Consider the following 144,179-nt stretch of genomic DNA (forward strand, 5'->3'; position numbering starts at 1 on the left):
TCACTCTGGAGACCCAGCAGAGCACCGACCCACTCAGCCAGGAGTAACAGTAGAGACTTTCAACCAGTTGTCCCAAGAGATCCACTGTCCATATGAGAGTCTGGAGGAAGAGCTGCCAGTTCTCCTTCCCTCCCTCCTCCTCCTCCTCCTCCTCTCCTCTCCCTCCCTCCCTGCCTCTCCTCTTTCACTCCCCTCTCTAGTTTTTTTTACAGCCTCCGCTGAGACACTCTTATTGTGGCAATTGCATTAGCCTTTAGCGAGCGAGCAATGGCTCTTAGTGCCTAATGCAATGTTGTGTCTCTCTTTCTCCTTATCTCTCTTTCCTCCCTCTCTGTCTTTCTCCCAAGTGTCTGTCAGTTTGACATGTACACGTACACATACACACCTCCTCTCCTCCCTTCTTTGCAGCTTATTTTTCTCCTTCCTCTGTGAGTTATCCCTTAAAGGGACACTGTCTCTCTCTTTTTTGGCTCTTTCGTGGAGGTGCTGAGGTGCTTTTTTGAAGGACTCCTCCAGGTGCAGGATCATATTTCTGGAGGCTGAGAGGCATCGATTGTGTTTCTCTGTTTGCCTTGTGATTGTCTCCAGTGTTTACCCGCTATTACAGAACTAATGGTCTGCTGTGCCACTGCAGGAGATATGTATGTGGGATCAATAAAACAACGATGGACAGAAAACACATTTAACCACTTAGTTTATGACCATAATAACATAGTAAGAGGGATATTATCACAATATATCATGATGGGAGTTTGAGTTTTCGACATGAAGCATCTCAAACAAGTTTCAGTGTCCTTTGATTAGAGGGCATTGAACTTTAGACTTTTATTTCCAAATAAGGAAGATTTGACTCATCTCCCTTTAGTATTGCTACACAAACACAATAATAATGGTTATTTTTAAACAATATGGGTCAAAACAGAGGCAGACAAAATGAGGCATCTCATTTCTGAGCAGCTAATGTCAGTTTTCTTTTGTCAGAAATGAGGACTGGTAGATTTCACCAGCTGTAGGTTGAAAACTACGTCTCTTGCTGACTTTTTACTGTTTCATGTTGACCATTTTAAAACATGAACTCTGTAAACGCAGTCATAAATGTGCATTATATATGCACATGATATCGTGTTAAAAGACTGAGGTTAAAGCTAACAGGTCCCAGATAAAAATTCACCCTCCTCACCCGTTGATGATCCAATAAAGACACAGCATTTTTCTAGTTTTGCAGTGTAGAGCCAACTAGTCCTAGCATCATGACAAGGAAAAATGTAAGATCACACTATTATTAAGTTCTAACATAACTCTGTTTAGATGCTTAGCATACATACTGGTTCACACTTTCAAACAGTACGCTTCAATCTTTAACATTAAGAACATTATGACGTCACCTATTGGTTTGTGGACTGCCGTTTTTTAAGCATCAAGTTCGGCATTTTTCGGCAACCAGAATTGACACGAGAGGTTGGAGCCAAGTACAACCGAATGCTGAATAAGACATTTTGAAACTGAAAACAGACTGTGAAAGGGTTAAAGTTGTAAGACGAAAACACGGACAACTCCCAGACCGGACAGGTAGCCACGCCCTAAAGCATACCCTGCTTTATGGTCTATTTGACTCTAAATGGGACCATAATTTACTAAATGAACATCATGCTGTATTGAAGAAGACTTGAAACTAGTGATTGAGACCATAAACTCATGTTTACAATGTTTACTGAGGTAATAAATCAAGTGAGAAGTAGAGTCATTTTCTCATAGAGAGACTTCTTTTTGCAACCAGAGGAGTCGCCCCCTGCTGGCTGTTAGAAAGAATGCAAGTTTAAGGGACTTCAGCATTGGCTTCACTTTTCAGACCCGGAGGTTAACCACTGCATCCAGGATCAGCTTCCACACAGTGGGGAAATACTACAAAGTTTGTCATGAACAGGGCTTTTTTTAACATAACCTGCATCCCCACACATTTATGATGTTGGGCAATGATGTGGTCCTTGGCCTTGGAGGTACATTACGATTGATTAGGCTACTACTGTAGTTAGCCGGACATGCTAACGATTGTAGCCTAAACATACGAATAAATCCATTCTTTGGCCTTTTGCTTTTTGGTTTTCAGAAAGTCTAAAAAACACTACTACAGCCCCGAACACTGCTTCAATGGGTGGAGAAATCCAAATCATGCCTCGTTGCGGTTCCAAAAGTAATTAGTCACATGTAATTTATCTTACAACAAGGTTAAAGCATTTCGCAGCACCGATATGTTTGAAAAAGTAAATGTTAAGAGGTGAAAAAGTCATATTCACTCGTGTCTCTAAAGCCCAGCAGGCATCAATATGTTCAACCCAGTAAATAACTCTGTCAACAAAGCCAGTAGAGGGGTGACAGTGTTTCATCAGCAGGCACGATGCAGCAGTTTTGGACTTGGTCTGAAAGTCTGACACTGAAGACTGACAGGAGGCCCAGCGGAGAGAGCGTTGAGGAAGTAAAAAAGTCACGAATTTTATCCCCATAACAGTGTTGCCAAAAACAGCTTTTCTGTCTCTAAAAACAATGCTGAAATACTCGTCGACACCATACAAAAGGTCAGTCTGGGTGAAATAAGTCCACTTTGTTAAAAATTAGAATCTACTGTCATTAATGCACAGCAAAATATGTGAACAACCAGGAGAATAAAACACTCAGCAGGGACATCCTAATGATGTCCCTCCGAGCTAGAGGCATGGCCATCGGCGGCTCCAACTGCTCCCTGCCGTAAATCTAAAATGATTGGAGGGCAGCAGCTATAAGATTAGACTGTATTTCAAAGAGTATTACATGTCCAGACATAACATTCATTAATTAAACTCTTGTGTTCTCTTTGAAGTTAGATAATATCTTACAAAAGCAGTTTTGGGGACGAGAACTGCAGCCCCTGCAATGTTCTTGGAGCCGTCTGTCCGTCTCATAACTCACAGCTACTTTATCAGTGCGATCTATCATTTCCACTGCACAAAATTAGACTTCAGTGTCTTTTTCCCGGCTGGCTTTTCTAAGTTTTTGAGCTAACAGCAGAGGAGGCTACTGGTGCACTGAGTCTCTCCTGAACAAATGTCCTGGGTGTGATACTGTAGTCACCCCAAAATACAAGAAGTCTGCAGTATTTTATCACTTACTTCTAATGCTTCCTAGCCATGCAGGTAGTGTTGGTTTCATTTGCACAATATTTCCAGATTTCTGCCTCCACCCCCAATGCAATGGAGGTGGATGGAATTTGGTTTGTGGTGCTTAATGCTGCATTAACTCATATTTTTTTTATATTACAGGAATGATCAATTATCAGACTGAATTGTCATTTAATTTCACTTCTGACAAGATGTTCATTTTTGCCATTTTCTTTCTAGTGAGGGTTTTTTATTTGTATTTATTTATGGTTTATTTGGAAGGGACAGATACAAACATAGACAAACTGAACACAGCCATCCGATGCAATATATCATAGTGTTTATAGCGAATTCTACTTTGATAACGCCCGTCAATAGAAGAGCTTTTTTCCCCCTGACCTGACCCGCCAGATCAACACGTTCTTATCCCTCGTCACATACTGACTCTTTGTCAGACCCCTCTGCGGTATTTGACGCCCTGGGAATGATGATGAGTTTGTTACACAGAACCATCTGAGAAGCCGTCATTGGAAACTGTTATAAAAAATACTTGGCAGGTGATTGGATGAACTATCTATCAAACAAACACCTGAAGCCAGTCGGGAGAAGAGTGAAAACATCTTTTCCATCGAGAAAAGCCTTCAGTACTGCTCTTTGCTTTTCTTTAAATTAGGAAATACTCTCCAATTCTGATATAGCTGATACTATTGCATCTACCTAAGCCAAGCCCATAGCTGCCAGTATAGTTCTTAATAGGACTCTGATTGGTCCGTGCTCTGGTTTGCCGGACACAAACGCATTACTTGAAGAATAATGTTTTTTTGGTGTGATATGTGATCTCGCAATTCTCGCATGATCTCATGACATCGCAAGAATCCGGCTGCCGTGCAAAGTAAACTTTTCCCTAACCAATTAAATGATGTATTCATCCCACTGACGTCATCGTTCAGTAGACACGGAAGCTTCAGTGCTGGTTGCTGAGAGCAGCTAACTAAACATTTCTATGTGAATTGAAGAACTAAGCCAGTTTAAGAGTCATTATTTCTGTAAGTGGACATACGACAACATCTACAGCTGTGTCAATCTCTTGCATACATGTTGCTTTTTTTGGTGTAATTTTTCTGTCGTCATTTTTGTGCCGCTGGGACAGGGAGATGACGACCACATTCTTCATCCCGCCCCGTCGTTTTTTCAACAGCCTTCAATGTGCACAGCACCAGACCTTTTTAAAATTGCTGAACAACTCTGAGATGTGTGCAGAGATTCAGAGATCGGGAGCCATACTAAAAGAATTAGACTTTTGACATCCAGATTGAAGGAACACTGTTTCTGAAAAGAGATGTTAGCACCACAAATCAAATTCCATTCAACTCCGTTGAGTTGGTGTGTCGAGAGAGAAATCTCAGAGATGGATATCTCAAACCTCGAGCAAATAAAACCTGACTGAAAGAAATTACTGCCCACTCTGGAAACTACAGAAAATTAATCAGCACTTATGAGAGGAAAGCTTCACAGGATGAAAACAGACGCGGCACGACAACATTAATCATAGATCACGTCGCTGATGCCGTCTCAGCACAAAACAAGCCATCTTTCAAGGCAGCGTTGGGTGCTCATTGCTCAAGCCCGAGGTGCTGATGTTTGCCTGTGTTTCTCATATTTTCCCTCTGGGCTTATTTGTTTGTTTAAACTAGTCTGAAGCGTTCAGATTTTCCAGCAGACCGAGCCAGGAGAAAGCAGGCTGACCGACTGGGATCATACCATCGCTTTCAGCGACGCAAAACCAAACATTCACTCAAACGCCGAGCAGAGTGGTTTCACTGCATGCAATGACTTCTGTGTTGTTACACATTACTGTGTTACAGTATATAAACACGGTCACACAATGTAAGATGGGGGCTTGTTTGCAGAAAGAAAACACTCCTACATTAATATTTTCCGTTTACACTATAAACCAACATTACTGTAAATCAGGACACTAGAGACATTGTGCTGTTTCCAATGTGACTTGAATTAAGTGGCATCATCTTCATACTGGAGGAGGGATCTGCAGAGCTCTTTTTATGTCTTTTGGGGAAGTCTTAAGTCAAATCAAGTCTCACATCAAATCTCTCATCCATTAAGGGGAGATTTGACTTCAAGTCCAAGTCTTTTCTGAAGTATTTTTTATGCCTTTGGTAGAGTTTTGACCAACCCGGTCTCACAGGAAGTCGTATAAATAGCATGACATTACAACGACATTCCGTTTGTCATGAGAACGCATAATATTGGGTTTACGTGGGCCATTTGTACGCCACTTTTCACATGTCATTTGTACACCATGCAACAAAACTACGGTAACGCCTGCAGTTAGGTTTAGACAACAAAACCACTTGGTTAGGTTTAGGAAAAACATCATAGTTGGGCTTAAAATAAGTATGTAAACTAAGTAAAATATGTACGGAAACAACATTACATACGGAAAACACGTCACAAACATCACTAACGTAACTTGCAAAACAAAAAAACACCTGTCTGGAATACCGGTCTCCTGGTTGAAAGTCATGTGTTTGTTGGATGACATCGGATATGAACATTTTCCTTTCAAATATGGTTAGTTTTTCAGTGTAAGACTTGAAAAACCTTTTGGACGTGAGACTTCAAATCTCAAATAAATCACATCAGTCAAGTCCAAGTAGAGTCCTAATCATTGTGACTTAAAGGTGCAGTGTGTGTGTGTGTGATCTGGCGGCATCTAGTGATGAGGTTGCAGATTGCAACTTCTCCTGTGTGCCAAGCACGTAAGAGAACAACGTTGGCGAAAACGTGAAACTGTGAATGGCCCTATCTAGAGCCAGTGTTTTGGTTTGTCCGTTCTGGGCTACTGCAGAAACATGGCGGACTCCGTGAAGAGGACCTACTCCCTATGTAGATGTAAACGGCTCATTCTAAGGTAACGAAAAAACACAACAATTCTTATTTTCAGGTGATTATACACTAAAGAAAACATACTTATTAATATCATATTCCATTTCTGCCAATAGATCCCTCTAAATGTTACACACTGATCCTGTAAGGCTGATTTGAGTCCCAGTTTCAACTCTACAGTTCTGTGGTTAAGCATTTTTGTTTACCAGTCATTGCTAAACAGGTGTTTTTGTTTTGTAGAAATATGACGCCTGCAAGAGTCAGAACAAGATTTATGTACTTGTTAGGGGTAAATATTTTCGTAGCGTGTTGCTCCAGTCCTGACCGTCTTCATGTTTTGATATTCAACCACACACACTGTCGGAGCGGAAAGATAGAGAGGTGAGGCTGATGACAGACTGAGGGAGACAGACAGCCTGGCTGCATGTCTTTGACTTTTCCAGGGTGGGCTGAAGACAGTGCCAGCGGGGATGCCATGCATGGTGCTGTGCCGAGAAAAGAAGCCTACGCAAGACATGGGGGAGGGAACAAGCACATTGCACAGACACACACACTTGTGCACACACACACTTCTTGTATACAAGCGTTTCATGAAACAGGGGGCATGAACCCAACATTTGCAAGTATCCACACGCACAAACTGACAATAGACAAGTGCGCAGACACACACGCACACAAGGATTTCATTGGACTCTCAGCCACAAACCAAACACTTGTACAAACACACACACACACGTACATAACCTATGCAAATGAGCTCCAGAGGCTCCATGGCATGTGGCAGATGCCCAGATCTCCTGCCCACATCCTGTTTCCAGACCAAACCAGAGCTCGCCCCTTCACACGGGGCAGCAACATGAAAAATGACACTGATGAAAGACGGTTTTTGAATGTTTATCATTTCTCTTCCTCTCTCTCATTAAAGAATTTCGATCACTCCTTGTAATTCATACATGTGCGTGTCAGCGTCCGTTTAAATGTGTTTGTACAGGCTTAAAAGGACCAGTGTGTAACATTTACGGGGATCTGTGTGGCAGAAATGGAATTTAATATTAAAGAAAATATTTTATTTAGTGTGTATTCACCTGAAACTAAGAATCGTGTTTTTTGTTATCTTAGAATAAGGTTGGGCGATTGGACGAATATATCGGCGTTTGGCTGAGTACGTTACCAGTTCTTTTTCAGCAGAGGCAAGACTTTCTTCAGTTTGTTGCTCGAGGGTACTTAAAGCACAGCCGAGGTTTGATGAGACAGAACTCAGATCATCATACAGCTGGAGGCGGTCTATCCCGCTGTATCGTACAGTAGGTCCAGTTTTTACAGCACTGCACTTTTTTGTAGCATCAATAACTTCAATGACCGTTTGAACAACCTCTCTCACTATAAAGCCAGACATAGTGAGAGAGAGTAACTATAACACACACACACATGCTAGAAGACTCTTTTGAGTGAAAATAGACACATATGTTCCCTAAAGCTCGGTGACTTTTAGCTGTAAGCCGTTAAAGAGAGGAATTGTGTGTGATGCATGCTGCCTGGAGGCCTCTCAGAGTTCTCACTCTGCTCTTTCCCATCAAGGCCATCTGCAGCTCGCCTCATAACAAACTGTACCGCCACATGTGCATTCATTTTGAATACGCTCACTTCTCCACTCTGTCTAATGCAACGGATTACACACCTTATTTATATTTTATGAGACCATTTTTCTGATTCATTCAACCGCTTTTTTCCCCCCACAACAGACATTTTGATTTTTCATAGCGGGAGAAACACAGGTGTAATAACATTATCGGTGGCTCGGTTAGATTTTAAAGCGGGCCAGTACGCCAAACACCAGGGCCCTGGGCATTATCTATGTTATTAATTACAGCTGTACTTTTCCTGCAAGAACACACACAGTAGAGAATCCCAAAGGTTTTACTACCCTTTATCAAGTACAGTAGATCTTTATGTGATAACTATGATGTTGAAATTCAGCTGCAGTTGGGAGGACAAATGTCAAAGGGATGAGAAGAAGAAGGGGGAAGGAAGCAGCAGGTAAGATGTAGGAGTAGCAAGAAGTGGAAGTAGAGTTACAGAGGAGAGACTCGTACGACAATGGAGGGAAGGATGAGGAGGCGAGTAAAGACACACATATGTTGGGTGTAATGGCTCTTCCCAGCGGGCCTGTCTGTGTGAGCAACTCAGGGGGGAAAATCCCCAACGGACTAACTGAACTCTTCAAACCTCAGCTGCCACATCTGGATGACACACCGCCGCCCTGCATCAAAGGAAGGGATGGCCAGACAGGTGTTAGGGCGGTAGGACTGGGACACACACGTACAGTGTATAAACACAAACAAGATGTAAAATACATGTATGCACATATATTTACACACAATTACCTGACGTTCTTAGCCATGGCAGTGACTCTAGGGTGGTCAGTTGGCCACTTTTGTCCAAACTGAAATAACTCAACAACTATTTGATGGATTGCCATGAAATTTTGTACAAAAAATTTTGATCCCCAGAGGATGAAGCCCACCAACATTGATGACTCTCCTAACAGCGCAACCAAAGAGGTCGACATTTGTGTATTTAAGTGAAACAGCAGACTTTCGAGTCCCCCTGTGGATGAATTGTAATAACTTTGGTGATACCTTAAAGGTACAGTGTGTAGGATTTGCCGATATCTAGTGGTGTGGTTGCATATTGCAACCAACTGAGTACCCCTCCGCTCACTCCTCCCTTTCCAAGACTGCGGTAACGTGAGCTGCTGAGTGCAAAAACGTGGTAACGCCGTTCACCTCACTCAGAGGCCATCTTACTATAATAACACTACTTTAGGAACAACAGAAGTCAGACGGCGGCTGGTGGTACCACAGTCTTGCACTCTGCGGATCACGTTACCACAGTTTCATGAGCGTGTCAGAGATCTACGGTGGCCTTCAGGTGACTTAAAGATGTGAAAGGCTCTCTCAATAACCAGCATTTGTTTTTTCTGTTCTGGGCTACTACAGAAACATGGCGGAGCAACATGGCGGACTCCGTGAAGAGGACCCGCTCCTTATGTAGATATGAATGGCTCATTCTAAGCTAAGAAAACACAACGTTTCTTTGTTTCAGGAGATTATACACTAATGAAGTCATAGTTATGAATATTATATTCCATTTCTGCTAATAGATTACCTGAAATGTTACACACTGTTCCTTTAAAAGGAGGCCGGTGACATGAAGCTACAAACTGAAGGCCGACACTTGTCAGGCCGAGACGTGCTACAAATTAAAGTTGAGTTGACCTCAACTTTTTTCAGCACTCCAATGATGCAGTGAAGCGTAAACCAATAATGATTTTGTTTCACCATTTTCGGTCCCCTTCTCTCCCGAAATTCCTGTTCCCTTCTGTCTAAAAAAAGAAAGAAAAAAACCCGGAAGAAAAACATATTCTTGCTGTGAGTCAGTTCCACCAGTGTAAACAATATTTAGACAATCTTTCTGGACAAGAGGTTTTCTAAGAGTGCGACCAACTGAATAGGTAAGGATTTTGAGTAAAACCCCCTTGATTGGGAAGCATGATTGAATATTTATAGTTCCACAGTACAAAAAATATGACCGTTGGGCACTGATTTCTTTTAAAACCATAAACCAGATCTCTTACTCCTCACCTGAGGCCTCTTCCAACACTTCAAACATCTTCTCATCTTGTTGGATCAAAAGTTGGATAATCAAAGCACAGACTGAGACTATAACTGTAGGATTCATCTCTCACACCCTGGTTCATATTGCAGCAGGTCTTTCTGCTGGTGTGATGTCATCAATAGATATCCAGTCTATCACCTCAACACGTGGACATTGCACAGGTTGAACTAATCACTGCACTACAGGAAGCTCACTGAAGCACCCAGTTGGGGCGCTCGGAGCAGAGTGCTCCCCGTATACGCTCCTGGGCCGTCACCCCGCCCAGCACTGCTGCTGCTGTTGATGGATGACCTGTGAGGGATGATGAATCGGCTCCTGTCAGGTCCTCAACACATCCTCATCTGGGATTCAGCCATAAGGAGGAAGGAGGAGGAGGCAAAGCATCACTATCGCCCTGCATTGTACTTTAAAATACATAGTTCATATTCCCAGAGGCAAGATGATTATTAACGTATGAGATTACATAGTAGCTCCTATCACATCATATAATAATAATGATAATAGAGTAAAAAAGTTAATGTGAGATTATTGTTCTTTGTGTTGTTGTTAGAATAGAAGACAGACAGACTTTACTGGGCATACGTGGGAAGCTCTTTACATCCTGTGGATTTACATGTGGATTTTGATAGGAGCATTATACTATAGAGTTTACTGATGTGTTTGGGACATAGACTGTATATAAGAAGTTGATGTATACTATGATGTCACCCATTGGTTTGTGGACTGTCATTGTGAGACAGTTCTAAGACGAAAACACGGACAACTCCCAGACAGGACAACGCCGTGGTAGCAACCTGTCAATCACAAGGTAGCCACGCCCTAAAGCATACTCTGCTTTATGGTCTATTTGACTCTAAATAGGACCATAATTTACTAAATGAACATCATGCTGTATTGAAGAAGACTTGAAACTAGTGATTGAGACCATAAATTTATGTTTACAATATTTACTGAGGTAATAAATCAAGTGAGAAGTAGGCTCATTTTCTCGTAGACTTCTATACAATCTGACTTATTTTTGCAAACAGAGGAGTCCCCCCCTGCTGGCTATTAGAAATAATGCAAGTTTAAGGCACTTCAGCATCGGCTTCCCACCGGTTTGGGGATTATGACAGCTTTTAGTTTGTGCATCATTTCCTTTTATTATTTCCTTATAATACTTCTGATATGTACTACTGTACCAGTTTTGAGATGAATATCTTGTAACCAAAAAGCTGTGTACGGAGCGTTCTTTTCAGTTAATAATCAGTTAATGTTATGGTGTGTCCCTGAATAGAAAGAACATTTCAGTTCTGTCACGGCACCGTTAACACTTTCATATATTGCATTATATATATATATATATATATATAAAATAAGTCATCCCTCAGTCCACAGCTGGCACGAGCCTCATTCACACACCGGATCATCTCTGGTTTTACTGTTTGAACTTCACACTCTTTGCTTTCCTCACACATTTCATCACGTTTTCTTCATTTCCTGTGTGCAGCAAGCAGATGGATCTGAGTTTGGGTTAAGGCCTGAGTGTTATCTGTGCTGAGTGAGAGAGGAGCCTCAAAGCCAGCAGACTTTGAGCTCCTCCAAACCCAAAAGAGCCTCTCTGCTATCATAAATACAGTTTCTCACTGAGGTGGTCAGTCGGCTTTATGAGAGTCAGCGGCACAGATGTTTTGTGTTTGTGAGGAGGGATCCGGTTAACGTCCCGTGATTATATTGTATCAATCGATAAAGCTGTGGGTCAGTACTGAGGTATCCACAGAGAGAGAGAGAGAGAGAAAGAGAGAGAGACATGTGGCGAGGAAGTCCTATTTCACACAGATCTCAGCGCGAGCGCAAACAGAAGCAGACGGAAACCATTCACTCTCTCCTCCGTTCCCCGGTCCAGATTACTTCCTGAAGGTTCACTAGAATTTCAATCATGAATACCCCCTCTTCCTCCTCCTTCCTCCTTCCTCTCTCACTGTCGTGCATCTGGCAAACGCAGGCCAATATTTATATTCATAACACACAACGAACCCACGAGAGAATGATATAGAATAACTCCGGCAGTGTGGCTCAGGAGGCAGATACCACGCCGTAACAAAGCTGTGATGAGTTGCTGGCAGATATTGGACCTCCCTCGTAAACCTCCATCAGCAGGCCGGATGGAAGAAAGCTTCCAACAGTCTGCTGAACCCTCTGCATCATCCTTACGGCAGCACGGCCAATTACAAACCAGATGTGGCAAAAGCCCGGGGATCAGGCCTCCCTGATTGAAGCAGATCAACATCTGACGTTTCATTCTGGCTCGATTTGAGTTGTGCTGAGAGGATCTGAGGCCCGCGGAGGAGAAGAGTCCCGTCCTCAAGTTGTCTCTGAACAGAGGGAAACAGCTACCCTTTCTCTGTATGATGATAATAAAGTAATTCATAATAATAATTAGCATGTTTATCTCATTTGATTAATCTCTACGAAAACCGAAGCGTAAAAACAATTTGTGTGACGTTAAAACACTTTTTCATCCCAACTTGTCACAAAGGCTATCTATCGCTGCTTTGTCACAAGCCTCGGCTTCACTTTAGGTTTAGGTAACAAAAACACTATAGTTACAGTTATAGTTACAAAGCCATGGTATTTGACACCCTGGGAATGACAAGGGGCTGGGGTTTACAGCATGTGCAAGGCTATTTCTTGATATTGCACAGTAACTTCCTTTAATCTCCTCTGGAAGTCTGGCAACCTCACAATGATGAAAAGACTCCAGGAAGTCATTGCACCTGGCCCAGAAATAGTCCACATAACCCCCCGTAAAATCACAAATTGTTGTTTCTTTACTCTGGTTTTAGTACGGATTAAAAAAATCAAGATATAACTTGTTATTAGTGAGCTTTAGAGGTGCTGGTTGGCAGATTTTTGTTACTTTAATTTGGACAGAACCAGGCTAGCTGTTTCCCCCTGATTCCAGTCTTTATGCTAAGCTAGGCTAACCGGCTGATGGCTCCACCATCGATCAATATGACGCAAGAGAGCAAATGAGCGTATTTTACAAAATGTGAAAATAATCCTTTAAGTGGTAATGTTAGCAGGAAAAATACTGTGCATTCTCTTACCCTTTTATATATTTTCAAACTGTAATAGCAGAAGTTAATGATAGATATGTGTTTATTTATTCATTTTTCTTTCTTATTTCAACAGAAGTAAGAAGACGGAGTTCGCATGACAGTTAGTCTGTTTACTCTGTGACGCAACACTGTAATACTAACATGGGATCAGACACTGAGCTCTAAATACGTGAACGCACGCGACGCTGATCCACGCCTGGATTCCTGTTTCTCTCTCGCCACCTGAACAACTTAAACCTGGCTGGCAATCAGTCAGCAATCAGGCCGGCAAACAAGCAAAACAAACAGCAGGAGGGTGAGCGATGGTCGCACAATGCTCCCGTAGGCCCGGCGTGACCTCCGGACGAGACGGCCTCATGACTGATTGGTGTTTAAGCTCAATCACAGTCAGCACACTTCCTACTCCTGTGGGCCGGCTAAATGGCTCTATTCTCTCTGTCAAACCCCCATTTCTCTCTCTCTCTCTCTCTCTCTCTCTCTCTCTCTCTCTCTCTCTCCCCCTCCAGGGTCTCTAACACCCCCCCCTTCAGTCTGTCTGTCTGGGCCAGAGGGAGGCACCGTGGGAGTTTAATTGCCTCGTATTTCCATGAAGCCAAGTTCATTACATTAACAGCTCCGGCCCACGCTGCATACTTCTAACCTGCTGCAATTTGTTTTTGTATTTATTAGGCTGGCAGAAAGGCAGCTTCCCGCTCAGCTGGGGGAGAGAGAGAGGGAGCGGCTGGGTGAGGGAGAAGGTCAGAGGGAGCTCGGCAGGCACAGGCATCCATTGTGATGCACCAGCCGGGCGGATGAAAACATGACAGAGAGGTGCAGACGAGGAACGCAAGGCCTACTCGGTCTAGGAGTCAAATCAGGGTCGATCAGGTGGCGATGCAAAGACAGTGAAGAAACGATGAGGGGAAGGTCAGAGGACTCACCGGTGGAGGAAACTTTTAGAATAAATTGTCACCAATATAAAGAGGTAAACGCAGGAGAAAAAACCTTCATCATAAACAAACAGCATCGGCCACCTTAATATGCTATCAGCCACAAAATAACTTCATTATTTGGTGCCTTTGCAGGTTTTATGGGGTTGCACAGTTACCACCCAACTCTGCAGCTCGCCTCAGCTTGTGTGAATATTTTAGCATCTTTCAGCCATAGACTGAATATTAGAAGTGGACGTAATCTCTGTGACGTCACCCATTGGCGCCCCCTGCTGGCTATTAGTAAGAATGCAAGTTCAAGGCACTTCACCTTTCAGACCTGGAGGTTTCAGCTGATTGTTTTGGGTTTACAGCCCATAACTTTACTGTTTTGGTTCATTCTCAGGCAGCTGTCTTAAGTGAAAGAGCTCTAAAAATCTGCTGTTCACTACCTCTCCAGCACCAAACATCACAGTTAGCGACTATCTGGTGAACAAAGTGGTGCATTTAGCATCTAAAGAGCCAGATTTTTCACACAGGTATTGGTATAGAGACCAAAAAACAGAGCTAAAAAGAGAGAATATTGGACTTCAAGTGGCCAAAAACACAACTCCAAATAAATGATAATGTTGCTGTGTCTGCTGTTTGCAAACACATTTGCCATAACAACTTTATAAGGTGATAATATGTCAGTTTTGTGTTTACAACTTTTTCTGATGCCCCTTAATGGCCAATAAAAACAAACACTGCTTTACTTTACTGGATATAAAGTTAAAAAAAAATATGTGTTGGGCCTCTGCTACAAGATTCAGATAGATAAATAGATAGACAGACAGATAGGTGGATAGATAGATAAATAAGTAGATAGATAGATAGATAGATAGCTGTAATGGGAAGGCAGACAGGAAAGCGTTAGACAACATCCTCTCCCATCCGCTGCTTGTATTCCCAGCATTATGTAGAAAGTGATTGCCACACACAGACACACACACACACACACACACACCCATGTCCCCATTCATGAATTTCTCTCTGTTCCGCCCACTAAATGTACAGTTCACACTGTACAGATGTCAGTCGGTGACTCGGTCATCGTGGCACATGTTCCTCTTTCACAAGCCTGGAGTTCCAGTAGGCTTTGTATTGCAAAAGTGTGAATTGACCGCAAATCCCCTGGTGTAGTAATTCAGAGACAATATGTACCGTTTTCCCTCTTATGCAACGTCTGAGATGACACATTCAGAAAACCACCAACTAATCCAAAGCAGCAGCGCAGAATGGATCCACTCAAGAATCATGGAGAATAAAGAGAGAAAGAGAAAGAGTAGAAAATGAGTAAGAAACAAAATGATAATACTGTAAGATGCAAGAGGAAGTCACCAGTAAGACAATGGAGAGAGCAAGGGAAGAGAGAGATACTGGCCAGCATGAGTGAGCATCTCTGAAAGTGGATATGAAGGCGGATGAGCCACGCCAACCTCCTCTGACCGCATTAACAAAACCTAATGGAACGGCTGGCTCCAAGAGGCCTCGTCATCCATTATCTGACTGTTGCCCCGCGCAACCAAATCGGCTCACGGTCTCAGCGGCTGCAGCTCAGCTGTCATACACTTCGGCCTCCCTTTTTCTTTGTCTTATTTCCACTGGCCTTAATGAAAATGATTTGTAAATCAATTCCCTGGTATACGTAAAGAAGCCGGGCAATATTGCCTCCACCAGGCCTGTGGCCACAAATCATCTGTAAATCAGCAGGACGGGAAAGGAAATATAAGGATGGTCATATTTTGTATTGAGAGTTAGCCATCACCTCAGATCCATCAGGTCATGTTGAGAGAACAACCGCAGCTAAAACCTTCACACTGAATCTGTCAGTTTAACAACTCACAACGGTTTTTTTTCTTACATTTTTCTTTTATCAAATTAATAACATATTACAATATACAATAATTTACAACATATTATATTCCATATTGTATATAGACCCCTCTCACTGTAAATATTGCCATTGTACCTACAATTCTTACTAAATTTTTAAAATATTTGTACAGTTGATGTTGTTTTGCACAATCTCGTGAGCACTGCCACTTTACATTTCACTGCACATCCTGTATGAGCACGTGACAAATAAAACTCTTGAAAAGCTACAAAATTAAAATACTGCTCACACATGAATACATGAGTTATAATATTCCAATGATAATCACACATTTTTTATCTGTTCAAAATGAACCTTAAAGGGAGATTTGCCAAGTATTTAATACTCTTATCAACATGGGAGTGGGCATAAATGCTGCTTTATGCAAATGTATGTATATATTTATTATTGGAAATCAATTAACAACACAAAGCAATGAAAAATATTGTCCAGAAACCCTCACAGGTACTACATTTAGCATAAAATATATGCTCAAATCATAACATGGCAAACTCAAGCCCAACAGGCAACAACAGCTGTCAGTGTGTCAGTGTGCTGACTTGACTTTAACTTGCCCCAAACTGCATGTGATTATCATAAAATGGGCATGTCTCTAAAGGGGAGACTCGTGGGTACCCATAGAACCCATTTTCATTCACATATCTTGAAGTCAGAGGTCAAGGGACCCTTTTGAAAATGGCCATGACAGTTTTTCCTCGCCTCAATTTAGCGCATGACATGGTTGGTACCAATGGATTCTTTAGGTTTTCCCGGTCACTCTAGCTTTAAAACTGAGCCCTCTACAACCTCCGAAAGATCGATTGCGTTAATGTGTTAAAGAAATGAGTGGCGTTAAAACGATTTTGCGTCAACACATTATTATGGTGTTAACTTTGACAGCCCTAATAAAAATATATCCAGAATTAGTTATTTTTCTTTGGATACTTGCTGATAATACTTGCACACTTTTATTTAAGTAAAATTTTGAATGCAGGAAGTTTTACCTGAAACTAATTATTTTTACATTTTGGAGTACTTTTACTGAAGTAAAGGATCTGAATACTTCTCTCAACACCGACGCCAATTCTGCTCATCAATAATCGATCAGGGCCTTTGTTTCAATCAATCAATCAGGATATTTGTTTCCAGGTTGTTAGCACCCTAAAGGACTTTAAAAGATTTAATATAAAGGCAATGAGTGTACCTCATTTCTAGCAAGTCATTGTCCCAATTTAAAGTGATTTTTTAAATTAGTAGTAGTATTTATTTACTGGGGGAGAACATGATGTTACTTTGTCATTTGGTGGCGTGGTGTACCAGGCAATGACATTGATTTTTGACAGATTTTTTGGGGGGACGCACACTGTCTAACTTGCAATAATACATTTATTTGCGACGTTTCCGTGCTAGAGCTTCTTCAGGCAAATGACTAGTGACATTAGGAATCCATCTTAAGTAGGGAGTGGCGGTAAAGTCTGGAGTCAATCACATTCCCCACATGCAATAGGAAGGCATAACTACCAAACATCCATTAACAGTCTCTAATATCATACACGGAGCTAGAAAAGTATATAACAGTCAGAAATGTACCTCCACATCCCTTACATGGGCCGATTACCTTAAAATTAAAGCTTAAAGACCCAACGGATAAACTGCATTCTCAGAAAGGTACATTTCCAAATATTTCAGGTTACATTTGTAGATGAACCTGTAGGGATGCATACACATGGCAAGTGAAAAATCAGCATCAATAAATATATAGATCACCTCATAATAAGTACAAAAAGGCTTGATTGGTTGCCTGAAGAAGTTGTAGCACCAGAACGTCACAAATAAATGTATTCTTGCAAGTTAAACAGTGTGCGGGAGCCTGTTTGCAACTTTTTATACTCGTCCCTCTCCTGGGCACCTGTCTCATGAAATAGATGTGCGAAGTGTTCTTCTGTTCTGGGTCTAGAGAAAAACATTACTAGATTTTCTTTGGAAATAGCAATGCACACTAGGCTCTATAATGGGTCCAGGAGCCAGTGATACTGTACTTATAACTTACTTGCTCAAAAAAGTGCGAAGTAGTATGAAGTTACTCTTTAAAAACATTCAGATTAGTGTCTCCTCTGACTGCTCTTCAGGTCATGGACGCCTTCACACATTCTCTGATCTTTCCATCAAGCAGGACCGTGTTGCGTTCAAGCTCCTGCTCATTAACAAGGGGATTATGGTGTTTTAAGGCGTGAATGACTCAGAAGACCTGCCTCATAGCTCTCGGTTAGAAAGACCACCATTGTGTGCCGATAGCGGTTGTCTGTGTGGAGACTTCACGCCAGAAATCACTCCCTCTCTTACGCTGTATCTTTGGTATTCTGTGATTGTGACCTTGTCGTCGAGCGGTTTAAACACTTGAGTGTGGCCAGTGTTTGAGCAGCCTGGCAGTGTGGTGAGAAAATGACAGCATCCTCTGAGAATGGGAAGGGGCAATAAACCGAGGAGGGAGCTACTTACATAGGCATGCTACACAGAAATTGCTTACTTACTGCTAGGTAGCTAATCTCTCGTTAATCCACGGTACTTACCCACACACACACACACACTGACTGCACCTTTTGTGTGGTCGCACAGAGAAAGTGTTTCTCTGTGGCCGGGGGTCGGGAGCAAAGGCTGGTCTGATTCAGGACATTCCCAGGAGCACTGGAAAGAAATGAGGACACTGAACAGCTCATGCATTGTGTGTGTGTTTGAGTCTTCACTGTAATGAACACACAGTCATGCTTGGAAATTTTGTTTTTGGATGAGGCGACATCAAGTGAGAAATGTGACCTTGTGCATTTTTGCTGAGCCACTATGTCTGATGATCCTGCTGTGATAATAAGGATGTTATGAATTTTGAGGAATTACATTCATGTGACTCACCAGCCACACAAGGACATTATTTTCCTCTTGAAACAATTGTTCTTTTCTCCCGTCGTCTTCATCAGTGTGTGTTTTCCCTTCGGCCAGACGGCGGGTCATGTGAGCGGATCTCCAAATGATAATGTGAAATCATTACAATGAGTTTCAACGTCCCACGCCAAATTGGTTTTGTGCTTTGTTTGCTGCTTGCCCCTCTCTCACCATGCAGCCTGGGCATGGATTACTCATACAAGAGGAAATAATGACGCCAAGGTCCATTAAGTGGGATGGCAGGACATCATATCAGCATTAATCTGCCACTTAGCAGAGCAGCCTCAGGAGGGAGAGACAGGGAGAAGAGAGAGAGAGAGAATATGATGTTCAGCTCCTTCCAACTGGAGTCAGGCTTTCATTTTTATTACAGGTTTTTTTTTTATGATATAAAACTTTGGTCAAAAGATCTGGTTGAAATAAATTGATTTTGGTGATCGTATGACAAAGCCTAATGTTCTGTTTCTTTTTATAACCCTGTTACGTTTCCCTGAAAGTCACAGCGAATTGAGTTGATTTGATTGGATGAGTTTATCTACAATATATGCCACATGCAAGTGAGTCATCAAAAAAAAAAGACTATTACAGGACAAGAAACAAAGGGATTTGTACATATAAATACTGAAATATGTTTCTCTTTCTTTTTCTTTCTTTCTTTTTGCAAACATACTTGACGCATGCCAAGACATAGCAGAACAATTAATGCAGAGACAGAGACAGAGAAAGGACCTAATCTGGTACAGTACAAAGCATCTTTTCTCTTGTTTGAAATTCATGTTTTTTGTACATGGTCCCTGCCACAAAAATTGTTATAAATAAATAAATGAAAAATATATTTTGTTTTCTTTCACACCATCACCAAGTCAAAGCTCTGACTAGTTAAAAAAAAACTATACACTAAAATCCAGTTAAAAAAATGACAAAAAAAATTGTTAAGAATAAATAAACAAATACTGGCTAGTTCAACAAACTATAATGCCAAATCCAGTTAAATAATGACAGGTGAATGTCTTTTATCTCATTGATTTTACCTGTGCTCATGGCTGCAACTGACATTGGGAGCAGTGGGGTCATGTTAGGTCTTAACAACATGTTATTATGTGAGTAATTTACAATTTTGATGGAAAGCAGGTGCGGAAATATAGTCCTCCAGGGTAATAATCAATTTATATTTTAAAATGTAGGCCTGGGCTCAATGTAAGGTCAACAGCAGGACACTGAACAGGACAGCAGAAACCATTTTCTTTAGCGCAGTTGCAAGACTTACAAAGGTTACAAATGCCATATATTGTTAATACAATAAAGATAACATTGAATAACAGAAGTTACCATCAGTGCTGTTTCAAGGGGCCTTCTTTCTTCAATGCACACGTTTAGCAACATGAACGTAATACGAATAGGACAACAGTATTTGTTAAATCTTAGTTACGGACAGGTCTGTGCTTAAAGAAGTGCTTTATTATTGTGTGAAAAAAATACTTATTTGATAGATGCACCTCTGATGCAATTACTTTTACATGATCAGAATCAATGAAGAGCTAGTCAAGATGAGGAGCACCTTCAGCCACAGACTCATCCGCCCCCCTCGGCACAACACAAAGCGCCTGGGTCAGTCCTTCATGCTGGTAGCCATCAGGCTCCACAACCAAGACTGACCCCCATATGAGAACAATGAGGACTTTAAGAACTTTAAACATGCACTATCTGCAACCAACTTGGACTCTAACCACTGGCGCACTTTACACTTACTTTACACTATACATCCTATATACCACTTTATAGACTGCACATATGTACATATTACATTTATTTATTGCACATACTACATTTATTTATCGACGGACTGTACACACCATGTTCACCCATTCACTCTGTATCTTTTATAACTCTATTATTGTTTTTATAATTTGTGTATACCTTTACCTCTCCTGTGTTTCACTCTGTTTGCTGACGTTGCTGCTGTGACACCTGAATTTCCCTCCGGAGATTAATAAAGGTTCATCTTATCTTATCTTATCTTACAATTATATATGCAGCTAAAACTTTAAACTAAGGTCTGCACCTTTATTGTAACTATAAGTATATATATATATATATTCAAGATTCAAGATTCAAGATGTTTATTGTCACGCCGGTTATACAGGTACAATCGTGTGAAATGCTTTTTGCTGGGAAGCTCCATTCTAATAATAAGTTATATTACAATTATAAAAGGAAATTCTTTAAGTTATATTACAATTACAATTACGTTATATTGCAGTTACAATTGCAAATACTTTAAGTTATATTATAATTATAAAAGGAAATACTTTGTACAAGGGCATATTAAGAACATATACAGGCACATTAAGAACATTTACATTAAGAACATATACATTAAGAACATATACATTAAGAACATATACATTAAGAACATATACATTAAGAACATATACATTAAGAACATATACAGGCACATTAAGAACATTTACATTAAGAACATATACATTAAGAACATATACATTAAGAACATATACATTAAGAACATATACAGGCACATTAAGAACATATACATTAAGAACATATACAGGCACATTAAGAACATATACATTAAGAACATATACAGGCACATTAAGAACATTTACATTAAGAACATATACAGGCACATTAAGAACATACACATTAAGAACATATACATTAAGAACATATACATTAAGAACATATACAGGCACATTAAGAACATATACATTAAGAACATATACATTAAGAACATATACATTAAGAACATATACAGGCACATTAAGAACATATACATTAAGAACATATACAGGCACATTAAGAACATATACATTAAGAACATATACATTAAGAACATATACAGTATAAGATATATTTTTGTGTGAGAAGTCCATATATATATATATATATATATACATATATATATATATATATATATAGGAAACTATATAACCCAGCCATTATTATTTCAAGGCCTCTATCATGTTTAGTCTCTGTGGTGTGCATTAATCATCCATGGGTGTTTAGCGCCATCTAGTGACCTTCAATAACATTCACCTCTTCAGTTATAGCTGCCCTAGAGGATCCCTGAAGGACCCCTTGCTTCAACTCAGTTTTAAATATTTAATTATCAGATAAATATTACACATAAACACGTACTTTCCAACACACATCACAATATATACAATATATTAGTATTGTAATAGTGTATTATTAGGGTTTATTTAGTCTCGGTCCCGTTATAGAGCGGCAGGTCGTCCCGCTGTTCGCCTGATCAGAATCATCTGTCAGTTAGTTAGCCGTTAGGTTAGCATTAGCGTGTTAGCTTGAGCAGGTCTGGTGCTGTCAGTCGAGCGGTGACAGACAGCTGAACGTCATATTCATTTATATCTCTGGTAGCTTTGCTTCTCACTACAACCCGCCACGATGTTTGAGGAGGCCAGCGAGGTGTTTGACAACATGTTCAAGTCGTCGTTTCCTCTCACCTTCATCGTGTTTATCCCCGCCGTGCTGATCCTGGTGTCTCCGCTGCCGGCCGAGGCGGCTCATGAGTTCACCGTGTACCGCATGCAGCAGTACGACCTGCAGGGACAGCCCTACGGTGAGTCCGCCTGCTCCTCTAGTTCATCACTCAGTACATCACACATTAACTTCATCAGTAACTACACTAGTCAGTGTAGTATTAACCAGCTGGAGTTAAGTTAGCTGAAGTAACATGGCAGTAGCCACCTAGCTGCTAATGTAGCTTAGCTATGCTAGCAGGGCTAGTTCATGTCCCTGAAGCAGATCAGCATCATTACTGATTTAAGGAGTAATCATCCTCCTCAAATGATCATTTTAAGTAATTTCATTACTCAGATGATCCTGATTTGAGTAATGATCCTCCTCAAATCACGATCATTACTCCTTAAAATGCATCTTATATGTGTATCCCTTTAATAAACTATATTAATGTCTATAAATCATTAGATTAACAACATTACAGAAAGACATCTCACTCAAATGGGACTGACACAAAATGCTAGCAGAATTAGTTCCACCTTCTTCATAACAGAGCTCATGTCCTCAAATCAGGATCATTACTCCTTCAATCTTACCCTTTAATAAACTATATTAATGTCATGATCACCAGTGTCAATACATTATTAGATTAGAAACATTACAAAAAGACATCTAACTCAGACACAAAATGCCAGCAGAATTGGTTCCACCCTCTTCATAACAGTTTGTACTATGATAATAATAATAATAAATTGGATTTATATAGCGCCTTTCAGAAACCCAAGGACACTATGGACACTATGATGGACACTATGATTGACACTATGGACACTATGATTTGTGGGCTGTTTTTAAATGATGTGTATCTTTTGTGAGTAAGTCTACAGATGACAGAGGTTTCTAGCTCAAGGTATAGTAAGTAAACACTTTGACAAGGAGTAAATGAAGGATACCAATAATGTCTTAGTAATCCACATATTGAAACAAGGGGAAGGAATACCACTAGAGATACAACAGATTGGATTTTCAAAAGTATGATGAGTTGTAGATGAAGATTAATGAAAGCTAGCAGAGTGGACAAAGAGATCAATCCTTTGGCTATAGTCATGATCACCAGTGTCAATAAATCATTAGATTATAATACAAAAATACATCTAACTCATGACACAAAATGCTAGCAGAGTTAGTTCCACCCTCTTCATAACAGTTTGTACTATGATTTGTGGGCTGTGTTTTTAAATGATGTGTATCTTTTGTGAGTATGTCTTCAGATGACAGAGGTTTCTAGTCCAAGGTATAGTAAGTAAACACTTTGACACGGAGAAAATGAAGGATAATCTCTCTCAAAGAGATCAACCCTTTGGTTATAGTCATGATCACCAGTGTCAATAAATCATTAGATTAGAAACATTACAAAAAGACATCTAACTCAAATGGGACCGACACAAAATGCTAACAGAATTAGTTCCACCTTCTTCATAACAGTTTGTACTGAGCTGTTTTTAAATGCTCTATATCTTTTGTGAGTAAGTCTACAGATGACAGAGGTTTCTAGCTCAAGGTATAGTAAGTAAACACTTTGACAAGGAGAAAATTAAGGATACCAATAATCTCTTAGTAATCCACATATTGAAACAAGGGGAAGAAATAACACTAGAGATACAACAGCTTGAATTTTAAGATAAGATAAGATAAGATGAACCTTTATTAATCCCGGGAGGGAAATTCAGGTGTCAAAGCAGCAACATCAGCAAACATCAGCAAACAGAGTGAAACACAGGAGAGGCAAAGGTATACAAAAATTATAAAAAACAACAAATGGAGATATAAAAGATACAGAGTGAACGGGTGAACATAGTGTGTACAGTCCGTCAATAAATACATGTAATATGTGCAGTCTATAAAGTGGTATATAGGATGTATAGTGTAAAGTGCGCCAGTGGTTAGAGTCCAAGATGGTTGCAGATAGTGCATGTTTCAAGGCAGATAGTGCAGTGTGTTTAAAGTTCTTAGTCTTCATAGTTGTGTTGTGCCGAGGGGGGATGAGTCTGTGGCTCTGGTGCTCCTTGGCTAGCTCATCATAGAGGGGGTGGGAGGGGTTATCCAGGATAGCGTCCAGCTTCCTCCTCATCCTCCCCTCTGCCACCACCTCCAGGTCGTCCAGTTCGGATCCAACCACTTTTCAAAATTATGATGAGTTGTAATGGCTATTTCTGTGTCAAGTCTTAGATGAAAAGTAATGAAAGCTAGCAGACTTGACAAAGAGATCAACCAAGCCCAGCCCTTTGGTTATAGTCTGTGTCAAGTAGGGTGTTATTCACTCAGTTTCCCCCTCAGCATCAGTTTGTCGATACAGTTTGATTCTTGTGCTCCAATAGCAGGATAAGTCATCCATGCCCTTTCCTGTTGACATAAACACATGAGTTATTGTTTCATAATTGATGATCAGTGTGTTTCCTCCTGCCCCTTCAGGTACCAGGAATGCCATCCTGAATACGGAGGCTCGTACTGTGGAAGCAGAAGTACTAAGTCGTCGCTGTGTTATCATGCGGCTAGCGGACTTCTCCTATGAAGAGTACCAGAAAGCTCTGCGCCAGTCGGCCGGAGCTGTGGTCATCATCCTGCCCAAGAACATGTCTACTATGCCCCAGGACATAGTGCAGGTAATAATAACACACAAATCAAAGTCTCGTGCTGTATGCGGTTTCTTCCCTTTCATCCTCAACTGTTTTCCACTTTGATTGTGTGTTCAAGTAAAATGCAATGATGTCACTGTTGCATTGTGAATTCAATATTTAGCACTTCTCTCTACCTCCTAAAGAGTTTTGTAAGTGATGCATTTGGTAGTGAGGGCTATCTGTGACACCTGTGAATAGCTACAAAAAAATGTCCAAAGGAGGCAACATTTAAGTGAATGTGATCTGCAGATATACAGCACAAGAAGAAGAAAGCCATGCCACAAGTCTGGAGTAGCATAGCATCCCTTATTTATGCAAAACTTTATTTGAGATATCCGAGCAGCCGCATACTTTCTAATCACAGTCAACCGCAAGCTTGTCTGTTTTGTGTTGAATTTGTTTAGCTTAGGGCTTCCCAGCAGTGTAGAGAACGGAAAGGAAAGCGGTGTCCCAATGCATAAATTGATGTAACATGTCCATCCTGCTGATTACTATGTTTGAAGCTTTTCCACTCAACTTTAACAAGCTCAGTGTGACTCTAAATCAAAGAAAATGGTATAGAAGGTTTCACAGAGATTGGATGTTATCTCACTAAAGCACACTGACTGATTTGATGAGTGGGATCGTTAGAGTAGTGTTTCTGGAAAGGAGAAGCAGTAGGCATTGATGAGATCCTCATTTGGTTATGTAACTAAATTCCATTTATGTTGAGTTATTGTAGAGACAAAGGGTTAATTTGTAATTCAGTTTCTCTCCTGTTCTCTCTCATCACTTACATTGAGCTATACTGAACCTGCAGGGTTGAAGGAATTAATCAGATTTCAGTTTAAATCCATCAGCATGGCACGCTAACAAACAGAGCTGTGCTTCTTAGCTTGTTAAACACGTTCTCTCCCTCTGTTTATCTTTCCCCTTGTGTAGCAGTTCATGGAGCTGGAGCCGGAGATGTTGGCCACCGAGACCATCGTCCCCGTCTACTTTGCCATGGAGGACGATGAGCTGCTGTCCATCTACACCCAAACCCTGACCTCGTCCTCCTCACAGGGCGATTTATCAGCAGCTGAAGGTAGAGAGTCACTCCCTCTAGACTGGACTCAATATGTCTACCTGTCACCAAATTCTATGTACATTTATGATGAAAAAGTAATCCTATTTTATCCAGATAGGAGAGATGGTAAATGTGGGATGGACATTCTGCAAGTTGGTTATTTCTAAAGCTCTTGTTTTCTGTTGATTTCTGTAGTGCTGCTGCATACAGCCACAGCCAACGGCTTCCAGATGGTCACCAGTGGAGCTCAGAGTAAAGCTATCAGTGACTGGGCCATCACTAGTTTAGAGGTGAGAGACTTCACTGGAATCTGAAGACAAATGTACCCGAATAAGCTGGTTGAAACACACAGTCGTTTTCCCTCTTGGTGCTTGATCCAGTTTCCTCCCACAGCCAACAGGCCTGAAGCTCAGAGGCACTAAAAACTGAATTGAATGTGAACATGTTTAAATGTTTCTTATATGGTGAAATCATTTGCAAAATATCTAAAACGCTACTCTTTGTTCTCGATTTGGTAAAGTGTCAGTATTAAATTAGTTTTCTGTATTTAATTAAATAAATAAGGCAGCTTTTTAGTATGTGATATCAATGAATCCTCATCTTAATCATGCAAGACTCTCTGGCTGAAAAAAATAATGATTTTAACCAGCTTCTCAAGTCAGATGTTTGAGAAACGGATTAAACAGCGAGGTCTCTACCTGTTGCCAAGGCAAATAATGTTAATTGTGGTATGGATAACTACACTTTTAGGCTTGTTTTGTGGCTTTCAGCCCCGATGATAAACTATTCATTTACAAAAAAAGTACTTCATGAAGCATTTTGAGCAGGCTTGCTTAAGACAAGTGTTTCACAAATTGGCACTGTCTCCAAATTATGGATGATCGACATGTGCGGTGGAAGCAGAAGAGAGTCCTCTGGTACCTGAAGCTGTGACACTCAATCTTATTATGTTATTAGAGCAGAGTGTTTTCTGCACATGTGGGTGGCCATAAATCCTGGAACAAAGACGGTTGTGTGGACTGAAAGCCTGGGATTTAGAGATCAAGAAATGAAGTGCAGAATATGCATTTTCAGTTTGACTTGACACTATATTTTGTAGCACTTTTTTAGATTTATACACTCTCCCTCGCCTGGCCGCCTGACAGGACTTAAACGTGCTTGTTTTATAGCTTTTTCTCTATTTTGCTGTCAAGGTCAAATGCTCAATGTGAACGTCATTCTTCAACTGTTTTTATTCAGATTTTACTAGAAGGGATTGCTACAGTATTTCTGTCCCTTTTGTTTTTCACAAGAGTTCATGAAGGGATTTAGACGGCTTTGTTCATTGTTCGAAGATAGTTTTAGATCAAACAGTTTGAGTCAGAACGGGGGCAATACAAAGCAGGAGTGAAGTGCAAGTTCAGGACTTTCTAATCTGAGCTTTGTGTCAAAAGCAGAAGGAAAAAGTGGTTTAGTCACACTGCAGGGGATTAGGAGAGTCAGAGGTCGACTGTAACCCACTGCAACTCTGCACCGTCACACTCCCAGCCTGACAGTTAAATAGTGAATCTCATGCTTCTGTTTTATTTCCCTCATCTGATGTCTCTGTTTTTTCATTTACCAGGGTCGCCTGGCTGGAGTCGGAGGAGAGGACCTGCCCACTATTGTCGTGGTTGCTCACTACGATTCCTTCGGTGTTGCTCCAGTACGTTCACTGCTTCTTTTTCTCTTACAAATAAGCCCTGACTTTTTCAAAATGTACAGGGGATTTAGCATCTGAAGAAATATTTTGTCAGCAAATAAGCTGTTAGGATTTGGTTCAATTTAGTCAGACCCGATGTCTCTTTATAACTTTATACAGTAGTAGTTCAGGAAATAACAAGGTCAGTAAAAAGAGAGCAGGCCAGGGAAGTAATCTGACTCTGTGTGTGTTGTTGTGCCCAGTGGCTGTCGTACGGAGCCGACTCGAACGGCAGCGGGGTGTCCATGTTACTAGAGCTGGCTCGTCTCTTCTCGAAACTTTATACCTACAAGAGGACACATGCTGGGTGAGTAATGATGCCAGCACTCATTTAAATTGTTTTTTGTCTCATGAGCCTCAATATACATTCATAGCTTCACAAAAAGCCTAATTTCTGCTTATTTTACACATTCATGTCAGTACAGACACCTCAGTGATGCTCTTTTACATCATGCATTGTATATACGATGAAATGGTAGGTGTGGTATTGATTGCTGACCTCAGTGGTTCATCTGAACATCAGATGAAGTCTATTTGTTATGGTTAGAGTCCTGCTCCAAATGCCTTTCTGAGAACTATATTGAACATCATTTGTGCACTCTGCTGGCAGTAAGAATCACAGTGTTAAACACTTAAAGCGGTCAATAATCTGGTTCAGGCTCATTCTTTTGTCTAAATGTACTTAACAGTAGCTGAGTGGAAGGACTCACTTCTTACAGAGAGTGGTTAGTAATGGACTTCAAAAGTTCAAACTCAGCACTACTCACTTGATCAGTCCAGAAAGGAATGATTTGTGATTTATTTCCCACAGACTCTGGTGTTCCCTAATATTAACTCTAGTCTCTATGTCCATACGTCGTATCGTCGTCACACATCCTCCTCCATCAGGTTCCCTCAGGTAGATTATTTGACTCATGTGTGAATCATGTTGTGTGTTCAGGTACAACCTGCTGTTCTTTGTATCTGGTGGGGGGAAGTTCAACTACCAGGGCACCAAACGTTGGCTGGAAGACAATCTGGATCATACAGGTACTTCATATAACACTTACAGTAGGAAATCTAAGTATTCATGCAGCTGGATTTGGGGATTAAATTTTAATACAATACTCGAAATCTAAATCAAGACAATTATTTGTATTTAATGACTTTTAAATGTAAAATTCAGTTCAATTCATGACCAATTAAGACCAAGATAAATAAATAGATTTAGATATACAACATCTGTTAACCATAGAACATTTCTCACTAGAAAGTTGACCAAACAGTTACATTTTAAAGCTTCTTGTTGAAGCAGATCAGAACTAAATAATAACAGACTATCTTAGTTGGATAGAACCAGTCCTAGTTTTTTCTCTATATACAATATATGTTGTGTTGTTCCGATACCAGTATCGGAAATGCGTCCAATACTGCCCAAATTCAGGTTCAGATATCGGCGAGTACGCCAGTCTATGCACCGATCTGATACCATAATTTATTGACCCAGAAAAAATAATCAACATGTGGAACTGAAAACTGGAAATCAATTCTTCGTCACCGCTCCGAAACAGTAGCCTTCACTGTGCTGTCGCCCTGGATGTATCATGGCTGCCACTGGCAACTACTGTTTTAGAGCAGCGAAGAAGAACAGATTGCAGATAGTTTGTCACTTAACGATAGTGGAGAGTATAACGGTAGTCAGAGAGAGGAAAATGTCAGCCATTTGGCAATATTGGAATACTAGAATATCCAACAAGTAAAACGGCGATATGTGCAGTATGTAAGGCTTCCGTTTAGAGGGGTAGCAGCACCCTAGTAAGGTGTGTGTGTGAACACTGCACCCTGCAGGACAAATCAGCACACAGGCTGTCCACTGAGGACACAGCTAAGAGAATTGTTATTTATTCTTAGCTTCATTTATTTATTTTCTTTGTAACTGACAAATTGAATAATAAAAGAAAGTTCTATTGCATTCATTCTCTGTATGTATTTGTTCATGCATACAACAAAGATAGTAATCATATCACATCAATACATAGTCAGTAGTAAACAGCTGTTAAATAATAATAATAATAATAATAACTATATATGTTTTTTTATTGCGCTGGTATCAGATCGGTACTCGGTATTGGGAAGGAAAAAATGGTACCGGAACATCTCTTAATTTTTGGTTATATTTCTGTGATTAAATATGTCATGTTCCCTTTTTTTCCACGCCCTCTGTCTTTCACTATTTTTTAAACGTAATTATAAACTTCTCCTTGTCATCAATACCTTTCCTTCCCTTTCTCCACAGACTCCAGTCTGCTGCAGGACAACGTAGCCTTCGTGTTGTGTCTGGACACTCTGGGGAACGGAGACAACCTGCACCTCCACGTGTCCAAACCTCCTAAAGAGGGATCACCTCAGTTTGCTCTGCTCAAGGAGCTGGAGATGGTAAGAACCTCGAGGCTTGATGAATGTCTCACTACAACCTTGGACAAAAACACGTTAAAACGCGCTCTTATTTAGTAGCAGATGTATACGGCTGATAATGTTAATTATCTCATAACCTATATAGAAATGTAAATGAGTACTAACCCAGATCGTATATTAGATTATGGTCTGTAATTTGGGATTATATTTCTCATTTCCTCCCAGGTGTCTGCGAGTCAGTACCCAGAGGTCAAGTTCTCCATGGTCCATAAGAAAATCAACCTCGCCGACGACATGCTGGCCTGGGAGCACGAGCGCTTCGGGATCCGCCGGCTGCCGGCCTTCACGTTGTCCCACCTGCCCTCCCACCGCCTGGCTCAGCGCTTCAGCATCATGGACTCGCGGTCAGTGTCCCCCTCCTCTCGCCACGGAGCGGGAGAGCCCCCTGCTGGGTGGGTTCATTACTGCAAGTCTCTGAATCACCCAAAGAAACCAGTGTCCATCCCTAGCTGCCAGTCATTTTTATTCATATCATAGGTGGTGTTGATAGACCCATTCATTTCCACCTCCTCTTTCAGGTCCCTCTGTACACCATCCATGGAAAGACTGAGTGTTGTGAGGGCAAGACCGGTGCATATTTTACATCATTCATGACTGTATTTATGCACTTTTGTCAGATGTGGAGCGAGTGATGTTGTCATTCTCCATTCCTTAGTCTTCTACTGCTCCTGTAGCCATCCATCTCCCCGTCTCTCGGTCCGTTAGTAAACCATTCATCGGCTCTGTGTTACAGTTTCACACTTGGTTTTCTCAGACTTTCTGCATTTCAGCCCACCTTTGTGGAAATGGATGCTCTGTAATTGGTTTCTCCTCTCTCTCTCTCTCTCCTTTTGCTATAGTGGGTTTCTGGTTTCACTCCTTTTACGTTTTGGAGTTTTTCCACCGTCTCTAACTGTCTGCACACTTGTGTTCATGTCTTACAGGCCTCACGTAGATGTGCAGAAGCTCAGCAGAAACACCAAGCTGGTAGCAGAGGCGCTGGCCAGGGTCATCTACAACCTCACTGAGAAGGTAAACACACAGATGGAGAAAATGTTTGGACTCTAGATGCTGCGTCTGCTTTCAGCCTGTGATGTGACGTTGTTTTTTGTGTACTCTGCTGCACAGGGGGCTCCTGGGGACCTGCAGATCTTCACAGAACAGATGGTGAGTCACTAAACTGTGAGGGCCCGGTGGTAACACATCTCTAAAAGAAACAGCAGTAGCAACAATTGTCCCTTTGTTTTGGTTGCACGGTATATACCGTCATTACACCCAACCCAAGCAGTTGTAATGCAGTTTGTGTCTCTTTCTGCGTCAGCAGGTGCAGGACGAGCAGCTGTCAGCAGTGGTTGACTGGCTCACAGCGCAGCCCCGAGCCGCTCAGCTGGTAGACAAAGACAGCAGCGTGGTGTCCACCCTGGAGTATCACCTCGGACACTACCTCAAAGACGTCAAGAGACACTACGTCAAAGCTGACAAAAGGTAAAGAAAAGGGTGGAGGCGGACAGAACATATCAATGCACAGCTGTTACTATAGGAAAAAGCATACAAATAAAAAAAAGTTACTACATTTGGTAAATACCTGACCCAGTTAAATTCTTTTTTATTAGCCCGTCTTTCTGTCTGATGTAACACAGTCTTTAAAAAACATCCTAGTTTTTGATAATGAATCAGACGGCACTCTATTAAACTTTAAGGTGTTTGTGAATATGAGTATTCAGTGCAACTCTCTTGAGTTTATGAAGGACATGGAACCACCAGTCAGGGCTGCAACTAATGATTATTTTCATTGTCAATTAATCTGTCGATTATTTTCTGGATTAATCGATAGATTGTTTGGTCTATAAAATGGTGAAACATTTTGATCAGTGTTTCCTAAAGCCCAACATGATGTCCTCCAATGTCTTGTTTTGTTTACAACTCAAAGATAGTCAGTTTACTGTCAAAGGGGTAAAGAAACCAGGAAATATTCACATTTAAGAAGCTGGAATCAGAGAATTTTGAGTTTTTTTTTCATAAAATAATACTCAAACCGATTAATCGATTATCAAAATAGTTGCCATTTAATTTAATAATTGACAAATAATCGATTAATTGTTGCAGCTCTACCACCAATAATGTAAAAAAAAAAGTTAAAATGTGAATATAACATTTGACCATAACAGCAGCCTGTTTCCTGTCAGTCATCATGAATCAAACCAGAGACGGAATATTTCCTGAAACGACAGATCTAATATACAGTATGTTGTACATTCTTCCTGTTTGTCAAAGTGACAGCCTGTAACTGTGTCGTCCGCAGGGATCCAGAGTTTGTATTCTACGACCAGCTGAAGCAGACCATGAATGCTTACAGGTAATGAGCTCCTCTTCCTCCTCGGAGATGCTTTTAGTGCAGTTCCTGCTGATTTTACTGTAGCTTTGTAAAAGCTCTGCAGCTCACAGCTGTCTGTAACGTCATGAGGCTCATCATCTCATCTGCTTTCAATCAGTCCTCAGTCACTTTTGTCCACACTAGTGAAAGATAAAAATCCAAACATTAAGAACTACCAAACCATTATGTCCAGGATTATTTTTGCCTGTTTCTCTTTTAATAACCACTCTGCCTCTCACTCTCACTCTCTCTCTCTCGCTCTCTCTCCCTCTCCACCTCTCAGAGTGAAGCCGGCTATTTTTGACTTGCTGCTGGCCGTCTGCATTGCAGCCTACTTAGGGATGATGTATCTGGCGATCCAGGTAAGTCACAGTAGTCTGCAGCCTCTTTCAGAAATGCACCACATTACATAAATGTGTTGTCAGTTTTACTTGTGTTGCTATAGCTGATATTTTACAATATATGTTTAGCTGGTCTGTAAATTTACTCTCACCGCTCTCATATATCGCTGCTTTTGTCCACAGCAGGCAGCTGTTTTTAGCAAATAAGCTCTAAAAAAAAAAACCAGCGTACACCACCTGCTCAGCACCAAACAGCAGACAGACACAGTTAGCGACTAGCTGGTGAACATAGTGGAGCAGCTAAGGAGACAGATATTTCCCTCAGGAGTTAGTAGAGATCAAAACAGAGCTATAAGGAGAGTAAATATTGGACTTACAGAAACACGACTCCAAATAAATGATAATGTTGCTCTGTAAATAAGCAACTGTTTGCTAACAGGTTGTTTGCCATATCAACTTAAAAGGTGATGGTATGATACATGATACGTTTCCAAAAAAAAACAAATCAATTGTTTAAATTTGTTGTTTTTACAGAAAAAGCATGACGGTAGTTTTACTAGTTCTAGTAACATTTCTGTAACACAAGTCTGAACTGAATGTCGTCACATTAATTTAAAGGCTGTAGCAGCAGAATGTTAAATAGCGAATAATCTTTGCCTTCTTTAGAGCACTTTAATCACTTAATAATCATCTCTAATGCAGAAAGGAAATCTATTAAATAAAACGCTGTGAAGGAGCCAATTTTAAGCCTTCGAGGAGATTCTTCTGTTATCAGTTCAGTCTTTAAATTGAAATTAGTTTTTTCAATTTGCAGTGTGAGGGGGAAAAACCACAATAATCATTGCACCAGCAGTATCCCTCCCTAAATGTTCAGCTCTCTGTCATGCAGTGGGCTGGATGAAATGAATATCTTGCAGCATGTAGACAAGTAGCAATTAAATGAGGTATTATTCTTGTGTGCTTCAGGTATTATTGTCACATTATAATAAATCTTACACTTTAATAAAGGACATTTATAAGGGGGGTTTCAGTAGATAGAAGAGGAGGCAAGCATCCATTATGCTCACAATGGTCGTTAATTAAAGCCTCCTCAGCGACAATGAGGTTCAAAATCAATCACTGATTCAGCCTGTGAGAACTAAAAACTCTTTTCTTCATATTGACGCTTTCCAACTCGATGCGTCTTTTCGCTCAGCAGATAACAAATGTCATGCGAGTATTGTGGCTGTTTCTGTAACTACTGGGACATTTCCCTAACTGAGACCGTTGTTTGAAAGCCCAGAAACCATGAATTTTACTGATAGATGAAGCCAACATTGTTGGTATTCCATGTCTGAAAACGGCCTGTGAGTGTGCAGATGTTTTCTTCTTGTCTGGAAACATGAAACTCTTGTCTTGTGCTTCTTCTTCTTTTTTCTTTTACAGAACTTCGGAGTCCTGTACAGTGTTGTCCGTAGAATCACCCAGCCCAAGGCGAAGGTCCATTAAGGTGCTCAACAACATTTTTTCCCCCCCAGATCCGACCTTTTCGTCAAATCAACGAACTTTAACCAGTAAGAACGCAGAAGCTGGGCCGAGCTGCTGTTCACATGATGGTTTTCAAACCAGCAGAATCTCTTCCATTTCTTTCATCCTGACCTACAAACTATGATGTCAGATCCTGTCCTGCTGCCAACTTAATCCATTTGGTCTCCCAGACCAGAATAATCAGGAATCATTTTTCTCTCTCCCTGTCTTCATGAATGCAGATGTCTCGTCATTCATTTACAATAATAATCCCTCCTGTCGGACATATTTCATTATTTCACTCTACACCTCTGAGATCTAGATGAGATTAAGTTCCACCGATCACTCCTCATTCCTCCTGTCCGTATACTGTACGAGTGATCGCTCTGCCAAACTGACGTCATGTGTTGTCTCAGGCAGCTACAGGGAGAAACTGACCACACAGAGTTTAGCCCAGAATTTCTTTTGTCGAGAGACGTGTTCACCCAACCTGGTTGTTAAAGGACGGGTTCACATTTTTCAGTCTGCTTGAATACAATACTCACATTCCCATAAAGACTTTTAAAGAGATATTAAGTCGCTGTAGTTGTTCTTTCTCTCAATACTGACTGTTTACAGAGTCCTTGTTCTGTGCAGAAATGCCTTCTAATTCTCGATTTTGTCCTCCATCTCTTCAGGGCTGCAACTAACCGTTAATTTCATTTTCGACTGATCTGTCAATTAGTTTTTTTTAAATAATCGATCGATCGCTTTAACTATAAATTGTCAGAAAATAGTGAAAAATGTCCGAGATGACGTCTTCAAATTGCATTTTCTGTCAGACTAACAAAAAACCCAGCAAATTGACAACAGTATAAAACATAGAAAGGCACAAAACACATTAAATATGTTGACGTTTGTGCTTGATAAATGACTTAAAGGATGAAGTGATTGATTCTCTGTCGATTGACTTATCTTTTCATATATGGGCATATGAGTATTGTGTTGAGACAGACTTGGAAAAAAATCTGAACTTATCCTTTTTAAATGTGCAGTGAAAATGACTCCACGAATAACGTTTACGGATAAGATGAGGCGTCTAAATAAAATGTGAAGTAGTGTTTAGATTATCCTGATTCAATTGCCTTGGTAGTGAATTTATTAAAAGAAACATTCGATTGAATGGAAAAAAAAACATTGCCAAATAATTATCGTATGTCTCTCTCTCCCCCCCCCCTTTCTCCCTGTTTAATATATAACGTTATAGAAATTTAAACCACCTTAAAATTTTCCTTCTCACTTTTTGTGTCACCTCTTTCTGTAGTCGAGGTTTGTCTCCTGTTGCTGTGTCTTATTTTTACTGCTCAAGTCTTTTTTTTTCAAATCCTGAATTGATTATGTCGGTGATGTTGATTAGTCATCTTAAGGCTCATGTCGAAGAAAGGTCACAAGCAACAATCATGCTTGTCTAATCAGAGCACACATGTGTTAAGCGTGTACAACGCCAACACCTAACGAGATAAAACTCCCCCTTTACTCCTTTTTTTATCAGCAGAAAACGTGTACTGAATTTGACCTTCATGCTGACTGGAGCAAAAATGTGATTTGACTTAATCAGACATTTTTAAAGCTGGTCAAGCCAGCACTGCAGTATTTATTCACTGGATGTCTTAAAATGGGCAAAAGGTGTTGGATTAAATGGGGACAAATATCTTAAAACACGCCTAGATTATTAATTTCATGACATATTGGTGTGTGTAAAATGAATATTGCAGTGTTTACTTGATCTTTTCTCTGCTCTGGTCTTGTCTTGTTGTGGGTGAAGGGTGTTTATTTGCCATTTTGTATTTTCCATGTGTTACTGCATGACCTGTGTGTGTCCCCCTCCCACCCAAATGACAGGATTTTTTTTATATATATACCAACATGAGGGAAATACTGTGTGGTACATATGAATTTTTAATTTATTGAAGCGGTTTCATTTGTGCACTGAACTGAACTCTCCTCTGGTCTGAACTCTGTTTCGCCTCATCCACAACACTTGATCTTTGCAATGAAAATGATATCAGTTGTGATTAAATAAATTAAAAGAAAAACACAAGGAACACGCCTCTTGTTTACTGACATGTTTTATTTTATGGGAAAAATGAAACTATAACATTGGCTGAATGGTATTAAAATTGCATTACAAAAGAGCAAGTTTGTGTCTTTATCAAGTGGTAAGATTTAGAAAGTGGTCAAATTGAGTTAAAAATAAAAGGGTCAATTTGTATTGATTACAGTGCATCATGGTCCAGAAAACATGTATCATTAAAATCCACTTCAACAAGACTTTTGGTTACTGATTCTTCCCAGAAAGTCATACAAATTCCCCAATTCTCCCTTTTCTAATTTGATCTACTAATGAACAATAAAAATAATACTCATAAATTACAGTGCAATTTAGAAGAAATACCTGCAGGGCATTTTCTGCCCGTCGTTCTCTACTAGCTCTCCTCTTCGCTCTTCACCAGCTCCCACAAACACTTGTCTCATAATTTGGGTGGACATTTTTGGCACAATCATGACGATACTTTGTGTCATAATGGAGGCGAAGCCTGCGAGCCAGTTCAAGCAGACAACTCGCACGCCATATTCAGTACAAAACATCCGACAATGCTCATTTTATCGTCACTTCCTGATCTTAAAGAGGACCTATTATGCTCATTTTCAGGTGTATAATTGTATTTTGTGTTTCTACTAGAACATGTTTACATGCTTTAATGTTCAAAAAAGGCTTTACTTTTCTCATACCGGCTGGGCTGCAGCACTTCTTTTCACCCTCTTATCTGAAACGCTCCGTTTGAGCTCCTCCCTCTTCGGAAAAGCCCAGTTTGCTCTGATTGGTCGGTCTGGTATGATTGGTCAACCAAACCAAACTCTTCGTGTTCCACTCCAGCTCCACTCTATCTAACTAGCTTTGTTTGAGGGCGTGCCAAATTAGCCGCTAGGCAGGTATTATGCAAATATGTTACTTGGTGACATCACCATGTTACAGAAGTAACGGCAGGACTTCAAGCAAAGTGTTTCAGGCAGTTCAGGATCAGTGTTTCTGTGGGGGGGAGTAACTCCTTTTGGAGTGGACTTTGGGCTTTGTAACTTTGGAGACCTTTTACGTGCACAAAAAAGTATATAACACACTAAAGGAAAGGGGAAAAGCATAATAGGTTCTCTTTAATGTATGAAAACGGGGAGTGACGAGGTCAGAGACTAGACACCAAATATTATATCATACTTCTAGTCGTTGCAACACAAATCCACTGCAGCCTTCTTAAACTGATGAGTAAAGCAGTGGCACAGACTGCTAACACTGCTTCATCTTTTTATCGTCTCTCCCTAATCTTATTTATTTTAATCTTAATGTAAGGAAACAGGGAGTGACAAGTTCAGAGACTAGACACCAAATATTATATCATACTCATACTTGTTGCAACACAAATCCACTGCAGTCTTTGCAATTTTCTTACTCAGTTTATAAACACTGCTTCTTCATCTTCTCTGTGCTGATCTTAGTTTATGCAAACAGGGAGTGACAAGGTCAAAGCCTAGACGTCAAATATCAAGTCTGTACATTAACAAACTGAGTTGTCTGACTGAACTCAGCTTCACGTGCAACATGTTTTCAACATTTTGGACGTTTAAATAATAATCAGCCAAATCCATACATAAAGAAAACTAAATTAACAATTCATTTTTTTCCTTCAATTTCAGATAGGTTGTTCACATCTGGGTCGTAGTTAGGGGTGGGCGACATGGATACAATTTCATATCATACATACATGATGATTGTATTGACTATTATCTAATGCAAACCTGGTAGTTGCTGCAGCTGTTTTGGGATAATCCATCAAAGTAAATACCTGAAAAGACAAAGTACTTTAGATGCAAAAATATAAAATCCAATATTTCCATAAAACTGCTCATTGATTGACAACATTTTGTCATATCGCCCACCCCTAGTAGTAGTTACTACATCACATCACGGGAACGTTTGTGTGCATGACACAGTTGGGGAGAGATTGAAGGTGCACCTTCTGCACACAGTACCAAACCAGACTTGAGGGATGAGTCACACCTAATCCAGATCACAGGTCTTTGTGGGTTTACTGCAAACTTCCTTCCTGTCACCATATCACAAAAAATATCAGCAAACTATGGATCATCTAGTCTCACAGTTGAGCAGTCGAGACCTCGGAGGTCACTTCCTGCCAGAATACCATGCTAGTACAACCAGTCAGCCACGGGACGTCTGATATATTACACACAGCAACATGTCTGATAAACCGTGTTGCTTTACAGTACGGTTGTATACTGACTACAGTAAAAATGAGTGTGAGCTAGCATTCAGATTAACAGGAAGAGACTAAATCCAGATGTTTGTAATGATGAACAAAACAGCTCTCCCTGGAAATATCTGATCTGAGCAGATCTGTGACTGACTCAGAAAAAACAAAAACAAAACTGGAATACCAACAGTGCTCTCAGAGGAAAAATAAACCAGCAGCAATTAAAAACCTGAACTACAGCAATAATAGTGATAGTTTAATATAAAATTAAAAGTTAGTTGTAACTCCCCCCCAGACATGGGGAATGTGGAAGACAAACAGATAAAACTAAAACAGCACAACATCTGCGGCCTGCTCCAGCAGCACAAGCACGCTGTTCATCCAAACAAGAGCTTGAATTTGATCGAGAAGGTAGGAAGAATAGAAATATCCCTTATTTTCCACAGCTGTTTCCACTTAACACGCACACAGTAAACCAGTGGGAACCAGGGAAACCACTCACTGTTGTTTAATTTACAGATAACATCAAAAATCTTCCCATATGTGGGATTTCTGGGACAAAAACTTTAATATCATCCCTTAATGTGTGTCTGAAATATATCTTAAAATACACATTTTAATGTTTATCACACACTGGTTTGTATGTGTTCAGTGGTCACTGCTGCGTCAAAGAAAGATCACTTTCAGGAGGATTTTTAGACATTAATAAAGACATTATGATTACATAGCTCGAGGATTTTTTTTCTTCATTGTTTGTAAGACAATTTCATAGCATATTTCCAAAATCATTCGATGTCATGCATTCCTGAATACCATAATGTGTGCATACATAATGTTTTTTGTTTTTTTTATCATACTGATCTTTATCTTTACACAAGTTCTGGGCTATTGTTTCAATTTCCTGTGAACCCGATAGCCGCCACCACCCACGAACTGGTTATAAATATGAATCCATATTGTTTTGAACAAATTAAAATGATGAGCATGATACTGAAACCCAGTCAATCAATTCTAGCTATTTGCTGTCATTAAACCAGCAACCAGCTTGTACGCCTTCATGTCAGTGCAGCAACAGATGCTTTGCAACACACGTAAGAAAGACAGAAAAAAAAGAAGCTTTTTCTATATAATTAAATATTTCCAATCCGTTGATCGTCATTACAAGAGATACAAATGTAAAAAGAAATCAAAACTAAGAGGTGAAATGTTGTGAAGGATTTTAAAAGATTCGGCTACATCCATCCTGAAACACCTAACACACGCACATACCTACACACACCAACAATGTGGCTTTTTTCAGTTCAAACTAATGGACGCCAGAGCTGCGCGGTTGCCACCACTGACTTGTGCAATGATATGAAAATCAATACATGTGGTGAAACGGCGGCAGACGATGCCAGGCGGGCTCTCCTGCATCGCTGCAGCCGTGAAAAATGATAATGAGGACAAATGTTTCCCATTTGAATCGTGATTTTTTTTTTTTCTCTTCATGTCTTGCGTCAGAGAAGATGGACGGAGGTTAAAGGACAAAGGAATTAATTATATCACTGACGGCAAACGCAGCTCACCCCTATAGAATTAGCGTATTGCTTGTTTACCAACTGTTGGTCTAAATGTCTACAGAACCACTACAGGCCTATAAACCGTTTCCTTGTCTGGGTGCTGCGGTGCCGATCAGGGTGATGGCGATGATTACGACACCCTGTACGTGACAATCACTGTCCAACTCTCACTCAAACTGGTTTTTGTTTCTACTGAATCTACCAAATGTAAAGTTAGCAACAATAAGACAAAACAGTCACCTGAAATAACATTCACAGTGCGCTAATAAAAACAAAAACAAAAAACAGCCATGAAATGAAATGTTCTAAAACAAATAAAAAGAGTAAAAACCCATTGCAGCCCAACTTGCTATTTTCCTTCCCTTTTTTCTTTTTGTGACACTATTCCCCTTCAGCCACGCTTTGAGCCGTCCAAGGAGGGCGTCTTGTCTCGCTTGTACTTGTAGCCCGGTGCCAGGTGGTGGCGATGGAGAGCCTGTTATAGATGCTTCTCTTTGGTGACCCCGTTCTGCACGTGCTTCCTGTAAAGAGAGACAACAGGCGAGAGTCAGGGAACTGAGAGCGTAGGACGGGACGGGGAACGAGAGTATTAGCTTGTCAGGTGAGGTGATCAGCAGGTGTGAGGCATTAGCAGGCAGAGAGGATATCAGCAGTGGTCAAGGCCAGGCAGATAAGGAGTGCCACATAATCACATCTCCATCTGGTCGCAGGCTCTTTGATCCTATCTACCTGTGAGGGCCACTAGTTACACAAGCTCTGTGGGCTCTTTCTGCATCTACACCTGAACATCAGGAGAGGAGAAAGTGCCTACCTAAGTTATAAAATCTTTTGATAGCACCACAACACAACAGTTTAGACAGTGTCAGGTTTTTTTTTCTGTGATATATATGAATAGATATCGGCAGTTTCAGGGTCTTCAGAGTTTCAGTGGTCAAAGGCTACCCTGATAATCAGCAGCATATGATAGAGGTACACATGACAGTCAGCCAGGAGGCTAAAGGTGGCTCCTCAGATAAAGACAGATGAATCCATGAGTTCAGATAAAAGGCACAAACAGATATACTTTGGTTTTAGTCAAGTTAGCATTTTCTTGTTTAAAGCTCACTATTGCAATGTGCTGAGTACTTTTTTTTCACATTAGTAGAGACCACCATTACATAACACAATGGTTTCTTTGGAAGTAGAAGCAAACAATTTGTAAATCTCAATATTATTCTACTCAATCACGTCTTATAGGGGAATAATTATTATTACAAAAACTGCTAGGATGGCTTAAGAAAATACACTGTGTCCACTGCCTACAATAACTGACAACAAAATTGATAAAAAGCACCATTTTACCAGCTAAAACTGACTTTTTAGAACAGAAGAAGGTGGTAATTAATTGATTAAGAGGTATCAAACTCATGGAAGTGGCTTTGATAATCATCCACCAAAATGAACTCCACAAAAGTAACCAAACAAACAAGAGCAAAAATCCTTGTATGATACTAAAAAATTTCAGTCACAATGCAAAATACCAAAAACACTTTACAGTGTACACAAAAGTGTAAACAGCTGTGCATCTGAAATCTGAAAATTTGCATGCCAAATAAATCCCCATTTGTCACAAACTGGCTCAGGGAATGTGACAAAAAGGAGTCCACTCAAGGTTATACTTAAAACTATTAAACTACAGTTAACACAAAACAAACAATGGAGTGTGTAGATCAGCAAAGTCAGTAATGAAAGCCATGCATGGATATGTTCTGTGAAGGTGTTAAAGGTGCAAAGCCAAAAGGCAACAATACAGTACAGGGTGGATATGGCTGTAGGAAATGAGAGACAGTGAGCTAACGGACCAGCTGTCAAAGCCTGGAAGGCCCAGGTGAGAGTAATCAAGCTAACGACCAGCTAACGAGGTCAGCCAGGGCAGCCTCCAGGACAGCAGGAGAGGCGTCACACTACATTAATGCCATGATTCGACATAAAAGCTCCAACTTTTTTGTAGAATCGCAGGTTTTATGTAACACAGAATTTGGTTGTCAACTGAAACAAAACTGTGTCAATGTGGTCATACTATGAAGAGAGCAGCCTCTCATTGTAAGCAAGAGTTCAATGTATTAAGCACATTTAAACAGTTGTAAGGACTGTGTTTATTATTTTTTAGATATACAGAGCCTACGCTGACAAGTGGAATTATCTTATCAGAACATATTTATACTGAGAAATATGAATTAGCCCTGCTAGCAATTAATATTCCCATCAGCCTCAGCTGTACTTTTTGTTCAGTGCTAGTTAGCAAATGTTAGCATGCTATGTGTGCATATAAAATACATTTTAAAACATGTTTATTTATGAAATATTCATAATCTATAGTGCTAAATTGGCAAATATTAGCATGCTAACACACTAAACTAAAATGGGGAACAAGGTAAATATTATTACTGCTAAACAATAGCATGTTAGCATTGTCATTGTGAGCATGTAAGCATACTGATGTTAGCATTTAGCTCAAAGCACCGCTGTGCCGGAGTATAGTCTCACAGAGCTGCTTGCATGGCTGTAGACCCTTAGTTTTGTCATCTGGCTATGTGTGCATATAAAATAAACTTTAAAATATGTTTATTTATGAAATATTTATTTTGGTAAAGCCCAGTTCTATCTCGTAGCAATAGAACTTAACACTGGTGTTAAAAACGCAGCAACAGGCCTCACAAAAGCAGTAATTTGACCTCGCAGAATGCGGGAGTATACCTACAACCCCACTTTAAAAATCTGAAATAACCCCTTCAGTTATTTCCAAATTAAGCCGAGTGAACCTTGACCCAGCTAGTGCTAGTGTTCACAATTTTTATAACCTTATTTATTAGCTTCGATTAACTGACTTTATGCTTTTTGCAACGGCTGAGTGGGCATTTCCATTTGAAAAAAACGGAAAAGAAAGCAGATGTACCCGCCCTTTAATGACCTGTCTTAAAACTAATGATTTATTGATGTGGAAATTCTACAAATAGCACCTTAGACTGCTGGTTTGGTTTCAAACTCAACATTTACAGTGACAACCTGCCAGCAGTTGGCTGGTAGTATTTTTCCACCCTGAGCTGAGGTCTCTCAGTCAGATTAAATAAATGCCAGGGTCTGTTGGCGTTAGCTCACCCCTTGGCAGAGTTGTGATGTCCAGCATCATCCTTGTTGTTTTCTGCCCGAGGTTCTCTGAGCAGGCCGGCTGCCGCCTTGCTGCCGTCCTCGTCCTCGTACTCCCTGACGTCGTTCACCTCCTTCACCTTTAGCACCTTCACTACGAAAACCACAATGAACTAAACAGAACAGGGGAGGAAGAAGGACACACAGAGAGGTCAGATTGTGTTATTGTTGTGACAAAACAAACATTGACCATAAATGCTTTCTGGGTTTGAATTAATAAACCTGTGTGTGTGTCCTCACCAAGAACCAGTAGATGTTCATGAGCAGCAGCGCCAGGAGGAGAGTGTTGAAGAAGAAGTAGAAGGGGATGTTGGGGACAGACTGGAGACTGGACACACATGTGGCGTACAGCACTTTGAGAGGGAACCAGTAGAGACGGAACCAGAACCTGAGAGAACACAATAAAAACCAGACATAGAAACTCACATCTATTCATCTTCATGAGTGAATATGATGAAAATCTGTCAAGACTGGAGACCAAGGGCCAGTTGCATAAAAATAGACCTAGTCTTTGTCTTAAATACAATTTTATGTCAGACTTGATATAGACACTTAAATTTACATAAAGCTTCCCTATGAGTGAGTAATGTAAAACTGACTTAGATGGATAGCCTGTCGCTGTTATGGGTGAGAAAACACACCTCACAGAAGAGGTGGATGACTTTCCAACCTCAAATTAAGTCAGTCTTAGTATTTATGCAACAGACAGGTTTAATTAGACTAGTCTAACCTGACAATCTAAGACCGTGTGTGTTTCTTTGTGTTTGTTGAGCCTCACCAGGTGATGCTGAAGCTGACGGAGCCCATGTTGGACAGCACGTCGTTGAGCAGGTGATAGCCTCCTCCTCTGGACTTCAGGTAGATGTTGAGCTTGGTGAACTCCAGCTGGATGTCGTTGATGTCGTGGAGGAACAACACAAGAATCCCTACGTTGTGGTATCTGAGGGACAGGGAACACACAGTACATTAGGTGAATATTAGGGTTGAGCGATTGGATGAATATATTGGCGATTGGCTGAGTACATTGCCAGTTCTTTTTTTTGGGTGATTTTTTGGGCGATATTTGTCATTCTATTTTGCGAATTTAATGGTCTGCCTCCGAAGAACGAGAGCTGCTCAGTGGGCAGAGAGAGAGAGACAGCGGGGGAGAGACAAACTGCAAAGCCAGCATATTTTCGCATTTAACTGTGAAATAAGGTTGCGCAACGTGCGCACACACACACACACACACAGACACATGCACGTGCACGAATATATCGGCAATAGGCCTTTTTCACGGAAGACATTTTGACATGTCACAGTAGGAAAAGCACAGGGGTAAATAATTAAATTAATGAAGGCTGAATTCCATTTAGCTGCTTGGATTTCAGGGTCCAGGTATTGTGCATGCTGGCTCACTGTCACTCTCACTGGCACACTTGAATTGAACAGAGCCATCGTTAGTGTTATTAGTTACACCTGTGCTTTTTCCACTATGACAAGTCAAAATGTCTGCTATGACAAAGTCTAGTGTACATTTCATCTTATTTCTAATACAAGTCCTATACAAGCAGGCATCTGTCAGTTTTGTGCACTGTTAAGAATCAAATCAGCAACCTTCCTTAAGCATGTATAGTAAAGCTGTAAACAGGATATTGTCAGTCAATTAAGACTGCAAAAGAAAGATAAAATGTGATGTAGTGTATTTTAAGCATTTATTAATTAATTTACTTTCAGTTGCTCTGCTTTTATTTCATTTTTATTTAATTACAAAAAGGAAACTCTATCCCATCTCCCCTTTTCTGCAAAATCACTTGAAGCCTCTGAACAGCCACACTTGTGTTTTCAGTTAATCTGGCTGATTAGACCTCTTAGACCTCTTCGGATTGTGTGGGTGTGTACAGACTAACTGAGTGACGTCTTCCTGAGTCTCCTGTTAGCTACTTGAACCTGGTAGGACGGGACAAGTTACACCTTTATTGGCAGATGAAGATTTGTGACAGAATAAATTCCCATCAAAGCTCCGGCCAACCTTCAACCTGAGCAGAGGTCTAATCAGCCACAATAACTGAAAACACCTGTGTGGGTGTTCAGAGGCTTTAATTTGCAGACAGAAAGCTGAGAGCATTATGTGCATACGCTGTTCTGTATTATATTAGTGTTTCAATGCTAATGTTTGGGTGGTCTAACCTGAAATATTTAAAGCAAACGAACCAAGTAATTTTTTATTTTTTATTTATTGTGGTCGCTGATAGTGTGTTAATGACCACAATGACTACAATGACCAAAGTTTAATTCATCACATATATGACTCTGTGCTCCATCATGCGGCTTGATGTGGTATTATGACATAAACTGAATGGTAGGACATTTTATGCTCATCCAAAACCTGTAATGGTCAAAAATAGACAAACACATTAAATTAGTCAGAAGTACCTGAAGGCGTAGGAGAAGCTAATGAGTGCCAGCGTGATGATGTGGTGCACCACCATGACAGAGGAGTCCTTCCTCCACGCGTCCATGTAGACTGTAGCATAGATGGAGTGTCCGTAGAAGCTGCCCTGGATCAGGTAGGCTATGGCGATGTCCGCAGGCACTGACATACCGCTCTGCCAGTCTGGAGACACAGGAACGAGAGGTTACCGACTGATACTGTACATACATTAAGGATGTCAGCTTTTACTGCAAAATTAATCATTAACTGTCAAATGATGACATTTATTTGTACTGTTTGCCTTTGACCTCAGAAATAAACATAGATAGATATGTGTGTTTATTATTTATATACATTTTATTCAATATGTTTTGGTTTTTAAATTTTCAAATCATTTTGCTTTATTATTTCAATCATTACTTTGAATGCATCTTATATTTTTATATTTTCATTTACTCATTATTATTATTGTTATTATTATTATCATTATTATGTAGTTAAAGTATATTTGATACAAGGATAGGTTTATTTTATTTTTCTGGTTTCAAGCCCCCAGGAAGAGCGCCAGGGTTTGAAGCAAATTTTCGTAGTCACCAAACAGCAGTACAACAACTTCCGTGTCCGTCACGTGATGCCATTTGGCCAAAAAAAGACTTTTCCCCATAGACTTACATTGGGAAAGAGACGGCTGTAAATCAGCGGAATTTTTTTTATGAGGTAAATCAACTTCTCAGTACGAACACTTGAATAGCCCTTATTTAAATCATTAGTTCCTAAAAGTGCACTAATAGCTCAATCCAGAGGTATTTTCCTTCCTCTGTTCATGTGAATGAGCCCCAGACCGAGGCAGGACAGCGGACCGTGATTACAATGACCTGGCAGCTGACACCAGCCTTGGTACTGTATATCGGTGAGCGTTCACTTGTTTTTACATGCTATGTGATGCTATGCTATGCTATTTCATCAACTCTCCTATAAAACTTGATATATTAAATATGTGGATGAGTCTTCCATACCGTTTTACTTTATGTTGTAGCCAGAATAAATGTGATGACATTCTGTCTATAGGTGGCACTACGGCAACATTATGCATTTAAATAGCCATAAGTCAGTGACCTCACATGTCATCCATACAACACAACAGTCCTTGTAAAAATGATGGCTGCCATCAGCCAGTCACCATAATTTGCTATCAATATATGCATTTTGATACAGATTAGAAATTAAACATTTTGTATTATTAAAATACATGTAGAGAGTTATGCAGCCTTTGGCAGAGATGTGTGCACTCTCTGTGAGCTTTCTTGTACGTATTGTAATTGTGTTATCTTTCTTCTTGTTATTTCTAGTTGTTGTTTTCAGACTGTTGGCTCACACAGTAAAACAGAAAGAGGTGATTGTATCACAACTGTCATAGAGATGGAAACCGTTAATGCCAACAGATGTATTTACTTCAGACTCACTGCTTCTCAGTGCAAGTCATGTGGAGGAGGAACTTCTCTGTCAAGTGTTAACACGTCTCACAAAACTCTCAAACAATGTGAATTAAAACCAGGATATTTTAATACAAAGTTAAGCGTAATTCAGCAATTTCTAACACATTTCAGATTACAAATGACTGTGGAGGCTGGAGAAAAAAATTTGATTTTTAAATGGTTAATCATATAATTTTGAAGGTGAAAACATTTGCATCAAACTTATGCAAAATGTGCCAATTATTCTATTTCAATTTTTTTTTTTTAATATTCCATTTAACAATTATTTTGTCTCCACTAGGTTTGTCCAAACTTTAATAAAAAATGTTTATCTTTAATTTAAAGACATAGAAGTGATCTGCCACACTATAAAGGACTGACGCACAGAGAAGTAATAAAGGATTCATCTTGTGGGATCATTGTTATATACACACATATAACCATTTGGACATTGGCCATTTGGGGCGGGGTACCAGATGTGAAGGGTCAGCTGGGGTAGTTAGTATGTGAAGGAGGCTGGAGGGATCAGGTTTAACCTCGGGGGAATTAAAGAGGGTTTCTAAAGTACCGCAGGAGAAACAGGCCAAATTTACGTTAAGGCTGCTCGGCGAGCTCGTGTCTCTGAAACCTATCAGATGTTGGACGGAAACTTTCTCCTCCGATGTTTGAGTAAGGTTTGTCTCTGGTGGGATGGGGTTACGTTCGGGCCGTGTGTAATGTTTATTGATTGGACCTTCCGTCATTAAACATTGAGGAGAAGGCTGCTAGATGGATCACAACAGAAGAGCTGCCAAGAGGAGGCATGGGAACTGGAGACTTTTATTTTCTCTCCTGGAGACTGAAGCTTTTTTTTTTCCCCCTCCTCGCTTCTGTGCTACTTTGATTTCTCCTAATTCTCCAAATAAATTCTTCTCTTTTTAGCTTCACATCTCTCTCTCTCTCTCTCTCTCTCGCTCTCTTTCCCTAACAGTCCAGCCACATTACAGTACTCTGCTGCTTCTGTACACATCTCAGGCTGACAGCTATTAGAGGTGATGTAGCTATTAAAGATGAACCTGGCACTGTCAACCAGCCTTTGCTCGCTCCACTCACAGTGATGGAGTTCGACCGGAGCCCTGACACCTCCATGTCTGATGGAGGAGGCAGAGAGACCATAAAAGACGTCACATCCATCCTCCATTAGCAGTGCAGATAGTCATCCATTAGGTACAATTATGTAGATAATAAGTGCAAAACGTAATGTATTCTATCAGAAAACTTTGCTCTATTTTGAATTATTGTAATTTAATTTATGTCCTGTTGATTGCTATAAAAATAATTTTTGGGGGGTTTTGTATCAATAACAGCTGATGACTGATGATTGGATAACAGGTAAGAGTGATTAATTAAAGGCTCAGAATATGCATGAACCACCAGGCTGTATATCCAGTATGCACTGCTATAAATATCTCTATTTGAATGCTCAGTGGCATTTTACCACCACAGAGTCTCTATAGGATTAAGACGTGCTGCTTGCTGTTTCATTAGATTAAAACGACTTCAGCTCTTTGAAAGGTTAGGAAAGAAAATGGCTACAATACTATTAAACTGCTTTTTTTCTGAGGTCAGTATTCATCTAATATGGACTAGCTTCAAACACTGACAAGGAATTTCAATTCAACATATTAAATACTGACAGATTATTTAAACTAGGACTGGGCGATATGGCCAAAATCTTCTATCCCGATATAGGTCATTTCATATCTCGATAACGATATATATCACGATATATCAGGTTTTCTGCTATTTCAATAAATAAAGCCTATTTTTGTATACTCCTGGGTGAATTAAATTAGGGCTTTTCAGTGTTGATTAATCTGTCGATTATTTTCTCGATTAATCGATTAGTTGTTTGGTCTATAAAATGTCAGAAAATGGTGAAAAATGTTGATCAGTGTTTCCCAAAGCCCAAGATGACGTCCTCTAATGTCTTGTTTTGTCCACAACTCAAAGATATTCAGTTTACTGTCATAGAGGAGTAAAGAAACCAGGAAATATTCACATTTAAGAAGCTGGAATCAGAGAACTCAGACTTTTGTTCTTTAAAAAATTACTCTAATCGATGAATCGATTATCAAAATAGTTGCCGATTAATTTAATAGTTGACAACTAAATGATTAATCGATTTATTGTTGCAGCTCTAAGGTTAATACTTAACAAATGAAAAGTACTGAGTATTTTCCTCATGTAATTAAGAACTTAAGTGCAAAATGATCAGATTTTCGAGATATTTGAGTTAGTGTGTGCTTACTGTGTCATTAATTTAGACGACCTGTATCACAATATCTCAATATATGATTTCATCACGATACAAATCCATTGAAAGACAATAAATTATCATATTGAATTATTGCAGAGCCCTTTTCTTTTGAACGTGATGAGGAGTCAGTCATTTAATTAGCAGATCCCAGAGAGGACTAGTGCACAAACTGCTAAATAAACAACCTTTACATGATGTTATCCGTTCACACTGTTGTTGTGTATCTTACTGTAGAAGACAGAGGGCGGGTCATGGAAAAAGGTGTAGGAGGTGAAGAAGAGCAGGTAGGTGCTGTATGACCACGACATGGTGTAGAAGACCAGCTTCCACGCGCTCTCCGGCATCTTGGCAGCATCTTTGGGCAGCAGCCTGCACCACTGTGCTAGAGGCTGCAGGGACAGAGCACAGAGGAGAACCACAGTCAGACAGAGGGGAGGAAGTCACACTCTGAATTAATTTAGCTGCTTCTTTTGGCATGTGAACTGCTGGGAGGTCCTTTAGACACAATAACAAGTCATTAATTTAGACGGTGTTCTTTTACAGAATAGTGAAATTCAATACAAGTCTCTCAACGGCAAACAATCCACTACATGGATTCTTTTCATTGTTGTGGCTTCTGAGCTGAAATCATTTGGTCTCTTTGGTTTTTTTCTCAAAGATTTGTTCCATGATGTAAAGGCTGAGAGAGAGAAAAAACACTGTCTCTTTGCAAAGACTCAAATATTTTGGCCAGTTGGACCACAGATGTTTTTCCGAGGAATTGTAATTGTTGCAACAACCCTGGGCACATTTTTCTGAACTAATAAACTTTCTGGCTGCAGAAAACAAACGGGTCTAAAAGGAAGTAAGAATGAAGACATTGAAAGGATAGTGTGTACATTGTGTTTTTATAATAAACAGTTGAACTACCAAACATGCATCACATGAACAGCATGCTTGTATCACTGTGCACAAAATTCAAACCAATGGTATATTTTTGAAACGGAGAAGCTCGTCGATGGTTTTGAGAATGCCAACATCCTCTACACAAGTGGTTCCCAGCCTTTTTCCTTAAAGGGCCCCTTTTCTATCATTGAGTAAACTGATGACTCCTGACTAAATGATATATTTATGGATATTTCATATTATATTCAATGCATAACAATAATAGTACAGAACAACTGATAAACTGTACAATTAACCCAAATAGTGAACGCAACAACTAGATATTTGTCGGTATTGTGTATTTTTTTTCATTTTTAACAATCATTCATACTTAACAGGCTTCTTTTTTGACAAATTCAGTGTTTTCTCTTTGGTTGTTTTCACTGCGTATGTTTCTAATGCAGGATGAGGCTGTTTAACAGAGAGGGAAGGCTCTGTGAATATAACTTGTGTTCAGGTCTTAAGCGTGTCCTTATCCTGTGAGATTTGTTTTTAGTTTATATTTCAACTTTAAAAAATAACAATTTAATTTAGTTTTCTTCACAGTAATTAATGAAATGCTGAGGTATAGGCAAACTGTATATTTAAAAAAAAAAAGTTGCCTAAGACCCTTAAAATCAAGAAGGCCTTGCGACCACCCATGAAGCTTTGGCGACCCGTAATGGGGGTCGGGACCCCCAGGTTGGGAACCAGTGCTCTGTACGTTCAATAATAAACACATGATTTTTTTTTATTCATTTATTAGAAAGTGTAAGATGACCCTATTAAGATGTAAGATGACTACTGGCCTGTTGCTAGACAGTGTCAGGATGTTGTTTAGATGCTATACAGATAAGATACAGCACATGTCGTTTTCACATATGCATATAACTCAAATAACATGTACACATGCACTCTCTTCCTCTCTGTATGTCGCTCTCTTCTTGACACATTACCAGTAAACTACAGTACAATACAACCACGGGACTGTCTGCCCACAGACACATGTCTTTTACGAGTCGGCTTATGGTTTGCTATGCAAGCAGAAATAGAGGAAGTCAGAGAGAAGGCTCCTGACTTCCTGATGCAGCCTGATAACACGATGGCCCCACCTACTCGCTAGTTGGGGCCGTGTTATCTTCCCCCATCACCTCCCTAATCTCGCTGACCCCTCACTCCCACCTTCTATCTCCATTGTGGCCGCAGAAACTCTGAATCATAACCACTGAGTTACAAAGACGTGCAGAATGACAGGTAAGCAGTAAGAAAGGCAGGTGTTCAGTGCGTCTTTGCGGTGCCAAGTAAGGAAACTAAATCCAGCCCATACACACACACATGCACCACTTTGGTAGGCAATGAAATGGTGTAATAGGAGGCGGGAAAGTGAAAGTTGCCGGTGTCAGTGATACAGTACATCTCGGTCACTTGTTACCAAGCAGCAAGTCTACAGGATATGATACGACAGGGCTCAGTGACCGACTACATGACAAATTCATGGAGGAGAGTCGCGTGTGTTCTCAGAAAGTCACAGAAACCAAAAACTCTTTATGTCTGATACTTTTCCTGTCCATGTGACAAAAAACACGACACCAGTACAGTCTTTTATCTCTTGTTTATCATCTCACTTTCATTCTTTTCCTCTTTCTTTCCCTCTGCCTCATTCTTATGTCTCTTTCTCTGCTGTTTTCTGGATTTGATGGAGTCCCTGCGTGACACACAAGAGAGTCAAAAGAAGACGGGGAAGGAAGCTGACAGGGCAACACTGATGTGAGATCGAATGTAACGGCAACAGACTTTGTGGTCCTCAAGCCGTGGCACATAAAGAAGAAGATAGGCAGATGCAAGGGGGCACATGATCCCACCCGGGGCTGCTGATTGGTTGAGACTGCGGTGACATGTGGTGTGTGTGTTCGGTAAGTCATGACCGCAGCTCAGGACACTCACCACATTCTTTTAAGTCCCTCAGTACATCTGTATCAGTCCCTCGTCCTCTCCCCCGTCCTCTTCCCAGCTCTCTCGCTCTTTGTCTCTCCACCCCTGTGTCTCCCCCCTGCCTGCGACATTTATTTATAGAAGCCAGCTGTCAGCACACAGCATAACCCCCCCCCCCCCCCCCCCCCCACCCCGTCTTCCACCACATCACCCTTCCGATACACAAAAACATAATCCTACGCACTCTCAACACAGGCTGAACACACTGGTGGCTGACACAGGTTACTGCAGACACCAACTCATACCTCACTTGTTAGTCACTGTTACAGTTTCTGCTGTCTCACTGCTCGTGCATCTCTTACTAATGCCTTTATATCCACATCTGTTCCGTTACATTTCCTGTGTCATCGTTTGTGGCTACGCTTACACTGCGAGTAGTGACACAGTTTTCTTATGAAAGAGTGTCAGCTGCATTTTACAACCAAAGTGGTGGTGTGGAATTTTCAGGCAGGTAGTAACAGATTATGTGGTTGTACTGAAACTGCATGAGACAACTTGAAGTTGAATGTTTGTAAAGTATGTCATTTTCTTTGAGTGGTATAAGGAAATTCAAAGGGAACCTGTTCAGACAACATTAGCACTGTATAAACTAGAACTGCTGCCTCGCAGTTGTATTCCTCCAACAACCAGTCAAGTTGCAGTTTACATCAATGTCTGCCCAAAATGTCATCACTCCATCATTTCATCCTATTAGACATTTGTGTGAAATTGTCATAATTAGGATATGAATCTTTGAGTTATGGCCAAAAAACACAGTGACCTTCACCTTTGACCTTTGACAACCAAAATCGAATCAGGCCATCCTTAAATCCAAGTGGACGTTTATGCGTAATTTGAAGAAATCATTCAAGACGTTCCTCTTATATGACAAGAATGGGACAGACATAAGGTCACGGTGATCTTGACCCTTGACCTTTGACCACCAAAATCTAATCAGTTCATCCTTGAGTCCAAGTGGATACATAACACAGGTTACATAACGCTCCAAACGTGCGCTAAATTTTGGCGAGGAAAAGCTGGCATGGCCATTTTCAAAGGGGTCCCTTGACCTCTGACCTCAAGATATGTGAATGAAAATGGGTACTATGGGTACCCACGAGTCTCCTCTTTACAGACATGCCCACTTTATGATAATCACATGCAGTTTGGGGCAAGTCATAGTCAAGTCAGCACACTGACACACTGACAGTTGTTGTTGCCTGTTGGCCTTGAGTTTGCCATGTTATGATTTGAGCATATTTTTATGCTAAATGCAGTACCTGTGAGGGTTTCTGGACAATATTTGTCATTGTTTTGTGTTGTTAATTGATTTCCAATAATAAATATATACATACATTTGCATAAAGCAAGCATATCTGCCCATTCCCATGTTGATAAGAGTATTAAATACTTGACAAATCTCCCTTTGAGGTACATTTTGAACAAATAAAAATGTGTGATTAATTTGTGATTAATCTCTATTAACTATGGACAATCATGCGATTAATCGCGATTACGTATTTTTAGCAATTGACAGCCCCAAAGACAATATAACAATAACTGTCGTGAAAACTTTGCAGAGTTGTCAGATCTTTCCTCACAGTAACATAAACCGCTCTTTCGGTGTCTGATAGGCTTTCAAACTCATGGATCTGTTACTCAAACTGGATTCCCTGGATCACGTTTCCTCTTCTAATCTGTACCTGCAGCGACGCGCCCTCACCAAAGAAGCCCCATGCATTTTTTAATGCAGTGCTGTTTCTAGATTATCACCCAGCGTGACTATAGAGCAAGAATTTTCATGATTACATCCAGTTTCAATGTTTAAACACCTGTTTTTAAGAGTAAATAAACCCCAAACCTAAATATGTACACAAAGCCTGTTACTGCGGGTAAAGAGCAGGGCAGTGGTATGACCCGGCACCAGCTGGTAGCAGGTTTGTCTTTGAGGTTCGGTTACAGTTACATTTGTTAGGGGAAATGTTGTCTTTTTACTTCCTGACTAGTTTTGGACAGATACACTCTCTGGTCTCAGCCTTTAAGCAACCAAAACCACACAGCAGGGGCAAAATCTTTGTTTCAAATGCAGATTCAGAGATTATATAACAGCTTGCCAATGACTCCATTATTGTCTCTCTGTGCCAGCCAGCCCACCATCACACTGGGTCCTATCCACCCACTCTATCCATCTACCCTTTAGTTTTCTATGCCAGCCTACAAAGTGGGGGTATAGTGGGTCAAGGACACTGAGATAATCCACTCGTCCTCTGTCGGATAAATGACAGGGCCTTGAATTACACTCAGCTGGGACCTGCGACCATTCAACAGCTTCTCCTCTCTTCTTCTCTTTCTCTCTCTCTCTCTCTCTCTCTGACAGACAGACTACGGCTAAACTCGTTCTTTTGCTGAAGAGAAGCATCTTTAAAACAGAAGGCGGAAAGGAAACGGAAGAGAAATAGAGAGTGTGTATGACAGGAAGAGTCGGTGTGAAGAGACTTGACGACAAATAATTGGTTCCCTTAGCAACCACGCAGGGATGATGGCAAAGCCCTACAGTGTGGCCTCCATCTCTCCTCCACTAGAGTCCTTCCTCATCCGTCCTTTCCCCTCTGCTTATCTGCAGCTGCACCCCATTGCCCTTCCTTTCGCCCTCCACTCTCTAAAAGTTCTCACTCCCCCCCATCTGCCCTTCCTCGGAGCAAGTGTTGAGAGGAGAGAGAGGGTGAATGGACTCCACTGGCCTGTTGCGTAAGAAGATAAACTGGGCCAGTGAGTCAGGATGCTGGCTCATGTGTGGATCTGTTCAATAAGGCCCCCTCTCTCATTCACCCTCTTTCATTCCTTCGATCTCTCTCGTTAATATGACGTCACTTTGTCCGTCTCAGTGTCACTTTTAAACCCAGTTCTGGCACAGATTCCCTTCGTTCTCCAAATGGGATTTACAAAGGCAAATACAACGAATGGCCGGAGTTTTAGACTATATTTACAAGTGAATATAGCCTTTTTATCTGTGATTAACAATTTACACAACACTATTTGAGGTGTCTTCCAAACTTTTCTGGTGCTCTAAGTAGGTTAGAATCAACAGTGTTTATCCCCTTTATTACAGATCTATTTTATCTCACCGTAAAACAGAATATCTGCTGCTATAAAGAGAAAATGATCTCACCTACCCCCCCACCACTCCCGCCTCACTCCCCCATTGTCCTTAACAAGGTGATGAGCGGACAGCTGTCACTGGGGATAAAGCTCTTGCCCCAGACCGAGACAGAAGGATCCAGAGAGTATTTCCTTCGCTGAATTTCTTTATTGTTGGATTTTCATGTGACAGGAATGACACAGTAAAAGATGTCTCTTGTCTAAATGATTTGTTGGAGGCTTTATATTCATAATGTAATGAGCACATGTTGCCTGCATGTTTACTGTGGCTGCTTCTTATTACCATTCCTTGCTTACAATATCTAATACTTATTTACCAACAAATAGTGGTAAAATCTTTCAAATCCAACTGTAGATTGATCTTTAGTGGGCAGTTTTAGTAGCCTGACAATCAGACTGAATTGCCGTTTTGTTTCACTTCATTCGTCCTGACATTGTGTTCATACTAACTGATATCTTGTTGGGAGAAAGGAAGGTTATTTTGTTTTATTGTACCCTAACCAATCTGTAGCGATTAATGTATCCGTCCCACCTATGTCATTTTTCATGTTTCTTCTAGATTATGTTTACATACTTTAATGTTCAAAAAACACATTATTTTCCTCATGCTGTCTGAATCTACCTGTATTCACCCTCTATTTAACCCCCCCTCCTGAAAAACCCAGTCTGATGTGACTGGCTTCCGGTAAGAATATGGTGCACCTTTGCAAAGGTAGTTCAAAGCTGTGGGCGATATATTTTAATGAGCCTGCATGTGACATAGGAAGGGACTGGGTTGACTTATTTCACAGTTTGTGGGTTGGTAGGCATTCAAGATACCCAAATGTATGAGTTTTTCATGATTAGTCCCCTTTAATCCCACCTTTTTAGCTCTGATTAGATGTTAGTTAATCATTAGTAGCTTCTCAGACTGGTGGAAACAGCAATGAATGATCACACTACAGATTAAATGGTTGAACGCGAATCAGAAGTCTGGACCTACAGGCTTATAGGCTTTATTAGCAATCATCACCATCAGTCAGAGGCCTTCAATTAGTTAGTTCACTAGTGCATTATCCACAGCTTAACACAGCAACAGGCTTCATCACAGTGAGGCTGTTGTCTGTATGACGAAAAGTAACAACAATGTGGGAGTGAAGCCACATCAAGAAGTGTTAAAGTGTGGGTCAACGTCATTGATTCAACTACAGTCTCTCTGCCTATGTATTCTGTACTGTGTTACATACTGGGACAGTGAGAAAATAGGTCCTGGCTGTCCTTTCCTTGGCTCCCTCTCTCTTTCTTCTAACCTCTCCAGGTCACTAATGTTGGTTAATGGCAGCTTTTTCAGCCTAGACCTCTTCACATCCACATCCTTTCTTCTGATGAGTCGGCTGTTAATTTATATGTGACGCAATAAAAGGAAATGGACTACAGATTAAAGACGTTCAGTGACGGCCTCTGATCAACCAGAGGGATGTAAGTGACATTTATATATATATATATATATAATACATATCTATGGGTCAAAATCCATACTTTCCCATATTCATCCCCTTTTTATACTGACTATTTTGGCTCAACTTGATTTTTTTTTTAACGGGCACCTGAATCAGGTTCCAACAACGATAATGAATGCACTGTAATTCATACACTGTATATCCCACAAAATCAATTTGTATGTTATCCACGAAATTGTGAACCAGGAAGTATAATATTAGTAATTTTGTTGCCTAAACCTAACTAAGTTGTTTCCTGCAAAGACAGAAGTTTATTTTGAAAAGACTATATGCATGTAACGAGCGGAAATTGACACATGTGTCACGTGTTGCTGGACATTCGTAGGAAAACTAATACTAATACTAACTAATAACTTTTCATAAAATATTATACAAACTGTTGTATAAGGATACTTTGCCTGAAGGCAACATATGTTGAGGCTTGACAGAAAAACATATTATATTTTGTGAAATGAGCCCAATCATACTGTATCCTTGATATGGACCTTGACGGATAACAGTTCTGCTCATTCCAACAAAAAGAAACGGGCCATGAGATACAATGATTTCATTAAGCACATCTGGATGAAGCCGACCAGACTAATTCAGGATCAAGCAGCATGTGATGGTTTTTGACTTTCCATATGGATGTTGCTTAAACTTCTGGCCCACCAGGACAACTCCCATCACTCCAGATGGCCGGTCCAACACTGCTGGAATACTGTTGCTGAACCAAGAGGCTGGCTGAACATGTGAACCCGATTTGATTAAAAACACACGATAAGACGAGGCACCGTCGCCACTGAGCAAACTCATTTGCACGTACGTGACTGGACGAGCTCCCATCTCCACTCTCCACGAGCGATAAATGACCACAATTTATGACTGTAGTGCCATGTAAAAAACACACTGTTTGACCACCGCAGATTAAGCAAATTTACCAGCCTCCTCCTGACTTTGGGTAGTGATTTTGATTGATTTACACACTAAAACAAAGCAGCAGAGATGCAACAATAAAAGAAAAGTAGCGAGTAGTGCAGGTGAGACTTAAAAAAACCTAGTGGATAAGTGGCTAGAAGGAATCTCACCTCAATATGCAATATAAGCAAATACAAAAGTCATGTCATCAACAAAAGTAAACAAACAAGCAAACATAAAGTAAGCAACATTAATCAAGTAAAAACATAAAATAATGTAGCGAGAGTGTGTGCGTTTGCATATGTAACCTATGTGTGTGTGTATGAGTCTGTTGAGTCTGAATATAACTGTTCCATAGCTGAGCCCCCTTATATCTAATAGAGAATCGACAGAGCACAGTACAAAACACTGGGAGGTGTAACCATATGGCATTTTTCGTATTATAGTTATGTACATAGCAGTTAGGCTGGAAAATATTTAAAGCCTCTGAACACCCACACAGGTGTTTTCAGTTATTCCGGCTGATTAGACCTCTGCTGAGCTTTGATGGGAGTTTATCAGGTCACAAATCTTCATCTACCAATAACAATGATTAAGGTGTAACTTGTCCCGCCCTACCAGGTTCAACAAAGCTAACAGGAGACTCAGGAAGATGTCACTCAGTTAGTCCTGAGCAGAGGTCTAATCAGCGCGATGAACTGAAAACACACCTGTGTGGCTGTTCAGAGGATTGAACAACGTAAGGGAAAGAAAGCAGTCTGACGAAAATACAAGTCTAATGTATATTTATGTTCAAAATGTATAGAATATTGAGCTGATTGAAGAGAGGGAGTGTTCTGTCCTGCTGCTAAATGTGGCAATTCTGCAAAACCTTTTTTGTAAAATATAGAGCTTACGAAGGTGAGTGGGATAAGTAGCTCCCTAAATGATATTGCAGTTTGTCTTTACTTGTTGACAATGGGCCTGGTGAAGGATAGAGAAAACTTTCCAGTAATATGCGCCCGCTCCAACTCAGTTTTTCAGCTATTTTTTTTGTAGTTTGTCAGTCAGCAGCTTCTTCACTTTGTCGTCAGAATCAGACCATTTTTCACTGACTGATTCTTTAATGCCATCAATGATATCTTTGCAGGTATCACCCTTAATTTTGCAGTAGTTTTTTAATTCATGAAATGAAAAGCTATCTGCTATTTAACAAGCTTGATGTGTTTGCAGGTCATGTAAAAGTCTTAAAAATTACTTAAACTAAACTGCAAAACATCTTAAATACTATGAAACACAGCATTTAAGTCTTTAACTCTGTTGTAATTTGACTGGCATGGTAACTAATGTACATACTTACATGACCTCATCTGACACTCACAGAAAACATACTCTAAATTGAGCCCGCAGTGGTTTCAGTTCCTGCTTTAGATATATTCAAATAAGGCATGGGTTTGACACCTTTCTGTCATGTGTGTGAGAGCTTGCATATGGTCTCTCAGCATATACAGTATGTGTCACAATTTGTGTGTGCATGAGAGAGATAGAGAGCAGGTGCACCTGTTAGAAGGAGGTCTAGCCTTATTAGCCTATTAGTTGATCCCAGTGGAGACCTTAACCCCCTAATTTGTTCTCAAATTAACTCCTGGAGCATCAAAGTAAAAGGCTTCCACAGGATTAAGCTAAAACATACTGTATACTCACGTACACTACTACTATTACATATTTGTGAATTGGGTAAAATCAGGTTCTAGTCCTAAACATCATAACGTGATGTGAGATATAGTTAGTTTTAGTTTTCTTTATTCCTTTATCTTAATTTTCTGTGGCTGCACAGCACTGTTTCCTCACATACTGTAGTGAACACACAGGCACTGCTGGGTCTGGGGCTTTTTAGGTGTCTTTTTATTCTGGAGTCTACGTTGTATTATTGCATTATAAAGCAAGTCAGTAAAAGGAGTATAAATTATTTAGGGGGGGACTACAGCAACGATTAGAGAGGCTAAAGCAACCTAACATAGAGCAGGAGAGACTTTCATCCACCTCAGTAACACTGAGCCAAAAATGAAAATGCATGTTCTTAATTATATTGAATACATGACAGGCAACAGCACAAAAATCAACATACAAGTTAACTAGAAAATGTCTTATGCTAAAGTTTTTGGTATTGGCTAATTCTTGACCCATTTCCATGTATCATAAACATTCATTCACCAACCATGATGTTACGTTTTGGCTGAAGACATTTATCCGCTCTGCAGGGACAGAACATTAGCTTCCCACCCTGTTACATTTAGTCCATCAGTACATACAACACTGTGGCGTTCAAGCAGCATACAGTGAGTTCTTTATCCAATGCAGTTGTACACCCTTTTCTTTTTTGGATGCAGATGGATGGATGGCATAAAGTTTGTGATGTTTGGTCATATGGTTTTTATTTGTGTCAGTCTGATGACTTCCATACTCAACAGTACAGTATATAATGCTGTCTCTGCCAATACTGCAAGAACAACATGTTTATGTGAACATAATACAATTTTAAATCGTCAAGTTTCTGGAATGGTTAAAGCAACAGAGAGAGAGAGTGTGGAAAAATACCGTAAAGGTTCAGTCTCAGTCAAGTGTTAAGATATTCAGTCAAGCTGCTCCATGTCAAAACTGACATACGGCTGTCATTTATAATGCACTAACCACGCCACCGGCAACACTGAGGGAATGTGTGTGTCTTCAACAGGCCGATCTATGTATGCATCAACAGGCCGATGGTTCATGAGCACGCCATAATCGTCCACCAACAGATGGACGCTATCTTAAAACACAGCAATGTTGACTGTTAAAGATGGACCAATCAATTTAATGACGTACCATTATTTTTTTATTTTATAGACTTTTATGGTGCATTTATGACTCTGGCAAGTGAAAACAAATGTGGAGTATGATGATAATACATAAAGCAAAGGTTCAACTGCCCATGCTAAATGCAAGTTCTGGTGCTTTTTTTTTTGGAGTTTAATGATTAGAATTGTTTTTGAGCCTTGTCATGGCAAAGTCACATATTCCGTATGTAACCACACACATTTCTTGCTTGACACCATATGGGTGTGAATAATAAATACAAATCTGGCTAGCGGAGTCTGTAAACCTGCCTCCTATTCCTTCAAAAATTACAAATCAAATTGGTATTTTAAGATTCAATATATATAGTATCGTATTGAGAGATCCATGCTGATAACGCGTGTGTGTTTGTATCACAAACTGACCAGTCTTCTTCAAGTTAGAGACTCTCGTCTCAGGCTGATGATTATAGCTCCGATATTGCAGACAGGCCTCATTACACTAACAGTCTAATGGAGTTAAATGGTGATGGGATGTTTGGATTAAGGTTAGGGTTATTGGTTCAGGTTATGGATTAAAGCAAGAAGTAAGGCAGGCACACATTACAGGGTTCTGTGGTAGTGGCACTGTAGACCTGTGCAGCTAATCAAACAATGTAATCCTGGATCTATTTTAGTTTTCATTCACTTTGATAATCCCCAAAAAATTAAAGAGGACATATTATGCTCATTTTCAGGTGCATACTTGGAAACCAAACTCTTTGGAGTCCGCTCCAACTCCGCTCTAACTAGCTTTGTTTGAGGGAGTGCCAAAGTAGCCACTAGGCAAAATGTACAACTTGGTGACATCACCACGTAACAGAAGAAAAGGCGGGACTTCAAGCAAGGAGTTTCAGGCAGTTCAGGAGCAGAGTTTCGGTGGGGGAGAGTAACTCCCTTTGGCGTGGACTTTGTAACTTTGCAGACCTTTTATGCACAAAAAAAACTATATAACACCCTATGGGAAAGGGAAAAAGCACAAAAGCATAATAGGTCCTCTTTAATGTTTCCCTTTAGGATGCCTTGTAAATAGGTCACTTAAAAGTAAAACATGTTTGATCCCCAAATCACTGTCATAGTGTAATATACACACTGTAAGACAATTTAATACTAAATGCCTTAAATTTAGATGATTTTGCTTGCCTTTCACAGAGTTTCAAAGACTCTATATACTGTTGATCACTGCCTCTTACCAAAAGTCCACATACAAACCAAACAAACTTTAAAAAATGTATATTTAGACACTGATCCAGAGTTTAGACATTAATCATCTCCACTGGAGGATTTTTGTCATTCTTTGCCAAAATATCGTGTCTTTCAGGGGATTTCGAAGTGTGATAAGACAGTATGGTCTCTCTGAGTCACACCTTGGCTACAGTCATTTTGTTACAACCTTAGTCTCGCACAGCCAGACCTATCTCCACAGTGCTGTGTCAGCTTTAAAGAAAGGTCTGGCTCCACACATTATCATTCTGGTTTAGGGGAAAAGGGTTTGTTTGTATTTCTTTAAACCAATCACAACTGTCTCGGGCGGCGCTAAGCGCGGGAGAGATAGTGCAGACAGCGGAAAGGGAGCAGAATGCCGCGTGAAATACGCAGCCAATAGACCTTTCTCACTGCAGACATTTTGACTCATCTTAGGAAAGAGAAGTAGCGTTTCCTTTAACTCCACCTCCCAGCCTGAAGTCTGGGTCTCATTCACATGAACGGAGGAATGAAAATAACTCTGCTTCCAGCTATTAGTACATTTTACAACTTTTAGGACCTAATGATTTAAATAAGGGCTATTCAAGTGTTCGTACTGGGAAGTTGATTTACCTAAAAAAAATCCGCTGAGTTACAGACGATCTTTCCCAATGTAAGTCTATGGGAAAAAGTCTTTTGGGGCCCAATAGCATGACATGACGGACACGGAAGTTGTAGTACCCTTGTTTGGCCACTACGAAAATTTGCTTCAAAGCCTGGCGTTCTCCCTGGGGGCTTGGACGAGACAGAGAAATGTGAGGGCAGAACAGATAAAAGTTAGATCAAGAATTAAGAATGATACAGAGTAAAAAGGTGAGATGAGGTGAATTGAGGGGAGAGGAGGACAAAGGAGAAAGCCAACTATTCTGATCACATTTAACAGAGGAAAGTGCTCCCTTTCTGATTGTGAGTCCATGCGGATGTGCCAGTTTCTTCCACAGACAGCAAGAGAGAGAGACCGGGACGGAGCAACTAATTTAAATGCATCCCAAGAATGCTTCTGAGACCCTACCCATAACCACAGCAAAAAGAAGCATCCAATTAATTATCAACACTCTGTGGACTTAAATGAACCACACATTACACACATAAACATGGACTAAAAGTGCATGAAAATGATGACAAAATGAACTTTCCTCCAACTACTGCGCTCTCTTTCACACTGTTATAGAGTGGCCTTGTTAGAGGAGAGACAGCTGCCAAGTGTGAAGTCTACAGTGACAGTGTGTTCTTGTCTAATGACTGCCTGTCGACTGAGTCAATCTGGAGGAGAGTAAGCGAGAAAAAAAGCGAGAGGAAGAGGAAGAAGATTAAGAGGCTGGCCACAGCAGCTCTGTGGCGGTCAAGGCCTAACAGTACATTCCAGTTGACCAGAGGAGAGTCGGACTGTCACCGTCAGCAAACACCGCTGATTCATGATGCTGATTTTGTAGCTGCTGGTACACACGGCTGCTTTGGCTGTGATTCACCAGGTTAAAGAGTATACAAGCCCTCCCGCTGTTTCTACCTTCAGTGGAATCCCTGATACACCTGCTGTCTGTCTTTACAACAACTCCAGGCTCATACTAAATTATGGTGTGTGAAAGAGTCTTCTACAAACTAGGGCGGCAACTAATGATTATTTTCATTGTTGATTAATCTGTTGATTATTGTCTCGATTAGTTGCTTGGTCTATAAAATGTTAGAAAATGGTGAAAAATGTTGTCAGTGTTTCCCAAAGGCCAAAATGATGTCCTCAAATGTCTAGTTTTGTCCACAACTCAAAGATACTGTCATAGAGGAGTAAAGAAACCAGGAAATAATCTCATTTAAGAAACTTGAATCAGAGGATTTTGACTTTTTTTTTCTTACAAAATTACTCAAATGGATTAATCAATTATCAAAATAGTTGGCTATTAATTTAATAGTTGACAACTAATCGATTAATTGTTGTAGCTCTACTGCAAACTGTTTCATTAAATATGGAATACATCTAATATGGAGAATTTCTGAACACACCTGAAGACTGCATTCTCTCCTGTTCACCCGACGGAGAGCACAAGAGTAGGGATGCAACTAACGCTTGTTATCACTATCAATTAATCTGCTGATCATTTTTCCGATTTATCGATTAGTGTATGAAATGTGAAAACAGTAGAGAAAAAATGGCGCAGTCCAAGACCCAAAGATATTCAATATACAATGATGTAAATCAGAAAAAACAGAATGTTTTGTGTTTTCGCTATTTTCAAATAGTTGCCGATTGTTTTTCTGTCAATCAACTAAGCTTGACATATGAGCCTCAGGCTACGTTCCAAACATACTTTTTTCTTTTTACTTTTAGTACGTTCTGCAGCTGCCCTTACAACGTACGTACTGTTGCATGCAGTATCCATACAACTGGGACTACTTTGTCATAACATTGTGCCTTGAACTTTGATCCTCTTGCTCTTAAGAGCCAGAAAAGCATGCTGGCTTGCATACCGCAAAATACGACCGGATGTAGTAGGACATCCTGGTATTTTTGGCATACTGCATTTGACATACTCTGTATGGGACATACTAAATATTTTTCTGGCATATAGCATGGTAGTTGTGTGTGTGGAATGAGCATTAATTAGCAGGGCACTGAGGGATAGGAGGTGTGTAAGAACAGGGTTAAGAGTTTTCTGTAATTTACCAAACTTTAAAATTATTGATACATAATTCAAATCTTTATCTATCTTAATAATAATATTTACTGATACTGCTGTGACGACGCCTACTTTTCCCTATCAATTTGGTTTGGTTTAGTATGTTGCTTTAGTTTATCCGTATGCCTTGTTTTGCACGTTACAACACACACATAATCACTCCATGCACACTTACACTGCTGATTATACTGACATCAACGCTCCACATCTTAACAATCCTTATTTGGACCCTTTAAACTTCATGATTTGGTTTGATTTGATTTAATAAAATATATTTTGTCAACGTTTGATCATGGTGTGACTACTTTTTGTTGAGGCCACTCGAGCCATGTCGTAACACTGCAGATGGCTGGAAAAACAGTTTGTACAATGGGTTCAAATGCTTCAAAAAGGCAGTGATATAGAAACCAGCTGGTGAACTTGACAGGCAGGCCACCAAATACGTCAGTAGGGAATTTGAACTGGACAGCTTGATACTGAGTGCGTTACAGGTTGGAACAATCCTGCAGGCAGCCAACCAAAGACATCACACATGCAACTTTTTAGGAACATATTGTGTCGCTGAAATTAGGAATGCTATAATCAAAACATACACAAAAATACTGTAAATGCATAACGCAAATATGACGGATATAATTAGACTTGAATAACTGCATCTATCACGGTGACAAATAATGATTAATAGAAGCACAGCCTCTGTGTGGGAAACAGTGGCGCTGACAGGTCTAAGTGCTCTCTGTATTTATGATGTATGACACACTGATGCACACGGAGCGATAGATCACGTGTCAGGTGATGGCAAAAGTGCTGCTCACTTAAACGCTACGTGATGATAAATTAGATAGCTGAGTCGCGAGAGGAGGAGAGGAGGATATGTAACTAATAGGCCTAATAACCAAACTTCCCAACAATTGCTTGCAATCAGTGTCAAAATTACAAGCAAGTTTCACCTGTGTGGGCACTTTTGGCTGAATGGATAGCACTTCCCCTTCACCACAAATCCAGTATCAGGTTGCTCTCTGCGGCGCTAATGCACAACAATGAGCAGGGGCTAGGTGGAAGGTGATTTGGGATCTGTGGTCAGGAGACCTTGTCAAACCTCAGGCTGCTTTCATATTTAGAACAGCAGCAGGGTGATGAGGTGCTACTCGGCTCTATGCGGGGAGATAAGCTCTGCAACAAGGCTGGAGCTGGCAAGCGTATACTGCTGCTCTCCTCTTTGAGTGACTGCTTCAGTGTGTGTGTGTGTGAGGGGCTACAGGAGGCACTTATGAGAGTGGTTATAAACTGCTGCAGCTACAGGAGGGTTTGACCACTGCCTGCCTTGTTTGTCTACACTGAGCAGCCTGTGTGTTGCCTCTTTCAAAACACACCCTCTGGATATAATTGTTAGGTAGCGGGAAGAAGCTGCATGTGTGTGCATGTGTAAGAGACAGCATATATCCTTTATTACCATGTGTGTGGGTGTGAGTGAAATAGTTTTAATGATTGGCTGCTGCATGCTGAGTCAGTAGGTTTGGCCCTGGCTACACAACAACCACACAAAACCACTTCTCCTCTCCATCCCTTCCTTCCTCTAGCTGTCCCTTCCTTCTCTGATTGTTTATCCCCTAAAGATCACCTCTTCTCTAACCCAGGATCGTAATTTTTAGAGCTGCAACGATTAATTGATTAATCAATTAGTTGTCAACTATTAATTTTTAAATTGAATAATTTTTTGGAAAGTCTAATTTCTCTGATTCTAGCTTCTTAAATGTGAATATTTTCTGGTTTCTTTACTCCTCTATGACAATAAACTGAATATATTTTAGTTGTGGACAAAACAAGACATCTTAGGACGTCATCTTTGTCTTTTTCTGACATTTTATAGACCAAACAACTGATCGATTAATCAAGAAAATAATCATTAGTTGCAGCCCTCATCATTTCGTCTCTGTTCTTTTTAAACTTCCTCCTCTCTTCACTATTTTCCCACCTTCTTCTCCATTCACTGAGGATTTGCATTAATACAGCAGGGAGTTGCACATGCATGCAAACACAAACACATGTATCTGAAACCTCACACACTCGTAAACACAAACATGCATATAGATGTAATGCACAACTCATAAACCACCAGATGAACACCTATTTGAATCATGTAAGCAAACAGAGACATAAACCTGCACGCTTTGACAAACGTGTGTGCAGAGCAAAATTAAAAAGGCAATGAGGAAAGACTTTCACACAGCGTGTCACATGACATTTTGAAGATTACTAGGTGCATTTTCGTCAGGAGACAGTTCATAAGAGCAGAGTGAAGAATTTCAACATTTCACCCTCCACTTCCCTGAGATAAATAGCATGCTTTTCAACACTTAACTTAAAGGACATATTTTAAAATGCCAGTGTCAGCGGTGCCAATAGATGAGTCAGGATATAATGATGCACTACCACATTGTTTTTATGTAACAGCAGAGCTCGAGTGGCTTATCAACAAGTTAATATAACCTGAATAGTTGCAGCTCTGGCTCAGTAAACTCAAGCATCAAACCAAAAGTGAAACATGAAACGTGACACATGAAAACCACCGACTAAACCACAGGGTGCTGTTCACAGGGGGCCATCATGTGAAGTAACGGTACCATGTGGAACCTGGTTCCCCTCGTTCGGTTCACATAAACACAGAAAGGTTGACACGTACAAAAGACTCAAGTTCAGGCCAGTCTTGACCTTGTTTCCTACCTTTTTGGACAGCCTCGTTTATGGTGGACCAAGTTCAGTCATCATAAAAGCAAGCGCCCATCCACAGCCTCATGTCTAACAGTGTGCATGAGGACACTGAAACCTTGATTGAATTGATCAGCTGTGAATATAAATCTTCCCAATGCATTGGCAAAGATTGAATATCTCTTTAAAAAAGTCCAGAGTGGACTCTTTTGACAGTGAGTGGGTTCCTCCAGAAGGCTCTAGTAGTCTCACACTTGTATGGGTATTACACATTGTAACCAGGTTTGGCTGCGGTCATCGTGGTACTACTGAGGGAATACAGCCAGCTAAGCATACTAAATCAAGTATCACTGCTGCTGTCATAATGGGAGTCTGACTGTACCATGGAAAACACAGAAGAGAGTAAGTGAATATTTTAAGTGGGTCAACCTTCATTCTTCAAACATGACTGGGAGTACTGTAAGTAACAAAACAGGAAACTAATTATTTTCATCCATCATCTCTTGCAGCAGATGTGCTCTGAAATTCAATTACTTCTGCAAATAGAGCTTCATATTAGTCAAGAAATTAGGGCTGCAACAACAATTATTTTCATTATAGATTAATCTGCTGATACATTTTGATGAAATGTTTGGTCTATAAAATAACAGAAAACAGTAAAAAAAGAAAAATAATATTGTCGGAGCACACAAATATTCACTTCACTACAATGTAAGACGAAGAAAAGCAGCGAATTCTCACGTTTCAGAATCTGGAGTCATCAAATATTTATAATTTTTGCTTGAAAAAAGACTGAAACATATCGGAGGTTTTTCAGCAGGTGTGGGAAGTTATTTCCTCTCACGCAGGTGCAGAACGTACGAGCTAACTGGCCGTCGGCTATAGTCTTTGCGGTGTGTTCAAGTGCAACTGTTTGGCCAAGACAAAGCAGACGTGAGGCAACTCAATGGTCAGCCTGCGTCGCCGCTATTTCTTTGATGTCGGGATGATGTGTCTGGGTCTTAACTGCCAGCTAATCCAAAAATGGGCGAAGAGGTGGATCATCGGTGGAGCTGAGGCAGAGGCGGGAGACGGCTAGCAGCTTAAGTTTATGCCTTAATATGAATGAACAGGGGAGTTATATTAAAAGTGACACCCTGTACAGTTGTTATGAACAGGGATATTAGCTATAGGGACCAAAAATGTTTTTGTACCAGGCTGTAAACATGTTTATTTCTGCTGTAAAGTCGGCATTTTAACATGGGATTGACGCCCTTTTGGAGCCAACTTCAAGTGGCCATTCGATGAACTGCAGTTTTCAGCACTTACTAATCACCTAAATGTTGCAGCTCTACAAGAAATCTGTACTGTGAGCAAATTCATGAAGAATGAAGAATACAAAAAAACACATCAACCGAAGTGTACCATGACTTGGCAAACAAATGTCCATCTCCATAATTGACAGTTATATTGATGCCTATATAATTTCTTTGAGGTCCATATTTCATAGAATGTCAGAGGAACTGCCATTCATTCCTCACATGTCAGATCACATCACAAGATCACAAAAGGATGAGATTACACAGTGCTCTGCTTTGTCCACTGATGGCTAAGCTAACATTTGTCCGTAAGGTTTCATGAGCTCTGAACTTAATTATGTGTACTCACGATTGTCTGTGCTGTTAGTTATTCTGCTCATATTGAGCCCAGCCCATAGCTATTGTGTACTTCAACACTATGAAACCACAATTCAATCATTACTGATGAGGTACTGTATTAAATGCATTTAGTGGTTTACTTAACATCCAACTTGACAAGTGAGAAAACATCCTGTATAGTTTGAGTCAAGTCCAATTAGCTGTGCTCAAATACGACCTCAATTAATGTAGCTCTTCTTAGTTTTTTGTGATGTATGACAGCAATGCTCATATTGCATTAGCTCAGCACGACTGACCTAACAATGAACCCATCCTCTTCATCCCTAATGTAAGCACTGTAAAGGCGATATTACACATGCACTAAATAACTGAGGGAACACTGACTGATTCTTAATTCGCCGCACATTAAAAACGTCACCTCGTCCTTCACAGCCCTTATAGTATCCAGCCTTTACATGGGGGTGCATCCCATATATTGTTCCATAGGGGTCACTCAGTGAGTCATACACACACACCGTGAGACACACGTACATAATGTAAAGTGGAAAACAGGCCTCATTCTTTGCATTTTTGGGCCACATCTGGCTTCACACATGGGGCCCTGAGCTGCAGCGTACTGCTGTAGCATTGTCGTCATAGCATCTACCACCACGTGTAGCAGACTCTCCACCCCCACTCACAATCATGGCAGAATAATGAGCCACATCCTGGCTCTCTGTGGAGGAGGGCCCCTCCCTGTGAGCACCGACAGAGTGGAGGTACTCAGGACTTGGACGGGTGAAGGGAATATAGGAGGAGACCACCAGTCTGTCAGAGCACAGCCTGAGCATCCTCTGAGTGACATATTGTGGGAAGAAACAATGTTGTGATGCTGCTTTTACAGACATTGTGGTTTTGTAAGTGCACATCCTCAGATACCTTAAGAGTACCAAGATGTTCTGCCGATGTACTGTATTTGTCTCACATCAACAAACAAATACATGAATATAATGTAGAGGCAATTGTTCTCTGCATGTATTAGGCCATTGTGGGCAATGATGCAAATCAATGAGAATACATGCCAATTTGATTTGTATAGGATTTTAGCATCAATGTGAAGAAACACTTTGAATTGTCATGTACTGGATTATTCAAAATCAGGCATTCCTTTCTGGTGATTATATTCATTAACTGTTTCATACATTTTCCAGAAAATGTATTCTATACAATTATATTAGGGCTGTCAATCGATAAAAAATATTTAAGCGCAATTAAATCACACATTTTTTTTTACCTTAAAAAGATTTGTCAAGTATTTAATACACTTATCAACATGGAAGTGGGCAAATATGCTTCTTTTATGCAAATGTATGTATATATTTATCATTGGAAATCAATTAACAACACAAAACAATGACAAATATTGTCCAGAAACCCTCACATATACTGAACTTAGCATAAAAGATATGCTCAAATCATAACATGGCAAACTCAAGCCCAACAGGCAACAACAGCTGTCAGTGTGTCAGTGTGCTGACTTGACTATGACTTGCCCCAAACTCTATGTGATTATCATAAAGTGGGCATGTCTGTAAAGGGGAGACTGGTGGGTACCCATAGAACCCATTTTCATTCACATATCTTGAGGTCAGAGGTCAAGGGACCGCTTTGAAAATGGCTATGACAGTTTTTCCTCACAAAAATGTTGCGCAAGTTTGGAGCGTTATTTAGCCTCCTTTGCGACAAGCTAGTATAACATGGTTGGTACCAATGGATTCATTAGGTTTAGTTTCATATGATACCAGTATCTTCACACTAGCTCTAACACTGAGCCCGCTACAACCTAAAAATCACAAGTTGCGTTAATGTGTTAAAGAAATAAGTGGCGTTAACGTGTTAATATCGCGTTAACTTTGACAGCCCTAAATTACATATACAGTACTAGATTTTATCCGCATTCCCCACCCCTAATTTCAGCATAGTTTCTGTGAGAGAGAGAGAGAGAGACAGAGGGGAGAGGGAAGAGGAGGGTAGGAAGTCTGCATCACTTGCAACTGACATAATTGCAATTAATGACCTTGCTGTCATGTTCCAAAAAGTACCTAAAAGCACTAATAGAAATCTAAAAGCTTCAGGATTATATTGACTGTTAGCCAATGGGGGAAATGGAAAAAGTATGTATGGATTGTATTCAGCAGTCACAGACAGAAAATAGATGCTGTTTATTATTGTTTTTACAGACTTTTAATATATAAAAGAATGCTTTTTTATTAGTGGCTTAGTATTAATATTATTATTGCCTTAGCATTTATTTCTTTGCACTATTTATATTGTTTACAACTTACATAACACTTGCCTTGTATTCAGTGATGTAATGTAACTAAGTATATTTACTCAAGTGCTGTAATTAATTACTATTTTGAGATACTTGTACTTTCCATTTTCTGCTACTTTATACTTCTACTCCACTACATCTCAGAGGGAAATATTGTACATTTTACCGCACTACATTTATCTGACAGTTTCTGTTACTTCATAATCTTAATCAACTAACACATTTTGATGTATTATTGTAGATTAAGCTGCCCAGCCGTTAAGTATTTGAAATTTGCCAAACCATAACCAGCTGCAATATTAACGTGATGTATACTGTAATGCATCAATACTTACAATCCAATAATATATATTATTCTGAAATTGTCCATTCTGCATCTTGTACTTTTACTCAAGTAAGATTTTGAATGTAGGATTCTTATGTCTATCCCTCACCTTTATTTCTCCAGATTTGTTGTCCTTGTACTGGCATAAAACCAGTGTCAAATTCCTTGTATGTATGAACTTGGCAAATAAATCTGATTCTGATTTGTCACCAAAATATTTGCAATCTGTTACCAGAATAAATAATATACAAGATGAAGATACAGCTCTGGTTTTAACTGGGACTTTATAGACTGGGGTTATTATATAGTAATGTAATGCAAAGCAATGAAATGCCAATGTCTGTATGAGGGAATTGGGCTTCTAGTTTAATTATTGGTGCCAATATACCAGAAACTGCTTATTTTGTTACACCTGTTCAGCTCAAATGTTTGCCCAACACAAATATAGATAAGGGTGTTTACTGACTAAAATACACTCATTCTGTTTCTCCTGACTTGCTCCTTTATCTTAAGCCTAAAACTGGATCTAATATGTATTCATTTAATATCTAATATTTGTTAACATGTGTTATTATACTGTCCGAAGTTAAAAAAATACTGGGAAACAATTGTTCAGAATATATCTGAAATTGTTGGAGTGAAGGTGCCTCACCAAGCAAAGATATGTATACTAGGTATATATACAGATAACTTTATCGTTAACTCAAAACAGTTAATTCTAATTGACTTTGGACTCCTGCAGGCCAGGAGAATGATAGCTTTGTCTTGGAGAAAAATGGATTTACTTTTGATACATGTATGGGTGAGGGAGATGGCATCTTGTGTTGTACTGGAGAGACTTACATACATTACCAGAGGAAAAGCAGCAGAATTTGAAAAAGTGTGGAAACCTTTGTTGGAGTTTCTTGGACGTCAAGGGGCACTCAAATTGAAACTGATGTGTGTTGCTGAGTGCTGTTGTTGAAATTGTTGTGTGTTGTTGTGTTTTTTTTTCTTCTTCTTCTTTGGGGTATGTATTTGTTTTGTCTTATATTTTATTTTATTTGTTTTCTTTGTTAGATATGTGAAATACATAAAATGTCATGTATCTCTTTCTTTGATTACTGTGGAAATTCTAACTAAACATTTCATTGTATAATTTAATTATCAATATTGTTAGTTTGTCTGTATGTGTATATATGTTTATATGTAAAATTCAATAAAAAATATTGTGTTTATATATGTGTTACTATGCTCCCTCTCACCTGCTGCCTCACATTTCAGTCTCAACTCCTGAGAGAGATGGGAGTCTCAGAGGCCACACTTGTGCAGTGCTGGGTTTCTAATTAGAGAAATTAGCTTACTAAACCCATTAATTAAGGGGTGTCATTAAATTAACCTTGGGGGGAGCTGAAGGGTGATGTGTGTTGTGATTGTGTGATTGTGTGTGTCGACCCCTACCTGAAACAGACTTTCTGTCAGTCCCCGCCTGACCTGCGTCCACAAAAAGGCGCAAAAGAAGAAGAGGCCGATTTCGGTCCAGGTAATGTACGCGTTATCCAGGAGAGTCCGTTTGGAGAGCTCCAGACCGCAGGAGCTACAGTCTCTCCATGCGCCCAGCATGACGGTGGAGGCTCGGCTGACCAGGTACAAGTAGCCCGGCATGGGCTCCACTTCCACTGGCCCGGCGTCCCCGCTCATTGTGGTGCAGAGAGGGAACAAAATAGAAAAAAATAGTCCAATTGAGGTTGCAGAGGGAGTGCAGGGAGCAGACTGTGTGGCTAATCCGCCAACCAGCTTTGCTAGCTCACCTAAAAACGCTAAAACAAGCTTATCTAACCAGCTTACCCTTCTTCTCTTCAGTAGCCTAATTCTTTGTTTTCCACATTAAGACATGGGCCCATTCTTCGCGTCCAGGACCAGTTTTATGAATGATAAGCAGGGCCCCACCAGGTCTGAGCACACACACCAGGCTACCAGGCTGTATTTAGTAATCACACAAACCAGATTATCAAATATTTTGTCAATTAAAGTGAGCCATTAGCGCCTGTCTGCTGGAGGTGGAGGCTTCTTCTCATCATCATCATTCCGCTACAGCGGCAAGAGCGGCAGCAACGCGTCACAGGTTAGCCGCCTAGCTTCAGTCAAACGCACACAATAGTGAATGGACCAGCACTGGCTTCCCTAGCTAGACTGTGCTACTTGAATAAATTACCAACCCGAGAGATTAAAAAAAAACCGTGATGGAGCTCACACACGTGAACGTAGAGGTCCGTTTTATGTCGCCTTTTCTCCGCGCCGAGCCCCACCAGACACATGCGGTTACTGTACCGCCCCGCTGTAACGGCTCATCTCTGACCGTTATATTCGCCTTCTGCTTATGTAACGGCTCTGTTACCGCTTCATCAGTTAGAGCCGTTAGAATGAGCAAACCGGCACACAGGAAGAAGAGGAGTTAGTCCAGCGAATAGAAAAAGGATGAATAAGAAGATTATTATCCTATGAAGAGGCTTCTTTATCTTCTTGTCTTACTCCGCGGTCGCCGCTGCCGCTCCTCTCCGCTCCGGGCTGGTCAACGTCTCCGGAGCTTTTTGACAAGCCGCGCTTCGCTTTTCAATGTAAATCAACTGGTCCGTTGAAAAGAAGGACAGCTACGTTTATGCGAAACGAAGAAGAAGAAAAAAAACCGAGGGGGCGTGACGTAATTAGGGGCCCGCTATCTTCTGAGGATTGAAGAGGATGCCTGGATGCCTTAAAGAGACAGTACACACAAAAATGCTTCATACAAGACTGCACCTAATCTTGTATGTGTGTGTGTGTATGTGTATATATATATATACATATATATGTATATATATACATATATATACATATCTCTAGGTGTATATATATATATATATATACACACACACATACAAGACTACACCTAGACATATACTGGATACAGTATATATATGTGTATATATACGACCAGGAATATTTCAGACAAAACATTGGAAGGACCTCTGATTTGTCTATGTGTTTAACTATTCGGCTTAACTCCTGTGCTTGTTTTATGCATGTTAGTGCCCTAGATGATAGGATGTACTGTCCGAGACCTCTAACAATTTATCATTATTTATGTTTATTTATTTTATTTTATTTATTTATCTATTTTTTTTATTATTATTATTTTACTATGATTATTTGAATTGTATATTTGTGTGTACTTATTTATATTTATCTTTGTACACTTGTTTTTTTTTTACTGCCCTCTGGGTATTGTGATGGGTGGCTGGGATATCTATCAGTTCAAACATGTTTGGTCAGTGGATTGTCAGAGTTGTATTAACAAAATTCAGAAATTAAAAAAAATAAATAAAAAAAATACTACACCTACATCATACAAAATGTGACAGAAAGCACCAAGAAACGATTTTTTAATTTAATTTGGTTTATGGTGTCTGCATGTACGAACAAAACCACACTTCAAAACACAACACAGGAATTAAACATTTATTATCATTTCAAAGGAATGCTTACATTAAAGGTCCCATATTATGCTAATTTTCAGGTTCATACTTGTATTTTGTGTTTCTACTAGAACATGTTTACATACTGTAATGTCCCAAAAACCCTTTATTTTCCTCATATTGTCAGCCTGAATATACCTGTATTTACCCTCTGTCTGAAACGCTCCGTTTTAGCGCATTTTGACAGAATTGAAACAGAATTGCATTGCTGGGCAACAGCTTGGGTCCATGTGTACTTCCGGTCAGCTGATGACATTCACATACACTGCAACCAGCAATAAACTGGGTCACATTCAGAATGTTTACGTTTAAAATTGTGTCAAGGGTCTAAATATTGTATATTCGGGACATCTCGAATGGGCAGAAATCCTGACAGCTTGTTTCAAATGCAGAGTTTCTGAATACGGGCTGTGTGTATTTCCCTGTGGATTGAGTGTTTCGATACTTTCACAGTATTTATATGGGACTTAAGCCTTCTTTATAGTAAAAAAACATGAAAATCTCACTTTTTTTATAATATGGGACCTTTAAAATAGATGTATTGATTTCCATAAGAGAAATTAATAAAGAATAGATGTGTTTTATCTACAGGGGAAATGATGACTTCTGGTCTGGTTTAAATAATACAGCCAATTTTGACAAGTAAAAATATCAAAACAAATAACAGGTATGTACGTTAGAAAGAGAACTTCATGAAGTCCATTGTTTAGGTGTCTCAGATATCTTATGCTGTGGCGGTGGGAGCGTACTGCATCACTAGTCTGTCAAACTCATTCTCCTGCAGGGAAACAAAGAGCAGAGCAAACAGTTAAATATCCATAATCCATAATAACCTTTCAGCATATTGTAATTCAAGCGTTCTAAGCAAAAAACTAGACTTCTGCACCTCCTCATGGCTCTGTTTTCAGGCTTTAAAAAAATCTAGCCCGTGATGGGAGACTTTGGCCAATCACAGGTCATTTCAGAGAGAGAGCGTTCCTATTGGCTGTGCTCCAGCTGGTGGGCGGTGCTTGGTATTTCCCCAACTGATCACAACATGGTTTGCCGGGTTACAAACTTTCTAATTTTACAGCTAAACAGTACACTACAAGATGTTTCTGAAAACATTTGAGGTGAAAATTAGACATTACAGTAACAGAATATTGATTAATATCTGATCAGCGCTGCCTAGTTTGACCCTTAGAGTCAGAGTTTGCGAGTGATTGACAGCTGATCAGAGACGGCAGGCTCCAGCTCGGCTCCGATTGGTTGTTTTCCTCCGGTCTGTGAAATCTTGCAGATGCCATTAGGAGCACCGAGGCATCATGATTTTTTATCAGATTACCTGTCTCATGCACTACTGTCAGGTTATAGTGACGGTTTTATAAAAATAACTTTTTTTAATCATATTTGCTCCATTTCTACACACTGCAGCTTTAAACACCAGGAAAAACATCTGCCCATCTGTGCATCACAAAGTGTGTTTGGTAATGGTATAACCCAGTATTAGAATGTTTATGTTCATCTGCACCCCTGTGTCATTACAACACACTATGTGACAAAGGCTAAAGATTCAGAGTTTAATGCTCTCATCGACGTTGCTCTAAGGACACTTGCGGCCAAAACGTTGAAAACAAACGAGCCAGGTAATTAAATTATAACAGAGTAAAGGTTATGAAGGCTTGTAAACAACTGTGAGTGGATCATGTGAACTTGAATAGCCCCGGCCACAGGTCAGAGGCCCCCCTCAGAATGAAAAGCATTGAATAACAAATAAAGATGCAGTCAAGTTACCTTGGCTAAGTAGTCTTTGAGGAATGGGTGGGCTCTGTGTGCGTCTTTCAGCTGAGAGAGGTACCGATTGGTTACCTGAAGGCAGACGTAAACAGATGACGCAAAAGTTAGAAAGTGACAATAGTAAATGACAAAAATTTTTTTTTTTAAAGGCTCTTAAAATCAGTTTTTCAGGGACTTTCGAACTGTGAAACAGAGTAAATGTTATAGGGCTATCCTGAAAACCATTTTTTGGGCTTCGAAGCTTCGGTACAGTTGCACTACTGTACACACATGCACCTCTACACACAACAAACAGCGATGCCCGTCTGAGAATAACTAAGCCTTCAAAGCATTCGAATACTGATTTGGAGGTCGATTACCATGACAACAGTCGAAGCTTCAAAGCATTCAGGTCAGCCCTAAAATATTATGAAGGCTTGTAAACAACAAACACTGTTTTTCAGGGCCTGAAAACACCATTTTCTTCCAATCTTAGAGCACTTTTTTGTTTAGTTGTGGAAAAGGTGATGTTTCACTCTAAATCTGATGACGGTTGTGGGTTTGTTTGTGTATGCTGTCAAGCCACAATTTAGTCATGAATATTTAATGTTATGGAACAAAAAAGGCAAATCACTTGGTACTTAAATATTGTAATACTGTCGATCTTTGTACAGTTGTGTTGGATAGTGTTCAAATGGCTTTTCTCTTGTGAGATTTTAAGACCTGATGATGAGAGCGAGAGGAGACAGAAACAATACATTGATCATTACTCAGGAAGCCATTTAAGACAAGAACTGATGAACTTAAACATTATTTAGATTAGATTAAAAAGTCCATTCAAAAGTTACTCTCCACTACCATACCTGAGGATTAGGCTTGTTCACAAAAATTGCCCACATAATAGTAACCTATAATAATAGTTGACCTTGAGTGAGATGTGCTAATCAGTGGTTATCACAGAGGGAAACTTGTACGTGATAGCTTTGAGTCAATGATCAGCATTCTGTTGCATTACTATCAGGTCCATGATCAAACCTAAGATAGATAATTGAGTCTTTATCTTATGAACTCTGAGTTCCAGAGTGCATTATCCACACGGCACTAAACCAGTGGAAATGCTTAGATGACACTTTTCATGATAGAGGACAAACGCAATCAAGAACTTGCTTGGTTGAATGCTTTTTGCCTGCTTCAATCAAAGCAAATACATGAAAATTGCTGAGAAGAGCATCTTGCACTCTAAATGCAGAGTGTGTTATTGGACAAAGATACTTCAGGTCCTCTTTGACTGAAGACGAGTTTGTCTAAAGGGAAAATGATAAACTGAAGGCTGTTAACGTGTTGCCATCGTTAACAGCTTCGGGTCCAAAGTCTCACCTCGGGGGCTTTGCCCAGGTGTTGAGTCAGCACTATGAGGTTGATCAACGTCTCAGGGTGGCTGCTGTCCTAAAAGGAGGAAGAGAGAAAGACAGAGATGGAAAGAGAGAGAGTCATTCCTCACAAAGCAAAAACAGGACAGCACTGGAAACACAAAGTGGAGACAAGACGGTTAAAGGAAACAGTACCTTGTATTTAGCAAGTTTCATGTCACTTACTGAGATGAATAACTGAATATGACTTTAATCTCTTATATCACAAGTAAAGTAAACAACATGGTGGTGCAAGTAGCCATTTCAGTTTAATGCTATGAATGTAATTATGCTCAATAATGTATATATTTCCACATGCATGTGTGAAACACTATAACTTCTGTTTCTTTTCATTTTTATTTATTCCACTTATTACAATCAAATTGTCTGGTTTTGCAAAGCATAACGTATTGACATTCATGTAAAGCCACATAATACTCTTATGACTGATTTATACTCCTGCGGCTGTGTGCATGCCAGGTATATAGTATTGCGACAGATTGCCTGTAGCATGCAAGTTGTTTTTTATTTGGATCCTGCGGTTTTCAAATCCTTTGTCAGGTGCTCTTTAATTTATTTGATAGGCAGAATTCAATAGTTTCATATAAGTTTGGCCAAACACAACTCCATGGCTAGAGAAAAAATTATGGAAGAGTTGGATGACGAAGAAGAGCCCCTGTGCCAAGAATTAATAAGGAGAAAAAGATAAATCCAAATGAGGATGTGGTATGTGCGTCCTCCTAATACAAGCCGGCTCTGATGTCCAATCAGACTTTTGCACATCTCTCTGCGGCTCTTCAGAAGCTCTGCGCAAGCTTTTCCACACAAGTATAAATTAGCCATTACTGTATTTTATGTTCTGTCTGTTTAGTGAAAGATAACACGAATGGATAACCATCACTTTGTAATAATTTAAACAGTAAATAAGGAAGAGAATAAAAAAGAAAAAGGAAGCTCAAAAAAGCCGGACAATTGTGAAAAGCTCCACTTCAGTTAACTTAATCTCAGAGTCTGACTCAGTTCTGGTTTTAATAGTCAACATAACTGAGCTTGTATAACTTAAAAACAGACCTGACATGCATTTAGACATCACATCTTAATATGTGCCAGCATTGTCTATGTTTTTAGTATTTCATAATGAAATAGCCATCTGATTAACAGCTTTTTAACTTTTTGTTAGAAGACTGCCTTGGACCTTCCTACTTTAGTGAACCGTTGTGTTTCCTACCAAAGAGCACCTTCATTACACTTGTTTGAACTTCTGAGCACTCCAGACCTTTTCTCTTTTATTCATAAAGGTGAAACAGAGAGCAGCACATATTTAATATTCATATAGTATTAAGAATGAAAATAGAGAAACTTTAAAACACAAAACAAAAGTACTGCAATAATATTGTAATAACTTGTAGCATCTTGTGGATAAATAGTGTGTACTGGTCAAACCTTATCTTGCTGGATAACGTACAATAACCGTAGACCACAAGAGAGTATGTGGTGCCATCTGCTGTTACAATACGGGCATCAAAATGTTCAAATCACACACTATGTTGTTGAGGGAAGCTTCCACAGAACAGGAAACATGTGGCCTTATTTCTGAGACTTGTGATATTTGAGCTTAAGTCTATTAGTAATAACAGCCTTATTACTAAGTTTAAAATGTTATGTGACAAATTGGTATGCTCCTGTGTGTCTATGAAATACATTGGTTTAGTTTCACTACAAGTTCTTTGGTTGTGTCAGTGCATAACACCTTGAATGAAACAAGCTTTTTGAAGAACATTACAACATTATAACACAGTGGCTGCAGCAAGCACAGTGCATTCTGGGTGTTGTAGGTTTTCCACCTTTTGAGCGAAAGTGAATACCACAGCCCTTTTTCTCTGGTCATGTAGCACCAATTTCAAAAATATTTGCACCTTTCTACTGCATAGACAGTCTAGTTTTATAAAAAAAAGTCCATCTTTCCAGCGGTGAAATATTTCTTTAACAATAGCATACCTAATCATTTCTACTACCACACTGCTGGTCCTCAAGGCTCCGTTGGTACACATATCTAAAGACCATATTTAGCATTACACAAACCTGATTCATCCACAAATCATTTATTTTTTTAAAGTTAAGTTTCTATCATAAATAATGAATAATCATTATTTTAAGTTGCGATTAACTTGTTCAAATTGTTCTTCATCATTATGTAAAAACGTGTTGAAACTGTGAGGAATATCATCTTCATTTAATCTTTGCTTACTCTAAAATATGTTTGATTGCATCTTGTAATGAGGTATAATTCTGTGTGCATCTTACATAACACCTCCTGTTTAGCAGGCTTTTACTAAGGATTTAATTATGAAGGATATGAATCTAATACCAGCCACAGAGAGCTTTAGCTGAATAAACTGTGCGTGTTTGTACACCAAAGTGTGTTTATGTGGGTAATGTGGGTTGCAGAGACAAAACCAGAGGGACAAAAACAAAGAACAAACTATTGTCATCTAACCTTGTCGAGTGCCTCCTGCAGCACTCCCTCGGCCTCTTCCCACTTGTTCTGAGCCATGTAACAGGCCGCCTGCCCGTTGAGGAGCAGCAGGGTAGAGGAGTACTTGTCCGACATCTCCTGGAAAATGTAGTAGGCATCCTGCAGCTTCTCTCCACCCTGGAACAGCAAGCAGAATGTAATAAAATGTAGGCAAGCAGCGATAATGCTGAAAAGCCAATAAGTGCACAAGCCCTGCTGGTTTTGTTTTGTTTTCATGGTGTCAGGGGTACTCGCTGCTCCTGAAGAGTTGGATGAACTATATAATGTGCAATATGAGCAAATTAAATGGAACACAGTCCTTCTTAGACCTGGCATACTTTGGTTAGGTTAGCTTTATACTGCACCAGGAACCTCTACATATTACCCTGCCTGCTAAACATTTCAAATCTGATTGCAGCTTCGGTCAATCACAATACGATTGGATGCTGATAATGTGATGAATAGGAATTTAATTTACTTGGTATTATGTAGGGAGGGTTTACAAATGATTCATGATAGAACATTTACTTAAAATAAATCGAATATGTGTATCTTAATGATGTTGGTCTCCTCACCACAGCAATATTAACCCAGGCTGTGGCAAGCTGTGTCAGAGTAGCATCCTCATCCTGCTCCTGCATCTTCTTCAGCTCCTTCCTGTCAATGAGAAGAATATAATGTCATAGTTATTAGAGGAACACAGTCCCATTTCAAAGAGACAGTATATACTTTTGCGTATGCGGTCTCATTTTGTTGTTAGTTAAGCCCAGACTTGCTGTCAAATGACATTACTCTAAACACATTCAAAAAACACCTGGATGTTTTCCATGAGCCTTCAAATAACAAATCTAACCTAACAATTCAATGCAAATCATCAACTGTTGAAGTGTTTTTCCGTACCTCGCCAGGTCAACACGATCCAGACTCAGCAGCACCTGAATGGTCATGGCCATGCTGAAAAATAAACAAATGTTCATGTTAGTTTGAGGCGGTGGTCTTCAAAATTAAAGCAACTGAGTATAATGACTTCATGCAAATTTTGTTCATCCATCTCTCACACACACACACACACACACACACACACACACACACACACACACACACACACACACACACACACACACACACACACACACACACACACACACACACACACACACACACACACACACACACACACACACACAGTTCTCATTTGGGTAAATTTGATAGAATGGTGCGTCAAGAAGCAAGTTATCTTTTTGATCTGTACTTCTTTTTCAATAATCATGCAAACATGATTTGACCTGACGTCATGATTAACCTGTGCATCAGGAGCATCTATTAAACCAAAGTTGTTTTTTCTTATGAATAAATATTAGAGCTAAAACATGTAATGTCAATTAATATATTATTGTGCTAATTATTTCCATTTGTTTACTGAAATGTGGTGAAACACAAAATCTGGTGCATTTTCTGAAGACACCTCCATACAATGCTTTTTTTTCAGAACGCGCCTATGTAGTTGAGATGACGATGAAGCTGAAATTGATCATTTTAATAATTCTTATACTTATGTTCACATTACCTGGGTGGTTGGTGACATTTCAAAGCAAGGAACAATGATGAAACAAGTTCTGTCGTCTTTATTTTAGTTCCAATGGAAGTAGTTTTTAGTTTGCAGAAAGTACATATTTTATTTTCTTTGCTGACTTGAAACCAGTTTGTAACGTGAACAAAATCTTTGAGACTTTTTAAAAGTAAAAAAAATGACCCCTTCTCACCACTCGTGGCTTTCTCCTTGGTGAAGAGTCCTGAGAGCAGCGTCTGTGTTCATCTCATGGTAGTAGATGGAACCAGCCATGAGGAGGAAGGTAGTGTTGGCAGCATCCACACTCTTCGCCATCTTCTTCTCTAGATCAGCAACAATAGCGTCCCTGCGAGAGAAGAAATATGAATATTGTTCAGACAATGAGGACTCCTTGACCTTGACAGTCAGGCACTAAAGTAGAAGATGTTTAGTAATCTCCACACACAATTACATTTAGACTTGTAAAGGTTAAGGCTGGGTGATATATTGAATATTTTGGGGATACACTGTTACGAAGGCACTCCAAAAACATTCAAGTGTGACTGCATATCTGACTGTAATACTTGTTGCTTAGTCTGATTTGATACTGATTGAAAGATTCCTCAGCTTAAACTGTTCCTGAATGTATTGAGTTACTGTCTCTACACATCATAACAACGCAAGCCATCCCCTGCACTATATTCATTTTTAACAGTCTCTTCTGCACTATATTCACTTTTTTAATAGTCGTGTATCACAGCTGTTACCCTGCACTATATTCACTTTTAACAGTGTTCTTCATCTCCTTGTATTTTTATATCTGGTATATTTTTTTGTACTTTGTACTACTAACTTCTTTACTAACATGTTTTGCACTATGGAACTGTGATGCTGGAAACTTGAATTTCCCTCGGGATCAATAAAGTTACTATCTATCTATCTATCTATATTGACAAAGAGCGTAGCCATATCAGCTTCATGTCTCTTCCATGTTGGCCTAAAAGTCAAACACCAGCTCTCTTACCTTTTGCTTTCACTGGACAGATACTCAGCAAACATCTTGACAGCCTGAAGCTCTGGTGGAGAGTTGTCCTTGATGTCATCCAGGACAACAGCATATTTCCTCTGCAAAACACAGAAAACACAACAGTTCAGTTCAGTGAGGGTGAACAGTTGTTTAATCTGCCACAGTGACAGCAGTTAGCTATCAGCTAATGACAAGAGACTGAGCTCAGTGTGACACATGACATTTTAATAATTAAAGGTTTACCTGGGCAATGTATGCTCTGTACAAAAACACGTCCCTTTCCGTCTCCTTCTCTGGTCCTGACGGCTTTAAAGTAAAAACACAGGCACTGTTTTATAGAGAAACAGTGGCTAACATGATTAGCATTGTTGCTCTAAAGCGTCGCTGACTGCAGTTAAGCAAAAGAAGTAAATAACAGACGAAACAGTATATTTTAAAACATTCAGCTGATGCCACGTTAGATACTCACCTTCACCTTCTGAGCCTCGTTAATACACTGCTGATAGCTGCCGATATAAAAGGCATTTTTCACATCGAAGAGTTCATCAACATCACTCTGCTGCGCCGCCATGTTGGACTACAGAACTTCCTGACACGTAGCAAAGATACGTCATCTTCCTGTTTTTCACCGAGGATTCTGGGAAGTTGAGTTCAACAACAAAAAGCGCATGTGGAGGTTACAGATATCAGAATCAGAATCAGAATCAGAATGGTGTTTATTGCCAGGTGTAAGAGGTATACACTAGGAATTTTCTTTGGCATTATTGGTGCGAGACAAACTGTATAATAACAAAAGAATAGATAAAAACAGAAGAATAGATAAAAACAAAAGAATAGATAAAAACAGAAGAATAGATAAAAACGTTAGAATAAAATAAAATAAAATGTACAATTTACAAATTACAAATAAGCTATAAACATGATATAAACATGATATAAAGATATTTATATTTATATATATATATTTATATATTTATATATATATTATATATTATATATATTATATATATATTTATATTGATATAAAGATATAAAGATATATTATTCAGTTAGAGATCATCATGGTGTGAATTAACAATATAGATTAATCAAATTTATTCTGTAAAAGTATTACTCTATCATTTAGGCCCGTTCTAGCCTACTTAAAATGATAACTGGAGGCTGACTGGGCTAGTTGGATTATCTGGATGATGGTGAATTTAACCCCTTCCTATAACACTCATTCCCCATACATGCAAAGAAAAATAAAAAAATCTCCAACACTTGACATTGATCAAACACGCTCACATTTCAAGGAAAAAAAGCTGCTATTATTTGTCTTATGTCATAATAATCTGAATATTTTTGAGCTTTCAACTGTTGGCCAGACAAAACATGTGATCTGATGACATCATAAATTATAATGAGCATCTCTCATAATTGTCTGACTTTTTTTTTTGACCAAACGATATTGATCAATCGAGAAAATATTCAGCAGATTAATCGATAATGAAAATAATTATCTGTTACAGGCCTACACATAATACTACCACCCACTGAAAATTGCATATTACAAGAATTGTGGAAACCAATTCTAAAAGATGGACATTATTTAACAATTAAACAATAATTTTATTTTAAAAAAAAAACAATAATCGTGTAAGTACGCTATAAATCTTCATTTTTTCACATTATTTATTGGAACATTCTGGGGACTATATTATGTTTTTATATTTGCGTAAAGGCATGCTGATTTTGACATACTTTTTGCACTTATTTAATTTGTAATTATTAATTTAATTTAATTTAATTTAATTTTACGTATTTATTTATTTGTGTATTTATCTGACTTTTTTTCACATTTCATACGCCTACCCATGAGTCTTCCCCCACTAATCACATTATACCACTAGAGGGCGCGCCAGATCAATTTCACCACTGCAGGTGTCTTCTGTTTTATTATGACATATGAGATTTGCAGCAACACAATACAGCAGAAGATATAAATATTGATAGGCTTAGTTTATGGGGGAAGCCTAGTACAAATAACACTTGCTTTAATAACACTGAGTAATGACCTGAGGCTTAGAGCTAAACTGCTATCAATACTATACCATTACATCAGCTTTAAAATAACAATGCAAGAATGGCTATTTTGACCTCGGGAATTCCTGTTTCCTCATTATACAGATGACAAACTTCCTGTATCCTAAAAACATCCGCTGACACAATCTATCTGTGTGTGTGTGTGTGTATGTGTGTGTGTGTGTGTGTGTGTGTGTGTGTGTGTGTGTGTGTAAACTTGTGTATGGGTGTGTGTGTTTCATTACTAATTAAATGCTATAAAACTATGTTTGTGATGTAGGCCTAACTAAAATTGAATATTTAATGATAATTTAACAAGCCACTATATCATTTAGTCCATGACAAGAAAACACTGCTCCCCACAGTTCCTGCTCATTGTTCCCTTAACAGCATTTCCTCTGGGAACTTTTCAGCCTTGGGACTTGGGACTGGACAATGGTGATGTGTCGGTCGAGAACGAGCCGGCTCTAACAGCCGGCTCTTTTAAGTGAATGATGTGCACGGGCACTCCATGCACTGACTGTGACTGAATGTTGTGTTAATGACGTACGTGCGACTGATCAGGTAATGAAAGACAAGGATCATACAATCAAGCAGGGAGGGGCGGGGGTGTGCGGCGCGCTGACGGTCTACAGGTACAGAGCAGGAGGGAGAGGAGTGCAGTGATTCTAGAAATTATAAGGTTTAGTATAATTATATTGAATAATTTAAAGGGACTGTTTGTAACTTCTTACACATATAAATCACCCGGGTCGGTGTCCCATGCGCGCTCGCGTGTGGCTGGAGTCTCTGCTCCTCTGCTCCTCTGCCTGCCTTCACTCACAGCTCGCTCCACCTCACATGCATGCGCGCTCACTACACACTGCAAAAGAGTTAGTTTAGCTCTGAGAATATCTTGCTCCTCCAGACCAACAGATGTTTCCCGTGTCTTGTGAAGTGACGGGGCTCCGCAACGGGTTACGTTATCGTCTCAGACCGGGTCCTGGTGTCTCCCCTGTTCCCTCCGGCCACGGTCGGGAGGCTGAAGCAGGAAAATTCAACACTAGGATCAGCATTGATTCATGGAGAGACTTTCGTCTCGTCAGCTAACATTACTTCCAAGCAGGTGAAATATAGAATGATATTGTGGTTTTAGCTGACGTGTGTCGCCTCACTGTTTTTAGCGATGCTCGTTCATGTCTATTTAGAGCGAGCACAAGCGCGAGCCCAACGCTGACTTTCGTTGACTTAACGGCCACAGGTGTCACTGTTAACAAGCATTTCTGAATCTTACAAATAGTTCCTTTAAGTGATATATGTGAACACATACTAATCATAGGTCAAAACAGCGCTAAATTCGGCTGAATTATAAAAGGCAGAAGTGGTAAAAACGAAGAGCCGTTTGGGAGCCGAAAGATCCGGCTCTTCTTGGTGAGCTGAGCCAAATGATCTGGCTCACTAAAAAGAGCCTGAATTCCCATCACTAGTGGACCAGGATAATTACTGAAAGCCCTCTAATGGGGGCAGGGCATGTGCTGGATCTGGAGCTGTTAATGGTCCTGATTGGGTCTGATTGGGCTGCTCCACTCCCGCCTGTTGCTCCTTCATTGGCTCAAACCAACATCAATCTGTTCACTTCCAAGTCCCCCTCAAGTTTGAAACTTTTTTTTTTTTTTTTACAAGGAAGGAGGAGGAGGAGGACTCGGGTTACAACTAAAACTCTTGTAACCGATCTCACAGCAGCAGCAGAAGAGAGAAGAATAAGAACACACTCTTTGAATAATTTACACATCTGTGTGCCTGATACACGGTTACAGAAGAAGAAGAGGCAGCAGCGAGGAGGAGGAGGAAAACAAGCTAACAAACAAGCAAACATGCTGTGAAGAGACTTCTCCCTGCGCTGCCAGGATGATGAAGACTTGGGAGATTTAGTTGAGATTAACTTGGCATCTTTGTTGGCTGACCACTCCTCTGTTGTCCCTCCGCCCGAGGTGAGAAGAGAAAGGTGAGTCTGGCACCGGAGACATCTTAACTTAACGGTCGAGCAGCTTTTAAATGAAACATCTCAAACATTAACGGTCAACTATCATTTCAAACATTAACGGTCAACTATCATTTCAAACATTAACGGTCAACTATCATCTCAAACATTAACGGTCAGCTATTATCAGAGAGGCCTTTGGTCAAATCACACCCGACTTATTAGGCCGTTAAACATGTTTACTTGTTGTCAAGTAAAGCAGCTTTTTCACGACTAATATGAAGTTAATGAGACTCAGTTTTCACTTCTTTGACAGGCTGTATTTTTACTACGAAGTTAGCGGAAGTAACGGTCGAGCATAGCAGTTGAGTTCAAATATAACATTTTGATTATTAAATAAATAAAAAAAGTAAAGGACCAAAAAAATAAGTAAGTTAAAAATAATAATAATAAATAAATTAAAAAACTAAGTATAAGTTGTGAATTATATATATAAATATATATATATATTTATATATATAAATATATATGCTAGTTTAATAATCAAAATGTTATATTTGAACCCAACCGCTATGCTTGACCGTTACTTCCGCTAACTTCGTAGTAACAATACAGCCTGTAACTCTTGAGATTATATATATGTATGTATATATCTATATGTATGGACCAACAGAACTGGGTCCTCTTTTAAATGAACTAACGATGTGAACACAAACAGAACTGAGTCCCTTTTCTGTTGGTCCACGTTTTGGTCCACTTTAAGAGGACTGAGTTCGGTTAATTTAAAAAGGACTATATGTGAAAACACCCTTAATGTCTAGGGAATTGGCAATCTCAGAGTTTTGTTTAGTTAGGTTATAGATAGAAACCACAGAATACTATTTATTAGCAGCCATGAGGAACAAAATGAGGAACTGTGTCCTCAATTCATGATTTAAACAATGTATTTAGGCCATCATGTGAATGACGATGAAGATTACCACTCAGGATTATTATTTATTGATAAGTAATGAAAAACATTGCAGAATGCAGGGCTGTAGTCATGTCAAACTTAATCAAGTCCAACACCAGGTCCAGTCCAGACCAAGTCAGGACAGAGTCAAGAGCAAGTCAAGTCCTGTTCAAGACCATAATAGGCAATAGTATCTTTCCCATGCTAATATAGTGACTAATCAGTTAGGAGGTACAGAAATAATCTGCGTAGAATTTAGGTTTGAGGACCATTACAGTCTAACGTTACATTCATAAACCTTGAATTTGAATTTTTTTAGCTGCACCGCTGTTGAATGCGTACACGGAAAAAACACTGTTAGAATCAGGAAACGTTCTGTACAACTGATCCCAAATCAGCAGCCAGGAACAACTTGAACAGTTCTCATTTGCCGAGCCAGAGTCCAAGACAAGTCCGAGTCCAACAAGGCACGAGTCCAAGGCAAGTGCAAGACTTTAAAAAATTGGACTTGAGTCCGGACTTGGTCTCGAGTACTACAGCCCTGGCAGAATGTCGGACCATATTTGGAGTTATGTGAAACCAATGATTGGAAAATTGGATATCTTGCATCAGTATCATCCATATTTCAATTACTTGTGCAGGGCTTTGGACCATGATTGCTGAATTTCATAAGAAACTATTTAAAATTTTGCACATGTTTTGGTTGGCATACTTAGTCCTCCAGTATGTAAAGAGAGAGCTTATGTATTGTCCATGTTTTGTAGTAGTTGGATAAAAGATAAAACAATGTGTAAAGCACCCTACAGAGATTATATGTATAATGTGGCCAATTGAGGCAATATTTTCTTATGTTTTACATTCATGGTAACAAAGTGTACACGATTTACCACCTCACAAGAAACTGAGTAAACATGGAAGAAGAAGAAAATGAAGAGATAAAGAAAATGTTTTCATCCCTGCTGGTTTAAACACCTAATACGCCTCTTTGTTGTCCCAGTTTAATCCACTGCGTACACCGAGACCGAAAAGGGTGAAGACATGTGTTTTGCAAACACTGATATGTTTTGTAACACATTGCTGTGTTTACATTGTAAAGCTTCGCTCCAGAACAAGGTTTGACTGTGGATGAATAGCTTCACTGTGCAGCCGGGGCTCTGGCAGGTAGCAGCAGACATTATCATGCACAGCCTCAACAGACCTGTCAAATGAATTATGGCCTTGGATCAGGACCTGGAGTTGCCTCTCTCCTTGCATTAGCTGTATCAGTGGTGAAATGATTTGGCGTTTTTTCGACCTACTCTGTTTTAGTTGCCAAGGCGTCCTTTGTGTCTTTGTTGCCTGTAGTAATAGCTGACAACCTTTGAGCTGAGGCAAGGCCAAAATCATCACAGAATAACTGCAGGACTTCATTTCAACGTCTTCTGTAGAATGATATCAGTCAATATATGTAAAGATTAGAGCTGCAACCATTAAAACCATTTTGATTAGTTGTCAACTACTAAATTAATCGCCAACTGTTTTTGATAATCAAAGTATCGGTTCGAGTAATTTTTTAAGGTGTAAGTGTAAGGTGCCTTTTTGGCATGTCACCAAGAAGCAATATCTTCGTTGTAAATTGAATATCTCTGGGTTTTGGACTGCTGGTCGGACAAAACAAACAATCTGAAGGTGCCAAGCAAGCTTTAGGGAATCGTCATGGGTGTTTTTTTTTAATATTTTAATTTTTTTTTTTTTATATTTTCTGACATTTTGTTATATAAAAGATTAATCAGTTAATTAACATGATAATCGATAATGGAAATAATCGTTAGTTACAGCCCTAAAATAATCAAATTGTTTTGGAAGGCATGGAAATATAGTGACAATGAAAGTCCCTTTGTTTTAGATTTCATCCATGACTGGTTTTAATGAGTATTTGCTTTTTCATCATTAATCATAGCTTTGAGCTTCACAACAGCTTTATTATTGTTTCAGCACAAAGACGAGACATAATAATAATGATATACGATAATTGCCCGTCAATAGCAGGATTAAGCAAATGCTGGCGAGCCTCGTCTATGTATATTTCAGTGTAACTATCTGTGCAGATTCCCTCCTCCGAGTGTCTTTTAGAACAGGACAATACAGTCACGTTGCCAGACATTCCCCATGCAGTGAGTGTTATTAAAGGCATAGCTTGAAATTGCAGCAGTAATGCTAGAGACACTGTTGTTCCTGCTGAGGAGAATCCATGGTAACTCGCTGACACGACAAGAGAGGTGTTTGACCTGCTTTTTACTAGGCTGCAAAGTTCAGCCCAGCACGCAGGTGGCCTGCAGTTTCCCTGGAAACCCGAAACACTCGGAGCATGTGGCCTTGTCTGAAAGAGCGGAGCCGCATGACCTGCAAATATCACGGCATTGTTTAAAACGAAGAGAGAGTGAGGGACGGCGTTATCTGCCAATAGACCGGACTCATTTCAGATCCCACTTGAGTCATCTCTATTAGTCACAGTCCTCTCATATTGGTCCCCCTCTGTTTTCACTGATCTCCATCCCTGCTGTTCTTACAGCCAAGCGCTCTGGTATTTGCCACTCCATTGACATACCGAGTTAACAAATTATGCTCTCTTGAGGCTTGAGGTGAAGAAAATTACTCATAATGTGCCCTGCTCTTATGGTGGCCTTAATTAAAATGTCATAGGCCCGGTCCAGACATCAGTCATTACTCCAGTTAGCACCTTGATTATGTCTTGTATTATGTGCAGACGCTAATTATATTGCAAATAATATGCAATTACAACTTGGACATGGCAATCAAAGTGAAGTCATGTGATAGTGGACTGCTCTTTACCTTTTTGCACAGATGTGTTATTCTAAATCAGCCCAGTCGTAACCATAAAACAACTACCCGCTTCCGAATTTCAATGCTAGAACAAATGTTGTCAGTGAGTGTTGTGTTGGCCCTCGGGCAGCGCAGCAGCTACTGTATTCCCAACCTCATTATATATGCGTAACACTGGCTGACTGATGTTCCTAAATTAAAGCCATCAGCTCACAGTCACTGACTACGTTTACATGCACACTAATATTCCACTGTTATTCCGAATATGAAAATATTCTGAATTTGATAGGGGTCATGTAAACAGCAAATTCTGTTTGGATATTCTGAATAAGGCCTTATTCCGAAAGGAGCATTTTACGGTCAAGACATGTGGAATATGCCGATATTATTCAGGTTTTAGGAGCATTCTTTGGACATATATAAAGAGCATTCGGAATATGCGTCTCAGTTGTTGTTTTTTTACAGCAGTTTGAGACACATGGCCCTACGGCCTCTTGCTTGTTTATAGTCAGCTCTGTGCGTTGTACACAAACCAATGGGCAACCTCCGGGTCTGAAAAGTGAAGCCAATGCAGAAGTGCCTTAAACTTGCATTCTATGGAATGTCCAGCAGGGGGCGACTTCTCTGGTTGCAAAAAGAAGTCTGATTGTATAGAAGTCTATGAGAAAATGACCCTACTTCTCACTTGATTTATTACCTCAGTAAACATTGCAAACAGGAGTTTATGATCTCAATCGCTAGTTTCAAGTCTTCTTCAATACAGCATGATGTTCATTTAGTAAGTTATGGTCCCATTTAGAGTCAAATAGACCATAAAGCAGGGTATGCTTTAGGGCGTGGCTACTTTGAGATTGACAGGTCGCTGTCACGGGAGTGACAACTCATGAAAGTTAATATTAACATTTTGGTCGCCTAAAAATGTCTTATTTAGCGTTCGGTTGTACTTAGCTCCACCCTCTTGTGTCACTTCTGGTTGCAAATAACCAAGATGGCGACGGCCTAACTTGAGGCTTCAAAACCGTAGTCCACAAACCAAAGGGGGACGTCACAGTGACGACGTCCACTTCTTATATACAGTCTATGATTGTACACAAACCAGACAGTTTGCAGAGATGCATGCGCAAAGGAAAAGCCACATTTCTGGATGCAAAGAGAAACTTTTAGACATTATGAAAGTCTTGAATATCAACAGGTTTGTAGATATGGACAGATATGGCAACGCCGACTTTTTCAAAAAGGTGGTTGAAGGAATAAAAGAGGGAGGCTGTGTTTGCACGGTCAAACAAATCCACCACCGCTGAATGTAAACATAAATATTAGTCGAATATTCATTTTCATTAGCCATGTAAACTGTTTAGTAAGAATATTATCTTTTTCAGAATAAGGGCCAAAACTTGAATATTTTGTGCATGTAAAGCCACTGTCTCTCTTACTGTATGTGCTGGAAGTCCACCCTTTATCCCTCATCTCTGTCCCAACCTGTTGCACCACAGCAGACTCCTCTTAGCCTGCGGTCTATTTTAGTCCAAATCGGCAGGCTGAATTATTAATCCCCGATCCATTATATGCCGATGTGTTAATTATTAATTGTTCAGCGGGCTCTGGCAGATCTGAGAAAACCGTTAAAAAATGGTAGGGTGGGTCACAGTGTCTGAGCGAAAGGGACTGATTGCCTCCTTTCTCAGCAGATCTTCGCAGATGATGGCTATGTGGGAGGAGGAGAAGGTGACAGCACATAACCATCATACAAAGATGTCCATGCATGTAGCATGTTCACATATCTGTGTGGATGTAATTATGGCTCTCATATCAGAGCCACTGAACCAGACGAGTGTGTGTACAAAGAGGCCATTATGCAGACACATACGCCTGCCATATACAATTGTTAACACACAGCAGCGGCTCACTATTAGCAGGCAGCACCTCCTCTGTTATGCAACATCTCAAGAGAAGAGTGAGACAAACACTACAGAAGTTGATGAAAGACGAAATTGCAGCGTTCACTTGTCCTGAAATCCGGCTGTTGATTCCCTAACAGTGGAGTGGCTCCAGTAGCACAGCTCATTTGAGTGCTTACTTGTCCTCTCTGAACACAAAGCACGGATGTACCTTATATAACAACCAGGATTGTCTATTGTTCCTCAAAGAGGAGACGGATTATATCACACAGCTGGGGAGAATCTGTCGAGAAAGAAGTTTTCCGATTCAAGATCTCCCGATAAGAACTAATTTTAATGACATCCGTAATCCTTTTGGTCATGATCAAGAAGCTTTTTTTTTTTTAAACTTTCTCTCAGGGGTCCACAGTTTTCTTGTTATTTTTTCGCAACATTGTGAAGCTTTTATACAAACCGGCATAAGGAAAGATAGGCTAATGGTTGTGTGTAGACTATGTGGGAGTTCATCAAAAGGCAGAAAGGCAAATACATAATGTTCAGAGTGTGTACATAGTACAACATCATCCAATCCAGTTCAACAGCCCTGCAATAAATACTACCTTTATGATGCTTATCATGTTTAGTTTTGTTTGCCACCATGTCAGAGAGGTGTTGATTGAATGCTTCCTTGTATTGTATTAGAAAGTCTTTATATTAAAGCTGAAATGATAGTTGAGCAACAGAAAACTATTTTGATAATCTTTTAATAGTTGAAGTCATTTTTGAAGCAAATATAGTTCCAGCTTTTCAGATGTGAGGATTTGCTGCTTTCCTTTTGTCTTATGTGATAGTAAACTGAATATTTTTTGTTTTTTGGACCCTTGCTCCAATAAAACAAGCAATTTAACGACATCACCCTGGGCTCTGGGATTGCATCAAAAGCTGCAGATGTTGCTGTTATTGTTTTTCATCTCTTTTAGGATACTCTTCAAAGTGTGCATTTAATTGATTTAGAGCTGAGTTTATTAAAGTGGCAATAGACAGGTTTTTGCTTTAACTTATAATAATTAAGTAAATGTTGTTTGCCATTATGTGTGTCATTATCGTGATCCCCTGTTCCCATAGAGTGTAAGTTCTTTGCAGTTAGTAACGGAAATGGCGGACGATGGAACAACCAAAGTAACTGTGGGAAACAAAACTTTATGTGTGTCCTGTGTTGTTGGGAGTTGCTAGGATCTGAGGAAAACGGAAAGTGATCTGGTTGTCTTTGCAAAAGACCGCGCCTAGGGCTGGGCAATATGGCCAAAATCTTCTATCGCCAAATAGATAATTTTATATCTCGATAAATATATATATCACGATATAGCATGTTTTCTGGTAATTCAATAAATAAATAGCCTATATGAAATTGCCTCATGGTATAGCCTATTTTTGTACACTCCTGTGTGAATTACTTATTTGACAAATGAAAAATGTATTTTGTGAATATTTTCTCATTTTATGAACTTGAGTGCAAAAGAACATAACAGTTTTAAGTGAAATTATAGAGAAAAAAGCAATAAATATAGGCCCCCGCCCCCCAGTTTGGGAACCACTGGATTAGTCCATTGACAGAAAATGATTTTTATAATGACACTGAACATCTTTGGGGTTTGGACTGGACATTTTTCACTATTTTCTGACATTTTATGGACCAAACAATTAAGCGATTATCTGAAAAAATATTCAGCAGGTTAATCAATGGGGAAAATAATTGTTAACTTAAGCCCTTAATTGATTCTGTTTGCCCTACTCTTAGTATTTGTTTAGTTTTTTACCAGTTTTAAGCATTAAAAATATTCCATTTATGGTATTTTGCATTAATTGAACAGCCGACAGTAGCAGGTAACAGCAGGACAGAGGAGGTGGGGAGGGGTAGAGGGAGAAGGACATGTGGTGAAGGTCATCAGACAGACTCAAACTGGGGACGTCCTCGTTACTTTGGGCCTCTGCGTCACCAAAGTTTATGCTTTTGAAAATGTGAAGGACTAAAACAAAATTGGAAAATATTAATTAAGTTCTCTGAATGTTGACATATTCAGTACACCGCGGATAAAAAGGTTACTGTGAAATATCAGAGGAAATCATGGACACGCATTACATGGAGGGCAGATTATAGGGTTGTTTGTGTTGTGTGGTGCATGATTGTGGTATGATTCATGTCTGTTCAGAAAGTTTAGAGAGCAGTAAATCCCCACAAACACAGAGCTATTCTCAGTAATCGCTTCCACTTCCATCCTACAGCAGTGAAGATTTTCTCTGCTGATGGAGTCGTCTCTGTCAGGGTCACAGTGCCCCAATCCATGTGACTACTCATCCCTGAAGAATAGCAAAGTCGTGACATTTTCTGCTGCCATCAACCAATCACTTGTGAGATGAAGTGTCATGGAAAGTTCTAGAATATCTGCCAGAGCTTTTTTAGCAACTTGTGGTGGCCAAGCGGTGTAGAAAACACATCCTTTATTGGTTTCCTGTTTATGCTGACTGTTATCAGCACTCACCAAGCTGTCTAGATTGGCAGCAGGTGGTGATATTTTAGGTGCTGTGGCCTCTTCTTCCTCATGAGACACGGTGGCATGTGTTAGAGTGGGCGGGAGCTACAGGTGTATCCAATTTCTGGCTCTTTCTCACCTGTCACACCTCAGCTTTAGTTTGACTGACAGGTGAGTGCGGTCGATGCAGAGGCTGCATCCTGGATCCTGCTCAATGCCCTCCTTTGGAAAACCAATGCCACGCTCACATCATGTTGGATTTACTCTAAATATGAGCAGCCAAAAGGCAACAACATGTTCATGTCAAGTAGCATGTGTGGATATTTATGTATACTATCCGGCAGCTATCGCCTTTTTGGTTTTATTAATGAGTGAATCAGCACAGGCGACAAATACCGCAGCTAGTTCAGCCAAACATTCACTGTTTTCAGCTTCTCAAATATGATGATTTTCTGCTTTTCTCTGTTTAGTAATATTGTGATTTCCATATGTTTGGCCTTGGGCAATTTGAAGTTGTCTTCTTGGGCTCTTTGAAATTGTTATGAATATTTTCACACTATTTTTCAACATTTTAAAGGCTAAAACTACTCTTTTTTTGGCTTATGACCTCTTAAAAAGAAGCAATTGCTACTCGAGACCCCTAATCACAGTTTATAGTTTTAGTATGATGTAGGGATGCAGAACTGAATCGTAAAAAAACAAACCGTTCAATGACTTTCAAACCGAACCATGGATTGTTGAACCGTTGCACCACCAGTATGATGACATGAGTTGTTAGCAGTTTAACCAAAGACATTTTTCCATCTTGGGTTGTTTCATTTGAAGGATTCAGGATTAAAGGATTCAGTATTTCACAAGAAACAAGGCTTAAGAGTCTGCAGCCATCCAGCATGGTGATGCTGTACTTAGACACAGTGGTGCTTTGAGCTAAATGCTAACTAGCTATAATGTATACAATGTTCACCATCTTAGTTTAGCATGTTATCCATCCATATCTTCTGCTTACCTGGGGCTATTCCAGGGTATTCCAGACGTCCCTCTCTCCTGCAACTTTTTCCTGCTCTTCCTGGGGGTACCCCGAGGCGTACCAAGCCAGATGAGATATATAATCTCTCCACTGTGCTCTCGGTCGGCCCCCTGGGCCTCTTACCAGTTGGACGTGCCCGGAAAACCTCCAAAGAGAGACGTCCAGGAGGCATCCTGATCAGATGCCTGAACCACCTCAGCTGGCCCCTTTCATCGTTCTACTTCAACATCCCTCTGGATGTCTGAGCTCCTCACCTTATCTCTAAGGCTGAGCCCAGCCACCCTACGAAGAAAGCTCATTTTAGCCACTTGTATCTGCATTCTCATTCTTTCGGTCACTGCCGAAAGCTCATGACCATAGGTGAGGGTAGAAACGTAGATGGAGCGGTTAATTGAGAGCTTTGCCTTCCTGCTCAGCTCCCTCTTCACCACACGGTCCGGTACAGCGCCCGCATAACTGCTGATGCCACACCAAGCCGCTTATTAGCATGTTAACATTTGCTAATTAGCACAAAACACAAAGTACAAAGCTGAGGATGATGGGAGTGTTGTTAGTTTTGCAGGTATGAACCAAAGTAGGCCTAATTTTGACATGGGGATGGCGCTAGAGGAAAAGTCAGAGGATCACCAAAGTGATTACTATTCATCCTGAGGGGAGCATGAATGTCTGTATTAAATTTCATGGCCATCCATCCAATAGGTTTTGAGACATTTCAGTCAAGTCTATGAGAAAATGACCCTACTTCTCACTTGATTTATTACCTCAGTAAACATTGTAAACATGAGATTATGGTCTCAATCGCTAGTTTCAAGCCTTCTTCAATACAGCATGATGTTCATTTAGTAAATTATGGTCCCATTTAGAGTCAATTAGACCATAAAGCAGGGAATGCTTTAGGGCATGGCTACCTTGTGATTGACAGGTCTCTACAACGGCGTTGTCAGGTCCGCGTTTTTGTCTCACAGTTTTAACCCTGTCACAATGTGTTTTGAGTTCATGAAAATTATAACATATTGGTTGCCTAAAAATGTCTTATTCAGCGTTCGGTTGTGCTTAGCTCCTCTCGTGTCACTTCTGTTTACAAATAACCAAGATGACAATGACCAAAAAACTGTGGTCTGGATCAAAGTGGTGACTAAGACTAACTGATAATGAAAGTAGCAGCCAGCCCTAATATGAAAATTGCTAATAATCAATAATAGTTGTAATTATAATACAGTCAACTCCTGGAAACTCAAATAAGTTACACTGTGCTTCAAAGTTGTTGCAACGAAACGTAGAAGTCATTCTTTACAGCCCTTGTTCTCTGAATCAGTCTCAAAGGTCTCCACAACGGTCACATTGTGAAAACGCTAAATGAAAACGACAGCGAGTAGGAGTTGTCATCCCACTTATTCCCATTCCCCCAAATGGACTGGGAAAAGCTGTTGGCTGAAGTGTCCCCAATGCAGACATCAGCTTTACCTGCTCTAAAACTCAAAGAGGCAGAGCAAATTAAAGGCAGATAATAAAGGGCCTATACAGCTTTATCGGACCCCGCTTCAATAATCCTCCAAGGACTAGAGAGAGGACAGTTGGGTTATTTCTTCATCATCACGGCCTCTTTTCACCTCGATCCCTCAGTCAGGCTGTCACGCAGGGCTGACAAGGCTGTCTGCACCTGCTGCAGGGCGTGAGCTTCCCTGGAGTGGGTACATTACCCAGACTCCCTCACTGTCACGAGACATCCAACACTGTACTGTAGGGTCCGGTTTCATTTCCATGAGTCATGTTTGCTGAGCTTTTGCCCGCTTCTCTTTGTGAGTGAATGTATGCTGGCTTGTTCTCTGCGAGTTGATGATTTTGTAGCTTGTCTAACTGCTGTAATAATTATGCTGGGGAGCTGTCGGCGGCCGCAATCTCTTTGTGTTTCATTTCATTTTCAGTAATGTGTATGCGTACATGCGTGCAGATGTTTGCTTGTGCAATTTCTGCATGCAGCGACGGCTGGGGCTTGTTTATTTTAGCAACCGTGCTCAGCAGTTTTTGCTGCCGTCATGTCTTGTTCAGCCTTAAATCCGTTAAGATTTTTGCCTCTATAAATACTATGGAGATGCTGTGTCAGTGTTGGCGGGGCTGTCCCTGGGCGCCGGACTTCACAGGCCATTTAGATCTGGCACTAACCACTCTCATGCTGCAAAGTCACCGGAAAAAAAAAAAGATTATTTGATCGAAAACCTTTTCATTCCCTGAAGACCTTTTTTTCATGAGGCCTTTAGTTTTGGGGAACCGGAGGGGTAAAGTGAGAGGAGTGAGGATATCCCTCCATACTTAAGATAAGAGTGCTAGGGGTCTGTATGTCACTCTTCATCTGACAGTCCCAAGTGCCTCCACGTTAAAGTGTTTGTATTCATGGGTATGAAAGACTCCAACACTCCTACCTTTCTTATTTTCGTTTTCCTGTTGTTCGTCGGCAGGCTACACAGATCTGTGATTGGCCCCCGTCCCTGACGAGAGTGGAATTTAATGAGCAATATGAAACCGCCCTCCAATCTGACAAAGAGGTTGCTCTTCTTAATGTGCCCATTATCCAGTCGCACTTTTCTAAACTCTTAAACGTCCATCAGCAAGGGCGCAGAGAGGAAGAGAGGGAGGTAAATGCAGTATGATAAGCGATTGTCCTCTTGAGACTCACCGTTGTGATTAGAGGGTGACAGCAGGACTAAGTGATTGTTTTCAACCGCTGCTCACATAGGAAGAAAGCTTCTTTTTTTTCTTTTTTTTTTCTTTCAGTCTGATCATTAGTGTCTTTCTCCTTGTTATCTATTTCACACACATTGCATCAGAGCAGGATTTTGTGTAACAAGTGAGGCCTGGCAAGTTTAGAGATACAATGGTGGTGAAACAGTCGATGGGGATCTGCCAGTGATCCTTGATCAGCAGCACAGCCAGAGGCCCGATTAAACGTCAAGCACCTGCAAACAGAGAGAGAGTAAAACTAGATTCAGCATGAGACTAGACTATATAAATGACCTCTCATTCAACACCTACATTCCCCCCGATGTTTCAGGATTGATATATATATATATATATATATATATATATATATATCTAACACTCCCACCCTCCATCGCTCTGCCTCTGTCTATGCTCCCCCTCTCCTCATGTGTCTCCTCCCTGGGAAGCATCCTGCTGACACTCTCTCCAAGGAGTCTTATTGATATTCCTGGAGAGGCATTGCAGAGAGAGAGAGAGAGAGAGCGAGAGGGGAATGAAAGTCACACACTGTAGCAGCAGACACACTGCCTTCTAGTACCAACAGTAAAAATCACACAAGTCACCCAGCAGGGATGTGTCACCATTCATTTTGTCTGCCGCACTAATAGAAAATCTCCTGCTTTGGGTTTTTATTATTCCCGAGCACGTGGAAAGGCAATTTGCCAATCATGCAGAATTTCAGTTAAGCTTTAGGGTTACTTTCATGTGGAGGAGATTAAACCCCTATTGTGATGTGAATGGGACACTCAGCTTTAATATGATTATTTTGTTTTCACTCTGACAGTCACCTATTAAGTTACATTTAGCGTGTCAGCGACTGGGAGATGTAATAAGGATATAAGATCTGACTGTTTTTCCCCTGAGGTGAAGAATATTTTACTTTTTTGCATGAATATCCTCCCTCCTTGATTCCTAACAGGCAACACAATAGGGCTTGGTATTGTGTACAATGATACCAAAACAATACTTTGCTTACTTTGAGAAATATAAACATGATTATGTCCATAAAGCAGAAAAGATTAGTTCATTAACTGAATAAACTAGCAAATCCATTTGTTATTTTAGCTTTTCTAATGCAAGGATTTGTTTCTTTTCTCGGTTGTTACATCATCGTAAATTGAACGTCCTAGAGATTTAAGTTTCGGTCACACAAAACGAGACATTTGTAGGTGTCACCTTGACCTCTAGGACACTATAAGCCACCAGTGCGATGCGAAAATGCGGTGCAGGGATTTTCCGCATTGACAACTATGCACACCACGTTGCTGTGTTCCAGTTTCGCAGTGAGTTTCCACTTAAATAGTGCCAGTGTCCACTCCACACAACAAAAACCTATCCAGACAGAGAATGTCTAACGGGCTAACGGTAACTCCACAATACATAAACTAATCGGACCTTAAATGTGATGCTAACGCTAGCTGTTGTGGCTAACCCCTTTCCGTGATCAACATATAACGTTAGCAAGTGCACGATATTATCAGCTACATTACCATCTTCATCGTATCCCAGCTGCTGTGCGATCTCAAGCCATATATTGTCCTTTATTTGGTTGTTGAGGTAGCAGTGGTTGTCGTACATTATCGGGTGTTGAGAAAGGGACGGACCATTGTTGTTGTTCCGAAACACCAACGGTCCGAAAAATGTCTCATTGGACTGAAAAAGCCCATTTGTCCGACAGTCCGTTACCCTGAAAACAAACACCCATTGTTCCAAGGCCCCGAAAATACAAACTTTCAGTGCAACAAACGGAAGCACATGGCTAATTATTATGCAGAATTACAGCGATCAGTTGGAACAAAGGATTTCATTGGTCAAACATATATTCCCGCAGGCTGAAGTCGAGGTCCGTCAGAAATTTTTTTCACCCGCACAAATGTTCCGGCGGGGTGTGCAAGCATTCATGAGAACCCACAAAACAGATTTTTATAAATGTATGTGCAAATTTTCAGACAAAAAGCCATGCTTGTTCGGCTTTAAAGCTGAAATTTTTCGCAAATTCCTGACCTTCCAGTGACAAAACGATTAATCAATTTAATTAGGTTAATTGATAATGACAATATTCCTTAGGTGCAGGCCGATTTTTCTTGAAAACCCTTTTTCTTCATTTGACAGAAAAACAAACTTCTCAGATTATAATTGTGGCCTAAGGACCTGTAGCCTGTTTTCTGAGCACCAGCATCGTTTTTTTCAATTGTTCTCAATGAGGCGATAGCAATTGCGGCTGCATGCCACCTAGAGAGAAAGCGCTGCACCAGCGTCTTTTTTCTGAGCGCTTTCTGAAACTATTTTGATAATCAGTTAATTGTCTAAGTCAATTATAAAGAACAAATGCCAAACATTCTCTGGTTCCAGCTTCGCAAATGTGAGGATTTTTTTCTTTTTGTATCATTGTAAAAATAACTATTTGGGTTTAAATGATTTGTGGAACAAAGCAAGCAATTTGATGACATCACCTTGGGCTCTGGGAAGTTGTAAGAGGCATTTTCTGACATTTTACTATCAATGTCAATGAAAATAACTGGTAGCTGCAGCCCTATTTCAAGATCCCCAAAATTAAGTCTAGGGAATTGTTTCATGATAAAACTAATTTGTTTTTAATTATTTTTGTATAATTGTGTAAGAACAAAATTTTGAAAACGGTGGCCATGTCTTATCAAAATGAAACGTCCCCCTCCTCTTCATCCTCATTCATTCCGCCTGCGCTGACATTGGAGGGCAGTTGTGGAAAACAGCTTTTTGTTGCCTGTTTTCTCTCGTGTACTCCCAGGTTATCCTTTTTAAATCCCTGAAGGTTAGAGAGGGAGTTTACAGGAAAATAGATTAAATTTTTTTTTTTTTTTTTAAAAACGAATGTACAAACCTGAAGAAGTGACCCGCAGAACGCATTGAGACGTGGCGGCTGGAATGATGAGGCGTGCTGCCGAGCTGCCTCATTTGACAGGAGAGATTGGAAGGGTTGTGAAAACCGGCGGTCTCCGTGACCCCCGCCATTCATGAGTCTCCATCGGGGGGGGAGCCTTTCACTGAGCCACTCTGCTTTGGCACACAAACACACTCAGAAACAACATCATAACACAAGTCAAGCAACAGCAAATAAGTCTGTCTCCTGCTCACCTTCCCACACACACATGCACACCTTGTTCTCTGAATGCATTCAGCAGATGAGACGTCCAGATTACATTGTCTGCTGTGCGTGGTCGTGCTGTACCTGACTTTAGTCCTGCACGCGTAATGACACATTTTTTCTCTAACTACCTTGTAGGCTCCGAGCCGGAGGTTTGCTGGGACTAATTTGACAGCTGCCACGGCTCATTATCTGGTAAAGGAGACAGTTCTTGGCCCTGCAGTTTAAACAGTGTTAGTGTAGATGTTAATAGCAATAACATCACACATTGCAGGCTGTCAATGTGTTATGTTTGGCCATCCTTGCTTTTGAGAGGTGAAAGTCTGAGCGGCTATGTATGCATTATGTAATATGTATTAGAAATATGTCCACTCATTACATTCATAACCATTTAACCAAACGGTCTCTTTTCTCATCTCGACCCAGACTTGACCATGGACTCCTTCAGCACCAAGAGCTTAGCCCTGCAGGCGCAGAAGAAGCTGATGAGCAAGATGGCCACCAAGAGCATGGCCAACCTCTTCATCGACGACACCAGCAGCGAAGTGCTGGACGAGTTGTACCGCGTCACCAAGGAGTACACCCGCAACCGTAAAGAGTCCCAGAAGATCATCAAGAACTTGATCAAGATGGTGGTGAAGCTGGGAGTGCTCTACAGGAACAACCAGTTCAACGGCGAGGAGCTGATCCTGGTGGACAACTTCAGGTAGGCTGCGAGAGGCATTAAAGGAGCATTTCAATGTTTTTGGAAATGCGCTTTTTTGTTTTCTTTCCGAGAGTTAGACGAGAAGATAGATACCACAGTTCTGGTGTTTTGAAGTTGTATGAGTTGTACTTATCCATAGTCAGTGTATTACCTACAGTAGATGACGGTCGGCACGCCCCCAGTTTGGGGAAGCAGACAGGAGTTATCACACGGAAGCAGAGCAATATACTGCTGTGGACAGGGCCGACAGCAAAACGTCATTTAGCCACCTAAAAGAAAGGGACACTTAAAAATTCAAAAGCGCTATATTTAGAATATTTTCACCAGTTTTACGAGCTCACCTGTGGCCCTTTTATTGTCAAAGCTCTGATTGATAATTTAACAATTGTGCAACATGTGTTTGCCCATGTGAGGATTCAAAGTGGATAATAGGGAATTGAAGTTCATCATTTTGAATGGCAAGGTGTTTTGTTGTGAGCACAAGAGATTTTATCCTTGAAGATTGTGCCAAATATAGAGAATTGTGTGTAGTGCTTTGAAAATCACATGCAGTTTGCGTCATAGTCAAGTCAGCACACTGACACACTGACAGCTGTTGTTGCCTGTTGGGCTTATTGAGTTTGCCATGTTATGATTTGAGCATATTTGTATGCTAAATGCAGTACCTGTGAGGGTTTCTGGACAATATTTGTCATTGTTTTGTGTTGTTAATTGATTTCCATTAATAACTATATACATACATCTGCATAAAGCAAGCATATTTTCCCACTCCCATGTTGATAAGAGTATTAAATACTTGACAAATCTCCCTTTGAGGTACATTTTGAACAGATAAAAAATGTATGATTAATTTGCAATTAATCACTATTAACTATGGACAATCATGCGATTAATTGTCAATTGATTTTAATCGATTGACAGCCCCAGTTTCAGCCGAATTGGTTCAGGAGGTTGATACATGAGTTACAGGTTGTGGTCATTGTGTCTCAAGTACCAGTGTTGGTGTGTAAACAATTGAAAAAAATTGTAAGAGCTTTTGCCACATCCTACCATATATTTACACAGTGTTATATTGTGTATCATATATTTAAATAATATTATTTTGTGTATCAGAATGTGAAAAACCTTGAGAAACAACAATGAGCTGGTTCTGGTTGAGAGCTTCTAGTTGGGAGAACTGCAGTTCAAGTACATTTTTTGTGTGCTGATGGAAGCAAATTAAGGAAATTGACTTTTACATCAGTTTATATATTTTCCACTAAAATAGTAAAACTCAGCTTGGAGGCATGTGAGGCTGACATAAGTGCACAGTATGGAGAATGGTGATTATATTAGCATGGAGATGCATCGCTGCGAAGGACAACACCATAACTGATAGAGGGGAGTTGGGAAACTTTTCTGAAGAAAATCATAAGACAGCAGTTTCTATTTTTACTTCCTTCTGCTGCTCCAGTCAGAATTAGAAACTGACAGCCTCTCTTCCCTCTTCTCGTCTCACAGGAAGAAAGTCCACACTCTGGCCATGACGGCGGTCAGCTTCCACCAGATCGAGTTCACCTTTGACCGCCGCGTCATGAGCGCCATCTTGAATGATTGTCGCGAGCTGCTGCACCAGGCTATCAAACGGCACCTGACAGCCAAGAGCCACTCGAGAGTCAACCACGTGTTCAATCACTTCGCCGACTGCGACTTCCTGGCGTCGCTCTACGGGCCCACGGAGGTTTACCGCGGCCACCTGCAGAGGATCTGCAACGGGGTGAACAAGATGCTCGACGAGGGGAACCTCTGACCTCCGCTGGCCTCGCCGTCCGGCACCTTTACCTCTGGTCACCCCTCATCATGCGAGATTTCTTTTTGTTTTAAGGTGACAATCATGAACATTTTTCCATTTGTTGCCTTGTTTGCGTGTGCCTTTCAGCCGTTACTGTAACACTGAATTTTTTATCTCGGCTAGTTAATCCAAAGTCTGTTTCTTCTCCAGTCTGATTTTTTGTTATTCCACAGTAAACAAAACCCAGCAGATGTTTTTTTTTTTTTAAATGAATGTAAAACTTCATGCTCTTATCAGTATATTCATGGATAGGAGTCTTGACAACTGTGCCTTGAAAAAAAAAACATTTTTGTCTTCATTCCAAGGGCACTACGCTCGCTCTCTTACTTAATCAAAAAGACAAGAATCCGGCACAGGCCTTCAGTCATATCTCTGTGAGGAGCTTTTAATGGACCAAAATGGTTTTGGGGCCACCAGGAGAGGACAGAAAGTGAATTTCCATCTTTTCCAAATACCCAAGGATAAAGAAGTGATTTTTGTTTGTTTGTGTGTTTTTTCTAAAAGTAGTATTGCACTCAATCCTGACCTGAACAAGCGCTGTACTGTACTTTCCTGCAATAATGAAACCATGTGAAACACGGCGGTTGAGTAATCCTGCCTAGCCTGCATTTTACGGCTTTCCCCATCATGCACTGAACTCCACTTTGTATAGAGGGCCAGCAGGCCTTTTGTTTAGGAGGCACCTATAAACCCAGTTTTGTGTTTTAATAGTCTGGTTTATAGCCACCACAACAAAGATGAAGTGTTTGGGTCATAGGGGGACCATAAACGTGAAGGAATGTGATTGTGCTGTGAATTGTTGAATGTGTTACTCGCTGTACGCTCATCTGCTCAGAGAAAAAAAAACTCCAACTTTGTGTCTATAAATGTCATAATCACAGCAGGGGAGCGGCACAATGTGGCACCAGCCGCAAAGGTTGCTCTGGCATTTTGTCAGAGAGGAATAAAGAGCGATCACAGTAGAACTACTCGTCATAATAGATGTTGGAGCCCAGGGTCAGCCGTGTTTCTGATTTACCGGCGTTGCCTCAGGTTTATCCAAAAAAAAGGCACTAAAACTGGTTTGAATTCTGACAGATTTGAACTAAAAAGTCTCCCCGTGAGCAGTGAGATGAAAGGCTGGACGAAAACCTGCAGCTCGGTGTTTATGAAAAGGGCCAGGCAGGGTTTAGAGATTAGAGAGAGACAAACACAGTACCTGATTGTACTCTCCCACTGCAATTACAGCTCCCCACTCTGGGGTGGTATAATGGCCCAGAGCCTGCCTCCGTCGAGCAGCCACTCCGTTTCAGCCCACCGCAGCCTCATGTAATGTGATGGAGATAACCATCTCTGTTTGCGCAATGCAAGTCCTTTTAATGGAGTGAGAGATGTTGTTGTGTTTCTTCCTTATATGAAGGAGAATATGAATAGTTACTATCCCTCCCGAATCTCACATAATAGCTGTCTTTTCCTTTTTGTCTATGTGTTTTTTGTATCACTGAGCCTGTCTGGGAGATCGTTTTGTTCTGCGGCCTCATTTTGTATTCTGTGTGTGACTGTGTGTGTGTTTGTGTGCGTACCTGTGAGAGAATTGGAAATTGAGCCGTGTAATAAGCGCTGTGCTTTTCCAGATAGGATTGCTGAAACTTTAACTTCATCCACAGCAGCTCTGCCAAAGAAACGAGGACTGATGTTTCTCCAAATGGAGTCTTTTTTTTTCTTCTTTTTTTCCAGAGGAACATTTCAATAAACAGTATGCACTTGATAATTATAACGGCGGTGATAATGAAGACAAAGGCGGTGGCTGTTGTGGTTTTGGCCCTTTTTATTTAGTTCATTAATTCTCAGATGACTTCCCTGAGTATATTCACACTTGTTAGACCCAATTGACTCTCACTGCAACATTTTGAAGTAAATCCTTTTCCCTAAATCCCCCCGAAACAGATGACTTTAATTGTGTTTGGATGTCATTTTCTCCAATCACTCCACATCTCAGGGTTAGTTTAAATCTCCCTTCGGTTTCAAATCCATGTCACACTTAAATTACCACGAACCTCTGCAACAGCCCCACCTAGTCTACTAAAGCACTCAAACTAAGCATACTTATCCATGTTGCATTTTTACTATTGTGAATTGTGATATGTTTTTATTTTCACTCATGTACATATGATTGTTTTTGTGTCTCTATATTGTATCCAAACACAACGAATATAATACAATTTACTTTTTTAAAAGAATAAATTTCTTGTCTGTTTTTTTTCCCCTCTCAATCAAGCACTGATCGTCTTGTCCATTAGTATGTTGGATTGTGGAAATTTTCCAGGCCAGATCAGGGGTTAATCTGACTATGTTTGACCTGGATTTAGTCGGCCAAATCCCTTTCCTCCTGCTCCCAGCATTGTTAGGAAGCCATGAAAGCAAACACAAACCCATCTGACTGATGAACAATTCAACTTTTGGGTCGTTTTTTTCCACTTCCTGAAGGCCCACGCCGCGGTCAAAGGTAGAACAGGAAATTAGTAAGATGGAAAGACTTCTTGCTTCTGTTTTTGGAAACCGTGAGCTGCAGAGTAAATTCAAGAGTAGCATGAGTAGCACTCAGGCTGAATTCAGTTTGAGTTTAATCCATTGTTGACTTTGCCACTTTTCAGACTTTGGAATGATAATTTGGTGTGCAGCACATCTGCAGATCCTCCCTGCAGCACACTTGAAAGGCTACTGCAGTATCAAGTGCCCAATTAATATCTTAATGGTCATGAATAATGTTTTTTTTATTATTTATTTTTTTGTGAATGCACCCTTGAGTTCGGAGTTACGACTAAACTGGGATGTGAGTTCAGTCACGTCTCATTGTCTCTCTGAGTACTTCTTCCTCTGCTTATTAACTTAAGTAGTTTTCAGCCTGGATCCTATTTTCCCATGTTTTTGTTTCTAAATAAAAATAAGCAGTTGATGCTTGAAGCTGATTGTTATTATAAGTGTCTGACATTATAGAAAGAGTCTCATTTGGAGGATAAATTGTAGGTATATTGTCTGATTCACACTCCGGAGCAGAAGGTGACGGTAATGCACCAATAATGCTTTTCTTACTGTGACAAGTCAAAATGTCTTCCATGAAAAAGACCCATCCCCAACCCTAACCTCCGAGGGGGGCGCTATTATTTTAATAGGAGGAAAACAATATTTGACAAAGGATCAGACTTCAACACCGGTTCTCTGGACCAATTTCAGAAATTGCTGTCACCATTAGTCACTTAGACACAAAAAAACATGGGAAAATAGGTTCCAGGTTGAAAAATACTGAGGTTACCCCGGAACTGTGAGGCCAAATGGAGCGAAAAAACATCCTGACATCAACTTTAATGATTAAAAGAGATAAAAGTTTAAATAAAATAAGTTTAGTTTGCTTAGTTTTTTCCTTTCAGTGTCTGTGTGTCTCGCTCAAACACTTAAATGAAAATTAAAAATTTGAAAATGACAGTCACGACGTGATTATCAGTGGATGTGACTGAGGGCTGTAATACATTTTGGTGAAGGAAGCTTCCACTGGGGCATAATTATCATTTCTACATAATGAAGTGACTACAAAGGAGCTGTCCTGCATCCTAAGAAGGAGAGAGTTGAAGAGAGGAAGCGTGCAGACGACCCATTACTCTTTCCACTTGTGTTCAAGCACACATTACCGAGCTATGATATGTGCTGTAGACTCATAACCTGAACTAAACAAAGTTGACCTGAGCTATTGTAGCGTCACACTTAACTCTAGGATCAGTTATGACAAAGGGATGATTCTCCCACTTGGCCGTGTACACGTACAACCCCGTTAGGAAGGACAAACCGAGCTGGACTTTCACGGTCCATCCCTGTAAGGATACAGGCAGTTGGTTTTGGCATGACACTGCAAAGTCTGGCTGTGTGGCAATACGGGCGCAAACACCCATGTTTGAGTTCTGGGTGGTGCTACAAAACAAACCACAGGGCATTGTGTTCAAACAGCAGGCAATGCTCTGCACTCTTACAACATCACACAGTCATATTTCACGATTTTCTTTTATCATCAATGCCAGCAGAAATGCCTTTCAGACCTAATGCGTGAAACAGGACTGGGAATGCAGTCAAAAGATGAGTGGCACTAAAGAAGAAGAATGATTCAACTATTTCAACGATGATCGCTTTATTGTACTTTTCAAACAAAACCGGCTGAGAAAGAGGCATTTGTTGATTTATGCCGCAGCATAAACGAGAAGCAGGTTTATGTCCTGAAGCAGCAGATAATAAGTGAATTATTGTGTGAGGTTACCTAAAGTATGTAAAACATTTTGTCACATTTTGATTCAGGCGCCATATTGTCTGTTTTTGTTCCTCATTTCTATGGAAATATATGTCGAAGCCGACATCCCAATCTAACAGTTACGTCCATGCTTTCTAAATCTTATTACAGTGTGTGCAGAGTGTTAAAGGAGCAGCGCCTTTTACACGAGGCCTTTGCTGACCTTTAAAGCACTTCCAAATTTTCTCTCAACACCAATCTCATGTAGGTTTGCTGGCAGAGGAGCAGAGCAGAGCGAGCGCTGCTTATTATGTATTACTTTGCTTTTGTAGTCCCTCCACATCGTTACTCATCCAGTATGCTTAAAGGTGCTCTCCCCTCTGGCAAGCACAGCTATGACAGTCAGCTTGGAAGTTAGAAGTCTTTCAAAACTCCCTGTCTTCCTCCCCTTTTCTGTCTCTCTTTTACTCTTTCTTGGTGTCCCCGCATCTCTCTCTCTCTTCCTCTCTCGCTCTAGTCCTCAGAGAGCACCTGACTGACGTGTTGTTCAAGGATGAAAAGCACGGCGGAGGGGAATCCAAAAGCAAACAACACAAAAATATACATGAGAGGACGGGAAAGACACTGCTGTGCACTCACACACACAAGCACACGCACTACTCCGTGCCAAAGCCCTGAGGATTATCACCAGCGTGACACTGGACACTTCAGGGAAGACAGCATCTGCTCACTTCCATATTTAATACTGCAACAAAAAAAAAAAGAAGCAGAACAATGTGTTCTCAGGAAACTTCTCATTTTCACTTAGAGCCAAATACAGTAGTGTGAACACATATAATCCTCTCCAAACTGCACATTTGTGCTGTCCAGGTGGCTATAGAAAGTTCCCAAGTGCCCCAGACGCATTGACTAAAAGCCATTTTGCACAGAAAATTTTGACAGACATGAAGTTCTTCGCCTTTCAAAGCACTGCTTTTACATCTATCCTTTCCACCATGTTATGTAAGGTGTTCGCTCTCTCTCTCTCTGACTGTCTCTCTGTCTCTGCCTGGAGAAATTCAACCAGGGAACTATCTGCAGTGGCAGTAAAGTTCAGCAGACACACATGCTGAAGTGTCCCCGCACGCTCGCTCTGCTGCTTCTCGATGGGCAGTCGGCCTGTTACAGGACTCAAAAACAAGCGAGGGAGCGCTACGGGAGGCAGCGGGCAAGGTTACAATGAGGTCTTATGCTCTGTCTGACGTCCAACTACTCCCACTGATATTGAAAACTACATGATGGTGACAAAGGACATATAAGAAACACTGCAGGAAACTGAAAACGAGAATTTTTTCCCAGTGTTGGACCAGTTTTCTGTCTATTAATGGATGCTATAAAGGAAACTGGACTCAAGAGGCTGCGCAGTCAGACTGCAAATGGACAGCAACTGTGATAGACACTTATTATTCCACATTGACTTTAAAATGAGCAATGATTGTGTGTATAGCTGCATTGATATTTATGGGCCTCACAGCGTGGGCGGCTGATTGGAGGGGAAGTTGGACTTTTAAGAGACGTGAATTCAAGGTCTTTAACACACACAAACAGAAACACATTCAGGGAGAGGTATTTTTTTTCGAATGTAATATTAGAAGTTAGTTGGTGGTTATTTAAATGTGTAACCTTTATAATAGTAGTCTTTTTCTTAAATGGACTGTTTCTAACTTTTTACACGTATAAATCACCGGGGTCGGTGTCCCATGCGTGCTCGCGTGTGGCTACGCTGTTCAGACAAGACTCCAACACAAACTACACAGAAGCACCAAAACCGCAAAGTTATATCTAGTGAAGCCCGTCTTGCAAAGCAGTGCTGGCCGCGAGCGGAGACCGCGGGGGGAGACTGTAGCTTTGGTCTCCAGGGACGGAGTCTCTGCTGTCCTCTGCTCCTCTGCTCCTCTGCCTGCCTGCTTGCCTTCACCAAGCTCGCTCCACCTCACGTGCATGCGCGCACACTACGCACTGCAGGAGACTTCGTAGCTCTGAGAATATCTAGTGAATGTACAGTGGACGTTTGTGCAGAAATAAATGCTGCAGCTCCTCCAGACCAACAGAGGTTTTCCGTGTCTTGTGAAGTGACGGGGCTCCGCAGCGAGAAACGCTATCGTCTCCGGCCGCGGTCGGGAAAAGCAGGAAAAGCCAACACTAGGATCAGCAGTGATTCATGGAGAGACCTTCGTCTGGTCAGCTAACATTACTGCCAAGCAGGTGAAATATAGAGTGATATTGTGGTTTTAGCTGACGTGTGTCGCCTCACTGTGTTGAGCGATGCTCGTTCATGTCTATGTAGAGCGAGCACAAGCGCGAACCCGACGCTGACTTTCGTCGACTTAACGGCCCACAGGTGTCGCTGTTAACAAGCATTTCTGATTCGTACAAACAGTCCCTTTAAATATAACTTTAAGTCAGACTTGCTATAGACACTTAAAAATGACCTGTTGCATAAAGCTTCCCTATGAGTGAATAATGTAAGACTGGCTTAGATAGCCTGTCACACAATGCATTATGGGTAAAATAAGACACAGAAGGGAAAAATGGCGGATGCAACACCACCTCACCAAGTACGGGAGAAAATAACAGAAAAGGTAAACAGCATAAATTCAATGTTAGATGTTAAGAAACAATTCAAGAATATGGTACAGGAAACCCAAGAGTAATGGATAAACAGTTGAAATAGTTAACGCTAGCTAAAGGTTAGCTAAAAGAAATAGATAGACAGTTAAAATAACGCTGGTTAGTATAAAAATGAACTAAAAGTGACGGGTAAACAGTTGAAATAGTTAGCAAAAAGTACCTGCATCATGTTCAACAATAAGGTTTGCACCAACACTGAATAAACCCAAGAAAGATCAGTTCATATTTAGTCTTTGTGTGTCTGCGTATTGTCATCGTATCTGTTTTAATCTTACTTTTATTTTATGTTATATACAGTGAGGGCATTAATACATTTATACGAGACTGTGTTCTTAAACTTTAATGATTAACCATCATTTCAAAGCAAAATTCAGTTGATATCTTCATTATGTAAATCCTTTTAATCATTGATGCACACATACATATAGATACATTCAGAGTTGAATCTTTAAATGCAAAAGCAACTCCACCACAGTATAGAAACAGATTGTGTGCACCAGCATGCCGTGAGGAAAACGAAGGATTAATAGTAGCCGTTCTGTTACGTCCACTCTTTATTGTTTTCTATATCCAGACTAGTGGTCATTACTGGCTGACAGCAGCCTGTCGACATGTAGGCAGGAATCTTCTTAGCCTGCAGATTACACCCAGCCTGTGTCTGTTTTCTCTTCCCCCCACGTATACCTGTATAGTGGAATATGTCAGTGAATGAAGTCATATTTTAACAGGGCACTACCAGAGGAATAGATTGCTATGCTGACTAACAGAATGACAGATGCTTTGAGTGCATCGCTGCTGAGTGACAGCAAACTGTCAGGGCTTTTGTGTGGCTGTGCTGTCGTCTTTTTTATTTCAGATGCTGCCAGAGAGGGAGGGACCCATCCATGCAGCCGCAGTTTGAGTGAAAAGGCACCTAGGAGGCATCTTTGGGCTTGTCAGACACAAGAAATCTAATCCAGACAGCCAAGAATGGGAATTTGAATGAGAAACCCGAAAATAGCAGCTGTCTCTGCATAATTGGAACAAATGGAAGTTGGATATGCGGCAGAAAATAAAACAAGCAAACAACTGGGATGTAACGCGACACTATTTGCTGACAGTTGCAATAATCTGGGCGGGAGCCGTGCCACACGCAGGCTGTTGTTTGTAGCCGGGCAGCTTATAGTTTCCGTCAAACTGGCGCTGATCTCTGATCTTGGAGGGTCGCAATTATGTGCCCCCCTACTATTCCTCCTCCATCCCTTCCTGCTGCCATCCTCCCCTACTCCTTTAAACCCCCTCTGGTATCCTAAGCAGCATTTAATTGTGAAGGGCTGAGCCGGGGAAGGAGTAATCAGATGAGAACAGAGGCAGGGGGAATCACGTGGCTATACACTGACTAACGGGGGATTAATAACAGTGCCGTCTTGATTGAAGTTCAGCTGCTCTCCCTGGCAAATGGGAGGTGGGGAGTGACAGAAAAGGGGAGTAAAAGAGAGTTGCAAAGCTGGAGGACGAACAGGGTTTTCAGATGAGAGCAGAGAGTAACAGGGAGAAGAGACAAAAATGGGGAGAGAAGAGGGAAATAGAGAAAGGGAGTTAGAGCAGTGAGAGGGAGTGGGAGGAAGAAAGCGCGAGGATAGGAGGCAGCGCAGCGCAGTGTGGGGGGGAGAGAGGAGAGAGAGAGAGAGAGAGAGAGAGAGATGTAGAGACAGGAAGCCTCCACTGCTACTGAGCCAGTGAGACGCAGGCAGGCAGAGAGGGAAGACGGAGAGAGAGAGAGAGCGAGGCCCTCGGCATCTCCGAGGCCGGCCCAATGAGGGGGTGAGGGGGCTCCAGAGCAATACAACAGGGAGGATAGTGGGAGGAGAAGCAGAAACAGAGGGAAAAGAAGAGGGGAAAAAGGCAGGGCGATAAAATCAGAAACAGGCATCGGCAGGAAAAGGGGAGTGGGTGGGTGGGATTTGAGATGAGGAGGGAAAAAAGCAGATAAAAGTTTTGGAGACAGAGTCGGAGAGAGAGAGAGGGAAGGGGAAAAGAGACTAAAGATAGAGCAGTTTGAGTCTATGTTGATGGCAAAGGTAGGAGGGGATTCATGGAAAAAGAAAAGGAAGCTCTCTGTCTCAGGAGTCCTCCTATTCCTCTTCTGCTTCTTCTTCTTCTTTCTGTGAGGCTGCTGGACATCATCCATCACCATGTTCTCTGACAGCAGGGCTCCAGCGCCTGGGGAGCAGAAAGGCTTCAAGCCCCACGCCCCTCACTTCATCCCCTGGCTGCGCAATAGTCTGAAGCCCCACCACAGCAGTGACCTGGGGCTCAATGGACCGTACAAATCCGGATCGGAGGCCCGCAACAACCTGACCCCGCTGGTGAGAGCCAAAGGGATCGGCTTCTTCTCCATCCAGGGAAAGGACCGCGCGAAGAAGGGGGAGGTTCGCTGTAATGGCGTGGGGATGGCGAGGATGCTGCCAGTGGTGCTGCGGGGGCACCACATCCTGCCAGGGAGTCTGGGGAAGCAGAGGGAGGACAGTCCTGCCAGGTGGAACCAGTCTCCAGTGCAGGACCCACTCCCCAACACGGAGAGCAGTACGGGGGACGTGGAGCCGCAGGGTCTGAGCTCCACATCTGCCCAGGACAACCACACCTTTGTTAGGAACCACAGCAGCCTCCTTCAGTCGCAGAACGACGGGACTAGCACCTCAGTCAGGAAGTATGGGCCACTAGTGAGACCCCCTCCTGTTCCTGTTCCTGCACTGCTCATTGAGGAGCCAAACTGTAAGGTGCCTGTTGTGGTGGACATGGAGCACAGGAGGGGGAAGGTGTGGGACTACGCCAGCAGCACCACCTACCGCAAGAGAGACCTACATTCATCTAGCTGGGTGAGCTCAGACACTCAGGGACTAACACAAAGGCAGCACGGCTTCACCTCCAGCGTCAGGAACTCCCAGAGCCAGAGAGACCTGAGGGAACCACCTGTGGAGGGTTTCAACGGGCCCCTCAATGGAGTCATCTTCTCCACCGAGGTTCCTCACAGAGGCCTGGGCTGCACCACGACACTACGAGGCCCCAGGAAACCTAGGCCAAGCTCGGAGCGTATCGCCGCCCTGGGCCAGAACCAGACATGGGTCCAGTACAGGTCGACAAACGAAGGGGGGTCACAGAGGAAGGAGTCGGGCTGCAGCAGGAAGGTGGTTCGAAACCAGATTAAACGGGTGGTGGACAACCTGGAGCAGGTTCTCACAGCGCTGAGGGACGTCCACCAGGAAATGAAAGAGGTAGATTTTTGTTGATTCTGTGTTAACATCTCACCGACACAATCACGCCTTTCCTGGACAAAACAAATCGGTTCAGAACAGGAGCAGAGAAGTTACTGCATCCTCTCACATTAATTAAGGTGTTTCCTCATGCAGGAAATATTCATGCTTATGCTATAAAACCTTGAGGGCTTTTGTACTCTTACAGATAACAATGCAGGCTACAAATACACATCCTCAGCAGAATTTAACATGCATTAAAAAGTCAGCAGCAGGCTTGGGTGAATCCACTGCAGTCTGCAAACTGTTCCTGCAACTCTCCTCTGTCATCTGTCTCCGAGCATACACAACACTTGTGCTCAATTCATGCGTGCGTTTTCATAGAGATGAATGAGACAATAGTTATGCCCCATTTGCATGATGCATTCAGACACTGCTGAGATGTGACATTATAGGCAAAGCAGTCGCCTTCCTCTTTCTGCATCTCCCTTTCCTTTCCCTCCTCTAACATCCCCTCTCATCTCTTCCTCCACTCTCCCTCCTCGTGGACAGATGCTGCTCCAGGCACAGCTGGATAGCGTTTTATAATCCATTTACGTCTGAGTATCTCTGCCTCGTATTCCTCATCCAGTAAAAGTGACACGTAAATCTCGCCTCTTGGCATTTGATCTGCATCTACGGGGTCGCGGCTAAACCCGAGGTAGTAACCCTCATCATCCTGGCTGCGAGGTTTTAGTGTGACAGTATTAATGTAACACTGATGAAAGAGCATATATAGGCTACACGACAAGAGGGGAAAGGAGGAAGGGGGGACCGAGCAAGCAGACACTGTGATAGAAAAATCCCAAATTTTCACAACAGAGATGACAGATCAAAGGAAGATAAGGCACCAGAGAAGACTTTGGTCGCATATTTATTTCAAAGACCTGTTTTATCATTCTGTTGCATGAGATGCAACCCTCCAGTTTAATTTAATAATCAATCACTGCTATAAAAAGGAACTGGAGTGAGCCTTTAAAGCATTTTAGACAGAGACACAAATATTAAAGCAACACTAAAGACCTCTGTCTGAGTAAAAGAACATGTCAAAAGCATGAATATAATCTTCTGCTAAAGCATTTTGACAGATCAAAAACTGCACTATGACTTAAAAAAAACAACGATAGTGTTAAACTGAAGGAGTTTTATGAAACTTACATGACAGAGCTCTACAACAAACGTGTCTGAGCACTCATCAGCACTATATGTGAGGACCTGAGGGGTCAAAAAACAGGGTTTTTAATAAACACTCTTGGGAGCAGCAGATGAAAACCAGGGTCCTCTGCTCCTTTTATCTCCTCTGATTTCTGACATTAACAAGCAGCCCCTGCCCAGAGTCACTTGATGTGCATATACGCGCTGTACTTCAAAGTAAAATGAAATGCCTCGCCCAAAAAGCTTCAGCGTAAAAAAAAGAAAAAAGAAAAAGACAAACCAGGTCATCTTCTGACATCAGCAAGGATGTTGTTGAACACAGAGAACAAAACAATAATTCATCTGTTCCAGCGGGGGCCGAGGATTTATCTGTGCACATAGAGCAGGTGGAGAGATAGGTCAAACATTTTCCCCAGTGTAATTTTCTACAATCTCTCCAGCCTCCATCATTGCACATGTGCGTGTGTGTGTGTGTTAAGCATTTATGTGTGTATGTGTGTTGTGCATACATTCATACGCTACATGCTCTGCACTTATTTAAATATATGCATCCACACGTATATACTGTATATGACTTATTGTATAGTGTGCTTTTCACTGTAAGTATTAGAAGGAAAACCCACCTAATTCTATCTTACACATTTCCCATAATAGCAATACAGTATGAGGTAAAGACTTTTTGTACTAGGCTGTAGCTGGTGTGACATACTTACAGACTAGAGCTACACACCTGGTGAGAGTCCACTTCTGTAAGTCTGAAATGCTCCAAATTATAGATGCAGACAAGCAAAATGCAGGAAAAAATGATAATGCAAACTTTTAATTAGAGCTGCAACCATAAATCGATTAGTTGTCAACTATTAAATTAATCGCCAACTATTTAGATAATCGGTTTGAGTCATTTTTCTAAAAAAAAGAAGTAATAATTCTCTGATTCCAGCTTCTTAAATGTGAATATTTTCTGGTTTCTTTACTCCTCTATGACAGTAGGACAGCCAGAGGACAAACTGATGTCTCCAAAATAAAATTATGAGACCAGCAGCAAGAACAGACCTTTGAATTTATAATGATATGAAACTTTGTGAAGCTGCAGAAATTTATGGATACTCGATTAAAAACTGAACTGAATTAATTTTAAACAATCAAAACAACACTGACGCTTCAGAAACCGAGCAGCAATCTGATCTTGTTCAGAAATGCCTGTTTGACCGAAACAATTATTAGATTGATGGAAAGAGTTAGTTAATAGCATGTAAAAGTAATTGATAACCTCAATAATGAAAGTATAGCTGCAAAGATTAATCGATTAGTTGTCAACTATTCAAATAATGGCAACTACTTTGACAATCGATTAATCGGTTTGAGTAAAGAAAAAAGTCTAAATTCTCTGATTTCAGCTTTTTAAATGTGAATATTTTCTGGTTTCGTTACTCCTTTATGACAGTAAACTAAATATCTTTGAGTTGTGGACAAAACAAGACACTTGAGGACGTCATCTCGGGCTTTGGGAAACACTGATCGACATTTTCACCATTTTCTGACATTTTATAGACCAAACAACTAATCGATTAATCGAGAAAATAATCAACAGATTCATTGACAATGAAAATAATCGTTAGTTGAAGCCCTACTTTTAATATTGCCATTATTATATAGAGGCTACGGTGCTATGGGCAGTTTTGTGTTATCAATCATTTTATTAGAAACGACTCAAATTGAAAGAAAAGTCTTTAGATTAATGAAGTGTTGGAGCGTCCTGGTGGAAAGCGGGTTTAAGCGGTTAATCTTGTAAACACAGTGTCCAAATCTCATCAGATCTTTGTGGCATGTCCTCTCTTTGCTCCCATATCCTGTCACCTATCTAGTACTATCCAAATAAAGTCAAAATGGCCAAAAAATACTTGAAGTGTTGAAGTGATGAGTTTCTCAATTGACGAGGCGGTCAAGTCAGGAGTTATTAAAAACATTATTTGGCAAAATTTGCCAATATCCTCTGGTTCCAGCTTCTCGAATATACGATTAATTGGAAGTCAACAGATTAAACAACGATGAAAATACTCATAGGTTTCAGGTTTTAATTAGGGGTATTCCAGCAATTTAGTATTGCCCTTTTATAAAGTTGGGGCTCTCAGAATGGACCAAATCAAAGCAGCAGAGATCGAGATATCCAGACATTTAGTCCCTAATTTGAGTCAAACTCCAAAAACACTGGATCATACATTTCCCATAATGCAACTCAATAGAGTCTTTCATTAGACCTTCCCTGCCTGATTAACATCCACGTCTTTCGACACTCCGCACTTCCAGTTTGTAACTGTGGCTCTCTGTCAAAAAGTCTCGGACCCCAAGCTGACATAACTCAGATGACATCACTATGACATCATATGGGTTATTTTCCTCAAACTAGAAAGCTCCATTCAGAGCCACAGGAGACATTATGCAACTGTTTTCACTCCTTATGATGAGTTAACAGACCTTCATGTGTGAAATCAGTGGAGTGCTACTTATATATTCACCACCATGTTTTCATCCATCATAGGTGGTGCAGCAGATTGACTATCTAACCTCATCCATTGATCTGAATGCGGAGGAGCAGCAGGGGACTGACAGAGGCGACAGCGCCAACCCTCCCAGCGACAGCAGCTCCAGTTCAGGCTCCAGCTCCAGCGAAGTGACGGTAGGCAGCGTCCATCGGAGGCCCTCGGAGCCTGAAGGAACCACAGACTCATGCGGCAGCCTCAGGAGAGGTCATCACAGCAGGAGTCAGTCTCCACCAAACGTGCTGCTGTGCCCGGTAACCTCCGGGTTTTCATCAGAGAGGAGTCGAACTCTTCGGTTCACCTGCAGTCTGGGCTCTTCTTCTCCCAGACGAGCTGGGCCGCCCTGTGTCCCTTCATCCAATCCCCATCAAAACCTCCCCTCCCATGACATTACTTTATCTCCCCAAAGAAGCCTCCCTGTTCGTCCTCCCACTCCTGGTCTCTCCCCTCTAACAGTAAACCTCCATCACCCCAACAGCCCCGGCTCTCAGCCTCACTCCCCTGGGCCTCCCTCCTCCATCAGCCCCGTCTCCTCTCTGTCTCCAAAGCCTCACCCACCCCCCACTCTCAGCCCGTCTGTCATCATAGAGAACAAAGTTGGGTCTTACCAGACCCCACAAAGAGACCACCCATCTGCCGGTCTGCTCTCCCCATCATCGACCCAGCCTCCGTCTGCCAGCTGCCCACCCACTGACTCAGAAACTGTGTCCAGCGCTGACAGAGAGAGGCAAGCATCCTCAGCAGGACCCGTCCACAGACCTTCACAGGTGTGCTGTGCCCCTGCAGCCACAGCGAAACCGCCGACAACACAAGGCCGCAGAGGTCGCAAGCCTCCTCCGTACCCCCACCACGGACCCTCCGAGCACACAAAGAAAGTGAAGGAGCCCCGCAAAGCTCCTCCGTACCCTGAGAAAAGAAGGCTGCTCTCTACCACAGTGTGAGACAATGCAGCGGGACGGGGAGGCTGATCGAACCAGAGCCACATTCAAAGCACCAGCCGCAAGAGTGATTTAAGGCGCCAAGTTGAGCTGAGACCAAGTTTCCAAGGTGACAAGACGCAAACGCAACTTGGGGTGAGTATGTCAGGAAGAACAGCTTGGCTCTGCGGACGTCCTTTTCCCGCCTCTCCTTCTATACCAATCTCTTGAGTATATACGCTGAACATACACGGGGCATCATAACATCTGTCTGGGTTACTGCTCTGGTAACAAGAGCCTCTATACAGATGCTCAGTTTTTCAACCCGGCTCTTAGACTCCCACAGATTGCACAGTTAAAGGGCAAAGGAGGCGGCCTAATTAGAAGGAAATATGAAGGAAATTGTAATTATTGCAAGATGACAAGACAAAGTAAGAACTGATTGCTTTTGTGCACTTTAACCTAAGCAGCCAGACGCATCCACTCACATGTATCAGCATTGTCTGGGTTAGATAATTGCTGTCAAGAGTCGTGATGGTATAACGAGAACTCAGTGCAGCTCAGGGTACTTTGGCTCAGCGGTGTGAAAAGCACACGCTGGGGAAGAGAGGCTGTAGATCTGAGATAGATCTTGAGACAGAAAAGGTCTCATGATGTGAGGAACTTAGCAAGGCCAGATAAGAAGTGAACAGCAGAGTGGCTGTGAGCTGACTGGGTCACCGGCCCGGCGCCTGGGTGCGCATCAGGGGAGACAGGGGGCAGCTGGCCGTTCGTTGTACCCTTCACCGGGCCCCTGGTGTTAGAAAAATCCCATCTACTTTGCTGCCTCTGGTTTGACCGACCCGGCCACAATCTCCATCTGTTCCCCTCTAAATGTCAGGAGATGCAAAGAGAGAGAAATAGGGGGCAGGTGTGTGTGAGAGGAAAGAGAGAAAAACAGACCGTCTGCCGGATTGATTACATAAATGCAGCACAGAAAATCGATGGCTTATTCCTTTAGGTCATCCGATGTTGTCCTCTCTGAAATGTGACTTTAGTTTATTTCAATGCCTTCTTGTGGCTCTTTTTTAAAAGAATAAAGCTGGTGTTATTCTATATTTACTCTTATTGTCAAAAAAAGACCAAAACCAATCCTGTCTGTGGCGCTCAGCACCAAGCCCATTTGTTCCTACTGAAGAAGTAAATCTTTAAGAAATCGACAAATATGTAGCTTCATCAAGGCTCAGTAATTTCCTAAAATAGCGAGGCACTGTAGTTTTTAGCATTCACACAGGAGCCATGGATTAATTCGCACATTTGGTTCTCTTAGTTGTGAGTGTTTATTTACAGCACCAGGATGGTGTGTGTGTGTGTGTGTGTGTGTGTGTGAGTGTGTGTGAGTGACTCAAAATGGACTACAGTGTGTGTGTGTTCGTGCCAATGAAAGAGCGTGTCACACAATGTGGCTCATTGATGTGTTTTTGAGGTCTGTGGCACAGAGGAATTAGCTATATCAGGATTTGGATGCACAAAAAATACTTGTTAGTCGGCTCAATTCATTGTTGCTTTTGGTCTTTTCATAGGATTTATTGGCATGAAGAAAAATAGAGAATATCACCTCACTTACGTTAACAAGAGTCTACAGTCATTCTAGCGGCTCAGTGAAGCTGTAATTAGGTGCTTTGAGCTGAACGCTAACATCAGCAGGTGGAGGCTGGTGTTTACAGTTTTCTGCTATCTTGGTTTAGAGTGATTAGCAGACTAAAAATAGCTAATTAACAATAGGGCTGCCCCCTCTTAGTCGATTGGTCGACTAATCGGTCGTTTTGGTCTTAGTTGACTAAGATTTCTTTAGTGGATTGACGTTTTTTATGCTTTTGTCACGCTGAATGACTCATTTCCAAGAAACTTATGAGCACATCTCTGGTAAGCACAAGATTTAAAGAGGTGCTTTTGTGTGATTCTTTGTGGAGAAACTCAGTTTCACAGATCTGTCGATTAAATCAACTAATTGAATAGTCAACAAAATTGTATGAGTGTTAGACAACAGAGAATTTCTTTGGGTGAGGACAGCCCTAGTACGCAATACACACAAAGTACAGCGGAGGCTGGTAGGAATGTCATTAGCTTAACACGTATTTGTAAACCAAAGTGCTGGACAAACTGAAATTCTTAGCCGATGACACTACAGCCTCAGGTCCCCCAGGATTGGAAGATAAATTTGAGGCGTGGTGAGATGATGAACAGAAAAGGAAAGCAGAGGGAAAACATTTTTACGTCATACAAAGCTGTGTTTATTTAGCAGGCTTTCAGACTCTCCAATCTTAGGCTACATTCACACTGCAGGCAAAAGTGGCCCACATCAGTTTTTTTTGCACATATGTGACTTTGATCTGGTTATTTCATAGCAGTGTGAACAGCACAAATCACATGGAATCTGTTTTTATTCAATTCTGATTTGGACCACTTTCATATGTGGTCCTAAATCACATACAGGTCTGATTTGTTTTGCAAAGCGACCTCAGTCTGAACAGTCATATCAGAATTCATGTGACTTTTACGTAACTCTGTCGACATTCGAGGCGCTGCCAGTATTGCATTGCTTTAAAGCTGGGGACAAACCAAGCTGGCATCAAAGAACTAAAGGCGACAAAGGCCACCAGTTGAGTCGCCTCACGTCACCTTTGTTTTGGCCAAAAAGTTTCACTCGAACACACCGCCAAGACTACAGCCACCGGCCTACTACCACATACGTTTTGTGCCTGCGTGAGATTAAATAGCTCTCCACACCAGCAGGTCGCGGTAGTCTGTATTCGTCATTCAAAAAGGGAAACCGGAAGATCGAGGACTGCAGCCGTTGTTATAATACGTACATGAAACAAAGTGGCGTTTGCTGACCATTTTCACACCACTCTCACTCACCACTAAGCTTCATTCCAGATGGCCATGTCGTTGTGAAAATATCCGTATATTGAAATGATTAGACGAGATAAAGATGAAAGATGAGAACAGTCTTCTGTGTGTGTTCTCTTGAATTTACTCGTTGGCTTGCTCACTTCTTCTCGTGCACTGATTCGTTTACGCTGAACCGCCAATCAGTGATTTCTCTCACCGATGGGCGCTGCTGCTGATTCAACATGCTGAATCAGACGAAAAAACTCAGACACGGGCAGACTAGAGCCGACGATGCGGGACACACCACAAAAAACTAGGCCGACGGACGCTCACCAACGGTCCCAAACTGTCTGACAGCCAACCGTTGGCTTGGTGTGTCAGGACCTTCGGGGGTCACAGGCCGAATGAGTTCGGGAAACATTGTAGTTATTACAATTCATCCTGAGGGGAAAATGAATTTCTCAGAACCAAAGATGTGGTTGGGCTGCTGGTGGCGTTAAATTAAAAGTCAGTAGGATTCATCCTCTGGGGACCGTGAACGTTTGTATTAAATTCAATTGCAAACCTCTGAGTAGTTGAGATAGTTCAGTGTGGATTAAAGTGTTGGACCCACTGATCCCTTGCGTGGCTAAAAATGTTTCTCTTTAATACACGCCATCATAATCTAAGCCAGTTCTTGGCAGCATCGAGTGTATATATTTCCCTGATGGTCACACTGCAGGGGGCTAAAAGTTGAAAGTAAACATCTCTACTGGTAGCAGATGGTAAACAGTAGTGATATGTGTTTAGGGTTGGGATGACAGCATAGAGGCAGCTTTGGGTCTCAGAGACACAGCGGACTGGCAGTAAACAAAGAGATACGGTGCTAAAGAGACTTATTACTGAACTGAACAACCACCTTGAGAACAAAGTGTCACATTTTTTATTCACGGCGCCACAAAGCTGGAAATCAGAGTCACGTCTTTGCTATAAGATGCTTTAATTACAAGTAGGAGACTCAGTGGGAGTTTCCTGGCACGGCTCTGCCAAAGTGTTACTACACAATAGCTCTTCTCTAAATGAAATTCAGATGTTTTATAGCTACTGTCATGGTTAGATTTTACATTAAACCACTGGCAAATTGTGTGGATGCGGTATAAACGTGTAATTCTTATATCACGAACTCACTGATGCCAATTTGACTACAATCAAGATGATTTTCACTTGGCTTAACATGAAATGCATAAACCCCTCCAGACTCTATATCTCTATAAGCCCACAAAGATCAGCGCTCTATACATTCCCATATGTGCCTCTGGATTTAGCAGATCCTCCCTGCAAAGCCTCTCTCCCCAGAAAATTAAGAAGAAACAATGGAAGCTCTCTATCTCATGGAACCGTTTATCCAAGGACAATATATGTTAATCGAGTACGCGCACAGAATACATTTTTCATAACGCTTATTTTAATATAAAGTTCATATGAAGTCTCATTTCTATGCTGGCCGTTTTCTGCATCATATAAACTGAGTTAAAATAAGGAGTACATTAGTGCTTGTACTAAAATTACAGTAGTTTTAGACAGACATGACGGGGGCATAAAACCGCTCTCCGCCATGTTCACGGCGGCCCGGGCTCTGACAGTGCTCAGAATATTTAATGCCTCTACGCTGGCACTCAAATTTCTCCTCTCTTTTCATGTTTACCCTTTTAACGAGGCTGTGGGAGGTTCAATCAGATCATGACTGACATAACAAGACAAAAACATTGAATTATCTCCAGAACAGTGACAACACGTCTTTATTCAAACATCCATCACATTTCATCATGAATCAGAACGATCAAAAAGTAGAAAAAAAAAAAGGAAAAACATGTACAAAATAAGTAACATCTTGTGTTTTTGTCTATTCTGGATCAGCATCCGGACGTGGTTACTTCCTGTTGTGACCCCAGAGGGAGCCTCGGCGGTGACACACAGACGTCCCCAGCTGAGTGTTTCCTCAACCTCTAGACAGATGACAGGATCCAAACCCCGACCAAACAAGGTACGGTTCTCTGTGAGTAATCCCACCGCAGCATCAAATCAGCACAATCCTCAAATCTGAAATCAATCCCCAGAACTCATCTTGAGGACACTTGTGTGGATCTAAGAAGATTGGATCAATGTAAGGAAGATAAAGGTAAATCCTGCTCGCTACATAAGGGAGCATGTACTTCTGAAACCTGCACAATACCCTCGCTGATCCACACATGTGCCACCACTGAAAGATGAAAGTTCAAGAGGGGCTCGGGAGCATCTCTAATGCATACAGTATATACTACGATCCAAATGTGTGTGCACACGCCATATATCTTGAGTTTCTTTTCAGTTAAACCTCAAACAGTGTAATTGTGAAGTCATGGGAATATCCTGAAATTAGAAAACAGTATGTCACAAATAAGGAAATGGTTCTTCTGCTGCAGGTGTCTAATTAAAATGATCAAGATTAAAGGAACAGTGTGTATCATTTAGGAGGATCTATTGGCAGAAATAGAATATAATATTCATAACTATGTTTTCATCAGTGTATAATCACCTGAAACTAAAACCTGAAATCGTTGTGATTTCGTCAGCTTAGAATGAGCCGTTCATATCTACATAGGGAGCGGATCCTCTTCATGGAGTACGCCATGTTTCTAAAGTAGCGTTGGTTTCCGATGCCGAGGGGCACTTACCAAACAGTATTTGACGAGTTGGGAGTGAGAACGGGATGTCTAGAGAGAGCCTTTCATGTTTTTACGTTACCTGAAGGCCACTGTAGTTGTCCGACACGCTTGTGAGTGCAAAACCGTGGTACCACCAGCCGCCGTCTGACTTCTGTTGCTCCTAAAGTAGTGTTGTTATGGTAAGGATGGCCTTTGAGCGAGGCGAACGGCATTTTGCACTCGGCAGCTCACGTTACGGCAGTCTTGGAAAGGGAGGAGTGAGCGCAGGGGTACTCAGTTGGTTGCAATCTGCAACCACACCACTAGATTCCACCAAATCCTTCACACTGTACCTTTAAGGTAATTAAAATAATAATCATTTATACTTATTACTTATGTCTTATTTTCTCAACAATAAATTCACATTGACACTGTTTAAGATGTATCCCAAAATGAACTGATCTTCTATCTTTCTCATAATATCGTGTTATGAAGCTGCTATCTGCTCTATTACAAGTATCCCTTCTGGCCAAAAACACAAACATAATTTATTAAAAAAAAAAAAATGGATTTAGAGGATAAAATGTGTGCTTACAGTTAGCTGGAACAGATGAATATAAACAGATGGAGAGCGAGGAGCTCAGAACAGAACAAGATTGTGGAAAATGTAATTGTTTATGTGTGCGTGATGATGACGCTATTGGAGATTATTCACTTTCCTCTCAGGATTACACGAGACGGATAAATCCCTCCCTTCTCTAAATGTGTTATCTATACTCTACAAGCCCCCAGACACCAATCCTCTATACATTCACATACGTCCCCAGTGGATCAGAGCAGATTTGTTCACTGTAAATCTTATAGCCTCAGAAACTAAGAAACAACTATGGAAGCACTTTATCTTATGGCAGAATTTTAACTAGGACATTATGTAGTAAAGGAAAATGTGAATACTAAACAGATTTTTTTGTCCCAGGCAGCATTTTTAAATTGTAAAAACATACCAGGTAATTAATGTACCGACACACAAAGTGCTGCAAAGGTAATCAGTGTCATCCCACTTCAATTTTTGGTTGTTACTCCCATAAATCCTCATCCTTCATTGACTACTGAGCTCAAACACAGACTCAGAGCTCACAGCACATGACCAAAGCAAAGTCTGACTTCTGACCAATTACAGCTCATCATGTCGTGTCCGTCCAATGGCGGTCAGTTTGGAGAGTTGAGCGCTGAACTTTCCGTCTCTGTGGGTTACTGGAGGTCAGAGAGGAGAGCAAATTACTGTCAGAGACAATATTAAAACAAAAACACAGCATGATTGATGCAAAGCACCTGAAGCCAGCCAGCATCATCTGACTGCAGAGCCAGCAGTTTTAGACCTGCAGGTCTAGTCCGACCAGCGCTGCCTGTTGGCAACAACAGCAGATTAGATCTGCAGACGTAGATGTGCGCCACCTACAGGTAATGAAAGTAATAGCTGCTGCAATTTTGACGCTAGCAACACCTCAAACAATGACTGCTTTTTCATTTCTTCTTTGTACTGTAGGTGCTGCTTCTGCTTGAGGTTTAAATGTAATAGTTTTGTTCACTAGAGCATATTTTCTGCTGAATAAGGAAGACCGTAGTGTTGATCCTGCTCATAGTCTATCTGCTGTGCTCCAGATTACTTTGAAGGAAAGGGGGTGGTTCATTGTTCATTGTTGACTGAAAAAAGAACAGGTGTGGGATGCAGCCGGTCAAAGGAAATGTACTTTAGGTTGATTAAGTTTTGTCTTTAGTGATGGATATTTAAACAATTAACTTGTATTAATTCATATAAATCTGTTGATAATTAGTGGAATTCAATATTTAGCTTTGGACGGGTGCTTATTATTTATACTGTCCATGGGTCTGTTAAAATGTTAAGTTCAGGTCTATTGTCGGCAAAGGCCGCTTTATTTCATGTACGCATCATCACAACGGCTTGTATATCCGCAGTCCTCGGTCTTCCGGTTTCCGCTTGAATGAAGAATACAGACTACCGCGGCCTGCTGGTGTGGAGAGTTATTTCATCTCACGCAGGCACAGAATGTACCTGGTAGTTGACCGTCAGCTGTAGTCTTTGTGGTGTGTTTGAGTGCAACTTTTTGGACAAGACAAAAGGCGACGTGAGGTGACGCAACAGGCGGCCTACATCGCCACTAGTTCTTTGATGTCGGGTTGGTGTGTCTTTGCCTTTAGAGTCTTAAAATACACAATAAAGCAGGGTATGCTTTAGGGCGTGGCTACCTTGTGATTGACAGGTTGCTACCACGGCATTGTCCGGTCTGGGAGTTGGCCATGTTTTTGTCTTACAACTTCAACCCTTTCACAATGTGTTTTCAGTTCATGAACTGTAACATTTTTGGGCGCCTAAAATCTTTTATTCAGCGTTCGGTTGTACTTCGCTCCATCCTCTGGTTACAAAAAAACAAGATGGCGACGTCAAAAATGCCAAACTCGAGGCTTCAAAACGGCAGTCCACAAACCAATGGGTGACATCACGGTTACGATGTCTGCTTCTTACAGTATATACAGTCTATGTGTAGAACTGGTCTGGTAGTGACTGAACGGTTCCCCCTTGTGGTGAATCTGCAGCCTGCTAAATGTGAACGTACTCGTTTGAGAGTGAATTACAAGCCAGTTCATTGATATATTTTACATCTTCAAAAAAGCAATTTACCTCCTGCGCTACTGTTAAGAAGTTTATCCCTCGAAATCATGACTGGAAGTGTTTCCCAGAGGTCTCACAGCGACGGGATTATCCTAAAGTCTGTGATAGTTGCTGGGAGTTGAGTCCATAAGCCTCTGCACTGTCGTGTCTAATCTGCTGTTACAGTAAATTGCTGTGTGACTTGTCAAATCCTGCTAATCACAGTCCGGAACTGGAGCCACAGTGGGGATTTGTGCAGAAACTGAATAACAACAAATAATGCTACAGGGACAAATGGCAACCCACTCACAGCTGGAGCATATGCTTTAGAGGGAAATCAGCAGGGACCTCACGACGTGATGAAGGGAGGGAGGGAGGGAGCGAGCGAGCGAGAGATTGACGCGACAAGCTGAGGGAGTTGATTGAACGCTTGGAAATACAATCAATTTCTCACCTGTTGATACTCCTACGGTAAATTCCTCCGGCTTCAAAGGCATGTCACTCTGTCCTGCAGCCGACGTCTGAGACTGGTGACAAGTACAGCAGCGGTGATGAAGAGGAGGAGGAGAGGGAAGAGAAGAAAGAAGGAGAAAAATAAACAAAAACAGGATGAGAGGCGGCACAGGAGACAATTTTTTTGCAACAGACGGGCCGGGAGTGGAGGAGGATATGGCGACAAGGTCAAGGAGACACTGTGCGGGGGTGGCAGGTGCGTTGTGAGGTTATTTCTGTCCCATCATTTAGTGAAGTTATTTTCTGTGTGTTTGTCTTCTGCTTGCAGGGCACGGAGCCAGAGCAGGAGGAGGAAACATGTGCTCTCACTAATGACAGAGTGTCAGGACTGCCCTTGCTGGGGGAAGGAGGCGTGTCAAGGTGTGCTTCACTTCAGCGACGACCACATCAGACACGGCGGCAGACCGCCGCTAAGTGACTGAGCTCAGGAAGAGTCCAGACATTAACCTTCCATCAGACATTATGTGCAAAGACACGTCGAGTTTGACTTCCAGGAGAAATAAATCTTTTCTGTTACTTTGACCGTCTCTGCCTGTGTTAGTTTGTCAGCGTTGGTGCTGGCTGGGATGTAGCTCCAACCATCATTAAAGGACAATGGATCGAAAAATGTACGGCAGCGAATGATGGGTTTCCATGGATACATAAGTGGAAGGGATGTGCAGTAAAGCAAAAGACAGGTCCAAAGTGCAAATGGCAGCGTGTTTTTATTCAGTTCTACTCAGGACTGTGTGGTCAGGTACATTCAGCGGTGCTCTGGCTCTCACATGATGTTAGGTGACATTTAATCTTGCGTAGCCGGACCTTTGTGTCTGACGGAGGTCTGGAGAAAACCTTATTTAAATCATTTCGGTCCATAGCATTACTTTGTTGGTTCAAAGTGTTAGAACGGCAAACTGTGGACGCTTTTTCTATCTGACAATTGTGGTTAAATGTATAGCTTAAACAGACGTAAAACCTTCTCTGGTTCCAGCTTCACAGATTTGAGGATTCGCTGCTTTTCTCAGCTTTATATCATTATAAACCAGGAAACGGGCCGCTATGGCAAAATAACAAGGATTTTTTCACAGAAGAAAAGATCAAAGTGTAGACGTTAACAGCAACCAGCTTTGCGGTAAAAAAAAGCAAAGTAAAAAAAAACTAAAAAAAAACCCTGCCTTAATCTGATCCCTGAGCCTGACTAATGTGTTGCGGTATTGCTGGTGCATACAGTAGGTGGATGCTTTATTATTTGCAGGCTACGCAAAAATGTTCATCAACTGTGTTTTGCCTTCATTTTATGACATTTGTGCAGACACTGTGGATTCTATGCTCTAAACTTGTTTTGGGGGCGAAGCAAAGAGAAGCTTTAATCTCTAAACACTGACAGGGTGCATTAAAAGTGCGCAGGGAAAACTTTTTACTACACTTTGTCTTAGTTAGATAGTAAAGTGCTGGGAGCTTCTAGCTGCCCAACGTGAGCTCCACTCCCACTAATCACTCAGTGGGGAAAAAAGCTGAGGGGCTAAAGCAATTCAACTGTTATCAGCTCATTAAATGTGCTTTATCAGTCATTATTAGCCTCATAGACGAGGGTCAGTAGGGGCCTGCTACGCCTACTACGTTGGAAAAGTGAAAGCAAACACGTTCTAAATGTTACGTATTGAACACAAACAAAAAAGTTCTTAAGGTTTAGACAACAAAACCACTTAGGTTGTATTGTTCGCGTACCACTTTGTTTCATATGTGGCAGCGGGGTGTTGAAATGATCAGTGGACGGGATCACATCGGACAAAACAGAAACAGACGTTCCGGACTGTAATGGAAATTTCAAAGGAGAACATACTGGCTGTAGCATTGTTGTCGGAGAAGCCAATTCCCTAATCTCTGATGACATATCATGGTCATTTTATGATTTATTACAGTAAATATATTATATATTGGTCCTTTAATTACATTCACTGCTATCCCTGTTGAGACCAGTATCAGCTGACAACATAAAAACAAATGAATGCCAACAGGACAGTTAAGGGAATCGTGTTTCTATTATACTTACATACGCATTAGCATATTCAATTTTGGTTCCCTTCAGTTCAGCTTTGAACTGCGTGAAAAACAGGTACGATTTCCCCTGAGGCCTGGCAGGAATGAAACAGAAATATTTGTTACCAACATTAAGTCATTTGCATACATTCATCTGCTTATTAAAGTCGACAGCGAACATGAATACATTTGAACCAGGAGGTTATAAACGCTGTTGTGTTGTTTATCTGCTCTACTGGGGCTGTCGTGATTAACTACAGTCAGACGGTGACTCAGTGGAAAGAGACACAGATGGGACAAACTCTCACTGAAGACACAATGAACATCATCAGGGTCACTTAGTCTCGTCGCAGTGTGGGTGTGTGTGTGTGAGTGTGTGTGTGTGTGTGCGTGTGTGTGTGAGTGTCTCACCTCCACACAGAGCAGGAAAACAGTTTGTCGTCGTCACTCAGACCCACACTCATCAGCCATTGCTGTTTGGCACAAAAACATGAATATTTAAGCATAAAACCTGCTATAATTAAAGATTTATAATCAATAATATGATGCTGGAGACTGACAGAGAGACAGAGAGACAGAGAGAGAGAGAGAGAGAGAGAGACCACATAAAACCAGCATACTGTGATTCGCTGTGATCATGGCAATAAAATGAATGAATTGAGAGAGAGAGACTCACCTCATTGGTTCCCCCTTGTGAAGCATAAGTGAATGAGCATTCATACTCCTTCTGAAATAAGACAGAGTAACATAGAGCTAGTTAGTGCATCAATAAAACTGCATATTACTTTCATTTAGGGCTGCAACTAACGATTAAGCTCTTGATTATTTTCTCGATTAATCGATTAGTTGTTTGGTCTATAAAGTGGTGAAAAAGGTCGATCAGTGTTTCCCAAAGCCCAAGAAGACGTCTTCAAGTGTCTTGTTTTGTCCACAACTCAAAGATATTCAGTTTACTGTCATAGAGGAGTAAAGAAACCAGAAAATATTCACTTTCAAGAAGCTGGAATCAGAGAATCATGACTCTTTTTTCTTAAAACAAATTACTCGAACAGATAAATCAATTATTCAAATAGTTGGTGATTATTTTAATAGTTGACAACTAACAATTAATCTTTGCAGCTTTATGTTTATTATTGAGCTATCAATTAGTTTTACATGCTATTGATTAACACTTTTCCATCAATCTACTAATTGTTTTTTGTTAAACAGGCATTTCTGAACTAAGAGGGAAAACGTCAGATTGCTGCTCGGTTTCAGAAGTGTCAGTGTAGATTTGATTTTTTAAAATTAATTCACAGTTTTTAATCGAGTAGCCTTCCCAAGGTTTCACATCATTATAAATTCAAAGGTCTGTTCTTGCTGCTAGTCTGATAATAATATTTTGGAGACATCAGTTTGTCCTCTGGTAAAGACATTTCTCACAGCTGACGTTTTAACGTGTTCTAGAGGACATTACAGGTGTAAATTGTGCACGTGGAATCACTACTGAGCAAGGGCAGAGCAATAAATCAATATTAGCGCTTCTTGTCTGTCAGCAAAATCACATCATGATGACATAATTTCTATTGTCCAAAGTAATGACTTTAGAAACTGTAATTAGAAACTTTAGTTATGGACTACACATACGAACAGTTTAGTCTCGTATGTGATTTTGCTAACATTTGCCATATTGGAATATATATATATCAATATTGTATCCTTATTACAGGGAAATATCATTATAATGGTTTCAAACATATTGTCAACCCTCCACAGAGCCACCATGTTATTAGTAAAACCTGAGCTTTTCCTGCTATGTCACGTCAAAATGTCTGCTGGGAAAAAGACCAATTGTGATGGGCATTTGTTATTATTTTAGCCCATTTTATAGTCAAATGGTTAAGCAATTAATACATAAATAAATAAGAATAAGACAATACAAAAAAAGTAATTAGTTGTAGTCTTTATGTACAGATATTATATTAAAACGTTACTTTCACATCAATTCACTGCATCCTGTCTCGCTGACATTATTTTATGGATGGGTAAAAACTTTTTAAAGCTAAATGATTGTTTTAATGGGACCCAAAGCAGCAAGAAAAGTGGACCCAGTGCTTGGTGGCCTTAGCAGAACAGATTAAAACTGACATCACAAATATGGGAGTGATTTTAAACTCTGATTTAAGTTTTAATTCTCATTTTAATAATGTCATTAAGACATAATTTTTTCATCTCAGTAATATCACCAAAGTCAGACTTTCTTTAACTCAGTTTTATTTATTGATTTTTAACATTTTATTGTTGTAATTTTTAGTCTTGCAAAATTGTATTTATTGTTGTTTATTTCAGTTTTTTGCCTATGAGAAGCACTTTGGGCTGCATGTATCTATGCATTTCTTTTTTATTTAAATTCATTTAATTTAATTTATTTTAAATTTGTATTTAACCAAGCAAGTCATTAAGAACAAATTCTTATTTACAAAGTCAAAGCCTCTTAATATCATATAATGTATACATTTTTAGTCTTGCAAAAATTGTATTTATTGTTGTTTATTTCTATTTGTTGCCTATGAGAAGCACTTTGGGCTGCATGTATCTATGACTTTATTTTTAATTTAATTTAATTTATTTATTTTTATTATTTTATTTTATTTTAATTCTTAATATCATATTATGTATGCAAACATATATGAAAGGTGCTATATAAATAAATAAATAAAATTGATTTTCAAACTATATAAAAACAAAACAGTTGACAGTCATTAAAAGGTGTCAGCCAATGAAAAGGAGCCATTGTGTCACGTAGCAGCGACGTGTCAGCCTCTCACAGGCTGTGACGTCATCACGCAGTTCAGTTATGTCAAAGAGTACAGAATAAACACAGATTATATTGAATGTTTGACACATATTTATGAAAGAAAAACACCTTTTAGACACACAATACATATTGTGATATGTTTAGCTGTGTAATTATTCTGCCAGCTACTTAATAATCAATAATAATGAAGCTAATAATAACGATATACACGGTGAATTAGCCCTACAACTGTCGCTTTGTGTCCGTTGGTGTTTAAAAACGTACAATCAACTGTAGCTTTGTGTCCGTTGGTGTTTAAAAACGTAACATCAACTGTAGCTTTGTGTCCGTTGGTGTTTAAAAACGTAAAATGAAAGACGAATACTTAAAACAGTCACTTACTATCTTCTCAGTGAAAGTGTGCACCACTCCTCCCGGTTTCACGTTAAACTCCACCGTCTTCGTCCCGTCAGCAGAAGCATCAACCGGGAGAAACGCCGAGATCAGCACGAATACGAGCAGAAACGCCAAATTAGCAGCACAGAAGTTGTTTAGGGAGGTCATCATCTCTTCTTCTTCCTGGTGTGTGCTGCAGCTGCTGCTGGTGTGTCGCTGAGAGAGGCTCCCTGCGTAACCGGTATCCCCCGTCCCCTGTTAATGTCGTCACATGAGGCGTCACATTCCAAAACAAGGGATTTTAATTGAATTAATTCAAATTTACAAACAACATGGCTCATAGATCATTGCATTAGAGTAAAAGGACAAGGTGCATACAGAACAAGAACAGATAAAATATGTAAAATTATACATGAAAATAATAATAAATTAAATTAAGGGCTAAGGCTGTACCTGTAATTCATGTTATTCTATTATACTAAGAAGTTTCAATGCATTTTTGTTTTTCATGACTTTAAGGGCTTGTATGTAAGAAAGAAACTCAGAATGAAACACATTAAACCTATAGGTTTCACTTGCATATACTTGGATTTGTGCAAATACAATTTTCCAAGAATGAGAATGTTATTCACCAGAAAGTCATCTTTGTTATTGTCCATGACAAGTCCATAAACAATGTCCTTTTGAGAGAAGTTTCCCAGATATGAAACTTTTGGGAAAAGCCAGTCATGTATATCAGAAGCCATAAAGCTCCAGAATACATACAATGAAAAAATAAATGATCAGTAGTTTCAGTATCATCACAAAATACACAGTTATTGGTTTCAATTCCAAATCGTTGTCGCAACAAATCACTGGATGGATACACTCCATTTAATATTTTAAAATTGATTTCTTTTGCTTTGGGAGTTATGGGGAATTTTAGATATTTAGTTCGTAACATGTGAATAGTTTCTTTCTGATAGATTTGTGAAATTGAGTTTCTGTAAGATTATAAAGGGTATGAGATGTGATTAAACATATTTCTAATTGTTTTGTTTGGGATTTTGATTTCACTAAAGTCACAGCCTAACTAAAAGTTGTGGTAGACGAGGTGTGATAGGAGTAGGATTTGTTAAAAATCCTCTAATCAAGCATATAATAGAGTTGGGGATGGCTTTAGTTATGGATTTAAATATGTCACGATTGCCAATTAAATTATATCGAAGAGAAATTCTCATACGACATGATACAGCCACTACAATCAACTAAGTGAGACAAAATATGATAAAACCGACATAAATGACGAATATGGTAATAAAAATACACTCTTTTTCGATGTAGCTTAGAGATAAATTTATTTAAATATTGATGAATAAAAGTATTAATTCATTGTAACATTACCATTCATGGCCTCACGATGTCGCCCTTGTTCGACCAATTTTTGTACATTTATTTGTAATGCAGACAAAGTAGAACCATTATTACAATATCTAAATTTGTATTCGTATGACAGCATTTGATCTAAGTATCAGTAAGCATAAAGTAGGCCTGTAGTCGTTTGACAAATCAATCCCAACTCAAGGTCCACTGAGCTCACATCAACTGGTCCGTCTCCATGACAACAGACTCCATCCACTGATGATTGTCACACTGTGTGACCATTAAAACCTGCAGAATAAAGCTGGGGAGTGGACCTTGAGTTGGGATTGTTACAGTAGATTTTTAAAGCTCCAAATAGCCACACAAATTATAGTTAACGCTATCTGACTGTTTGGTTATATACACTGTATACGTCTCTTTTTTTTACTGCCTGGCTGCAGCCCAGGATGTCGTATGCAGGTGTAAAGGGGAGAGGGGCAGAGTGCACATCTCATCTCTCCAAATTTATGACATGCATTAACATATCAGTGACGTTTCTTGTCTCAATTCAAGGTCTCATCTTATTTTTTTTTATCATCTATATCATTCCTCCTAAACATGACAAAATATAATCAGCAATATTTTTTAATTAAAATGTATTATTATAGGTTAAGATAGGATCAGATAAGGCTTTATTGATCCCTTGGGGAAAAGTTAGCCAGCAGTATATAAAGTAATTAAAATCAGCCCTACCTTCACCAGCTGCAACATTAAAGTGATGCTTACACCTGAATACAATGTTAAAATACAATACTCTGAAATAATGGACCACTCTGCGCAATGAGTATGTTAACTTTTGGTACTTTACTGTTGTACTTTTGTTTAAGTAAACTTTTGAATGCATGACTTTACAGTGTGGCTTCTTTCACCACTGAGTACAGAACGAGTATATATATACTGTATATATAATATATAGATAGATGGATGGATAGATAGATAGTAATTTTATATATAGGTTTTTTATTTTTTATTTGGTATTATTATTATTATATTATTTATTTATTTATTACATTTATTTGAGCATTAATTATTAATACCTGGTACAAAATATAGTAATGTTTTTATGTACGAGTCATCCTCTAACAAAATGTCTACAAAAATCTCTCGATAACAAATACTGTACATGTACATTCCTCTCTTTTTCACAGTAGAACAACACTTTATGTTACAGGAGACATGTCTGCTCCTACATGTCTGCATGTATGTTTTTATACGTCTCTGGAGCCATAAAGCATCTTCCTCCTGACGGATGAACAGATGTTTGGTACGGGAGGAGACACCTTAACGTTGTCTCACACTCGTGTGAAATCCATAAAACAATACGAGCATTTAGAAGCAGATTCAGGCCAAAAAATAACTGGAGGGTTTCAGCTGAATAACCTGTCCGCCCTCTTCACCCTTCGCCTCACCCTCCTCCTCCCCTGTTCGCAGCCTCATCCGGGGCCGCCTCCCTGCCCAGTCCCACTTCCCAGCCCAAAAATAATACAATAACAGGATTAATAACAGTATGCATTCACTCAGGCAGCCTGTTGAGTGTTGGGATATTTACATTGCAGCACTGGGAGGAAAAGTACAGGGGTCATTAGGCACATTCTTCTGTTTCAAATAGGGAGAGCTGTTAATGATGTGTAAATGGTCAGACTCAGGGAGTCCCTCGTCCTGCCCAGGTAAACATCGTTTCCTTTTCTCAGGATGTCAGAGGAGAGAAAAATATTCAGTCATTTCCACTGTGCTCACACAAACAGCTTCTACTCTTTGCTATAAACAAACAGTTCTCTGCAAAGGTAAATATGCAGACCACATATCCAGACAGAGAAACACAACATTAGTGCGGCGCTGGCGTCAAGTTATTTCAGTAATGATGCTCACACTGGAGACTCTATGTTCGAAATCTACATGTATGTGTAGATGCATATACATCAGAGTTCATTCAGCACTTTTAAAGCTGTTACAGAGCTGAATCAGCTCTATTGTGACTTCAAATCATTGGATGATTAATCATATAGTTGGTATTTGTTATATGCATTGTTATTTGTCCTCTTGTGGATGTGTGAGTTCATAATTGTCTAAACGTGTTAAATGAATTCTGAAGGACTTATATGAACACTGGCATCATGGTGTTGATTATTACACTGTCAATCCCACAGACCCTTTAGCAGATCATTATGAAGTCATAAGCTTTGTTCAAACCCACAGAAGCTTATTTTGAATTCTCATCACCAGGTTTCCAAATGTGTGACTCAAAAGACATGTAATGGTACAGCTATAACCATAATAAACCTCAGAGACTTGAAAGTTTAACTTAAAATAAAATAAAAAACAGAAGCATGAAGGTTGCCGGGGTCGGTATTGACAGTTTGTGTCTGTACAAGGAACAAACTTGTGTCACTGCAGTCTCGCCTGTTGGCTCTGACACTTGTTGACCGGGCGTCTCAGACAGTCAGGCTTCTGGGCACAACCTCACAGACCTGCAGCCCTTGATAAGAATGGATTCAGCCGCGGTGGTGCTGCTGAGGTCAGCAGTTTGCAGTCAGGTTTTCCTGGCCGTCTGCGGATCTGTGGAATTTCTCTCCTCCTCGCCATCTCCAGCGGGGGCAGGCAGCGGCCGACCGGCAGCTCTGCCCATCCTGCACGCCCTGCAGGCTTCGTCCTGCCCTGAGCAAACAGCACCTGGAGCGGAGACGGCGGAGGCTCTGCCCTGACCCTCTGTCACACTCAAATTCACATCAGAGGATCTCTGACCAAAGATGGTGGGAGCTGCACAGAGAGGCCATGTTTGGGTAAGAGGATGAGGGAAATCTGGGGTTATAAAATAGGGTCAAGCCCAGATTTTCCTCATCTCTGATACTTTCTTTGTTCTTTCCATCTTTTGCATCCATGTACCTTTATCATTACAGCGATGGAAAGTACATTTCCTCAAGCAATGTTATTTTGAGGTACTTGTACTTTACTAATACTCAACTACATTTCACAAGATGTCACAAACGGGCTTGTAAGGCCATGACAAAGAGGGAGACACAATAATTTAATAGACAACAAAGGTATAAAAAGCAGATGGAGAGTGGAGGTCAGTGGAATCAGTAGTGAAGGGTGTACATGAGAGTGGAGATGGTGTGTGAGTGTAGTGGTGTGCATGTAAACACAGTAAAGGAAAGAACCAAAGCACAACTAAAGCTGCAACATAACTAAACATGTGCCTGCAGGGAAGGAGAGAAGAAGACTGTTAGCAGGTCTTTATAGACTGGGAACACTGGGTGGCCCAGGTGCTCCCAGTTGGCACTAATGGTATAACTAACAGATTAGAAGGGAAGGGCAGGGGTCGTCACAAGGGCAGTATTGTACTTTTTAATTCAGCTACAATTTACAGCAACAGATATAGATACTTTTGGGATTAATGTTTCACCAACAAAAAAAAATATGATAAACTGATAAGAATAAAACCTGCAGTGGTTTGGAACCATGGGACTAAACCACCAAGGCTTCTCAACATGGCCACGGCTGAGGTGCTTTAACGGTGCTAAAAAAGCGCTAACAGTACAAACAACGGCAACAGTGCTGACAGAGCTAATAGTGTTAACCTGGGGGGGAACAAGAGGGTTGGTGCTACGTTTCTGCAACGGCGCAATCGGTTGAGACGGTGTTATCAGCTGTAACCGCCATATGAGAGCAGTGCAGAGCGGCAGCCATGAGCTAGCCAGTGGGGCACGCTCACATGCACTAAAAGGCACGCGAGGCAGATTATAACACACAGGGAGGGAGAGTGACTTCATTCTCTGCTCAGGTAGACATTACTCCACTATATCTTTACATAGACAATAGTTGTTTGATGCTATATTAATGCTCTGGATATAGAGCACCTTGATAATGTTATATATAATAATATATTAGTCACAGGAGGCATTATTCTGCAGAACCAGATACCTGAAGTACATTTTGCTGATAATACTTTTGTACTTTTACTTGAGTAAGATTTTACTTTTAGATTTTTACTTGTAATGGATTTTTACATCGTTGTATTAGTACTTTCACTTAAAGTAAGTAAAGGATCTGGATACATCTTTCACCACTGTATTGGTGTGTTTCAGCACTGAATGTACACTAATGTTAATGCAGTGTGAACATCCCATCTATAAAACTTTCCCCTTCATTCATAACTTGTGTGAAATAACAGATGGAGATCATCTACCCAGCAAATGAGGACGAAAGTACGCGGCATCAGAGGAACCCGCAGCAGGCTATCACCATTACCGTGAGTGCGAGTGGAGGAGCCGGTGACCTGCTGCGGCCCTGATGTTGCCATAAGACAGACTGTGTAAGTGAGTCAGTGAGTGAGCTGCTGCTGCAGAGAAGAAAATACACTCCATGACCTCAGCTCGCACCTCCCTGCATATTTACCTCATGAACATCCTGAAACTGTTTCCTTCTTCAGTCAAGGCTTCGCATGAAAGTTGCTGAGATCTTCCACTTTACAAGGACTTAATATACAGTCAAAAGCTTCAGAACCTTTCACCTTCACACTCCTGTATTTAACATTACAAGACTATGAAGAAATATATTTGTGCTGGACAGCAAAGCTCGTTGGAAAAAAAGAGCAAAAAGAATTGTGTTAAAAAATAGCTGCGTTGAGTATTAATTCATTTCCACGTCCCAGTCAGACAGTGTCCCTAATAAATCTGGTGACAGAGTGTAAACAGAGCCTTCCCAGATGCCTCACATTGCCAGATGACTAAATGTTTTCTCCATCACTCATCTACTGTAACACAACATGATAAACATGCCAACAACAGGCTTGTGTGGTGTGAAGCTCTCGAGTCTTTCGCTGTCGTTTCCGAGAGACATAAATTAACATGCTAAGTGGAATCATTTCAGGTATTTCTCTGAGGTGTGTTATTCCAAAAGCATTTAAGAAATGTACCACTCGTCACTCTTAATGGCCCTCAGCCTGTGTTAACTGCTGTTAACGGTAAATGACTTCATGTTGTTAAATATTTGTTCAAATTATCCCATCAGTAGTGACTATTTCGATTTTTTTTTTCTTGGCGTCAGTCTTCAATGGTATCTTTGTTTCCCAAAAAAAACTTTATTATAAAATAGAATAAAAAACAAATCAAACAATCATCACTAGATTGTAAAAGAACAGACTACACATTTGTGTGCCGGTAATATACACAAAACTGCACAAAATTGTATATACAGTATTATGTTTTTATATTTTAACGGCACTTACAGTATAAGTCTTTCACTCCAATACATCAATATTAGACAGAGGATCTTTTTCTCTGACTAGACAAAATGCTAATACATTTCAGGGGAGAAGAGCACTGTTGTTTTCCTCAAAATAAGCACCAATTCAGTCGCACAGTATGACTGAATGAATTAACATCACTTTCTCAAAGAGCAACTTCTGTATTTTTCAACCTGGACCCCTTTTTCCCATGTTTTTAAGTGTAACTGACTAATAGGGACAACAATTTCTGAAATTGATCCAGTATTGAGGAAGAGCGTTGTAGACGGCAGCTGCTCACAGGCTGTAATATGGTGCCAATAGGGCAAGCTGGCACCGTCATTTATCTCCACTAAAAGTGCTTATTTTTGTCATGACAGGCTCTGATTGTTATTAAAAGTGTCTGACATTATGATAAGAGTCTCGTTCTGTAATCTGGCGAGGTGACGTGGTGCCGGAAGACAGCGGTGGAATAGTGGAATACATCCATGGTGGAAACGTGAGTGGCAGCCGGGCAAAGTTTGTTGTGCTGGAGTACAGAGAGCTTAGCTTAGTGTTATCTAAAAGATTTTCAATGTCATGGCTAAATATTTAGATGATTTCCACAATGTGGATGAGGTTTTTGATTTCGATGGTAATTATTTGAGCCATAGTATACAGATATTCAGATTTCACAACAAGACTTCTCCTTGAGCGGGACTTGGACGCAATAACAAACAGACTGGATCAAGCAAAAGTTAAGAAAAACGTTTTATTTCTCTATAGGGTCCTTTCCATAATGTTGTCAGTCACTTATAATAACAATATGAGCCTGTCAAAGGCAAAAACAAACACTTTTTGTGAACGTAACGTCACATTGACGCTGCTCACTTGCCCTCACAGCTCGTTTCACATCTGCTGGCTGCAGCGTTATCCCTCAATACTGGACCAATATCAAAAATTGTTGTCCCTATTAGTCACTTAGACACAAAAACATGAGAAAATAGAATACAGGTTGAAAAATACTGAAGTTACTCTTTAAGAATAACTTGTTTTCTTTTTATTTGTGAATCACGCTAACACACTTTCCTTAGACTTTTCTGCACACATACAGCTAACAGTACAGTGTTGCATTGTTTAAAAATGTATATTCTTACAAATAACATAAGTTAACATCCAGCCAGACTGGCTCTAGCTACAAAAATATCATAAATACGAACAGATTAGAAAACATTTTAAAGTAAAACAGCTGCACATTAAGAGCAACAAGAATGTATTGTAAGTTTCTGAGGGGAAATGTTTGTCTTCAATCAGGTCAGCTTCTGTGGAACAAAGAATAGACATCAATGATGAGCTTCTTGTTTTTATTTCAGCTATAAATGAGTGAGAACATATAAGACTGACTTACACAGTGATCCTGCAGTTTCTGGCCTGGACGTAGCTTCCTGTGTACCTGATGTCGCAGCGCACCTCGTTGTTGGAGAAATCTGACTCCTGAACCGTCTGAGAGGGGTTCACTGTCACCTGAGAAACAACAGAAATATTTTATTTAATTCCAGTCATATGAAAACATATTGTAATTAATCTGATTATTATGTATTTATTGTCCTACTTCATAGAGCAGTTCTACACTCCCACCTTGAGTATGTAGTCTCCAGGTGGTACATCAGTGATGTCGATCCACTGGCAGTCGATGTTGGCGTGATACGTGTCGTAGCAGCCGGGACCGAGCCCCTGAGAAAAATACAAACTTACATCACTCTTGGCTGAAGGAGAAGAGTGATGGATGGATGATTAATGGAAAAATATAAATAAATCACAGAGCAGGAAGACCAACCTGTGTGTGAGCAGTGCAGGCGAAGCGCCGTCTCACCCCCGGGTCACAGGACGTGTCCTCCAGACAGAAACTGGCCTTGTGTCCCTCGGCGACCTTCTGTCCAGTGGAGACGTCCAGCAGGTCGTAGTTACTGAAGGCCTCCATACTGTGGTAATGCCTGCAGATATACACACACAGAGAGAAAGACACACTGATCAAAATGAGACTGCAAAATATGTTGTGGAAATGATCATTTCTGTTGTCTTGGTCATATTGATGGTAGGAAAAGTTATTGATATGGTAAGATATTGCAAGATTTGGCCGGTGGGGAAGAATGTTTTTATTATCAAGCGGAATAAGGGGAACTATTATGATGACATGCTCTATAGCACCTCCTCTCTGTCTCCATATTACTGTCTCGCAATCAGTTGTCATCTCCCTTTTAATTTGTTAGAACTTATTGTATCATAATATTATGTATTTCCTTTTTTATCAGGATTATTATTATTTTAATGAATTTCAATTTATTTTCTACTCACTTTTTTAATTACCATTATTATTATTATTATTATTATTATTATTATTATTATTATTATTATTATTATTATTATTATTATATTATTATATTATTATATTATTATTATTATTATTATTATTATTACTCGTTTGGCTGTATCTCCTTACTCTTATTTTATTTCTTGTATTTTATTAATATCTGTTTTATTTATTTTAATTTTAATTTTAAATGATGATGATTAAATGAGTTTGTCTCTTGGAGAACAAAGCACACGTATGGAGTAATTGAATCAATAAATAAAAAACTGCTGGGGTGGCTCTTAGATGATCAAATAGAGCACCTTTTCATCAGGAGCAATTTGGGATTATTACCCAAAGACATGTTACTGGGTTGTGGTTTTATCAGTGACGCTGTAGTCTTAATAGATGCTGCATTATCCTTTAGCAGCATTATTTCTCAGTGTTGTGTATAAATGTTTTTGTTATTGCAACAGCACTGTTCATTTTGTCCTTTAATGCACCTTCAAATTGGCATATTTTATGACTCTGTGAGGACACATGGACTACATCTTAGTACGCTGGCAGCTAGGAGACTAATAAAAGAGACAAGTATAAGTGGAATATTATAATTTGTATAATTTCCTGTTATTATCTGACACATCTAAAATCTAGTAGGTCAAAGAGTCGACACAACACTGTGCTTGGACTGGTTATAATAACACTGAACTCACTGGTGACAGCTGTGCCATTCCCACTCGTGTCTGGGCTTCACTGGGAGGAAGTCTGCTGTTCCCTGGTTCTTCACTCGCTGTGGGAACCGCAGCAGGACTCTGTAGTCCAGGTCCCTCACACTCGGATGATTTGCAGACCTGAAGGGAAAAGGGAACAGGAAGGGAATGAGTTTACCAAATGACACTAAGAAGACCTAAATCACTGAAAGCACAGCTGGGGTTGACTTGCACCACCTTTTTTGTTTGTGGTATCTTTACATCACTGCACATTCCTTCTGCAGTTTACATAATGGGGTATTACTGTGTGCTGGTTTCTGGTCTTGGCTCAACAGTTTTTTGCATTCACCTCAGGAATCCTTTTGCCTTTCACTTCAGAGCCTCTTTTACTGCTCAGATCAGAGGAGAGAATCTCGGGCGGTTGCCAGGTTTTTTGTCCAGCCGCTCTGTCACTATAGCTATAGCTTCCAAATGGGACGGAAGCCAACACACATCCTAATGTGGCAACTTCAAAGGAACCCTAAATGATTATCATTATTTCTTTATAAGTGAATATTGATTTTGTGTTTAAAGTTGTAACATTTTATCACACAGTGCACCTGGAAAGACAGTTTTCTTCAGCAGCACAGCGAAGTGCGTACATCTGCACTCTCTGGATGTAAGAGGCAGCTTGGATGTAGTAAGGGTCAGGAACCAAGTCTGGGAGACCTGCAGAAAAAACAAAATTAATCCACAGCTTTAAAACAATGTATACAATACATGCATCGACTCGAATTCTACTTTTCATTAATACTTTTGAAAA

At 40.5% G+C, this 144,179-nt stretch overlaps 7 protein-coding genes and 2 long non-coding RNA genes across 13 annotated transcripts in view; 4 read left to right on the forward strand and 5 right to left on the reverse strand.

The window, feature by feature from the left end:
• The window catches only part of LOC141767732 (uncharacterized), a 16,150-nt gene extending 15,497 nt beyond the window's left edge, over nt 1-653 (reverse strand). Inside the window, exon 1 of the long non-coding RNA XR_012593924.1 lies at nt 1-653. This exon is cut by the window's left edge and continues 442 nt beyond it. This is a non-coding gene — a long non-coding RNA (uncharacterized LOC141767732).
• A 21,209-nt stretch (nt 654-21,862) lies between these two features.
• ncln (nicalin) lies at nt 21,863-36,255 on the forward strand. 4 transcript variants are annotated; one of them, XM_074635318.1, is made up of 15 exons: nt 21,863-22,175; nt 24,548-24,738; nt 25,675-25,819; nt 25,997-26,091; nt 27,405-27,485; nt 27,725-27,828; nt 28,462-28,550; nt 29,797-29,936; nt 30,141-30,367; nt 30,899-30,986; nt 31,083-31,121; nt 31,276-31,439; nt 32,257-32,310; nt 32,612-32,690; nt 34,095-36,255. In XM_074635318.1, the coding sequence occupies exons 1-15, from the start codon at nt 22,001-22,003 to the stop codon at nt 34,155-34,157; spliced, it is 1,734 nt and encodes a 577-aa protein (XP_074491419.1). In that variant the 5' UTR covers nt 21,863-22,000; the 3' UTR covers nt 34,158-36,255. The 4 variants fall into 4 exon arrangements, with proteins under 4 accessions (XP_074491419.1, XP_074491421.1, XP_074491420.1 ...); XM_074635320.1 differs by having other exon boundaries at nt 30,141-30,319; XM_074635319.1 differs by having other exon boundaries at nt 21,864-22,175; nt 31,279-31,439.
• A 10-nt stretch (nt 36,256-36,265) lies between these two features.
• cers1 (ceramide synthase 1) lies at nt 36,266-74,244 on the reverse strand. 2 transcript variants are annotated; one of them, XM_074635323.1, is made up of 8 exons: nt 73,038-73,177; nt 51,943-52,022; nt 49,644-49,803; nt 45,643-45,823; nt 44,006-44,167; nt 43,468-43,615; nt 43,180-43,340; nt 39,951-40,562 (listed from the first exon to the last, which is right to left on the reverse strand). In XM_074635323.1, exons 2-8 carry the CDS (start codon nt 51,976-51,978, stop codon nt 40,520-40,522), a joined length of 891 nt encoding a protein of 296 aa, XP_074491424.1. In that variant the 5' UTR covers nt 51,979-52,022; nt 73,038-73,177; the 3' UTR covers nt 39,951-40,519. The 2 variants fall into 2 exon arrangements, with proteins under 2 accessions (XP_074491423.1, XP_074491424.1); XM_074635322.1 differs by lacking the exon at nt 51,943-52,022 and having other exon boundaries at nt 36,266-40,562; nt 73,038-74,244.
• Nucleotides 74,245-75,057: 813 nt separating this feature from the next.
• cope (COPI coat complex subunit epsilon) lies at nt 75,058-83,972 on the reverse strand. The gene is made up of 10 exons (XM_074635324.1): nt 83,813-83,972; nt 83,587-83,649; nt 83,341-83,441; nt 82,531-82,683; nt 81,668-81,721; nt 81,343-81,424; nt 80,750-80,905; nt 78,221-78,289; nt 76,862-76,936; nt 75,058-75,866 (listed from the first exon to the last, which is right to left on the reverse strand). Exons 1-10 carry the CDS (start codon nt 83,912-83,914, stop codon nt 75,813-75,815), a joined length of 909 nt encoding a protein of 302 aa, XP_074491425.1. The 5' UTR covers nt 83,915-83,972; the 3' UTR covers nt 75,058-75,812.
• Nucleotides 83,973-86,726: 2,754 nt separating this feature from the next.
• On the forward strand, nt 86,727-107,218 carry tnfaip8l1 (tumor necrosis factor, alpha-induced protein 8-like 1). The gene is made up of 3 exons (XM_074635327.1): nt 86,727-87,391; nt 102,885-103,164; nt 104,665-107,218. The coding sequence occupies exons 2-3, from the start codon at nt 102,893-102,895 to the stop codon at nt 104,951-104,953; spliced, it is 561 nt and encodes a 186-aa protein (XP_074491428.1). The 5' UTR covers nt 86,727-87,391; nt 102,885-102,892; the 3' UTR covers nt 104,954-107,218.
• Nucleotides 107,219-111,444: 4,226 nt separating this feature from the next.
• On the forward strand, nt 111,445-126,595 carry LOC141767737 (uncharacterized). Its single transcript, XM_074635325.1, has 3 exons — nt 111,445-115,171; nt 118,884-119,957; nt 124,572-126,595. The coding sequence occupies exons 1-2, from the start codon at nt 114,092-114,094 to the stop codon at nt 119,823-119,825; spliced, it is 2,022 nt and encodes a 673-aa protein (XP_074491426.1). The 5' UTR covers nt 111,445-114,091; the 3' UTR covers nt 119,826-119,957; nt 124,572-126,595.
• On the reverse strand, nt 124,426-133,978 carry mydgf (myeloid-derived growth factor). Its single transcript, XM_074635328.1, has 6 exons — nt 133,720-133,978; nt 131,218-131,268; nt 130,953-131,014; nt 130,555-130,636; nt 128,464-128,536; nt 124,426-126,592 (listed from the first exon to the last, which is right to left on the reverse strand). Exons 1-6 carry the CDS (start codon nt 133,882-133,884, stop codon nt 126,513-126,515), a joined length of 513 nt encoding a protein of 170 aa, XP_074491429.1. The 5' UTR covers nt 133,885-133,978; the 3' UTR covers nt 124,426-126,512.
• On the forward strand, nt 128,540-129,038 carry LOC141767740 (uncharacterized). Its single transcript, XR_012593925.1, has 2 exons — nt 128,540-128,689; nt 128,791-129,038. It is a non-coding gene; the product is annotated as an uncharacterized LOC141767740 (long non-coding RNA).
• A 7,743-nt stretch (nt 133,979-141,721) lies between the features above and the next one.
• Nucleotides 141,722-144,179, reverse strand: part of loxl5a (lysyl oxidase-like 5a) — a 6,273-nt gene continuing 3,815 nt past the window's right edge. The window contains exons 3-7 of the mRNA XM_074636988.1: nt 143,977-144,085; nt 143,381-143,518; nt 142,155-142,311; nt 141,956-142,051; nt 141,722-141,841 (exon numbers count right to left, since the gene is read on the reverse strand). Coding sequence (XP_074493089.1) covers nt 141,722-141,841; nt 141,956-142,051; nt 142,155-142,311; nt 143,381-143,518; nt 143,977-144,085 — 620 coding nt within the window. The remainder of the gene's footprint in view (nt 141,842-141,955; nt 142,052-142,154; nt 142,312-143,380; nt 143,519-143,976; nt 144,086-144,179) is intronic.

This window comes from Sebastes fasciatus, chromosome 5 (genome assembly GCF_043250625.1).
Source record: "Sebastes fasciatus isolate fSebFas1 chromosome 5, fSebFas1.pri, whole genome shotgun sequence".
Lineage (NCBI taxonomy): Eukaryota > Metazoa > Chordata > Actinopteri > Perciformes > Sebastidae > Sebastes > Sebastes fasciatus.

Bases quoted from the DNA above. Each gene is read 5' to 3' on its own strand.
- cope (XM_074635324.1), bottom strand. From the start codon at position 83,914: ATGGCGGCGCAGCAGAGTGATGTTGATGAACTCTTCGATGTGAAAAAT. The intron at 83,650-83,812 runs GTGAGTATCTAA...TTTACTTTAAAG, and splicing joins ACGAGGCTCAGAAGGTGAAG to CCGTCAGGACCAGAGAAGGA. The intron at 75,867-76,861 runs GTAACTTGACTG...GTTTCCCTGCAG, and splicing joins TCAAAGACTACTTAGCCAAG to GAGAATGAGTTTGACAGACT.
- cers1 (XM_074635322.1), bottom strand. From the start codon at position 73,277: ATGAGCGGGGACGCCGGGCCAGTGGAAGTGGAGCCCATGCCGGGCTAC. The intron at 49,804-73,037 runs GTAGGGGTCGAC...CTGTCCCTGCAG, and splicing joins TGACAGAAAGTCTGTTTCAG to CCTCTAGCACAGTGGTGCAG. The intron at 43,616-44,005 runs GTGAGGCTCAAC...GTGTTCTCTCAG, and splicing joins GTCAGCTTCAGCATCACCTG to GTTCTGGTTCCGTCTCTACT.
- LOC141767737 (XM_074635325.1), top strand. From the start codon at position 114,092: ATGTTCTCTGACAGCAGGGCTCCAGCGCCTGGGGAGCAGAAAGGCTTC. The intron at 115,172-118,883 runs GTAGATTTTTGT...CATCCATCATAG, and splicing joins TCCACCAGGAAATGAAAGAG to GTGGTGCAGCAGATTGACTA.
- ncln (XM_074635318.1), top strand. From the start codon at position 22,001: ATGTTTGAGGAGGCCAGCGAGGTGTTTGACAACATGTTCAAGTCGTCG. The intron at 22,176-24,547 runs GTGAGTCCGCCT...CTGCCCCTTCAG, and splicing joins CCTGCAGGGACAGCCCTACG to GTACCAGGAATGCCATCCTG. The intron at 26,092-27,404 runs GTGAGAGACTTC...TTCATTTACCAG, and splicing joins GGGCCATCACTAGTTTAGAG to GGTCGCCTGGCTGGAGTCGG.
- mydgf (XM_074635328.1), bottom strand. From the start codon at position 133,884: ATGATGACCTCCCTAAACAACTTCTGTGCTGCTAATTTGGCGTTTCTG. The intron at 131,269-133,719 runs GTAAGTGACTGT...GTCTTATTTCAG, and splicing joins ACACTTTCACTGAGAAGATA to AAGGAGTATGAATGCTCATT. The intron at 130,637-130,952 runs GTGAGACACTCA...CATTCCTGCCAG, and splicing joins TTTTCCTGCTCTGTGTGGAG to GCCTCAGGGGAAATCGTACC.
- tnfaip8l1 (XM_074635327.1), top strand. From the start codon at position 102,893: ATGGACTCCTTCAGCACCAAGAGCTTAGCCCTGCAGGCGCAGAAGAAG. The intron at 103,165-104,664 runs GTAGGCTGCGAG...CTCGTCTCACAG, and splicing joins ATCCTGGTGGACAACTTCAG to GAAGAAAGTCCACACTCTGG.